General features: G+C 35.6%; 1 protein-coding gene across 1 annotated transcript; it reads right to left on the bottom strand.

The window, feature by feature from the left end:
* Positions 1 to 13793: 13793 nt before the first annotated feature.
* Positions 13794 to 107355, bottom strand: cpa (F-actin-capping protein subunit alpha). The gene is made up of 9 exons (XM_090400091.1): positions 107271 to 107355; positions 76033 to 76096; positions 59119 to 59170; positions 55699 to 55762; positions 48717 to 49003; positions 41785 to 41869; positions 36710 to 36781; positions 33919 to 33981; positions 13794 to 14813 (listed from the first exon to the last, which is right to left on the bottom strand). The coding sequence occupies exons 1-9, from the start codon at positions 107310 to 107312 to the stop codon at positions 14673 to 14675; spliced, it is 870 nt and encodes a 289-aa protein (XP_090256217.1). The 5' UTR covers positions 107313 to 107355; the 3' UTR covers positions 13794 to 14672.
* Positions 107356 to 144179: the final 36824 nt, after the last annotated feature.

The following is a 144179-nucleotide window of genomic DNA, read 5'->3' on the forward strand; positions in this document are numbered from 1 at the left end:
CACATTTTTGCAACCATATCATTCATTATCATCGCTTGTCTACTTAACTCGTAATTGTCAAAACGAGGCAGCACACACAGTATCCTCCCATTGACACTTTTCCTCTTCACAATATCTAACAATGTTCTTCAATCTTTTCCTACGCGATTTATACCACCACTCAGGTCATTTGTACCCACCATAACTATCATCTTGTCTGCTTCATGCCCTCTCTTTATTGCTAAAGCCACTCTTTCTGTTGTCCCACCAACCAAGCACTCCTCATGCATACCACTCTCCATACCCTTAATCATAGAATCGATTAAGGTTAATCGATTTAATCAATAATAGGAGAGACAGCATTTCATTTGCGTAGAAAGTGTGAGGAAAATGGTCAGTGTTCATTCCATTGTAGTTCATGCAGGAGTGCAGTTACTGAGAGCTAACTGCCCAACATTCTTTTTTTATAATAATAACCATCAAAAAGCTATACATTACTGCAGGCAGGATAAGGATTAGACAATCCTGAAACTCTGCTGTGAAGGTGTGTCATTCTTCACAGCAAAGTATTTTTGCTGTAGCCATATTCTTGGTATTTTTAGACCATTATTGTTAAGATTAGGGTGGCTGATTAGAATTTCATAGGCCTCTTTAAATTTGCGATCATACTACGTTTTAGTGTGATGTAATGAAGAGGTGCCTTTCCACTCAGTTCTATGTAGTGTTCAGAAAGGACAGATTTATCATATTTATTAAATTTAATGTGTCATTTATGTTCCTTTTTTTTTCAATAGGAATTATGCATTCAGTTTCACTTATATAACTGAGGATATGACCTTTCTTGTGTAGTGGTATGAAAACCGACTTCTTCCAGTCTCTAGGCCATGATCCTGTCTCCTTGTAATCAATCTATGAAACACTCTTATCCCTCCATCCTCTGTGGCCTTAATTAACTCTGCTGGGATTTCATCTGCACCTGGGGCCTTATTGCTGTTGAGCTGCTTAACTGCTCTTTCAACTTCATGCCTAAGTGGAGGAGGTTCCAAATCAAAATTTTCTTGGTGGGAGGACTCCACATTTTCTTTATCTACTCTGCTGTACAGTTCCTCACAGTATTCTTTCCATCTGTTTTTTATTTCCAACTCTTCTGTTAGTAATGATCCATTCCTGTCTTTGATGACATTCAATTTAGGCTTGAACTTGTGCTTTAAGTCACGAACTAAATAAAACATCCTTTTATAATTATGCCTTCTCACCTGGAACTCTATTTCTTCACATTTATTAGTATAGAACTTTTCCTTATCCTGCTTGATGGCTCTTCTGATTTCTCTATGTAATCTCTTGTATTCTTCGGTCCCTGTGTCTCTTTGTTTTTCCAACCGCCTTCTTTTGATTAGTTCCCATGTTGAATCTGATATCCATGGGTCTCTTGGTTTTCTTACTGGGCTGAGATACATCTTTGCTGTATCCTGTATTAAAATTTTGACTTCTTCCCAAAGCATTTCTGGTGAGATTTCCTCATTGGTCTCCAAAAAATCATCCAGCCAAGTTGATGTTTCTTCTGTGAATCCACTAGGAATTACTCTAACATCCAATCTAGTGGAGCCTGACCTGGAAGTTTTTGGAGTCTTAGTCTTACTTTGGCTCTTATCAGCTGATGGTCTGTACCACAATCTGCTCCAGGACAAGTATGCACATCAGAGATGCTTGTCTTCCACCGCTGGAGAGCCAGGATGTAATCAATCTGGTGCCTTGACCTATCAATGTTGGATGTCCAAGTATAGGTCCGTCATGAATGTTTCTGGAAGCAGGTATTGGTAATAACTAATCTGTTAGCATGGGCAAATTCCAACAGTTTTTCCCCATGGGTGTTACGTTCACCCAGACCAAACATGCCACGCACTCAGGCCTGACTCTCATACTCTTTCCCACTTTTGCATTTAAGTCTCCTAAGATGTACACTATGTCTCTCCTTGGTAGGCAGTCCAAAACAGTTTAAGTTTTCATAGAATTCTTCACTCTCTTCTTCAGGCCTATCCATGTGGGGTGCATAAACTACCACAATTGATACATTGGTAGGCTGAGCCTTAAGTCTAATGGAGAGTATCCTATCATTAATGGGGTTATAACCAAGAAAGCTTCTTGCCTGAGCTGTCTTCAGTATCACAACTACCCCATGATGTTTTGAGTCACCACCTGAGTAAATAACTAGCTTACCATCCTGTCTTTTGAAGTGACCTTCTCCATTCCATCTGGTCTCTGTAATTCCCAAGATGTTAATTTTATACCTATCCATCTCTTTACAGACAATCTCAAGAGTACCCATCTGTAAACCCCGGACATTCCATGTACCTATGTAAAATTCCTTTCTAAGATTAATCTTATACATTCTGTGTTGCTCATTCACGGTATCACTGACTTTTGATGGAGACAGTAATATACTTCTCGAACAGGACCCTCTGCCTAAGCCCTGAACGCGGCTCTGATTATTCTGCGCGACAGCCGATGCAGCATGAGATGCATTATTAGGCACAATTATAGTAGCATTTTGGAGTGAAGTCACTGCAAGAAGAAAGTGGTAGGGTTGCAGAGGCCCTTTCCACATAAGATGAAATAGCAAAATAGGAAAGATTCACCCCTAGCCCTTGAATACTCTAATAGCATAGGGGGAAGGTAGCAAGAAGAAAAGTTCTTCCACTGGGCAATGAAATTCATTTCCCACCTAGAGACATTCATAAAGCATCTATACCCATGCTGGGAAATAAAAGCAAATATTTTAACCAATGAAGTTGACAAATATAAATGTGATATCCTTCATGAAAGATGAGAGAATTTTAAAAATATTGCATGATATAAAATTTTTAATGGTAATTCTGACAAGTGTGTCACAGATATATTCAACTCACTACTCCAAAGTTTGATTTATAAGTTGAAAAATTTTAAAATGCAACCAAGAAAATGCTTAAACCTCTAAAAAGAAATGTTCCATTATATCTTCCCTTTAACATGTTAAAGCTCATGCCCAAGTAACTTAATTCCATATAATTATACCTAATTAATATTCTAATCTTTATTGTATTATTTTCGTTGTATGATCTAATATTCTGATATGGGGGGGAGGGGTGATTTATTAGTCGGTTTTGAGTGACTAATAAATCAACTTTTTTTCTGCCCTCTTCACAAATGTCCCAATCAATGACAATCCTTCTATTACCAGACAAATTCCCTCAACAGTGCTCTTTGCACGAGTACTACATTCTGGCTATGTGTGTTACACTGATGGTATACTGCATTAATACTTGATGTATACTTAATAATATATCACCATGTATTCTGAAAGAATGTGCCAGGGAGTTGACATCTGCCTTAACATATTTTTTTAATATGAGTCTTGCACTCAGTCAAGTTCCTAAGGAGTGGAAGGAGGGCAAGATTGTGTCACTTCATAAAGGAGGTGATCGAACTCATGCATCAAACTATAGGCCTATCTGTGTGTCAGGTGTCGTGGTTAAGTTGTTGGAGAAGCTTGTGAGAACTAGGATCCAGAGTTGGGTTGATAACAATGGTATTATCTTTGATGGACAGCATGGTTTTGTTAAAGGGAAGTCATGTTTTAGTAAATCTACTTACTTATTACAATAAAGTGACTGCTTCCTTGGACAGAGGAAAAGGATACACAGTAATATACTTGGATTTCACAAAGGCTTTTGATAAGAGTACCTCATGATAGGTTGACAGTCAAACTAGAGCAGATGGGGTTGGATATTAGATTGGCTCATTGGATTGGAGACTGGCTATCTGATAGGTATCAACAAGTTGTGTATGGGGGTGCGATATCCAGGAAAAGGAAAGTCACTAGTGGAGTGCCTCAGGGGGTCTGTTTTAGTTCCATTGCTGTTTAACTTGTATATTAATGATATAGGTGAAGATTTGGATGGAGATATTCAGTTGTTTGCAGATGATGTAAAGTTGGGACGAACCATGAAGTGTAGTGAAGATGTTGTGGCCTTACAGGAAGACTTGAATAGATTGAGTGATTGGGCACGGAAATGGGGATGCGAGTTCGATGTTGCAAAATATAAGGTTTTAAAATTTGGAAAACAAAGATGAGATGCAGAATTTATGCTTGGTGAGAATATATTGTTAGAGGTAGAGGAAATAAGAGATCTAGGGGTGATAGTGGCTAAGGATCTAAAATTTATGGGGGACATCGCCAAAATTGTGAAGACAACACAAAGGCTTCTGGGAATGATGTGGAGGACACTGACATGTAAAAGTAGGGAGATTCTTGTTCCATTGTATAAGGCTTTGATTAGGCCACGTGGACTATTGTGCCCAGATTTGGTCACCGGGTTTTCAGAAAGATGAAGAGATGTTGGAAAGGGTCCAAAGGAGACTGACTAAGGTAGTTTCTGACCTCTGGAATGTTGAGTATGAGGAAAGATTGAGAAGATGTAATTTGCAGGTTTGGTGGACAGGAGGAAGAGGGGAGATATGATAGAGACCTACAAGTTGGTAAGGGGTTGTTATAGGATCAATGTTGGAGAAGTTTTACAGAGAATAGTGGGAGAACCAGAGGTCATCCCTGGAAACTGTATAAAGAGAGTGTGAGAGGCAGGATTTTTTCGTGCAGAGTTGTGAATGATTGGAATGCCTTGCCTGAGAATGTGGTGTCTGCAAAGAGTGAATGTGTTTAAAACATGGTATGATGAGCTGTGTGTGTATGTAATAAAAGGACCTCCCAGATGAGTCTTTGACTCCATGAGGTCTTGGGATGGTAATAATAATAATTACAAGAAACTGATAAGGCTAAGGATTTGGGAGTGGTGGACAACTGAAGTTCAGAGGGCAAAAATAAATGGAAGAATTCAAATTTCATTTAATTTCTTCCACTTGTTTGTACGTGATATTACAATTTTAAGACTGCATTCCTGAATATGTCATTGTGACAGACGAAATATTGAATAAAATTAAACATGCTGTTTATTTCTCTTTGTTCTGTAGTTATTCGATTAAATTGTATTATAGATACCAGCACCTAAACCTAAATAAGCAATTATCATCCCTCTTCATAAGTCTGCAATCTGTCCACATTTTATCATCTGCATTTCTTGGGGAGGACAGATCTATGGAATGCTCTCCAGGAGGACAGATTGAAGGTGTGTGGGCTGTAAAGTAGTTAATAGACAGAAATGAGAAGGATAGAAACATAAAGGGGTTCTATTAAATTGATATAAATTTTTTCAAAATATAACAAGTAGAGAGAACTAGTAATTATCCTTAGAAAGTTGTAAGGGTGTACAGACTAAATTTTTTTTTTTTTTTTTGCTCAGAATGGCAAATGACTGGAATGGATTTCCCTAAGTGGTTGTTGTTCCAACAGCCAATGAATTTAAAGAGAGATGTAGGCGGTAAAAGTAAAACATTTTAGCTACTTAGGCTTAAATGTTTTACTTGTTCCACAGGTTCTCCGTTCACAACACAGTTGACATTTTCAACAATTCTACCTATTTTCATTGTCTTTGTCTTTTTATTGCTCACCTTCATACCATATCTATTACAACAGTTATTCAATTTACTCAAAGAATCTTGCAGACTTGTAGCAGATTTATTTAGAATGAAGATGAAAAATGAAGTTGCTAAATTAAATATGGAAATAGACAACAGAATCAACAAAGCTGCTATGGTAGGAAGTCAATTGAATAAATTCACATGGAATAAGAGAGAAATTAGTTGGAACACTAAATTAGCTGTATACAAGACAGTGTTCAAACCAGTTTTAACTTATGGATCTGAGAGCTGGGGCAGAAGTAAAATACATGACCAAAGGCTAGAGACGTGAACAGATGGCATCAATGGCAACATCATATTAAAAACGAGGATATTAGGAAAGAACTTGACATGATGTTAGCATCCAGGAGTGCATTAGCAGAGCTAATCTCAGGTGGTATGGTCACTTAAACAGAATGGGCAAGGAAAGATTAGCAAAACAAGTGTTCTCTGCTAGGTTGGCAGGAAAACGACCTAGAGGAAGACCAAGATATAGGTGGATTGATTACGGTACAAAGTGCCTTAGACGATAGAAATATAAGATCTGATAATGTTGGTAGTTTTGACAAGTAACAGACTGATTGGGAGGAAAATTGTAGATAGGAAGTTAGTAATGATGTAAATTTTTCATGTAGTACTATCATATCCTGTACACCCCTTGAGGGTACATGTCATCATCATCAATCATCAAATTCCATGTCAGGAATTTGATGATGATAGGTATTGTGTGAAGAACAGTAAGTGTGACCCTCCTGTGACTCCATGGAGAGAAGGCAAAATTATTAACTGATAGATCGTAAACATCCATCTTGAAGAACATTTTCCATGATCATCAATATGGCAAGTCAGGACTGAAGGCCATGCTCTGGACATTCCATCACACAGGATTAATGGAGCACAGAAGTTGCTGTGGGTCTGAGAAACGTTTTAGAATCAGCAGCTACGAAGCCCTCGCCCCAACATTTAGCGTATAATGATACTATGGCTGCGAGACTCTTAGAGATAGGTATGGCACCGTCTCACAAAGCCAATATACAGCTAGTGGTAAAAGTATTTTTTTTATCTGTAAATTGCATGTGTTCTCCTGGCCGGTTTTTGTCCATTTTGAGGGATGAAAAACCCAACTTTCCAGGAGAAAAAAAAAATCCTCCACCTGTGTATGTGTTAAAGCTGGATTGAAAGGCTTAATTTATTCTTGAGCATTTCATTCAGGATTTAACTGAGTTGCAAAATTTCAAAAGAAAAAATGCTGGTAGAATAGTAATTGTAAATATGCTAATAATTTTGGTATTTTTCTATGTATTATTTCATAAATGGTTCTATAAACAGCAGGCAGGAAACAAAACATTGTTTAGATTATGTTGTATTACGAAAGTCAGAGCAAAGTATAGATAAATGTAACCAAATTGTAAACATAACCCCAGGCGGTCGACGTGTGTCATACCCACATGTGGACACTATCGAACGGAGAAGGTGCTGTGTGCAGAAAATGCTTAGGTGACGTATTAGGGAGAGCAGACGTGGGGAGTATAAAAGGAAGTGGTGGCATGAGCAGGGCTCTCTCTCTTTCTAGTTTTTTTTGGTTCGGTTCGAGTGTGGGTCATAGAGTGGGCGAAAATGGCCTAGTAGCGGTTCCATCCGAGCATTTTCTTCAATGCAAAGAGATGACCAATGAACGCCAAAGTTTGCGGAGCTCCAGCCGTACCGCTCCATTACAAGAGTTTCGAGCACGAGAGGTTTAAGTGAATCGTGACCGTATTCACAGCAAAAATCGAAATGGAGGACGACCAATCTCAAGACAAGCAAGGCACCTACTCGAAGAAAGCCTGAAATAGGATCAGATAAAGAAGAATCTCTTGATTGTCTAAGCCGGTCGGTAATGTTAAGCTTTTATATCCTTGTATTGTATTCTTAGACCACTGTGAATGAAAGTACTAAATTTCTAATAATCGGACCTGTTGATATATCATAGGACGTAGAGATTAATCCTCCAGTAAGGAATTGTGTTAGTTCTAGAAGTTGTTTCAGATATTGTTAATAGTCTCATCTAGAGTGTCGTATTTTAACATCTAAGAGGAGAGAAAGATAATAATCTACGAAGTTGTGTTAAGAGAATGGGAATAAGATTGCTTGTCTCTGCTAATGTCTTTCAACATGATATGCTGATTGTAAAATAGACTGTCTGCTTGTGTAGTATTGCATTTTTGGGATCTAGCATTTAGTTTGATTAACATGTATCATGTCTTAGTGAGAATAAACATTCCTGTTTTATTTACCAAAAATATGTGTCTGATATTTCAAGTCAATGCACCTCTTGCTTAAAATTAGAACCTGAATAAGTTGAAGCACGGGAATTTAAGATAAGAACGGGCTACGACTGCAATCTAGACTGAAACAAGTATAGTAAGAATTTATATTGTTAGATTTTGAATTCGTGATAGTCTGTAAGTCAACTCTGACAAGATTAATTTTCTTGTATAGGAATTAAGATGGTGCAGCAAAACAAATAAATTTTCTTAATTCCGAAAAGGATTTGACTTCAGATTCTCAATCAGGGAGAATTTGGCTCTACCCTGAGGCATGTTTTTGAATGAAGGAGAGGCCACACAAGTCATAACATAGGCGCAGCAGATAAGATTCTAATTGGAGTAATTAAATAAAGGATTTAATTTTGAAAGAATTTAAACACAAATTAATAAAATATGACCATAAAACCAACAACATAACATATGAGACTGGCTAACTTACCATTTGATTGAAAACAACTGATAAAGGTTCCAAACATCACAGAGGATTCAAACCCAGATCTTTCCAACTGAAGGGCTTGTCTAAACTGAGCTATAGACGCCCCCCCCCCCCAACAACAACAAATACGAGTGCATCACTTTCCCTACGATACTGTCAATCATTTTGAGACCACATTTAGCTTGACTTCTCTAAATTAATATTTTTATCCAGTGCCTAGTTAGAACACCAGTTTCTTTTCAGTTACAATTTGAATTGTTTCTACAACTATTCATTTCGTTATTTTTTACTTTAAGGATGCTGGCTGGAAATCCAATAAAATATCAATAACTTATTCTCTTCTAATGATTTTCAAACTGCAAAGCACTTTTATGAATGATGAATACCTAAGCTTGTCTATACATATGAATAATAATAATGAGATTTTGGATTTCCCTTGTCCACATTGCTGAAAACCAGATCATAGTAAGCTATGTGTTGTTTACTTGAGGGCCAGATGTGGCATCATAATTAAAAACTATTTGGCTACTGGATGCTGAAGAAAATCTGTGTAGCAAGATCACTTTTTTTTTTTTTAAAGCTAGTATTTCAGATATACAGAACTTTATTATAACGACATTTTTAGTATACACTGAAAAAAAAAAAATTGTATATGTCCCAAAAAGAAGGTAACTAATGTAGTTCCTTAACTAGATAAGTTGAAAACATTAAAAATGAGGAGGGGATGGGGCTTAAAAAATCAAGTAGCTGCTGTGATGAAATTAAATATTCTGCAGTAGCAGAAAGGCAAAAGTTTTCAGTCTAGTCTTTAAAAGGATCAAATTTACCTTAGGAATAATCTTAGCAGATTATAACATTGTAAATCTCACTTAAGTAATTGATAGCCACCCTCTAGTTCTTTAGAAACCAGCCATGTTTTGTAGCAGAGTAAAGATGAATTCCATGATTCAACAATTCTAGGCAGTCAAAGGTGCAATAAATACATTCACCTGTTTACCATTAAACACAGATTAAATAAAACTTCACCTTCACGTGTGCTCTATTTTATGCTGATTAATACTTTCACATCAGTAAAGTGCAAGTTCTGATCTGAAATTTCATTAGTTGTGGACTTTAGTCTATAATAGGGGTGTTCAACCCGTCGATCTCTTGTGTATTCCTCCTTACAAATTTAATTAAAACTGAAAACATAATATTTTATTTATCATTATTTTGTATTATTTTTAATTCACTTTAAGTGTATTGCTATTGTTTATTTATTTTTCGTTAAAATTGTCAAAATCAGTAATTTTCTTTTAAGTCCAGGTAAATGAATTAATTTGTATCAGTGGAAGTCAAACAGCGAGCTGAATGAATATGATAAGCAAAGGGTAAAAACTCGATTGTAGCTTAAATATTAAATATTCCAAAGCACATTACATTGATTTTTTACTTAGGTTAAATCCCATGAATATTGTAAAAAAATAAACTTTGTTTGTCTCGGTATAGTTTGTATTAGATGTTTTTGTAAATAACTCTTTTGAAGCTAACTGTATATACTGCTTTAATGAGAATATGTTAGAGTGTTAAAAAACAAAGGCAATGTTTTTGTCGCCGAAGCTGTAAATGGCGGCATTAGAAAGATTGTTATTGAAACTTGTATGTATGAGAAAAGCTTGCAGGCTCTAAGTGTAAACATCATCTCCGAAGTCAGTCAGAAAGAGTTCAAACAACTTTCCAATGACCGGCAACTTACAATCAAAAGAAAGTGGAGAAGAACAAAAGGCATGTCGAACTTGAAACAAGATGAAAGACTCATACTGGTTCTTTGGGGGTTGCCAAACTTCATGCGAGGTCTCAGAGGAGGCCTAATAAAAAGAGACTGAAGCAAGCAGAAGGGGGTCCCGGTTCCAGAATTGCTGTCAGAGAGGAGGCTGCCCAGTCCAAAGTCGCCGTCAGAGAGACTGCCCGGATCCACGTTGCTTGAGAGAGGAGTTTCTCGGTTCGAGACGTCGCTAGAGAGAGAGACGACTTCTAGGCTGCAGACAAGGTTTCAAATTGCCGAAAGGAAGAGTTCCAATTGCCAGAGAAAAGTTTCCAAACCAGGTTAATGTCAGACATTCACCAGTGTGTTGCGTTTTCATTACAATTTGATGAATCAAACGACTTCACTGATATTGCTCAGTTAATGGTATTTATTCGCATGGTATTTCAAGATTATTCAAGTAAAGAAGAACTTTTGAAAATTATACCATTATTGGGAAGGACTAGGGGAGGAGACATTTTTTTTGGCATTTGATGAATTTGTGAAACAACACAAACTTCCACATTTTAAACTTGTGTCTATTATTACTGATGGTGCTCCTGCAATGATAGGTAATAAATCGGGCTTCATTTCATTATGTAAAAACGATGACAAATATCCAGATTTTTTAACGTACCACTGTATTATTCACCAACAAGTACTCTGTAGTAAAAGATTAAACACAAAAGATGTTTTGGATATTACATTTAAAATTGTAAATTCTGGTCGAGGAAAAGCCCTGCAACGGTGGTTATTTAAATTACAGGCAGATGATGATAGGGAACTTCTATTCCCTATCATCAATAATGTTCGCTGGCTCAGCAGAAGTCATTTAGAAAGATTTCTTGTATTAATTAATGATATAAAAATTTTTCTTGATGAAAAAAGGAGATATTTATCCACAATGGAGTGATAAAAGATAGTTGTTACACTTATAATTTTTAGTAGATTTCTGTACAAAATTAAGCAGTTTAAATTTAGAGTTACAAGGTAGAGATAAATATTTAATTGACATGTTAAGTTCAATAAAAACTTTTCAACAATACTTACTTTTATTGACGAAAAATATAAATGACCGCAAATTTAGATATCTCCCATATTTATTAAAATTTTTTGAACAAAATCAAGAAATGCTTCGCTATGATTTAAAAGAATTTATTCATGAAATAGAATTAGTTGAGGAAGAAATAAATTCAAGATTTAAAGATTTTAATAAAACTGAAACGATTGTATCTTTTAACAATAATCCATTTCAAGAAAACTTGAACATCACAGAAATTTCAAATAAAATTAGTGGGCTGTTTGATATAAACCAAGCTGAAGTAGAACTTGAGATAATAAACATTCAGAATAATTTACATTTAAAATCAATAAACAATGAAGTCATTTGGAAGTATGCACATGAAAAATTCCCAATATTAACTGATATTGCACGAAAAATTCTGTCGTGTTTCGAATCGACATACTTGTCAGAATCCGCTTTTTCAAACATGACTGTCATAAAAAATCAATTAAGAAACCAAATTACAAATGATCATTTGGATGATTGTCTGTGATTGGCCACTTCATATCAACTTGACTATGAAAATATTGCGAGGCCAAACAATGCCAAATTTCACATTAACTGTTTTACTTTAATCAACCAGCATTTCCTGTAACTTGTGAGTTTGTAATCAATCTGTTGTTTTTTCTAACTTTGGTTTTCCAAAATAGAGAAATAAATATTTTATTCCAATATATTTGTTTGTTTGTTTTTTTGTTGTATTAAAATAATTAAGTGATAAATAAATTTTTAAATACACAAATAAAGCTTTTAGTTGTGTATTTTTTTTTTAGTTGTTTATTTGTTCGTAATCAGATATCAGGATGGGGGACGTGATCTATATAAGAGAGTAGATCGCCGAATAACGTTTTATAGAAAAGTAGCTCGCGTAGTAAAAAAAGTTGAACGCCACTGGTCTATGACAAGCTCTTATTTCTTAAGCTGTCCAAAATAATTTTTATATCAATTACATTTAATCATAAAATAAGCAATTTAGAATATATATTTAATTAGTATAACTTATACTATATTTAGCTGGTGTGTGTGTTCATTTATGTATACAACCAAATTCTATTCCATTTGTAATAAATGAAATTTTTTGTTTTAAATTTTGTGTCTGGTTTCATTTCACTTAAAATCCACTGAGTTATTATTATTCGTGACACCTCCAAGGAGTCCGAAGACTCATCACAAGAGGACACCTACTGTACAACTCTCCATCTCCACCAGTACACCGAACCTCTACTACCAATCATCTACATCAACGACATTTACTGCCCACCACAACTAGTATTTTTTTATCTGTAAATTATGTGTGTTCTGAGGGGCCAATTTGTCTGTATGCTGGATGAAAAACCCTGCTACCTCCGTATGAGATCGGCTAACTCACCTTCAATTGAAAAAGTTCATATAAAGATTCTTCCAGTCACAACGAGAATTGAACTTAGGCCTTTTCCAATTGAAGGGCACAGTGTATCACCGTTATTTCAATTGCACTATGGAGGCATGCAAAAAGTCTCTTTTCCCTGGCAGGAAATCGAACTCCAGTCTAGACTTAAAACATGATTCAGAATACTTGGTGATGTGCAAACTGAGAGGCACGGATACTAACCACTACTACCAAGGAATTATGTACTGAGTATACATTATGCAAATCTAAATATTGACACCAATAAAAGTATATTTCACTAGTCAATTAGTTACATATATATGTAGACTGTTTCCCACTTCATATCAGAAAATATCAAGAACAGTACAGCTAATTAAATTTTTTTTTTTCCTGGAGGGAAAGGGGGGGGGGGGCTTTGACAAGTTTAAACAGATCATAGACTTATTTACAAATTCTGGTTTCTTGACATTCTCAAAATTATCACAAAGTTCAAAGTTTTCAGTGCAGTAAGTTCGAGTTAACTTGAATTTCTTATATGTGATAGCAGTATACTGATGGATCTAGAAGTGCTAGACTTAAAACATGATTCAGAATACTCAGTGATGTGCACTATGGAGGCATGCAATACGTCTCTTTTCCCTGTGGGGAATCGAACTCCAGTCTAGACTTAAAACATGATTCAGAATATTCAGTGATGTGCAAGCTGATTTTCAGTAAAAATTAGAAAAAGTTATGATGGTACCATTGATGGAAATTTCCATTTCCACAGAAGTTATAAACTCACTATAAAAAAATAGCATATTAAGACACGAACTAGATCCTGCTCTTATCAATTTTAGTTCAGACATAAATCTGCAAGAGGTTATTTTCATGTTATTATCATGTTAGTTTTGCAAAATATAATGAACATATAATGGTTTTAGATAGTTGCAGTGTGACACATAGTAAGCAAAATATGTGTCACATTTTGTGTATTACTTATTGATAATGTATTTTTCATCTTATGTTGGAATTTGTTCTTTACTCACTTCATACATGCTTGGATCATAGATCAAGCTAATACTGGAAATGACCTCATGTTTTTTGATACATCCTTCATTTAGACACTGGCTGAGATCACAAGATATTCAGTTTGGCACTCTACAGTTTTGTAGGTTACAGTTCATACCTGTAGGAGGAGAACAGTTCTCCACTCTTCTCTTGCAATACTACAGCACAACAATTAACTGTTTTGTTCATAGTCAAAAGAAAAATGGTCAGAGTTTCCTGTATGGTGAAACTATTCCACAACCCAAACTACAATCAACAGTATCTGGAATACTTTATTAACAAACCCATCCAAACAACAAAAGCTCTCAATGGATAGTGAGCAGCTGAATGTAGCTTGAGAAATTATTACACAACTCAAGATATATTGCTCCTTCAGATTGCTATAACAGGAATTTACAGTTGTATGATAAAATTATCAAATGACAAGTTTTTCACTAAAATTAAAACATTAATTAAAGAATAAGTACTAAATTTAACAGGTCTACATTCAATTCAGGGAAACAGGAAACAGTAATGATGCATAACAATTTGTGCATCCTGAATATTTTTTTTTTTTTACCTAGCAAACCATAAATGTCTCTTTTTAAATATTTTTAACTGTGATCAACAATAGTTCTTTCTTTACATATTCCCAGTCACACAACGAATATACATGGTCCAGGTAGTATTTTCACCAGCATATCATAATAAAATCTGCCATCTACCAGACGTCGATTGTCAAATGATTTATCAGTGGAATTTTAAAATGCCATTCCAATATTAAACATAAAATTAAAACCACATTTAAGGATAGTCAAGTAGGTCCAGAATATTCAAATTATAATTAGTACAGCTGAGTAACAGTTTATATTGTAATGATTATCAGTAAAGATGTAATAAAGTAGGTTGTTTCTCGTCCATTTTCATCTGTAATTATAATGCTGCAAGCACTCCTTTCCACAGATGGATTTAAATCAATTCTGATGATTCCCAAATGCAACCAATTTTTCTCAACAAATAACTTGAAATACTGGAACTTGGTTTACATAGTGAGAAATAACCAACTGGACCTATACAAAAGTCTTGTTTGTGTACAGCCTGGGTTAGGTAGCTTGTGCAGTCACCACGTTATGAGGCACAGCTGTATTTTAAAATCAGTGGTGTTTGAGCTCTGAACCAATTCGGTAACTGAGGATTTTATTCCAATCTATTTTGGTACGAGTAACTGGTAACTGTCTTCGGAGTGCTTTAAAAGTAGTATCTGACATAGTCTGATAGTTCTCAGATATGGCGGTCTAAAGAAGATAGAAAAGAAGGAAAAAAATATCAGTTTATGTTCAATATTATAGCAATAAATAGATCTAAACATGCAGCTTATGTCTCAACAATACATTGGCGCACCCAGGGAGGGAGCAAGGGGCCCTGGCCCCCTCCAAAAGAAAAAAACACTAGAAAAATTTCTTAAAATCTTTCACTAATTAAAATTCTTTTTTTTTTTTTAAAAGATTAAATCCTGAGTGTGCCACTGACTTAATATATGTACAAAATTAGTTTACATTAAAATATTCCAAGTAGAATAATATGTATAAATATCAAAATGAGGAATTGGTGAGTTAATTGTGCCTATGGTTTACACAGAAGACTAGTAGTGAGCTGGAGGAATTTGAGTTACTAGAGACCTAACAAAGAAAAGAAAGGTTTTTTTGTTTTGTTTTTGTTGTTGAAAATGCAAACAACAAAATAAGAAATGAATCACACATAATGTTTTGAGACAATAAAATAAAATGAATAAATAGCAAAGTCAATAATAACAGTAAGTAGCTGATGAATTTCTGTTCAAGACAAACTAGCCATTACTAAATACATGGGGGGAATACAAAAAAATAACAAAAGTCATTTTGTTGCATAGTAATATCTTCAAACAGATTCAAGGATATAAGGTACAGTAAATTCAAAATTGGAAGTGAGCATCATTTATTTCTAAGCAGGGGAGGGGTGAGAATCACACTGAAAAGAGACTCTCAGATGTGAACTGCAGACTCAAATAACACAAGATATTATTGGAAAAAATTGAGTTTGAAAGGGAAAAAAAAGGAATCAAATCTTAAAATGAGCATCAAAATGGAAGAAACATTGTGTGCAAAGAAAGGAAAAATTAACTCCATGGTAGATATATATTTATAAGGGCATCTGCATGGAGTCCACAGACCCATTACAGAAGTTAACATTAACCATTATCATAGGTCTCTTGAACTCATTCAGTAACAATGCATCACACCTGCCTCTGACAACCCATTCTACTTTGTTCAGCACTCTCCAAGTAAAAAAAATCTATCCTCATACTCTTGCTTAACTACCTAATTTCCAAGGATAACTTGTTCTCAATTCTGTCATGTACTGAAAGATTTCTTCTGCATCTTATAAAACTTGAATAATTTGCATATTTCTATCATATAACCTGTTTAATGCAATGAAGTTCACATCTGAAAGTTTATTTTTAGTGTGATTCTCATTTCTGGATATTCAAGAAGAGAGTAAGGCAACAGATAATGGCCTTTGAAATGTCTGAAAATCCCATGGACAGAATATGTGACAAATACAGATGTCCTACAGAGAATGAGAATACAGAGAGAGTTCTTTATTACAAGAAATGATCCAGAGAAAGATGAGATTGGCAGGACATGTATTGAGAGGTTCAGTAGGACAGAGAACACTAAGAGTTTTAGGAGGAAAATTATAGGAAAAGGATCAAGAGGTAAAAAACGAAGGACATGGCTTAAAGATATAAGATCATGGACAGGATCATATGGCTATGCAGAAATAAAAAGGAAGGCCATCAACAGAGAGAACTGGAAGGACATGGTGCTGCACTCTCTCACTGAGGAAGCTACATGAAGAAGAATGCAATGAAAAACGTTTTGGAACCCAAATTTTCAGCTTATACTCACAGGGAACAATCCATAGGCCTATCATCATCATCATCGTGGTCATTTCAGGATCCTTTCTGCCATTTTCTCATCTGTGAAAAACCCAAGCAACCAAATCTATGCATAGCCTGTCATGGCCATATCAATGTTTTATAAAGAGGAATAACCTCTATTTCTACAGGGTGTCCCAAAATTCACGCAAGAAGTAATTTTGATAGAAAACACAGGTTTTTAATTAAAAATTGTAACTTCTTATTGATTCATAAAGTATACAGTATAGGGTTATGCATGGAATAGCATATAGGGTAAATGGCCTCCACGGCTTTGCTGGCACATACGCACTCTTTTGTCGAAATTTTCCATGACTGTTTTGCATAAATCTGGCTGAATTTCATTGATACAGTGCTCAATTTCCTCCTTCAAGGCGTGGGTGGTCGTGGGCTTGTTGGCATAAATCTTAGACTTCAAAAAACCCCAAAGAAAAAAGTCCAACGGCGTTAAGTCACATGATCTGGGCGGCCAATTCTGATCACCAAAACAGAAAATTACATGACCAGGAAATGACTCATGCAGTAATTGAATTGTTTCTCGGGCTGTATGGCATGTGGCACCGTCTTGTTGAAACCACATATCGTCCACATCCATATCTTGCAATTTAGGCACAAAAAACTGGATTATCATATCGCGATAGCGAGCACCATTAACTGTTATTGCCTTACCAGCCGCATTTTCGAAGAAGAATGGACTGATGATGTCTCCAGCCCAAAATCCGCACCAAACAGTGACACGTTGTGGATGCATTTGTTTCTCAACAATCACTCGTGGATTTTCTGAACCCCAAATGTGACAATTTTGTCGATCAACGAAGCCATCAAGATGAAAATGAGCCTCATCGCTGAAGATGATTTTGTTCGAAAAATAAGCATCCACTTGTTGTTGTTCCATAATCCATTCAACGAACTCTCTTCGCTGTGTGTGGTCAGTAGGCTTCAGTTCTTGAGTCAATTGAACTTTGTAAGCATAAAGATGCAAATCTTTTGTGAGAATACGGTGTAGAGAGCTTCTCGAAATGCCCAATTCAAGACCACGGTGCCGAATTGATGTTCCTGGACTCTCAGCAACACTCTCACGAATTACTTCGATGTTTTCTGTTGAACGACTTGTTGAAGGACGGCCAGAGTGTATAAGATCACTAATTGATCCAGTTTCCTTGAATTTTTTAATCAATCTTTTCACTATTCCGACCATATTTTGTACGAAAATTGCGAACTGTAGCTGCCAAACCTTCATTATTTTTAAAATATTGCTCAACAATGAAAATGCGTTGTTCTTTCGTGTAGCGCTCCATTTTTAATAACCCTGAACTGTCAGCTGTCACGCTGTCTTTTTTTTCTCGTTGGCAACACTTTACCGCACAAATGGCGCTAAATTTAAATCTTGCGTTAATTTTGGGACACCCTATAATTGTGTGCAAAGTGATTTTATTTTGCCCACTCTTGCAATATGCCTTCAGAACTTCATTGCTCTCAAATCTCCAATTTCATCAATTACCCACATTTTGGCTGTCAATGTACAGCTTGTAATCTTGCAGTATTACATTTTGCCAAATTAACTTGGTGGCCATTATCATTTCTTATAATGTTTCTGTTCAAATCAGGATTTCTACATCTTTTATTAATTACTGTCTTATAACCAGTTTGCACTGTCAGAAAACTAGATCCCCCCCCCCAAAAAAATCATTCCCAATATCTACTCTATACTATAAAATGATAAGCTGAAATTGGAAACAGATGTAGGCTGTAACGTTTTTGTCAAATTATTTGAAACTCAGGGACTCCCCTGAGTGTCGAGTCATCGGAATTCAAGGAGAACTGGCCTACCAGTCTGGAACACGGGGGATTGGGCGCCGTAGGCGTCAGGGGCAGAGCCCCCTAGTTATTATATAAATTAAACAGTAGTGGTCTAAGTACAGAGCCCTAAGATACACTTCTGGCAATATGCTTTTTAAATTCTGCTTGTTCATAGTAATTACTGTGATGTCTGTCCATCAACCATTCCTATTTGCTTCCATTTAATACACTTTCATGCAATATACTATCAAATGCCTTTAATAGGCCTGGCAGCATCATTGCATAGGTAAGTGAGCAAACTAATAAGGCAACACCTACCTTACTCATCACAAAGTGCCTCCCAATAGTGCATCATATTAATTTGCCTATTCCTGATACTTTCTCTTCTTTTTTTTCTGATACCTTGATGATCACATCAAGAGACACTAATCTGCCCTGTTTGCAATCCCTTTGGACTTTACCAGACCTGAGAATAAGTAGTTTTGTCAGAGATCAATCCTTTGAACAGCATTATAATAAACAAGCCAATATCCAGTCTAATCTCATGGGCATATTACAATATCCTAAACTCCTCACAAATTCATCTACCTCTATTCTCAAATCACTCTCTCACTGCAATATCTTTACCATTTCTTCTACTTCTGTCATCCCTTACCATTAAAGTTATCCTTAGTTATTCTTCCATAGTCATTCTTCCTTTCATTTAATACACACACCAAAAGGTCTCTTTGGGATTTCCTTTAATCTGCTCAGCTACTTGTTTCCTCATATATAATATATATTATCTGATTTTGCCTGCCTTCCTTACCATGCTGGTTGCCTGGGCTCTGTAATGCTAATTACTTTTCTACTTATATAATTTCCTCCCCCAGCTCTCGTTTAACAATATAACTCCTTCATTTAAATGCTAACTGATTTATCCTCCTACTTAATGATATTATTCCATTTAACTGTCACCTGATTCATCTTATTGGCTCTAGGTATGCAGTTTGATAATGATTTCTTCAAACACCCACTGATGATTTCCCATACCTGCTTCTTCATTGTGCTTAAGGGTCAAAGCTATATAACTGAGAAGAGACCTCCATATAGCCTTCAAAGGATTGCGGAGAACCGACTAGTGCTTCTAAACTAATGTCCAATCCTCACCTTCTCATGGTGCACCCTGTTAGGTTGGATACTGAATGGATGAGGATGGGCTGGAATTTGGGATTTAGCTGACTAAATTGTATTTTTATTGACTTAAACCAAAATTTCAAATGATGGTACAACATGACAGAATTTCATGCCGGCTGGAGCAGGGCAAACAGCAAAAACAGTGAAAAGTCAGCTACTGGAACAAATCTCACTCCCAACTCAACATCACCAGAGTTCAAGATCGGTATACTATCAACATAAGAACAGGCCTGAATGGCAAAGAAATAGAGCTAGCTGAGGAACTGGATAAGTACCAGATCGACATAATACGGGTGACTGAAACAAAAAAGACAAAAACTCGTGAGATCTTTCTGAGCAATAAATACAAAATGTTATATTCAGGCAATGACAATCAAGGAAAAGCAGGAGTAGCCATAGTATTCAACACTAAATACGAGGCTAATCTTCTTGAATGGCAGGCAGTCTCAAGTAGAGTGATGTGGGCAAATATGAGAATGGGGAACTGAACAATGAGACTTACTTGTGCCTATGGTCCCACAGAAGGTTCTACTAAGATAGAAGTGGAGGAATGTTTTGAAGCTTTAGAGAAAGCAACTCACACAATGAAAAATGAAACATTGGTCCTTGTTTAGGATCTAAATAGCAGAGTAGGAAATGATTGTCAGACATACAAAAACATTTTGAGAAAAGAGCAAAGCTAATAATAATGGCAAATACCTGTCGGATTTCTGTTCAGCACATGGACTGGTTATTGCTAACACAATGTTCCAACATAAAAATCATAAAAATGTGCACAAATTCACATGGAGAGAAGAGGCAAGGAATAAGAAAAGTCTCATTGACTATGTTATTGTGGATAGTGATATTTTCTCCCTGGTGCAGGACAGACACCAGAGTATACAGATGATTTGAAATTGGAAGTGATTACCGTTTAGTCTTGAGCAGGATGATGAATTTCATATTGAAAAGAAGAATATATAAGAAAGTTTTAAAGCGAATAAAAGTTGAGCAGCTCTCAGATGTGAACTGTAGACTAAAATACACAAATATTATTCAAGAAAAAATGAAAGAGTTTGAGAAAAGGAACCAAACTTTGGAGATTCAGTAGCAAGCCCAGAAGAAAACGCTGATTCAGCCAGAGGCATGTGGTGAGGTTGTGTGCAAGGATAGAAAAATCAGAACTCCATGGTGAACACAGGAAGTTAAAGAGGCAGTAAAGGAAAAGAAGAAAGCATATCAAAAGTTCCTGGCAAATAAGTCAGCTTGTGCTCTTAGAGATAAAGAAACAAATGTAAGAAAGCTAAACACTGTGTAAAACTAGCTAAACAAAAGTCATGGGAGGACTTTGGAAAGAACATAGAAAATAAATATCAAGAAGGTGGCAAGATATTCTGAAGGTTGTTGAAGAAGTTCAGAAATGGCGAAAAGAGTACTGTAAAAGGAACTGGAGATGATAAAGGTGACATGAAAACAGGAGGAAAAGATATCCTTGAGGTATAGAGTAATTACTTCAAAAAATTGCTAAATAAAACAAGCAGTGATGACAGCACAGTGGTAAAAAACACTGACCGGGCATGCAGTCAGGAATACATATCCATACTTGAAGTGGAAAAGGCCACCAAAGGCCTGAAATGTGGAAAGGCTGCAGGAGTATATGATATTCAACCAGAAATGCTCAAGTATGGAGGTATAAAAGTCTTACAGTGGCTGCACTGCATAGTTCAGAAAGCCTGGACAGAGGGACGAATTCCAGCTGATTGGAGTAGAGTTCTCATAGTACCCATATATAAAAAGGGAAATAAAACTGAATGTGAGAATTACAGAGGCATTTCATATATCTGGTAAGATATATGCAAGTATACGTGAGAAACGGTTGAGAAAGATTGTGGAAGAGAAGATTGGTGAAGAACAAGCTGGATTCAGGTCAAATAGAGGCTGTCAGGATCAGATTTTCACTTTATGACAGATAGTTGACAAATCATGGGAATATAACAAAGATCTGTATTTAAGTTTTATATATCTGGAAAAGGCATATGACAAGGTGCCAAGAGAGAAGCTATTCAAAACGCTACAGTTATATAGTGTTAATGGGGCATTATATCAAACAATACTTATCAAAATTGGAGGTGTTAATCACAGCTCTTTGCTTTATGCGTATGATGTTTTAATTCTAAACAAATCCGCTACCAGTCTGAAAGATTCTCTGACTAAATTGAATAAATGCTGTAATAGATCTAAATTTAATAAATGCTGTAATAGATATGGTATGAAAAGGTCAGCATTAAAAAGACAAAGACAATGAAAATAGGCAGAAACATTGAAAATGTCAACTGTGTTGTGAATGGAGAACTTGTGGAACAAGTAAAACATTTCAGCTACTTAGGCACGATTTTTACTGAAGATGGTAAATTAAATATAGAAATAGACAACAGAATCAGCAAAGCTGGTATGGTTGGAAGTCAATTGAATAAATTTATATTGAATAAGAGAGAAATTAGCCAAAACACTAAATTAGCTGTATATAAGGCAGTGTTCAAACCAATTTTAACTTATGGATCTGAGAGCTGGGTTAGAAGTGAAACACTTGACCAAAGACTAGAGACTGCAGATATGAGTCCTGAGAAAGATTAGGGGGGCATGAACAGATGGCATCAATGGCAATATCATATTAAAAATGAGGATATTAGGAAAGAACTTGATATTGTTAGCATCCAGGAATACATCAGCAAAGCTAATCTTAGGTGGTATGGTCACTTAAGCAGAATGGAAAAGGAAAGATTAGCAAAACAAGTGTTCTCTGCCAGGTTGGCAAGTAAAAGACCCACAGGAAGACCAAGATATAAGTGGATTGATACAGTAAAAAGTGCCTTAGAAGACAGAAATATACGACCTGATAATACTGGACTCCTGACAGGTAATAGACTGATTTGGAGGAAAGTTGTAAATAGGAAGTTAGTATTGATGTAAATTTTTCATGTAGTACTATCATATCCTGTACACTGAGGGTATATATCAGGAATTTGATGATGCTTCTTCATTGAAAATTGAATGTTTGTCAATCTCTTAGGTGAAGATTGCATGGTCATTCTCCCGCTGCTGAAATGTGACTACCTTATCTATGGACAAATCATCTGATGCTACCATCAGATTCAGGACTCTCAGATCCTAAATCCTCACCATCACACATAGTTCAGATAAGATAATTATCTCCTAGCAGCTGCATAAACAACACTTCCTTTTCTGTATGTTATCCAATCTATGCCTCATAGTTGAAATACCCTATAATTATTACTTGTCTTGCATTTGAGCTAATTTGTCACCACGTGCCACCTCACAGCAGCAACCAATATCGGTGATAAAATGCTGCTATCCACTTCACTGTCTTGAATTCCTACTCATTAGTTCCAATTCTGTTATTAGCAATACCCCCCCCCTCCCATCCTGTTCTATCCTTCCTAAAAATACTACACTTGTATTGTAACCACATCTTACAAATATCTATAACTTTTGGGCAAGTTAAATTAATCAATGCCAGAACTCCAGATACTTATGGCTTTAGGACACAAATGTGGAGTATCTACTTTGGTCTATGATTACTCTTACATCCTGTACTGAATATTCAAAAAACTACATCAACCTTTTTTTGATCATTCTCACACTCTCTTGACTGCACCCACTCTCCAATATCTTAGTTTCCCAACTTTTCGAACACTTAGTGAGCAAACAACACTTTCTCCAGTCACTAACTCCAAATCCATTTAAGTGCAATTCATCATTATCATATGTAAGTCCTCCTGCTAATAAACTGCACTTTTTATCTACATATTTTCTGACACCAAATTTTTGTGCCTTTTGTAAGTAATATTTGCCAATCTATCATTATGCTTTTTACTCAACTTACAATTCCTGCACTTGTTCTTAAAAACTTTTCACACTCTTTCATCAGTCTTGCTTTCCTTCTGCAAACCTTTGGACTTTCATACAGAACTTCTCTCTCTCTCTCACACACACAATACATAGCATCTCACGAAACCCTACATTGCTAAATTCATCTAAAAATGACATATTAGTTGCCACTGTTCCGATATGCATTGGTGCCATGTTGAATAATACAAACAATAAAATCCAGTTATAAGCAACTTTCTTAACTACACAAGTACACTTAATCACACACGCTTATAAAAATAAAAGCTACAACTTACTCATCTTTTTGCAGTGTGTGTGTGCTAAATGACACCAACTAACAAAACTGCACTCTTTAAAAAACCAGTCCATGAAAATAAGAAAGAAATCATAAAAAGTTCCTGGCTAGTAAATCTAAATGTGCTCTTAAAGTGCACAGAGAAATATGTGCTCTAAGCTGGAAAATGCAAGATTGCTGTTTATAATAGCTAAACAAAAGTTGTGGAATGACTTTGGTAAGAATACGCAAAATAAATATTATGCAAGTAGCAAGATACTCTAGCACTTTTAATTTGCTGTACAGGAAACTAAAAACTATAAAACCCAAACATTATACATCACTGTTTTCCTTAGCTGCTTTCTTTTATTGTATAAACATGGATATTAACAAATAATCAATTAAAAGCTTTATTTACAATTATTCTAGATTTTAACTAAGATAAAATTAATTCATATAAAAAATGCTAACAATATTTATATTCCTGAACATCGTTATTAAAAACACTTAATAAATAATGAGCATTTCTGGGTCAAATATCTTCTATTCCAGCTACTTTTCTACATTTCAGGCTTTTGACAGCTTTTCTACCTCGTACTAATATGTACTCCTAATTGCATTTGCCTCAAATATTTTCTACCCCTGTTCTATCACTTCTTGTTTCATTTAGCAATCTTCCAAAGTAATTACTGCACACAATGTAAAATATCTGCCTTCAGTTCTGATGTCAAGTTTACCATCTTGGATTCCTTCCACAGTAGTACTCTTCTCATTTCTAAGCTTTTTCAGTAGCTGCTGCCAGAACATTTTGCCATATTCCTGATACTTATCTTTATATTCTTACCAAAGTCTTTTCATGACTAGTTTAGCTATTTTACACACTGCTTTGCATTCTTACATTTTTTTTCCTCTGTATTCTTTCAGAGCACATACTGTCTTACTTGCCAGAAACTTCTGATATGCTTTTTCTTTTCCTTAACTGCTCTAGCATCCAGAGTCTGCCATGAAGTTCTGATTTCCTATCCTGGCAGACAACCTAACAACATACTTCTGTGAATCCAGACACAAAATAGTGTCTCGATTCACAGAAGCATGTTTTCTTTAGAGCTTGCCACCGATTCTCCAAGGATAGGTGCTTCCCTCTCCTCCAAAGCTCTCATGTTTTTCTTGAATAATGTGAGTTTTTAAATCTACAGTTTACCTCTGAAAGCTGCTTGACTGATTCTTTAAAATTTTTTTTTACACATTTGATCCTGCTTAAACCAAATGTTCACTTTCTATTCCAAATCTTCTGTATACTCTTGTATCCTGAACCTCACCAGCATGAAGATATCACTCAACATTAACATGCTAACGAGAATTTTCTTATTTCTTGTCTTCTCTCCATGTACGTTTGTGCACCTCTTTATATTGGAACATGTTGGTAATAATTCCATTGAAGTTATTGCCAATGGAGAAATTTTCCCAAAACATTTCTATATTTCAGGTAACCATTTACTACTAGTATTCAACACTAAACATGAGCCTAATCTTCTTGAATGGCAGGCAATTTCAAGCAGAGTGATGTGGGAAAATATCAGAATGGGAAACTGGAAAATGAGACTTATTTGTGCCTATGGTTCCACAGAAGGTTCTACTAAAGTAGAAGTGGAGGAATGTTTTGAGGCTTTAGAGAAAGCAATTCACACAAAATGAAAAATTAAAAGTTGGGCCTTGTTGGGGATCTAAATAGCAGAGTAGGAAATGATTGTCAGATATATAAAAATATTTTGGGAAAATTTGGAGAAAAGAGCAAAGCTAATAATAATGGCAAATACTTATTGGATTTCTGCTCATGATATGGACTGGTTATTACTAACACAATGTTCCAACATAAAAATGTACACAAATTCACATGGAGAGAAGAGGCAAGTAATAAGAAAAGTCTCACTGACTATGTTGTTGTTGATAGGACTGTTTTCTCACTGGTGCAGGACACCAGAGTGTACAGAGGATTTGAAATTGGAAGTGATCACTATTTAGTCTTCAGCAGGATAAAATTGAATTTCATATTGAAAAGAAGAACATTTAAGAAAGTTTTAAAGAGAATAAAAGTTGAGCAGCTCTGAGATATCAACTGTAGACTAAACTACACAAACATTATTCAAGAAAAACTGAAAGAGTTTGTGAACAGGAAGCAAACCCTGAAAAAAACATTCATTGATTCAACCAGAGAGGCATGTGGTGAGGTTGTTCGCAAGGATAGAAAAATCAGAACTCCATGGTGGACACAGGAAGAGGTAGTGAAGGAAAAGAAAGCATATCAAAAGTTCCTGGCAAATAAGTCAGCTTGTGCTCTTAGAGAATATAGAAACAAATGTGAGAAAGCTAAACAATGTGTAAAATTAGCTAAATGTAATGGGAAGACTTTGGTAAGAACATAGAAAATAAATATCAAGAAGTGGCAAGATATTCTGGAGGTTGTTGAAGAAGCTCAGAAACAGAGGAAAGAGTGCTGTAAAAGGAATTAGAGATGCTAAAGTTGAAAACATGAAAACTGGAGAAAAAGATATCCTTTATGTATTGAGTAATTACTTTGAAAAATTGCTCAATGAAACAATCAGTGACAGCACAGTGGTGAAAAAAAACACTGAACAGGTATGCAATCAGGAATATATATTCATACTTGAAGTAGAAAAAGCCATCAAAAGCCTGAAATGTGGAAAGGTAGCTGGAGTAGATGATATTCGACCAGAAATACTCAAGTATAAGTCTTACAGCAGCTGCACTGTATAGTACTTCATAATTATAGTTCACAATACATGGACAGGGGAGAAATTCTAGATGACTGAAGTAGAGCTCTCATAGCACCCATATATAAAAAGGGAAATAAAACTGAATATGAGAATTACAGAGGTATTTCCATATTGAGTGTTCCAGGTAAGATATATGCAAGTATATTTGAGAAGGATTGTGGAAGGAAAGGTTGGTGAAGAACAAGCTGGATTCAGGCCAAATAGAGGCTGTCAGGATCATATTTTCACTTTACGACAAATAGTTGAGAAATCATGGGAACATAAAGATCTGTATTTAAGTTTTATAGATTTAGAAAAGGCATATGACAAGGTGCCAAGAGAAATGCTATTCAAAACACTACAGTTGTATGATATCAATGGGACATTATATCAAGCAATACTTAGTCTTTATTTGAGTTGTAAGTCAGCAGTTAGAATTGAAGTACAGGAAGATGGTTTAATGTTAAATCTGGTATCAGACAAGGATTTACATTATACCCTCTGTTATTATCTATATAGATCATATTATGAAGAAAGTGGTATTAAACCTGATATCAAAATTATAGATGTTAATGTCAGCTCTTTGCATTATGCAGATGATGTTATACTTCTAAATAAATCTGCTACAAATCTGCAAGAATCCCTGGCTAAATTGAATAACTGTTGTAATAGATATGGTATGAAGGTCAGCAATAACAAGACAAAGACAATAAAAATAGGTAGAAAAAATATCAAGTGCATTGTGAATGGAGAACCTATAGAACAAGTAAAACATTTCAGCTATTTAGGCATGATTTTTAGTGAAGATGGTAAATTAAATATGGAAATAGATAACAGAATCAACAAAGCTGGTATGGTAGGAAGTCAACTGAATAAATTTATATGGAATAAGAGAGAAATTAACAAAAACACTAAATTAGCTGTATACAAGACAGTGTTCAAACCAATTTTAACTTATGGATCTGAGAGCTGGGTCAGAAGTAAAACACTTGACCATAGACTAGAGAAGATCACAAATATGAGAGTCCTGAGAAAGATTAGAGGTGTGAACAGAAGGCATCAGTGGCAATATCATATTAAAAACGAGGATTTAGGATAAAGCTTAACATTGTTAGCATCCAGGAATGTTAGCAGAGCTAATCTCAGGTGGTATGGTCACTTAAACAGAATGGGAGTGGAAAGATTAGCAAAACAAGTGTTCTCCACCAGGTTAGCAGGGAAAAGACCCCAGAGGAAGACCAAGATATAGGTGGATTGGTATGGTAAAAAGTGCCTTAGAAGATAGAATATAAGATCTGATAATGTTGGAGTCTTGACAGGTAACAGATTAATTTGGAGGAAAATTGTAGATAGGAAGTTAGTAATGATGTAAATTTTTCATGTAGAACTATCATATCCTGTACACCCCTTGAGAGTGCATGTCAGGAATTTGACGATGATCATCATCATTCGCTATTGTTTAGATCTAAATCTTAAAACATAAGCACATGGTGTAACGATAAAATTATGCAGTATTGGAATAACAATTAAATCAGGAAAATATTTATTATTTGTAGAATTTTTGGCTAGGTTTCCTAGCCATTGTCAATACAGTTGAAAAGAGATTAACAAAATAAACATAATGCTTAAAATTGCAAGAGGCAGTAACAATATATTTCATTTGCAGGAGGATAATTCCATCTACAAACTATTAGAATTCAGAGAAATAAATTTAAATAATTACAATATTAAGAAACACAGAAATAAAGAGTGGTCCTTAATGACTTCCCAAAATCGGGAAAGTTTGCAGGATTCGTTTTTGTTAAGTTTCAGACTGTGAATGTGAGCATCATTCACATTCATCTAATCTTTCAAAAAGAAAGTAACTTATGTACCTTTGTTCCTATGTCTAATGATAAGGTGTGGCTGGCTAAACTATACTTATTAGACGAATCTAGGCAGCACGGCATGTCTGCCCACAACAACAACAAAGGCTGCATGCACAAGGAATCCTGTAAACTCGAATAAGAGAGAGAAAGGAGGAGGATATTTGCCTTTTGGAGAGGCTAGGAAGGAATTTAGTTTACAAAATGGAAAGAAACTTGTATGTCTGGTGAAAAAGTCATTTAACATATGGTACTGAAATTCTAGAAACTTGAGAATGATTAGGATGAAAGCCATAATTATCAGTTATTTTTGTATTATAACCATTGGTGGAACAGAGATTGAGACAAGGGTTTTTAATAACACCATACTGTTGAAAGGAGAAAGTTTCTGCATAGGTGGGTTTTCTGTAAATAAATTGAGAAAGAAAAGGCAATTGAAAAATGCATGATTAGAGTATCTAGAAAAGGCAGACTATTATTATTTTCTTTTTTTATGGCTAGCTGGATTCTAGGGTGTTGGCTATTGTGGTGGAGGAAGAAGAAGTCTAATGAGTTTGAACAATATGGCCAAATACAGAAACTATTTGGGATCTATCATTAATGTGAAGAACTACTGTTCAGAAAACATCAGAGGAAGATTAGGAATGGCTAAAACAACAGACTTCTCTAAAATCTGGAAGGATGGATCTTCACAGGAATAAAGTTGAGGATTCTGCACCTGTTTATGCAACAGTGATCTATGAATTGGAACCTAAAGAAATCTGATAGGAAAAGGATAGTTGCTTTGGAGATGTGGTGTTACAGAAGGCTGTTGAAAGGTGGACAAATGGATGGGTGCTAGAAAGGATTAATAGAACTTTAGGGCTCCTTAAGAACACTGACAGAATAAAGCTGAAATACTTTGGACACAAAGGATGGAAGAAAGACTTCTCAAAACAGTAATAGAAGGTGTAAAGTTCCTGGGAAAAGAGGAAGTGATAGACCTCAATGAGATGGATGAATGGATGGTATGTCTGGCCCGACTGATTTTCAGAGAGTTGAAGCCTCAGAAAAGCATATACAACAGAGCGTGTTGTATATGCTAGGTGGCAAGGACTGGTGTGGCACATTACCAAGGAATGGAGCAACCATACGGCACCTGATGATGTCCAATAAATCGATGGATGGATATATCTTAGCCAGAAGGTTTGAAATTAGTGATATCACAGGATGTTTTTTCAAAATGTTCCATAAAGAAACTGGCTAAAAGAGGAGAGCCCACAGCTGTACTCTGTTTATATATGGTATCCTGCTAAGAGAAGTAGCCAACATGGATAGCAAAATTGAAAAGATCAATATCAGGAGGAGAAGCATTTTTCAGTAAAGATGCATCAGAAAGGGGAACATTGGTAAATAGAGAGCTGACATCAAAGCTCCCCACAATATCATTAATATTTAAAACTAAGTTTTGAATTAAAAATTTGAAATGAGTGGAATTTTTAGTATAAGATGAAGTATGACTAGTAAGTTGGGTTAAAGATTTAGCTAGTTGCTTGGCTAACTTAAAAGAGGTGGAGTCAGTAGCATCTACTATGAGACGGAGAGGGTTATTGAGTTTATGAATTTTGGGCAATCCATATATCTAAGGGGAGGGGTTACATTCTTTTAACTGTCTCAGGAGGCCAAGAAGCAAGACTTTTAGTAGCCTTTTAGATGTTTTTTTTTTCTTTCTGAGAATCAAGTAGTGCAGTCTCTGAGCAACACATTCATTTTCTGATTATAATCACTAGTACTGACAAGCAATGAAACCTTTGTTGGCATTCATTATTATGTTATTGTCTTTGCGTAATTTATGAAGAATATGCAAATTGCTTTCAGAGAAATTTCTTTTAGGCAGCAATGCTTGCATAAAGATGTTAGCAACGTCAAGCCTGATGTTACTAACAATAGGAGGAGGTGGATGTCATGTTTTGCATGCAGCATGGTGTCTAACGATGAAACCTGATGAGCTACTGCAAAATTGTGGCTGAGGCTAAGGATGCTGTTTCATCACATCTTTTTGACGACAGGTTAGAAACAACACCTTGATAAGGCTGACTATGTGAATCAGAAACAGACTTACTAAGATTGTGAAACTTTCTGATAAGTTTATTTTTAATTTTTTGAAATTCCTTATGGACAGATTTTTCAAAAATGTCAGAGAGGATATCCCACAGTTCAGTGTTGAGAACGGAAGACAGTTCAAATTAGAGAGCACTAATGGCTGCATTAATAGCAGATAAGTTACTACAAGGAGCAGCGACCTGTTCACAAAGTAATGCAAAGCTAGCAAATCTGTAAATCAAAGAGCCTTAGATGAATGAAATTTAATCTTAAATTTAACACAAGTGGGTATAATTCCAGTGTCCTTACATCTTTTTAAGAAGGATAGCAGATTAAATTCCCCGGATAATCGGAGTTTTCACTTAAAGTATGTTTGGCTAATAAAAAATGAAATTTTTTTTTCAAAAATCTTGATTTTTTGCAACCCATACAAATTAATTAGACAAATTAGACAATTAATTGTATAACCAAAATTTTTGTTCCAATTAATTGTCAAAGATGCTAACTAAAAGACAAAAAATATTTATCTGGATATTCCATAGAAATACTGCACAGCAATTTTTTAAACAGAGCTAAAAATGGTCAGAACACAAGGTTCTTTAAGTCCCAGTAGGTCTAGGACTCGAAGTGCGAAAATAGTATTGGATTTTACTGACTGTATTTAGGAAAAATTCTGACATTTAAATGAAGTACTCTGTGCTTTGTTTATAGTCAGCTTTGATGTCTTATGATGCCGAGATCTGCAAAATTATCTAACCTATTCCTTATAATTATTATAAGCAATATAGTACAAAAAAATTATATTGATAGTTTGCATTCCCAAGAATATAAACATTTATGACTGGATTACACACGTAGTTATGGTGTGTGCATGCCATTGTTAGAATATATTCTAGCTTTCAGAATAAACCTGGCAACAATGTTTTTGAAATATATGTTTTGTTCTGGCAAGATATGAACCATCACAGAACTAAAATTAAAAAGTAGTACAGAAATCATCATTATCATCCAATTCCTGCCATGTACCCTCAAGGGGTGTACAGGATATGATAGTACTGCATGAAAAAAACTACATCATTACTAACTTCCTATCTACAATTTTCCTCCAAATCAGCCTGTTTCTTGTCAAGACTCCAACATTATCAAATCTTATATTTCTATCATCTAAGGCACTAACGTATCAATCCACCTATATCTTGGTCTTCCTCTGGGTCATTTTCCTGCCAACCTGGCAGAGGACACTTGTTTTGCTAATCTTTCCTCTCCCATTCTATTTAAGTGATGACCGTAACACCTGAGATTAGCTCTGCTAACGCATTCCTGGATGCTGACAATGTCGAGTTCTTTCCTAATATCCTCGTTTTTAATATGATATTGCCATTGATACCATCTGTTCACGCCTCTAATCTTTCTCAGGACTCTCATATCTGCGGTCTCTAGCTTTGATCAAGTGTTTTACTTCTGACCCAGCTCTCAGATACATAAGTTAAACCTGTTTTGAACACTGTCTTGTATACAGCTAATTTAGTGTTCGACTAATTTCTCTCTTATTCCATATGAATTTATTCAATTGACTTCCTACCATACCAGCTTTATTGATTCTGTTGTCTATTTCCATATTTAATTTACCATTGTCACTAAAAATCGTGCCTAAGTAGCTGAAATGTTTTACTTGTTCCACAGGTTCTCCGTTCATAACGCAGTTGACATTTTCAACAATTCTGCCTATTTTCATTGTCTTTGTCTTTTTATTGCTAATCTTCATACCATATCTATTACAACCATTATTCAATTTAGTCAGGGAATCTTGCAGACTTGTAGCGGATTTATTTAGAAGTATAACATCATCCGCATAAAGCAAAGAGTTGAAATTAATATTTCCAATTTTGATATCATGCTTAATACCACTTTCCTTCATAATGTGATCCATGCTGATAATGAATAACAGAGGTGATAATGTACATCCTTGTCTGACACCAGATTTAACATTAAACCATCTTCTTGTACTTCCTTCAATTCTAATTGCTGACTTACAACTCAAATAAAGACTAAGTATTGCTTGATATAATGCCCCATTAACACCATATAACTGTAGCATTTTGAATAGCTTCTCTCTTGGTACCTTGTCATATGCCTTTTCCAGATCGACAAATCTTAAATACAGATCTTTGTTATATTCCCATGATTTCTCAACTATTTGTCATAAAATGAAGATCTGATCCTGACAGCCTCTATTTGGCCTGAATCCAGCTTGTTTTTCACCAAGATTTTCTTCCACAATTCTTCTCAACCGTTTCTCAAGTATACTTGCATAGATCTTATCAGGAACACTCAGTAGGGAAATATCTCTGTAATTCTCACATTCAGTTTTATTTCCCTTTTTCTATATGGGTACTACGAAAGCTCTACTCCAATCATCAGGAATTCGTCCCTCTGTCCAGGCCTTCTGAACTATGCAGTGCATCCACTGTAAGACTTTTATACCACCATACTTCAGCACTTCTGGTCGAATATCATCTACTCCAGCTGCCTTTCCACATTTCAAGCATTTGATGGCTTTTTCTACTTCAAGTATGGATATGTATTCCTGACTGTATGCCTGTTGAGTGTGTTTTGTTTTGTTTTTATCACTGTGCTATCACTGCTTGTTTCATTTAGCAATTTTTCAAATAATTACTCCTACTTAAAGGATATCTCTTTCTTCTGGTTTCATGTCACCTTTACAATCTCTAACTCCTTTTACAGCACTCTTTCCTCCATTTCTAAGCTTCTTCAACAACCTCCAGAATATTTTGCCACCTTCTTGATATTTATTTTCTATGTTCTTTCCAAAGTCCTCCCATGACTTTTGTTTAGCTAGTTTCACAGTGTTTAGCATTCTTGCATTTGTCTCTGTATTCTCTAAGAGCACAAGCTGACTTATTTGCCAGGAACTTTTGATATGCTTTCTTCTTTTCCTTCACTGCCTCTTTAACTTCCTGTGTCCACCATGGAGTTCTGATTTTTCTATTGTTGCAGACACCCTCACACCACATGCCTCTCTGGCTGAATCAATCAGGGTTGTCTTCAAGGTTTGCCACTGAATCTCCAAGGTTTGGTTCCTGTTCCCAAACTTTATTTTTTCTTCAATAATCTTTGTGTATTTTAGTCTACAGTTCACATCTGAGAGCTGCTCAACTTTTATTCGCTTTAAAACTTTCTTACATGTTATTCTTTTCAAAAATTCAATTTTATACTGTTCAAGACTAAATAGTGATCACTTCCAATTTAAAATCCTCTGTACACTCTGGTGTCCTGCACCAGGAAGAAAACATCACTATCCACAATAACAGAGTCAATGAGACTTTTCTTATTCCTTGCCTCTTCTCTCCATGTGAATTTGTGCACATTTTTATGTTGGAACATGGTGTTAGTAATAACCAGTCCATGTCCTGAGCAGAAATCCAACAGGTATTTGCCATTATTATTAGCTTTGCTCTTTTCTCCAAATTTTCCCAAAATATTTTTGTACAGAAATCAGTAATTCTTAAATAACTTATATAAAAATCATATTTAAAGACTAACCTGGTATTCATTTTCAGCCTCTTCAACTACCTGAACAAACTCTTTTGCAGTCTGCTGTTCATTCTAAAAATCAGAACAGCCAGTTGAAGAGTATATTTTGCAATTTTAATTTCTCAAAAGAAATTTATACAATTTCTTCTAATTGGACAACATTAAAAAAAAAATTACTTCAGAAACAGTTATATAATATTAACAACTAAAAATGAAATGCATCATATTTAGCAGTAATGTTAATTTGGTTGCTGTTATATTAAATTTGGTACATTTCATTTTCATCTGTTTAGCATCACTAAAAACTCAAGATGGTCACATTATTTATGAATTACTTTTATAAAAAACTATCAAACATATTTTATAAACACATTTAAAATCTTTTCATTTTTTTTTAAAAATTTTCTGAATAATAAATCTCATTCATAATTTAAACAGCATTTTTATGTGCAAGTAATTTGTCCAGGTACAGTGATACACACTGTAATTGATACAGAGATGCAAGTGGTGAAACTGTCTTCAAGCATAATAAAATCAGAACTCCATGGTGGACTTGGAAAGTTAAAGAGACCATAATGAAAAAGAAGAAAGCATACTGAAAGTTCCTGGCAAGGAAGTCAGCATGTGCTCTGAAAGAATACAGAGAAAACTGTAAAAAGCAAACCAATGTGCAAAAGATTAGCTAAAGAAAAGTCACAGGAAGACTTTGGTACAAATATAGAAGATAATAGGAGGTAGTCCTTGAACACATCAAGGACTTAATCCGATTGACACAGACAATACAATCTTACAACCACTTACAGGCAACATAAAAAAAAGTTAATGTAGGGTGAAACACCCTACATTAAAACAACAAACAACAAAATGGTGTGACACTTTTTGGTTATGTGCATTGCATTATGGGACACTAAGGCAATTGATGTGAAGTCATTTCATGTGTAAACTTTGTTTGCTTACACTTGGATAAAAGATGAAACCAAGAATATAATTTCTTGGCACCTTTCATTTATAGTATAACCAAGTGAAAACACTTTTAACAAATAAATAGGGTAGAAGTGAAATGGATATGTAATCTTATTAAGTAAGAGATTTGCAAGAAAAAATATGTCGAAGGAATACCGTGTGCATAACGATGTCACTTATAAAAATTATAAGGAGCAGATCAGAAGAGTTGTACAGAAAGCTATGCCTGTGAATGAAAAACTGGCTCTGCAAGCTAAAGACAACCCAAAAGAATATGATCATTATGCTGCAAGTAAGAGAAAGAATCAATATGAAAGAATAACTCTGCTGAATATAGATGGCATGCATCTGACAGATGCAGATGTGAGACTTTTTTAACTAATGTGTCTCATTAGTTGCCTAATGAGGTAGCTCTATAACTAATGCGCTACCACTTTAATGAAGAAACCCAAGTGTATGAGGTACTAAAGCTGTTATACAACTGAATAAAAATTAGCAACATTTGGCAACAGCAACTGATGGGATATTACAGCAGGGATGCAAAAAAAAGTGTTCAGCTGAAATGGCTGTTCCTTTAATCAGATTATATAATTTGAGCCTCAGGAACAGGGAACATTCCACGTGAATGGAAAGAATTTACAATAATCATAGTGCACAAGGGTAGTCCAAAGGTGTGTCTAATTATTGACCTATCTGTGGGTATGTGAAAATGGCTGTCAGTTGAATGCTAACAAACGTAAAGTATCAACATCTCTAGAATGGTGGCTAAGATTCTAGATCTATACTTTGTATGAATTTACTAAGGGAAGATCACGTTTGAGTAACTTGCTCACATTTTATATTAATGTTACTGTTAGACAAGGATACACCATGATATTCTTGGACTTTGCTAAGGTTTTTGACAGGATACATCATGGAAAACTGTTTCATAAACTGGAAAATATGGGAATAGATTATAAAATATTAGTGTGGATAAGAGGATGGCTAACATATCAAAAAGTCATATATGGAGGGGTGTGAGTCTGCAAGATTTAAGATGACCAGTGGTATGCAGTACTTGCAGAATGATTTGAATATGCTGAAACTGCAGGTATGTAAAAATAGTTATCACTTGAATGCTAGCAAATGCAAAATTATGCACTTTGGTGTAATAAGATATCCTGTCATATTATATTGGTAGGATTATACTAGAAGAAACTGATCAAGCTAAGGATTTTGGAGTTTTAGCAGATAGGAAGTTGAAGTTTAAGGGCCATATACCAAAGACTGCAAATTGAACTCGGAGGATAATTTCAATGCTGAAATGAACCTTGACATTAAAGGATAAAGAAGTGATTTTTCCCCTTTACAATGCTTTGATATGACCACACTTGGACTATTGTGTGCAGATCTCCTGGTTTTACCCTGGTGATGCTGATACAGTGGAAAGTACACAAAAGAGGGTGTTGAATACAGATTTTGCAAATTTGTGGACTGCAGACACTAGCAAACAAGAGAAAGCGGGATGATGTGATTGAGACTTACAAACTTTTGAGAGGTTAATAGAGGATACTAGTAAATGAAATTTTTAATTTTATGGACAGTGGGGAGAGGACAAGAGAGCAACCACAGAAATTGAGAATGAATGCATTCAAGAAGGGGATGAGAGCTAGATTTTTCTCTCAACCTCCAAAGGTATGGATTATGGAGGTTGTGTGTGCAGATAGTGTGAATGAATTCAAGAAAAGTATGACAGCTGGTGATATGTAGCCACCCTTAATAAGTCCCTGGAGGTCTCTCTCTTAATAATAATAATAATAAACAAGAAAATTTATAAAGCTCAGTATAAACTACTTACAGTGATAGTCAATGATTGTTTGATTTCTTTCGAACTTACTAACTGGACATTCCCATCTTCATAGTAATGGACCTAAAATTTATAGCATTTCTTAATGGACTATAAATGAATTTAAGTTGTAACTTATTATATACCAATTTTTGGTATTATACTATGTAAAAAAACAATCCAAAAATTTATATTATTTTCGACAAAAGAAGTGCTTTTTTTTTCCTTACTCCCCTCTCTCAATTAGGTAACTACATTAATCCATTATAAATTAACAAATTCCATTATGAATAAAAAACCTTATGATAAAATCCACACACCTGGTCCTAGCAATTGCAGTTACGATTAAGAGTTACTATTACTTTGCATTACAATGGAAAGAAGCAACAGCAAATATACAGGGATGCTATCCTGCTTCCTTGCACTGACTCTCCAGTAAAAAATACCTTAAATCATCAAGATTCATTGTATAACTGATTTTTCAGCCTTTCCTGTAAAACTTCCAATGAGTTGGCACTGACCTGATAGTGGAATCCACTCCCACAGGTTGAATTAAGTACTGCTGTTTACATTACTTAAATTAAGGGGATATTAAATCCCACATAGTTTTAAAACCGAATAAGAAACTCAAAGATCGGAATCAGAGAGTTTCTTGCCGAATATAGTAAACTATAAAGTATCGGCGACACTGGCGTTAGCCAATGCAAGTGATCCTAGTACGTAGTACAATACCGGGCAACTCGTTGCAAAGGTGGGGGAAGTTCAGATTGCTATTCTTAGGTATTTTCCATAATGTAAAAACACATTTCCTAGGAAATGTATGCTGTTATTACATTATGGAGGGAGGTCACTACCCAGACCGGTTTCAGCCTTTTTTGAGGCTTCATCAGTGAGTAGCTAGACCTAATACCAAAGTGTATAGCGAAAAGAACTTATGTACTCTGCGAACAAGTTTTCCAAACAGGTGCAACCATTAAGTTACTTAAGTATAAGAGCTAATAAGCTTCATTTCGGCAATGAAAACATTACTTAAATTAAGGCTTAATTTAATTTAAGTAATGTTTTCATTGCCGAAATGAAGCTTATTAGCTCTTATACTTAAGTAACTGCTGTTTACATTACTGCATTTAGTATTTTAAACTCTGAATTAAAAGTGAACGTATCATCAACTGCAATGTTTGCATTTATTTCAATAAAAAAATAATTCAATTTTGAATATAAATTTCATGAACAATCTTTGATGTAAAATTACTGATATTTGTTTTGAACTGTGTTATCAACAACATAACTGTGTGCGGTATATGTATCAATATGCAGTAGATTGAATTATATAGAGATTATTTCAGGGTCTTCTTCATATGAAATCTATTAGTTCTAGTAACAGCAAAAAAATAAGGAAGGATTAGTCAGGATTTATGGTAGAATAACTTTGTGATGCTAAGCATACTTTTGAATTGTAAAATTGCTACAGGTAGCCAACTAAAAATGCATTTTTTTAAAATGTGAATTCTACGCAAGAAAGACGGTTAGCCTACAGTATATAGTATTAGTACGTGTGTGGGCTAAGGGTTAGATACTCCTGATTCTTGTAGATAAACTTATACGTTGGTTACACGTGACTTTAAAATTTTCAGGAAATGACAATGTATACTAAAATATTAATCAATACCTTCCTATATTTCGGCAATGTTACATTGGCATCTTCTGGGAACATAAAACTATGATATGTGCACGCAGGCAGTAACAACGAGCAAATGAGGCTGAAGAAGGCAACTGGCATTGGTCTTAGAATCCTAAAGGTGCCCCCTAGCGGACTAAATTGAGTTGTCTGTTGGGCTGATGTTCTTCAGATGCAAGCTTTCCAAATTGGGGCAGTATCATGCACACAACTTTGTTGAGATTTGGGAAGTTTTTTTAGAGCTGAGGCTGATTCCAAGAACAATCTTTCAGATTTATATTTGCTACGGTGTAGTAAAGTGGCTTTCTTCCAACGTATTCTGTGGTGGGTATCTAGTGCATGGTCCGCAAGTCCTGAGTGGCTGTATTGGTGAAACCAGATGTAGTCATTGTGTTCAGAAATCCTGATATTAGCTGTCCTGCCTGTTTGGCCGTAGGAGGACAGTTTACAGCTGCAAGGGACCTGGTATACACTAGGTAGGTCGGTCTAGGGGAGGTGGCTGGTCTTTGGCAGAGTGGATAAGGGATGCCAATTTCTTATGTGGTTTGCAAAGATAGTCAGGTCATATTTTTTTAGGATTTTTGTGAGCTTTTCAGATGTGCCCTGGATATAAGGAATGGTGATAGATCCACCCCTCACAACAATATGGGATTATAAAAACCCTATATAACAGGGCTAAATTAATCTTTTCAGACAATAATGCCCTAACTACTGAATTAACTATATTCTTAACACCCTCTTAGCCAATGGCTACAACCCCCCAAAAAATCCGGAAAATATTAAATCCTGTTACCCCCCCCCCCATTCTAAACAGAGATTACACTAAATCTATCACCATTCCTTATATCAAGGGCACGTCTGAAAAGCTCACAAAAATCCTAATGCATATATTAGCTCATGTTTCAGTCAAAGTATATGGTATTACACTATAGGGTTCAAAGGAACAATTGTAGTAAGTTGCATAGATTAAAATAAAATAAAAATAATTATTATTAATTAAAAATACAACTTAAGAACAATTAATTAATAGTGATCACTTCCCAAAACTTGGATAGTGGTATACTTACACTTCAATGACAGAATCATATTAAAAATGAAGACATTACAAAGAACATTGTTTTCATTCAAGAATGTGTGAGTAGGGCTAATCTAAGGTGGTATGGTCACTTTAACAGAATGGGAAAAAAAGTTAGCAAAATGTGTTTGATGCAAAGATGGCAGGAAAAAGATCCAGAAGAGGGCCAAGGTCTAGGTGGGTTGATTCAGTTAAAAGTGCCTTAGAAAAATTAAATATTAGATATGAAAATATTGGAGTGCTGACAAGTAATAGACTAATGTGGAGGAAAATTGCTGATAGGAGATTAACAATAATGTAGTACTGTCATAGTAGTCGGAACATCCCCTTAAGGATACATATCAAGAAGCATGATTATCATGATATTAGTAATATAAACAGATTGTAGACAATTGAGATCATGAAAGATTTCAATTTCCCACAGCTTTCATTACATTTCAGTGCTGTGTTAGATCCTGAATGAAGGAATCTTGTAAAGAAATCATTCATTCAGAATCTAACATACTTACTTACTAACAAAGAGAAATACCTGCACATCAGCTGAAATCAAAAGTGAAACTTCTTCACTTTATGTATAAATTTGCAATTTTTATCTTATGTTCCATGTACTTTAATCTTTTGATCACTACTAGAATTAAATTAGAGAATGCCTTAAAGGAAGAATCTTGTTAATATTAATTTTAAGCCTCACTTAAGCTGTATAGATTAACTGTGAGTCACCAGATAGTTTACTAAGTAATTCTTAGAAAGTATACAAGTACACATGTCCAGCGTAACGCCGGCAGCAGTAGCTTACACGGAACGTACGTTGACACATATTCCGTGAATCCAACAGCATAACAGCATCGGGAAAGCAAGGGATGAGCCCAAGGGGGTGAAAAGATATAGGGTCGCGTGCAAAAGGGACTCCGAAAAAGGGGGGGCTCTAACGAAGAATATAAGGGGACGAGCACCGTATCGGAAGGAACGCTCTCTCTCGTCGTATCGTTTTCCTGCTTGGTGGTTCGGAAGTTAGCAGGTAGTTCGCATAAAGGGGGGAGGGTTGAAGCGTTTGCGCTAAGCTAAGATGTCGGACAGCGAGCTTTCTTGAGAATGGAGTAGGATTCTACGCAGAGCTGAAGGTAAAATTTCCAGTCCTAGCAGAATCAAGCCGTCGCTGAAAAGTCCCATCGAAATGTATTCCTGAAACACAGAGATTCGAGTCCATTTTTCTGCAGAAATCATGAAGATAGCATAACCCCTACGTTGGCGTAAAGACAGCCAATAGACAAGAAGTAACCAGACGTACACGTGGTGCTGAAAGATGCGGGAAAAAGTTCGGTAAAGTAAAATTACTCTATTTTTTGTATAATATTCCTGAAAAGAGAGAAGATTATGTGTGTATGTAAATTAAGAACATTTTCTAAAGAACTTTGTAGACAGTCTCTAATTAGAAAGTTAACCTCCTTTGAGAGTAAGAAGAATTGTTTGGAAGAGATCTTTTGTGTTATATGTGATAGGATTAACTAAACGAGATTAGAATTGTGGAATTTTAGTAACCGAATAACATTAGAATGGTTGTTTTATTATCTTATGAATAGCATTGCAGAAAGGAAATTTAACTTAACCTCATATCATACGCAATCTATCCCAATTTTCAATTACTGTGTTTTACGATGTTTCTTAACCTTTGATTTAATTTAGAATATGTTAACCTCTTAACTCGAGTCCTTTTATTTAGTGTTGAGTCAAATTGAGTGTATGAATTTTTGTGTATTCTGTTTAGATATTCCAATAAACATGTAATATTTACCTAAACCTGAGTCATGCCTGATTACGATTCCAAACTACCACTTATAAAAATAGAACCTATTTTGGCGGGAAGGAATTAGGAAGTGTATATAATTATAGATTTAGGTCACAACTGCAATAATCTGAATCTATACGGCAGTGTTAAAGTAGATCATTGTGTAAGAACGCCTCAAAATCTAGTATTGTCTCCCTGAGTAAGGATCTTTTCTACTATAGAATACTGGCTGGCGCAGCATAAAATAAATTTGCCAGTATCCGAAGAGGAACCAATCCTAGATATAAGTATATTAGGCCCGATATCTGAAGAAGTAAAATAGCGATAGAAAGATAGAATAGGAAGAGATAACAATAGAACAGCCGGTAGGATTTTAATTGAATAAGGTTATAAATAAGAAAGGATTTAATCAGCAACAAACCAATTAAGTATAAAACACATAAATCATATAAATAAAAATATTTAACAGCTGTAATGATTCAACATTTCTTAAGTGTTTTTCAAATCTCAAAATTAATTAAATAATGATGCAAAGCTTAACAAGTTACCTGAACTTTCAAAAGACCCTTCAGTTCTGCACTTCCCGACCCTGAGTTAAATGCAATTGTCCACACTGATCGCCACCGTCCATTCCTAATTTAAAAGGGAAGAAAAAAGTAATTAAGATCAAAATCATTTTGATCTTAATTACTTTCTAATAAAACTGGATTTTTAAATTTATTAATAAGAATGAATAAAATTTATATATTTTTCTTGAAATTTCAAACTAAATTATACATGATAGTAAAATTGCAGTTATGATTTTTTTTTATATCAATTAGCTTTAAAGGGATAACATAACCAAATTTTAGTTCGATGTTGTTAATATATCTGTAGTTAAAAATTTAGACGGCTTGTCTATTCCTTTCCACACCAGTTTGCTATGTGTACTTGATATAGTATATTCATTCAATTAGGTCACTACCAGAAATAAAGACCACTACACTCCTTGTTTACAAAGTAAAAATATCTTAATATACAGTCAGGCAGATAAATGCTTCCCATGGTTTCATTTAATTCATATTTTTATGTAAATTTTTTAATACCCCCCTCCCCCCCCAAAAAAAGGTCACAAGACATTTAATACAATAGTACCATGTGTGAACACATGCCACTATTGTGCTTTTTTAATAGAGCTAAAAGGTTGTAGTCACAGGATTTTGAAATAGTATTGGGAAGGCTGCTCCAAAAAGTGGGTACATGGAATGAAAGAGGTATGGTATGGTAAAGTTTGAAGTTGAACTAAGCATAGATGTTGACTAGCAGCTACTTGTATTCTCACATTCCTAGACAAACGTTAGAGATGAGATCAGGCAAGCAGTGCCCATGGAAGCTATAATTATTTAAAAAGACAATGCAGAAACATATAATATGAGAAAACAACTGAAGAGAATTTGTAAGAGACAAGGATCGTCTATAAAGATAGCATCAGACTTTCTGAGGGAATTTTTTGGTGGGTTTTCACACAATATGTGAAAACAGTATTCTAAGGTAGGGAAAATTTGGGATTTATCAAGTGTTAGGAATTGTGTATGCAAGAAGTAGCATTTTGAATAAAGAGAAGGAATTTTGAATAAAGGCTAGGAAGGCCTCCCAAAACCCCCCTAGGAAGATCTGACAAGCTTGTGTCAGGATGAGCAGGATGTACAAGTCAATGTAAGAAAAGAAAATATTTTGAAATTCTGATTTCCAGTCAAGATCGTCAAAGTAATAGACAAATTGAGTGTTCTTGTGGAAAAGAAGAAAGGACTATAAATATTGTGTGGTATTTTTTTCTTGACTATTATGTATATAAACTATTACACTTTTTTTATAATGTTAGTCAAGTTGCTTTTAATTTATTGTCCTACATGTTTTGCCAATTTTTCTATCGGCATCTTCAGGGAATACAAAATTAGTAAGCTATATGAAGGTAACAGACTAGATTATAACTGATGGTCCTAATTCATATAAAAATTAGTATTGTGCGAGACAATGCGCGTGTCTCGGGAACGTGATTTATTTGTTATGACTCATGATGTAATTGTCATGAAAGTTCATTTCTTTGATGTTTAATGATCTAATTAAAGCTTTCCAAATTTCTGGTAAGGTTACACCTTGATTCTTGTTTAGGTTTTCAGTTGTGCGGGAGACTGTAGCTGCTTCCTTGAAGGTTCTTGAATGGTAGTTATCTTCTATATAGGGCATAAGGCTCTTATCCCACTCAATGTGATGGTTGATAGAGGCAAAGTGGCAAGAAAGGCCTGAAATCTTGTCTGTTGTTTCTGACATACCCTATGTGTTCTTTCTTTCTCGTTTTGAAGCTTCTAGAGGTCATAACTAATACCACATGAGCAAGATATATTATATACTCCAGAGTACTTGTAAAAAGGATGAGGGTCTTTCGGTGATCTTAAAAATTTCCGAATAGTGTTGACTGGCTTGAATACTACTCTGATATTATGTGGTTTTAGAAGGTTAGCCAATTTTTTGGAAATGCTGCTACAAACGGAATAGTAATAGTACTGATGTAGTGGACGTCATCATGTTGTGTGGTATATCAGTCAAGAGAATCTTGTTGTAGAGTCTTTTTGGATAACCATTTAAAGATAGCTCTCTGGATATCACAGTTAATTCCGTTTTTAGGTCATCTTGGTCTGTTGTATACTGTATAGCTCTTTTCTTGAGCATATGGATAATGCTAAGTTTCTGAGATATATGATGAGACGAGTTGAAATGGAGGTAACGTCCAGTATTTGTAGGTTTTCTATACACAGATAGGTTGATACTATTATTGGTTTGTTTCTTTATTAGGATGTCTAGGAATGGCAGTTTTCCGTCTTTTTCAATTTCTAATGTGAATTTGATGGTATGGTGGAAACTACTGATTTGGTTGAGGTAATCCATTAGTTCTTCTTTCGTATGATCCCAAATGAGAAAGATATCATCAACATATCTGCACCAAATTTTCGGTTTTGGAATTTGATATACAATATAAAGTTATACAAAATAGTTGTGTACAAAATATACATTACTGTTAAGACTGCAAATATTGACAAAAAAAAAAAAAAAAAACAGGTTACCAGTGATCTCCAATGCATTCAAAGACTCCCAGTAACAGTATCTAGCTAGTAACCTAAAAGAGAGTTATGAGAAGTAGAGCAGATGCTTTGCAAGAGGACCTAAATAGGTTATCTGAATGGGCAAGTGTGTGGGGATTTCAGTTTAATGTTACAAAGTGTAAGGTTTTAAAATTTGGGAAGCAAAGATGGGATGTAGAGTATAATATTGGTGGGGATATTTTGGATGAAGGTGGAGGAGATGTAGGATTTGGGGATTGTGGTGGATAGACATTTTGCTAAAACTGTGAGGACAACACAATGGATTATGGGAATGATGCAAAGAATGCTGACTTGTAGAAGTAAGAATGTTTTGATTCCACTGTACAAGACTTTGATCAGGCCACATGCAGATTACTGTGCACAGATTTGGTCACCATGTTTTCAAAAGGATGATGAGATGTTGGAGAGAGTTCAGAGACGATTAAAGTTGGTTTCTGGTCTCTGGAATATGAAGACAGATTGAGAGAATGTAAATTACAGAGCCTAGTGGATAGAGAGAAGAGGGGAGACATGATCATGATGTATAAGTTGGTAAGGGATAATTACCAGATTAATGTGAATGAGATTTTTTATAGAATATCTGGAGACAGGGAGAGAATGAGAGGCTATCCCTGGAATCTGTATAAGGTGGGTGTGAGCAAGGGGGTGAGGAATAGATTTTTTTGCATGGAGAGTAGTGCATGATTGGAATGCACTGCCTGAGAGTATGATGAGTGCAAGGACAATGAATGCATTTGAATCAAGGTATGATGAGCTGTGTGTGAGAGAGTGGAACCTTCCACGATAAGTCTCTTGATTCCATGGAGTTGATGATGATGATAATATTAAAAATGCAGATATCCACGCAAGCTTATTCAAATAGCTCTTATTAAATGTAATGTACTCAGAAACAAATGGTGCTTGCATGCTATTTTTGTCTAAGGTATTTTCCAGTTGATATAATTATGCTGCAAAACAGCTTATTCTGCATTTTCATGTAATGTACTGATCATCATCATCATGCCTGTCAAGGAACAGGCCTTAGAAGTCGTTGTTGAATCTCTTAAGAGGACATCCTGGTTTTCTTTTTCCTAGAGCAAGAGCCCCTGGGTGACAGATAGGGAAACCCACCATATATATATATATGTGTGTGTGTGAGTGTGTGTGTGTGTGTGGTGGGGTCCGAATATATTGAATAAGGACTAGTGGACCCAGAGCCATAAGAGGCAATCATCTTGATTGTAAGGGAAGTGGCACATCCATTGTCCTTTAGCTTGATCTATCCTCTTCTTCCTCTACTTTGAGGAAGATCCACTCACTTCAATCTTTTCTATAAGGCCTTATCAGCCAACTCTTCTTATTTTATGACCCTTATGCTATTAGAGTAATCGAGGACTAGGGTCTTTCCATTTCTGGCCTATATCTTTGTCCCCTCTATAAACTTCTACTATAATCTACTCTTTCATCTTCAATATATCCTATTCCTCCTATGAGTTTAAATTTGGAAGAGGGCTAGTCCAGAAGCCTTAAGGTAGCAGCCCTACCACTGGATTATCCATCGCCAGGCTAGTCACCTGACATGCAGAGCATTATTCTATTTTTAAGCCAACAGAGAAAAGTAATCGGAATGTAATGTAATGATTAGTAAAAAAATATACAAATATTCAGATTGATATGGATTATTCTTTAAAACTTAGTGACGTCAACAACTGAGATAATCCTGAAGAAAGCTGATAAAATTAATTTAAAAATCAAATCCATAACTTTATCATCTAATATAAAGTTAAATCATTCAAGGAGAAGTGTGTTGAGGATGGGAAAACATACTTAAGCAAATATAGAGGTCAGCTGCACCATCATATGGCTTAAGGCAGCCTATCATATGTAATAGGTTAGGTGAGAAGAATGAAGGTCATGGAGACTTCAGCTAGCCTTTGAAGCTTTTAATATTTAGTACAGTAACTAGTTATGTACAAAATATACGTTACTGTTAAGACTGCAAATATTGACAAAAAAAAAAAACAGGTCACCAGTGATCTCCAATGCATTCAAAGACTCCCAGTGACAGTATCTAGCTTGTAACCTAAAAGAAAAGAATTAAGTTGATATCACACTATGGATTTCTATGAGAAATTCATAGTTCCTGTTTCTAAGGAATTCTTTAGTCTGATAGAAACATCATCAAAAACAACATAAACAACATTAAGGAGGAATGAACAGCTAGAACAGCAATATTTGCATGAGAATACAAATGACATTGTTACAGAAAAACTTTGAAACTCAAAAACAGCAGTCTACATTTTGTTGATAATATTCCTGTAACCTCTCTTCATATGCAAAATTCCACAGGCTAGATATCTTTCTATCCCCCTCCCACCTATATTACAACCACATTCATAAGCAGCTGCAAAGCCTATAGAAAATCAATGACTTGCATGGGTAAGGGGGGGGGATGGCAAGAGAAAACTAATCTTTCAATATTCCTTTTGAAGAGAACTGCCATTGTAGGATTTTGTTCAGTTCACTTCTGTTGGCATCATTAAGGACAAAAACATTATTATAATAACACTTTGAAAAAACAGTTTAACACATGTAAGGAAAATTAGTATTTATTAAAAAACAATATATTTTGGTCACTGTAACATGAGCATTATTCAAGAAGAGAGCAAGAGATCAAAAGAATTGAAAACGATATTTGCATAGAATCCTTGTTATTTGTTCAGAAGTTCTTTAAAGGAGGGTATGGAAGTCTTCGATATCAGATTATGGTCTGGCTGAAGGATGATAAGTGTTGATTATTTTCTGGATGGTGATTTCTTTATATCCATTAAATGACAATGTGATTCTTATTTTATTTTAATTGTGTGTATAAGACTTTTGATAATTCCTATCTTTTGTTAAGTCTATTATTACTTTAATGAATACCTTATTTAAATTTATTGTATGTTTGGAAATTAGCATCAGAGACTTACAAATAAAGTAAACTTTTGGTTTGAAACTGCACAGATTCTGTATAAAGCTAAGCTACCTCCTCCTCTGAATATTGTCAGAACCACATATTCTTTGTTCCCTTTGCTGAAACACTCACGTTATCATCATGAAAGCCAACAAAGGCAATGCCACTGTTTTGATTGATAATATAGAGTATAACTGCAAACTTATTGTTTTGTTATGGGACAGATCAATATATATGTATCAGCAGAGATCACACTCAAAGCAAGTATAAATTATTGGAATAAACATCTTCTGATGCTAACAATGTTGAAAATTTGCAAATTCATCATGCTTGTTTCTCACGCATCTATGGCCTTCCTGAAGTGCACAAATCTGGTTATTCACTGCACCCAACAGTTGATTGCATCAGCTCTCCTTCCTTCCTTATTATTTAGCTAAATATTTTTTAAATCTTCTTTGACACCTCACTGGCTAAACTGACTCTTATATCAAAAATTTTGACTACAAAAAGAAAATTAAAGATATTTGTTTAATGGATTCTAAATTTATGATTTCTTTTGATGTAGTTTCTCTTATTATAAACAGACTGCCGAAACTCTTCAGATTTTTTCAAGATGATCTGTTGTTAAATCACATCAATGCAGGATACTTCACATAGCAAAATAAATTGTATAAGCAAACAGAAAGCACAGCCATGGACAGTCCTATCTCACCTGCTTTCGCTGATTATTTCATGGAGCATTTGGAAAGCCAACTTTTTACCACTACTTTTCCTCATCTTTGTATCTGGCTACATTTTATCGATGATATTTTTGCAGTCTAGTCCCACTATAAAACAGAATTACTTAAATTTTTTTGACAAAATAAATTCCTTATACACTCACATCAAGTTCATTTTGAACACGAATCTAACAACAGTCATTCCTTTCTGGATACTTTAATTTTATGTTGACCATACACATGAAAGGTCACAAGACCTGTCACACTATAGCGCCATGTGTGGGCAAGTGATTAAGGAGAATTGTAGCCTGTTGATGTGTTTCTTAAAGAGTGGGAAGTGCACATTCTGTGTATAAGGCATGCAGGTCACAGAGGCAGCCTCAGTGGGAATGCTGTGAACAAGATAGCAATGAAATAGTTAAGAATCATAAAGCTTATGTGCAGAACTATCCAGAATGTCACTATTCAAGGATGCTGAACTAAAGAGTGACCTAGGGCAACCACACTCACCTGTGTGTATGCGGACGTGCATGTGTGTCTGTGTGAGAGAGAGACCTTCCTCACAAATCATCAAATGAGGTATTTGAATAATTATAATTTGGTAGGATAGACTATGCAAGACCAGCAATACTAGTAAATATCTAATTAGCAAAAGTATTATATAAAAGAATGGCCAAAATATTTACCAGAAGTTTTTAGGCTGAAACTGGTGGTCCTCTATACAGGCAATTAGTGTAATTGTACCTCCTTGACTTTGGCCAAACACAGAACAAACACCATGCCTATAATGGTCCTGAGTATACTGTGTCCATGCATCTTCAAGTGTTGACCTCCATGGTTCAGCTAAAATATCAGAATCCCAAGACTGAAATCCAGTTGCTTCTTTCCGTAAATGATCATATCTAAAAGACTGATGACTACGTGGATCATAAAAACGTCCTCCACTTAAGTCATTGAACTCTGTAATCAGACCCTAAGAAATTCCAAACAATATTAATATATAAGAATGTATGATCTAATTGATCCATACAATACATTATTTTCTGAGTCATTATACAGTCAATTCTCACCATAATTGAACTTACAGGGATCAAAGGAATTATTCATTTCAGTAGAAAGAGATTTCCTACAGTGAATTTCCTTTATAATAACACTAATGTTACAGGACTTTAGTTGAGACTTCTTTGTAGTTTGTTACAATTAATAAGTTCACTATAACAGTGCTTACTATAGCAAGACCTGACTGCATAAGTATGCTAATATATTTTTAACTGCTGGATAATCCAATCACTAGTTACCTTGCAAGATTCAATTTCATTGTAAGGATTAAAAAGTGAAATGAAATATTAAATGCTTCAAAGATGGCATATAATATGCACTTAATGTAATAAATTAACACCAATAACAAAAAATAATGCAAGGATGATAAAAACTTTTCTTAACAATTAGATCATCAACCACTGATCAACATCATCTAATTCCAGTTATATATGTTAAGCATAAATAATCTGTTTAAGTTATTCTCTCCATCTTAAACAAGGGCAGGCTACTATGGAGCCTGGAGTTAGGCACAGCAAAAGTGGATATGTAGGTTTTAGTAAGAAGACAATTTGTTGACAATATGAACAGCAAAAACTAGAAACAGCCTCAACAGTAAGTTTTATGATGATGAGAAAGTTAACACACACACACACACACACTCTCTCTCTCTCTCTCTCTCTCTCAAGGAATTTAAGAAGTTTTAAAGATCTATATATGATCTTTAAATAATCTTCAGCTTAGAAAGCATGGAGACTTCTGGAGTAGAGTTGAGTGTTATCTGTTGTATAACCGAAGCAAAATTCCCATTTTTTAGGGTAGTGTTTCCAAACTTTCAGTACCTGTGTATCCCTTTAACATTTTTGTAACACTGGCATACTCCTTCTCAGGCAAAGGCAATTTGGGAGAAGTTAAAATAATATTTCATTCTAACCAGTGCCGTAACGAGGGCATGGCGAAAGAGGCACTTGCCACAGGCCCATCTAGGTTTGGGGCACAAAATATAAAAAAAAATGTAAAAAATAAAAATAAATAAATAGATATAAAAGTCTGCTATTTTATATTGTATTTTTTAATTGTATTGTACGCAGCTTCAGACACACAGATTCTGCAACACACTGCAACTCATTTTGATGGGGTTAATAGTAAGTATTTAACATATTGCATTTAGTAAAATTTAACTTGTTACATTTAAAGTTTTCAAAATTTTTGTCATTTTTGGGTTTGGGGGGGGGGGGGGTGCAAACTTTCAGTACCTGTGTATCCCTTTAACATTTTTGTAACACTGGCATACTCCTTCTCAGGCAAAGGCAATTTGGGAGAAGTTAAAATAATATTTCATTCTAACCAGTGCCGTAACGAGGGCATGGCGAAAGAGGCACTTGCCACGGGCCCATCTAGGTTTGGGGCACAAAATATAAAAAAAAATGTAAAAAATAAAAATAAATAAATAGATATAAAAGTCTGCTATTTTATATTGTATTTTTTAATTGTATTGTACGCAGCTTCAGACACACAGATTCTGCAACACACTGCAACTCATTTTGATGGGGTTAATAGTAAGTATTTAACATATTGCATTTAGTAAAATTTAACTTGTTACATTTAAAGTTTTCAAAATTTTTGTCATTTTTGGGTTTGGGGGGGGGGGGGTGCAAGTTAGACACTTCCCACAGGTGCTTCATACCCTCGTTACTATACTGATTCTAACACAAACAGCTATAAAGATTTTTAACATTTGCGTTATAATAAATAACAAACACGTGAAACTTTTTTTTTAATTGTTACATACATTTTAATTAAATGAATCCGATATACAGTAGAAACAAAAATTATGAATTTAAACTTTAATAAAAAAAAAAGTTTAATGAGACGAACGAAATATTGTTTCTGTTAGAAAGAAGTCAAGTTCGTTGAAATCTAGTTCTATGTTTGTGACTTTTAACTGTGGATGGGTCTCATGTCAAGAGCAGTTCATTTGGAGATCCACAAGAGCAGAAAACCTAACTTCAACTAGAAAAGGGTAGAAAATACATCCAACAAAACTGGATATTCATAGTTAATGTGTAAGAATGCTTCTGAAATTTAGAAGAGAGTTCCAACTGCATGGCTCAACTATTTGAATTTAAAGTTTTAATGCAAACATTCGAACCACACTGTTGGACGATCATATCGCTAACCATACAGCCCTAACTGAAGCCAGTTGATACCAAGAGACACATTTTGATTAAAACTTTTGATTAAAAAATTTTTCAATAACTAAAAATTCTTTTAGTTATTGAAAAATTAATTATAGACTAGACCTGCACTTATATGCAACAAAAGTTAAAAGTAATCAAAGTTTAAAAAAGTGCCTCATACCTAGAACCTAGAAGTGGGAGAGTGATCACACGATGCTGAATGTAGCTCCCCAAGTTCTTAACTTTAATGAGTTAAGAACTAGTAAGCAACATAAGGTGTAAAGATTGTGGGATGAAGGAGATATTGCAGTTTATGTATACTAATGTCAGAAGTATCTGGAATAAGGGCAAGGAGTTCTTGGTATTAGTGAGACTTGGTTGACTGAGGAAGACAGTCATAGGGATAGAATGCAACAGATAGTGTTTTCAAAAAGAACAGAAGGAACAGGAGGAAAAAGAGAAGAAATATGTCAGGACAGGGATGCAAAGGGTAGTTCATTTGAGGCTATCTAGTGTGAGCTAGAGGTCAACAGGACAAAACAGATAATTGGTTGCTGCTATAATTCAAGGGGTATAAGTGAGAATGTAGATGGCATGCACTGGCAAATTAGCATGATGAGTACAGGACGAGTAATTATGGGGAATTTCAACTATGCAGACATAGACTGGGAGGAGGAATGGTCACAGGAAGGGAAAAAAATGGAATTTATACACTACTTAAATTGAGGGGATATTAAATCCCACATAGTTTTAAAACCGAATAAGAAACTCAAAGATTGGAATCAGAGAGTTTCTTGCTGAATATAGTAATTTGCACTGGCAAATTAGCATGATGAGTACAGGACGAGTAATTATGGGGAATTTCAACTATGCAGACATAGACTGGCATTTACTATATTCGGCAAGAAACTCTCTGATTCCAATCTTTGAGTTTCTTATTCGGTTTTAAAACTATGTGGGATTTAATATCCCCTCAATTTAAGTAATGTTTTCATTGCCGAAATGAAACTTATTAGCTCTTTATACTTAAGTAACTTAATGGTTGCACCTGTTTGGAAAACTCGTTCGCAGAGTATACAAGTTCTTTTCGCTATACACTTTGGTATTAGGTCTAGCTACTCACTGATGAAGCCTCAAAAAAGGCTGAAACCGGTCTGGGTAGTGACCTCCCTCCATAATGTAATAACAGCATACATTTCCTAGGAAATGTGTTTTTACGTTATGGAAAATACCTAAGAATAGCGATCTGAACTTCCCCCACCTTTGCAACGAGTCGTCCGGTATTGTACTATGTACTAGGATCACTTGCATTGGCTAACGCTAGTGTCGCCGATACTTTATAGTTTACTATATTCGGCAAGAAACTCTCTGATTCCAATCTTTGAGTTTCTTATTCGGTTTTAAAACTATGTGGGATTTAATCCCCTCAATTTAAGTAATGTTTTCATTGCCGAAATGAAGCTTATTAGCTCTTTATACTTATGGAATTTATACAGCTGCTAAGAGATAATTACCTGAGACAGCATGTAATTGAAAGGACACGAGGTTCAAGTGCTAGACCTAGTCATCAGAGAACTTAACAGTAACCAATCTAGCTACACTGTCTCTGCTTGGAGAAAGCAATCATGCAGTCTTGACCTGGGAGATTGCCAGACATGCAGAATTTTCTGTTAAGAAAGAATATATGTGGAATTACAAAGCAGGTGATTATGACATGCTGAGGAGTCAGTTTTAAGCAGTTATTTTTGTCCTCTTTCGAATTCCTTGGAACTCTACATGAGCTGAGACTTAAATTAAAGAGCCTAGTCAGAGGTATTGACAGTTCTCTTTCACATTCTCACAAAACCACAGCTGATATCCCATCTAATCCCATAGCTGTATTTATGCTGAGATTCTGCAATATCCTAAGAGTCTCCAATTCATCCACCTCTGTTCCCACATTAGTGTGTCACATATGTTAAAGCAGTAACCTCACTAGGATGATATACCCTTGCAAAGTGGTCACTCAGTAACTCATCTATTTTATCTGCTTTTGTCTCCTCGTGACCATCATCACTCATTAAGGTTAATCTTCCATAGTCATTCTTCCTCTTACTTGCCACATAATGAAAGAACTCCCTAGGATTTCCTTTGGCCTGCTTGGCTAGGCTTCTCATAATCTGGGTCACCTTTCTCTTTATATACCCTCTGCAGCATTTTCTTCTTCTGCAGCTTGTGCTTAATGATATTACTCATCCATTTAACTCCTATCTGATTAATCCTCCTTTCCTTAGGTATACAATTTAATACTGCTTCCTCTACATGACCATTAACTATATCCCATGGCTTGTCATAATCACCTGCCTTGTAGTTCCACATAATACTCCCTTCTTGACAGAATATTCCTCATGTTTTCAATCTCCCAAGTCAAGACCACATGGTCACTTTCACCAATCGAAGACAATGTGATCACCTTGGTTATGGATAGCTCTTTTGATCCTATGATCAAGTCCAATACTCTCCCATCCCTAGTCCCCTCCATCACGTGCTGCCTTAAATAATTATCTCTTAGTATATGTATAATTTCTATTTCCTCCCTGCCATGTGATCTTTCTTCTTTCTAGTCTATATCTCCATAGCTGAAGTTCTCCATAATAATCACTCAACATGTACTCAGTGTACTAATATCAGGATGCATGTCTTCCAGATCATCTGTGAAACTCCCTGGCCTATAGCAACAACCAACTGTATATTTGGTCTTACTGGCTTTAATCTTACACCAAAAATACCCCCCCCTCTTGTTCCTGATACTTCTGGCATTAGTATATAGAAATCACAGCATCCCTTTAGGCCCCCACCTACCTTTACTTTCTGAGTTGGATACCCTATTCAGTATTTTTGCTTAAGAGACTAGATTCCTCACTTGGTCATTCTCACACTCACTCATTTCTTGGGTGCCTTCACACAAACTCAAATGTTTCCAACCTAACTGCTTAAGTTTTACTGAATTTGTGCTTCAGCATGCTCTGTGAACAAAGCTCTCTCTAGACACCTAACACCAAAACCATTTAGATGCAGCATTGTACAAATCTTTCTTCCCATCAAACAGACCACATATCCACAAATCCTACATCATTACTTCTGCACTCTCTAAGTACAGACTCATTGGCTATCAATACCTTCCTCCTCAGTTCACCTCTATCATAGCGTGATAGGAGACTTACAATCTTCACCTTCTCGCTCTTCAGTTTCGCCTCTTCTAACATACTCCTTTACATCCTCCCTCATAGAATACTTCTCGCTTCTCAAATTATTTGTACCAACCAACATTTTCTTTGACATACCTTTTTGAATCTGGATAGCATGGCTAATATTGTAAATTTTGCACCCTGAAAACACGATTTTATTACTTTCATTAAGCACCCCCCCTGATCATTGTGTGTCTCTGTACATAATTTTCTCCTTAAATTGTTCTTTCTGTTTGGTTGGTTGGTCTTGATTATTCCACTTCTGCAATTTTTCAATTTTGCACCTCTGAAGGATAACATTCAAGCACACAATTTCTTTATTAATGTCCATTCCATTCTCCTCTATTTCTAAGGCCACATGCTCGACATTGATAAAATAATTTTCCATTCTACCATTTGGTACCATCCACTCTATTAATATTTGCTGCATTCTCCATTCTCATCACCTAATCACTTTTGAAACATTTAACACACACACACACACACTCTCTCTCTCTCTCTCTCTCTCTCAGGTATCAATTTGTTTTCACATATCCTTTAATTTTCTTGATGAATACATTTCACACACTGCACTAAATAAAATCCTGCAAATTCAAATTGCCTGATAATATGGTCTTTGCCACTGCTGTTTGTCCATGTGTTAGTGCTATGTCGGCAATATCATATTTAAAAAACATGTTTACTCACAAACTAACTAGATCAGTCAATCCCACACCCATTTAAAATGCTTGATATGTAAAAAAATGATATGTGACCCATGTTATTAACATTATATGTTTTAAAAAAATGCTCTTAGTTCTTGAATTTTCTTATATATTGTCTAGTACTTTCATCTTGACAAAGTCATCAAAACACAGAAGTTTATTTTTACAATACATCTACAAGTAAATCCCACAACTGTAATTTTTGTTACTTATTACGATCACAGCTTTTGGTTTCAATTAGGCTACTTTTATCTGCTCATGCTTTGGTAAAATAAGGCTGGAATCAAGAATACAATTTCTCAAAGTATAACTTAATTTCCTTTCCAGTGTAAAAAAAAAAAAAAAAACCTGCTATAACAGTCATTGTGAGGAACTATATTCCTTGTGTTGGAAATACCTGAATACAGAAAATGGTAAATGTATTATTCTATTGTTATATGCTTGTTCAAAGAATACATTACAGTTTATTATCACTAAAAAAAAAAAAAGAAATTACTTCAAATACAGCAACATATTCACCTGATAGGATGATCCCTCTATTCTAACTGGGGTTAGTTGGTCTTTATTATACTGGGCAAAGGCTCTGAAAATAAATTTAATAAAATAAATTATCAATTAAATATATGAATAAATTGTAACAAATCAGTATGTTCATTCAGGATAATTAATAAAGGTAACAAACTGATAAAAAAAAAAAAAATTAAATAGAAATTCCTCCCTGTTGTCTTCCATATATGCCTTTTCTCCAGAGATAAAAGTTATGCAGTATTTAATTAGATTATGTCAATTTTAATTTGTGTTATTGGTTTATTTTGTTGATGAAATGATTTTTTTTTAAAGAATAAATTGTCTATTGCATATCATGTGTACTGTATGTGCATGAAAGTTTAATACTGAACTAAATGAATGCATTGATTTAATGCATATATTATATGAAAAACTTACATACTTTCTCACACACTTCAAGTGTGTGAGATTTACTGTTTAAAAGTAAAGCACCTTAATTATAACACACAATGGCAGCTTATTTTTATTGCTCCATGACTGAAATGAAAACTGGACGTGTGTTGCATAGTGGAGCATGCATTGAGTGAAAAGAACCCTATAAATATTGCTGTGAGAGAAATGGGAATTTTTGGAAATTGAAAGTAGATATTTATGATCTTCATATAGAAAGAAAAACATTTAAGAGTTATCAATTGTTATGTTACGACAATGACAACAAAACAACTGTTTTTTTTTTTGGGGGGGGGAGTATAAGTTATGGCTGGTTGAGTCATATTACTATATAAAACAAATAGTCATTCATATAGAAAGAAAAATAAAATTCTAAACCTTACAAGAGATAAAAAATTAGGAAAGAAAGTGAAGATGATTGGCTTACATTATGACTTTTAGAGAAAACTGGCAACTAAAATTGCAACTGTTTTGGTGATTCTTTAAAAGAGAATGCTGCATTGTTCAAATTAGGGATTTCAAATTCAGAAGTTTTATTTCCATCTCTATGGAAACAAAATTCTTTAATGAATTCATTGACAGCCACCTGTGATCAAATAACTTGACAGTGAACAAGATATTTTAAGAAAAAAAAAAAAGGTGTAAATTATGGGGGAAAAAATAGTATATTTTGAATGCATTTAGAACAAGGCCAAAAATTCACTTGCTGCTTGTTTCTGTTTACTTGCCTGAAGATTTCTGGAGCTCAGTTGTTGAAAAGCAAGTTGTTGAACCCTATAATATAAACTTTGTGTATTCTTTAGGATGCCGCTTATCATAAAATGAGACAACTGAAACTTAGAGCAAGTTCGATCAATTTCATTCCAGATTCCTGAAGGCTAAAAATTTCATGCTTCTTTTCTAATATTAATGCTTTCTGCTTTTTAAGGACTTCATGTTCTGAAATTTACTTTTCCTCTTTCTGGACATTTGATGAAATAAATACATACTGCATCACAAATAATTTAATACTAAACTATCAATAAATGTAGAGGAAAGCAAATTGCAACTGTTTATTTTAGCAGTGGATTTCCTCCCTTCACTTGAAGTGATCCAGGTAGAGCAACTCCGTGATTTTTTTAATGCAAATAAGAATGCAGTATTTTGTGATGTAAAATTCAGTCATTGGACAAAAAAAATAAAAAATAAACTATGTTGATTAATTTATTATAAATCATTCATACTAATTGAAATGTTTTATTCTTGATTGCACACTATGATTTCAGTCAGCTCAACAATTTCAAGTATATGATATGTATCATGATTGAATCATATCTGTGATAAATCAGCAGGCAAATCAACCAGAGAATACACAACTTACAGAAAATAATTATACAACAAGGACAACAGCTTTATACTGGTTTCATAAGATTCCATACTTACATGGCCATATATGCTAAACAAATATGGTCCAGCATTTCAATATATTGATAACAGAAAATTTTTACCGGCCAAAGAAGTGTGAAGTCTTCAAGCAGTGGTCTACTGTGTTGAATTTTGAATGAATAAAATTCATTAGGAATTTATTCATTCAAATTCAATAAATTCGTTCAATAGGAATTTATTTAGGTTGAACAACTTGGGTTACAGAGAGTACCCGTAGGGGATAAGTATAAAAGGGTTAGGAACCCACCCCCATGGGACTTTTTGCAGTTTTCTCTTCTCGATCGTCTGGATGTGCAGTTCACAGGGAGTTCTATTCTCACTCCCGGTAGTAGCAGTCGGAGATGCCGCATAGTAGTTGGAAAGGTTGTGGGTCTCAAGCCCTATGATGAATGGATAGATTTTACACAGATAGTAGGCAACCCATGGGAAAGCTCAGCGACTCGGTAGTGTGCTACGCGAATGCAAAATCACTGTTCGCCAAGAATGTTCTTGACATAGGCTCGATATACTAGCAATGTGTGGACCAACCAACAATCGCAGGAATCCCAGCCGTAAAACTGATGAAAAGGAAATAGTTTGGAGAAAAAGAATCAAGAATCGAAGGGACAAGTATAAAGGATCATCGAGTATGGTATTGTAACCTTTTTTGTCAAGTAATGTGTGTGAGGAAGAGAAATTAACTGTAATTTAAGAATTAAGGACTCTGATTAGAATAAGACAGGACTATAGTGCTTTGATAACAGTTAGGCTATTCCTATAGGAAAAGGGATGTTCTTTACATGTGCTGATTGACAATTATGTCTTAAGAGGTACTGAAGTGTCTTTATTTGAGTAATTTAGTCAAAGTCTGAAGTTTCAAATTTTGTTTTATGATCTAAGAATGCTAGATTATGATTCTTTTAGAGAAGTGTTTCTATGATATTTATATTTGTTTAAAATATATGTAAGTTATTTTGTTTAACATTCTAATAGTAATGATTGATTATTCTTTACACTGTATGACAACAAATATAATAAATAAACCTTTTGCTATTTTTAATTTGATTGTCTATGTCTAAGAATCCACTACACCACTCATAAATTATTCGAATCTAAGCGGGAGGGAATAAACGATAGTTAAGGTCACGACTGCAAACAAAGATCAATAGTGGGTACATCTGCAAGTTCACTTCTTGATTGAGAAACTCTTTTCTTAATCTAAGGGTTCTGGGTGGCGCAGCAATAAAAAAAACAAATTTTCCCAGAACTTTAAGAGAGGCAAATTTCAGAGGCTTTCTCACCTAGGAATTGGCTCATCCCTGAGGCAATTCCTTTGTGTTCTCAATAGTACCACATAACATCCAAGGAGAGGTATAATATACAACATATAGATATATAATTAGAAAATATAGGACATAACAACTGTACATACTAATACCACTTTTTTATTATTCTCATTATTTTTTTTTTTTTCGGTAACAACATAAGTAAACTTCACAAACCTTTTAGTGTTTAGTCAGGTTTTATATAAATAAAACTAAGTAGAAATAATGTAACTAAATTATAAAATATACATACCCTGAAGCACCTTCCTTCAAAAGTCCATCATTATTAAGAAGCACTCTGACATCTGAAAATAAATACTTGGATCACTATAATACTTTAAAAAAAAAAAGAAAGAAAAGAAAGAAAAAATAAAATTAAGCATTAGAAGCCGAAAACATAAATGAATCATGTTTCCTTGGTGTGCAATTTAAAGCGGAGTGATGGTGTGCAAATTTCAAACTGGGAAATGGAAAACAACTTATTTGTGCATATGGTCCCAAAGAAATTGAACAGTGAAACGACTGTTGAATTGTTCAAAGAATATTTTAATCATATACAAACATGCATCAAGCTTATGTACAAATCAGATCCAAAGCTTTAAAAAATGTTACTTTAATTAATCCAAAATTTGATTCATCTCAAAACAGATTACAATATATCATACATTCAAACTTTTTTTTTTTTTTACTTAAGGTTTAAATATAAATATGCTCTGTAATAAAGTGAATCATGTCTTTAGAGTAGCTACAGCATTCAAAACTAAACTTCTTTGCAGGCAATAATTTCAAGTGGAGTGATGGTGTTCAAATTTCAAAGTGGAAATTGGAAAATAGCTTATTTGTGCACACGATCCCAAAGAAAGAAAGAAATCAATAGAAGAGATTTTTTTGAATCATTAGAAAAGGCAGTTGACAAAGAAAAATGAAAAGAATGTTTCTGTCAATCTAAACAGGAAATGAAACAAGTACCAGACAAATGTTTTGAGAAAATTTTCAGAAAAGACCAAAAGTACCTGGATTTCTATTAGGATTATGAGCTAGTTTCTAACAAAGATGTATATAAATTTACATGGAAAGAACACACACACACACACACACACACACACACACACACACACACACACACACACACACACACACACACACACACACACACACACACACACACACACACAAAAGAAAACTGTTGATAGTTTCATATTTTAAGTAAATAATATTAGGTTAACTCATAGTTTTTGCCTTATACAAGTGTGTGATAGAGTTATTTAGTGTAAAAATAAACAGTGTATTTTTTTTGTTTAAATATGATATTGTTGGTTTGGTGGTAATGTGTGGTAGAGCAATGGCAGCAAAGATGTCATTATTATTAGGCAATTTGAATTTACGTGATTTTGTACAGTGCACTGTGTGCGAAATGTATTTGTCCCAAAAGTTAAAGGATTTATGGAACAAGAGAGAGAGAGAGAGAAACTGGTGAGTAACTGTGTATTAAATGTTTTGAGAGCGAATGCCAGCTGGATGACGGGAATGAAGCAAATGTTAGTAGAGTAGGCAGTATTGATGGTAGAATGGAAAATTTTAATATTGGAATTAATGTTGAACATGTATTAGTGGAAATACAGGAGAACAAAATGGACCTAAAGAACAAAACAGCATGCTTGCATATTCTTCACAGGACAAGGCTCGAAATCAAAAAGTTGCAGAAGCAGTAAGAGATTAGCAGGGCTGAGAAGAAGCAGATGGTCCAAGGAAAATTATCTATAGAAATTCTATGATCAGAGGAGTACTTAACGAAAGTATAGCAAAATCATGTTTCCCTGGCACAAAAATTAATTATATTAGTCACAGCATATAGATGGAGAAAGGTAAGGAGAAAACAATTGTCTTGGTTGGCACTTATGATCAGAGAGGTGACAAGTATTCTACGAGGGGAAGATAACAGCTGCCTGTTTACATGGCCAAATGAGGTCATGCCTTTTAGGATGACGCCTATCACAAGTTGTGCACTTCTTTCACCTGTTTCCATCCATTGCTGAATATAGGCCTCTCTCTCCTTAACTTACCAGTTCTGCATTTTTTAGCCAATGTCCACCATCTCATGTCAAATCTTTCTAGTTCATCCCTCCATCTTGTTCTTTGATTACCTTTCCTTCTCTTGGTATCCACTCACTGATTAATATTATCTAACTTTCATCTGGCAGTCTACTACTACTATGGCCAGCCTATCTTGATGTGCTTCACCAACACTTCACAATATCTTCTACTCCAGTCATCCATATAATTCTAGTATTTCTTATTCTATCCCTTTTTGTTATGTGAAGCATTCTTCTCTCCAAAGCTCTTTGGGTAGCACACAGGCTGTCTTCCTGTTTTATAGTTGTTGCCCATGTCTCACTTCCACAGGTAAACAATGGAATAATGCATAGAGGCAAATCTCCTAACAAATAATCTTTATACACCCAAAATACTTGGTTTCCTTAAAACTAATTGACAAGGTAAATATAGTCCACAATTTTGATATGATTATCTGTTAATTTTAAGTTTGGAGTGATCTGATTTTGTCATCAGTTTCATTTTAGATTAATCTTTAATTTTTTTTTTCTACTCTCTTTATCTATCAAGGTCATTTAGCATTTTCCATGATATATTCTTAAAGATGTAAGATGTTCTTAATGTAGCAGAAAACAATCTGGGTGATATAGGATCTCCTTGCCTTACTCCTCTCCCAATATGATATTTCTTTCCATTATGTTCTAACAGTATACTGACTGTTGAATTTTGATAGACAGTATTCAATATATTTTGTTGGGATGGCTTGTTGTTTTAAGCTGTTTATTATTTCTGAATAATACAGAGAATCAAATGCTTTTTCAAAATCTATGAGCACTAAATATGCAGGAAGATTATATTCATTTGCTTTTTCTATTACTTGATTAAACAGTGTGAATATGCTCTATTGTAGAGAATCTTACCCTGAATCCTGCTTGTTCACATGGCTGTGCATCATCCAAAAACTTTGATCCTATTTAATATAATGAATATAAACAATTTATACAGTTATGATAGCAAACTGATTGGCTTATGATTATATTATCTCTGCTGCCTTTTTTTATGCAGTAAGATAACCATGGATTTATGCAACTGCACTGGAATTTTCTCTATAGTTAAATTAAACATATCAAATGACCTTATGAAGTTGTGAATGTCCTTATATTGTTGCTGACTTAAGGACTTTTCATAATTCTCCAATTTTCATAATTCTTATTTTTCAATGGGTGCCTCTGGAGAGGCACCCATTGAAAAATAAGTAAGGAATAGTACAATACAATACAACAGAGAAGAAATAATGAAAATACGTAGTGAATTTTGAAGGGACCTATACAGAGGCATTTGTATCTGTTTCCATGCTTGTGTATAGGTCCCTATAAAACTCACTACATATTTTCATTATTTCTTCTCTATTGTATTGTACTATTCCTTGTGGATTTTTCAATTTTGGAATCCATTTTGTCTTCCGTGTAACCCTTGTTTGATAATTTTCAGATTGTTTTCCATTAGGTTCTGTGTTCTTAAATTATATTTTCAGATGTTTTTGATTTCTTTTCTAACATTTGCATTTCCGCAAATTCTATATTATCTTTGTTACTCCTTTCCCTTAATCCCCTCCCCCTTTTATTAGATTGAGTGTTCATAAAGTAAAATTTTCTAGAAGTTCTATTTGCTGGTAATGATTTTCTTAAACTTTTAGTAACTTTTATTATTGTTGAATTTCCCCTCCATTCTATCAAATAAGATTGATTTATTTATACTTTTTCCCTTCTTCAACTTTCCTTCCATTATTTCCTCAAATTTTCTTTAGGTTTATTATATGGGTTTCTTCATTAACAATTTCAATCTCTCCCTCTTAATGTTTACTTTTGTCCTTGCTCTCACTAGCCTATGCTCACTATCATAATTAAACTGGTTGATAACAGATGGACCATAATTCCAACTCCTCCTTGACAACGATTTCCTCCAGCAGTAAAATACAGGCAGCCCCCCAGGTTATGAACAAGATATGTTCCTGAGAACATCTTTAAGTCGGATTTGTACGTAACTCGAATCCCTGATGAACAGCTCACATCTGGTAATAATAACAATACTATAATGGATCATATGTGGCAATAATAATATAGTGTAATACTGTAATAATAATAATACCCCTGTACTGTTAATAAGTTGCATAAACTATTGTGCTCTTTCTTTTAATTCACACAAACAGAACATAAAAACAAACTCATACAAAAGTTTTGATAGGAGAAATTTCAAAAAAAAAAAAAAAAAAGAATATTAACACTTTCATTGCCAAGCTGAAAATTGGAATTTCGTGTGGTGGCCAAATTTTTTAAAATTTTTTTATTTAGTTAGCGATGTCCATGCGATAACGCGTGATCGGCCGTTTGGTGAGAACTCGCATCACGCGTATCGTTCATTGCCAAGCTGAAAATTGGAATTTCGTGTGGTGGCCAATTTTTTTTTATTTTTTTATTTAGTTAGCGACGTCAACGCGATAACGTGTGATCGGCCGTTTGGTGAGAAGTCGCATCGCGTGATAGGCAATGAACATGTTAAAGGTTGCATCGATACCTTGCTTACTGTAAGGGGCATTTCTCAGGTAAGAATGTAAGCTAACATTAATCAGAAGATGAAGCTAGAGAGGATGGACCTGGTGCTGGAGAATCAGGATTTGATTCTCTTTCTGGAGAAGGGGAGCTTACTACTGAAGTCAGTTTCTTGAAAAAAGTATCTAGGGTGTTTGCACGGCCTTTTTCTTTCTTTCATCATAAATGACCTTGTAGCAGCTGATGTTCTCACTAACTGTATGGTGAACCTTTGTAAACTGCTGAATGTTAGGATCTTGCTCCTCAAGCTTAGCAATGAGACGAAAGGCTTCAGCTAATTCTTATGTCATAAACTTTCTTGGCTGCGGATCTTCTGATTCTTTGTGATCTTGTTTTTTTATCAGCTGCTTCTCTATCTCCATAAGGTCTCCATTGGTTAATTCTTGTGAATGGGACTCTAGTAAGTCAATGACATCATTTTCATTGATGTCCAATTGCAATGCTTTGCCACTATCCACCACAGCTTTTCTGGCTTCGGCGGTGTCTTCTGTGAAGCCACGAAATTAATCATAACAGAACTGAGGGCACGGTTTGTTCCGCACCCCCTTTAATTGTTGATTGCTTCACTTCCTCCTAAGAATCAGCAATGTTTTTGATGATGGCATCATGGATGTTATAATTCTTTCAGAACTCTCTCTCAAGGCCATCACATCATCTTCCGTAGCCCTGACTGCTTGCAGGAATGTAAGCCATAAGTAATAAGCCTTAAATGCAGAAATGACTCCCTGGTCCATTGGCTGTAATAATGATGTAGTGTTGGGTGGTAAAAATACGATCTTTACATTAGGGTGAAGGTCATCTAAAGATGTTGGATGTCCAGGAGCATTGTCCAGCACAAGCACAATTTTAAAGGGAATTTTCTTTTACAAACAATAATGTTCCACAACAGGAATAAAACAGTTCAAAAACCAATCCTCAAATATGGCAAATGTGACCCAGGCCCTTAAATTTGACTTCCAAATAATGGGGAAAGCTGCTTTAATAATGCGGCAAAGTGTGGGTTGGTTTACAGGCGTGAAAGAAACTAGTTCCCAAATTATTAATTACCCTTATGGGGAGCCCATTCGTGAGTACGGAACACCATAAGTCGGTCATCCATAACCCGGGGACTGCCTCTATAATTTCTTGTTTCAGTCATTTTTTCTTCTATTCTTGTTTCAGAAAGGTCCAAGAATATCTTATTGATTTTCAGTTTCTTTTCAACAGTGGGGGTTTGAGTCAATTCTATCATGTAGTCTAAGAAGCAGATACTACATTTACGATGACATGTCCATTTTGGCCTTCAATTCTCATAAATAAACTCCGTCTGTTTAGGGGTGGTATTTAGTCAATCCCATACACACACTGACCAGGTATCTTGGGAGTCAGCCTACTAGGTAAGGCAAATATCTGGGAGAGAAGGTGGATTCCAACTGCATGTGGAATAAAAAATATAGTAAAATAGGAAAGATGCTTTTATAACCCTTAAATACTCTACAAGCATTAAGAGCATAAGAGGAAAGAGCAAGAAGAAAGAAAGAAGAGTAGGGACCAGCCTACTGAGCACACTGACAAGAAGGGATAGGGAGGTTATTATCATCCCCCTGTATAAGATTTTAAAATAAAGGCTACACCTTTATTACACATGCAGTTCTGATCACCTGAATTTATTAGGAATGACGACGCGGCAGAGAGGATCCGGAGGTGAATGACTGAGATTATAGCAGGTCTATGGAATGCCCGTAATGAGGACAGACTGAAGATCTCCAGGATACGAAGATTAGTCAATAGGCAAAAAAAGAGGAGACATGATAGAAACCATAAGCTATTAAAGGACTTTATAGTATTGATACTGAAGACTTTTTTCAATACATGACAGAAACAAACAAGTGGTCACTCTGGAAATTGTGCAAGAGGAGTATAGTTATCATGGATGTTAAGACTAGATGTTTTGTGTGAAGCATGGCAAATGGGATGCTACAGCTGGTTATGAGCGCTTTGTCAGTGACTGAATTCAAGGAGAGGAACGATAAGTATAGTGTGAATAATTCTTAGTGTGGACTTCTCACAATGAGTCTGACTCCACCATGGAGTCAGACTCATTGTGACAAAGGGTTTCCAATCAAATGACTAGTTATGACTTTAAATGAGGTCTCATTAGTGGGAGACAGACTCAAGAAAATGCCAAGGTTAAATTAATGCAGAAGTCATATACAAGTAGAAAAGTTGTGACATCTTATTATTAAATACTCAGGATGAGAGATAGTTGCTAAGTCTTCCTGCTCGGTTACAATGTATATTATACTTGCCAAGAAATTATATTCTTGTTTTAATCCTATACCCAAGCATAAGCATAAAGCAAATTACAGGATGCTACAGCAATTGATATGAAGTCCACAGTTTCTATATACAAGTAGACTAGTTGTGGAGCTACTTCCTGCTTATGCTTACACTTAGGAACAGGATTAAAAGAAACAATTCCTTCTCAAGTATAATATACATTGTAACCGAAGAGAAAAACTTTCCACAAATAGTTTTCATCTAGACTTTTAAATAAGGTGATACACCTCTTTTCTGCATCATCATCATCACATTCCTAATAAGTACCCTCAAGGGGTATACAGGATATGATAGTACACGAAAAACTGACATCATTACTATCTATCTATCTGCAATTTTCCCCCAAATCAATCTGTTACCTGTTGAGACTCCAACATTATTAGATCATATATTTCTAACCTCTTTTTACTGTATTAATCCACATATATCTTGATCTTCCTCAATATATGTGGAAGAACGGTTGGCAGACAACACTTGTTTTGTGTTCTCCGCCAGGTTTCAGTGACATATCACCTGAGATTAGCTCTGCTAATAATCTTAAGTTCTTTCCTAATATCTTCATTTTTAATATCATATTGCCACTGATGCCTTCTGTTCACACCTCTAATCTTTCTCAGGATTCTCATATTTGTGGTGTCTAGTCTTTGGTCAAGTGTTTTATTTCTAACTCGGCTCTCAGATCCAAAAGTTAAAATTGGTTTGGGCACTGTCTTGTATACAACTAATTTACTGTTTTGACTAATTTCTCTCTTATTCCATATAAATTTATTCAATTGAGTTCCTACCATACCAGCTTTATTGATTTTGTTGTCTATTTCCATATTTAATTTACCATTTTCACTAAAAATCGTGCATAAGTAGCTGAAATGTTCTACTTCTTCTATAGGTTTTCCATTCACAATGCAGTTGATATTTTATTTTCTCTGCCTATTTATTGTCTTTGTCTTGTTATTACTGACCTTCATACTAAACCTATTACAACAGTTATTCAATTTAGCCAGGGAATCTTGCAGACTTGTATTGGACTTATTTAGAAGTATAACATCATCGGCATAAAGTAAAGAGCTGAGAGAAGTAATTACTTTGAAAAACTGCTAAATGAAACGAGCAGTGATGACAGCAGAGTGGTAAAAAAACACTGACCAGGCATGCAGTCAGGAATACATATCCATACTTGAAGTAGAAAAAGCCATCAAAGGCTTGAAATGTGAAAAGGCAGCAGGAGTAGATGATATTCGACCAGAAATGCTGAAGGATGGTGGTATAAGAGTCTTACAGTGGCTGCACTGCATAGTTCAGAAAGCCTGGACAGAGGGACGAATTCCTGATGACTGGAGTAGAGCCCTCATAGTACCCATACATAAAAAGGAAAATAAAACTGAATGTGAGAATTACAGAGGTATTTCCCTACTGAGTGTTCCTGGCAAGATCTATGCAAGTATACTTGAGAAATGGTTGAGAAGAATTTGTTTTTATTTGAGTTGTAAGTCAGCAGTTAGAATTGAAGGAAGTACAGGAAGATGGCTTAATGTTAAATCTGGTGTGAGACAAGGATGTGATCACATTATGAAGGAAAGTGGTATTAAAAATGATATCAGAATTGGAAATATTTATGTCAGCTCTTTGCTTTATGCAGACGATGTTATACTTCTAAATAAATCGCTACAAATTTTCAAGAGTCCCTGGCTAAATTGAACAACTGTTGTAATAGATATTGTATGAAGGTCAGCAATAAAAAGACAAAGACAATGTAAATAGGTAGAATCGTTGAAAATGTCAAATGCGTTGTGAACGGAGAACCTGTGGAACAAGTAAAACATTTCAGCTACTTAGGCATGATTTTTACTGAAGATGGTAAATTAAATATAGAAATGGACAACAGAATCAGCAAAGCTGGTATGGTGGGAAGTCAACTGAATAAATTCATATGGAATAAGAGAGAAATTAGTCAAAACACTAAATTGGCCGTATACAAGACAGTGTTCAAACCAGTTTTAACTTATGGATCTGAGAGCTGGGTCAGAAGTAAAACACTTGACCAAAGACTAGAGACTGCAGATATGAGAGTCCTGAGAAAGATTAGGGGAGGCATGAATAGATGGCATCAATGGCAATATCATATTAAAAATGAGGATATTAGGAAAGAACTTGATATTGTTAGCATCCAGGAATACACCAGCAGAGCTAATCTCAGGTGGTATGGTCACTTAAACAGAATGGGCGAAGAAAGATTAGCAAAACGAGTGTTCTCTGCCAGGTTGGCAGCAAAACGACCCAGAGGAAGACCAAGATATAGGTGGATTGATACAGTACAAAGTGCCTTAGATGATAGAAATATAAGATCTGATAATGTTGGAGTCTTGACAAGTAACAGACTGATTTGGAGGAAAATTGTAGATAGGAAGTTAGTAATGATGTAATTTTTATCATGTAGTACTATCATATCCTGTACACCCCTTGAGGGTACATGGCAGGAATTTGATGATGAATTTTCATATCAGGTTTAACACCGCTTTCCTTCATAATGTGATCCATATAGATAATAATTAACGGGGGGGGGGGGGGGGGGAGAGATAGTGTACATCCTTGTCTAACACCAGATTTAATATCAAACCATCTTCCTGTACTTCCTTCAGTTCTAACTGCTGACTTACAACTCACATAAAGACTAAGTATTGCTTGATATAATTCTCCACTGACAACATTATACAACTATAGCATTTTAAATAGCTTTTCTGTTGGCTCCTTGTCATATACCTTTTCCAGATCGACAAAACTTCACTACAGATCATTGTTATGTTCCCATGATTTTTCAACTATGTGTCGTAAAGAAAAAATCTGATCCTGACAGGCTCTATTTGGCCTGAATCAAGCTTGTTCTTCTCCAAGCCTCCCTTCAACAATCCTTCACAATTGTTTCTCAAGTATACTTGCATAAATCTTACCAGGAACACTCAATATGAAAATACCTCTGTAATTCTCACATTCAGTTTTATTTCCCTTTTTATATATGGGTACTATGAGAGCTCTACTTCAATCATGTGGAATTCGTCCCTCTGTCCAAGTCTTCTGAACTATGCAGTGCAGCCACTGTAAGACTCTTATACCACCATACTTCAGCATTTCTGGTCGAATATCATCTACTCCTGCTGCCTTTTCACATTTTAAGCCTTTGATGGCTTTTTCTACTTTAAGTATGGATATGTATTCCTGACTGCATGCCTGGTCAGTGTTTTTTACCACTCTGCTTTCTCGACTATTTGTCGTAAAGTGAAGATCTGATCCTGACAACTTCTATTTGGCCTGAGTCCAGCTTGTTCTTCACCAAGCTTTTCTTCCACAATTCTTCTCAATCGTTTCTCAAGTATAATTGCATAGATCTTGCCAGGAACACTCAGTAGGGAAATACCTCTGTAATTCTCACATTCAGTTTATTTCCCTTTTTATATATGGGTACTATGAGCTTTACTCCAATCAATTCGTCCCTCTGTCCATGAACTATGCAGTGCAGCCACTGTAAGACTTTTATACCTCCATAGTTGAGCATTTCTAGTTGAATATCATCTACTCCCACTGTCTTTCCACATTTCAGGCTTTTAATGGCTTTTTCTACTTGAAGTATGGATATGTATTCCTGATTTCATGCCTGTTGAGTGTTTTTTTTCTATTGTGCTGTCACTGATTGTTTTGTTTAGCAATTTTTTTGAAGTAATTACTCCATACATCAAGGGTATCTTTTTTACTAGTTTTAATGTTACCTTTATCATCTCTAATTTCTTTTACAGTACTCTTTCTTCCATTTCTCAGCTTTTTCAACAGCCTCCGAAATATTTTGCCATCTTCTTGATATTTTTTTCTATGTTCTTACCAAAGTCTTCTAAAGACTTTTGTTTAGTAAATTTTACACATTGTTTAGCATTCTTAGCTTTCTTTAGCTTCATTCTCTAAGAGCACAAGCTGACTTATTTGCCAGGAACTTTTGATATGCTTTCTTCTTTTCCTCTTTTCTACTTGTACAGTAATCTATCATTTATCTGAACATTCAAAGCAACAAACGCCTTTACGTGTCATCTGCCTTCTGGTAGAGCACCATATAACTGTACTTCGATTATCAGAATGACTAGTTCTGATAATTGAAGGGTTGGATAAATGGTAGATTACTGTACATGACAAACATATGACCAGCATTGATTTGCCAGCCTGGTTGACTGAGTAGTTATTGTATTCACTTTCCAACCAAAAGGCTGTAGAATGGAATTCTACTAGGTATAGATGTTTGTGATTGCCCTTAACCAAGAGATAAATTTCACCATCCAGTGTTAGACTACTGTCCTGCTCACAGGAGGTCTGGGTGGCTTGAAAAAGTTTCCAGGTTTAGACTCTAAAGCAGGGGTGCTAGACCAGGTAAAAAAATTAATTTAAAAAAGTACAAAAAAAATTATGAAAATTAATAATAAAAAAAAATTCTTAATCCACACATGGTGTAAGTGTAGTATAAACCTATACTTTCATGGGTGGGAGTCACATAAAAAAATTAATCTTGGTATCATCTTGGATTTGGCTTAAACTGATGAGATCTCAATAAAGTTCAAAAATAACTTGGGTAGTGACCCTTCTCATAACATGTTTGCTATATAGGACACAGAAGCAATTGATGTGAAGTCCACAGCCTCTATATAAAAATAAGTAGACTAGTTGTGAGGTTACTTCACACCTGTGGTTACATTGGATATAAGATTAAAACAGGAATATAATTTCTTGTCAACCAAGTGGAAAAACTTTCCACAATTTTAGATATTGTTTAATGTGCATTCAGTTTCATCACTGTTTCACTATTTATTATTCTAATTTTGTTTGTCAACATTTCTGGTATTAAATCATTTTTTAACTTTACTTGCAATTCTGTATATACAGTATCTACCAATAATTGTCCAGACATTTTAGCAATTTACAATGGATACCAGCAGGCGAACCCTAATATCGGTTATGATCATCTTTGGCTTTGATCACCTACTGCACCCTTTGAGGGAGGCTCTTTCCACCAATGTGCAGCAGACATCACATGGAATTTGTCTCTATTCCTCCATCAAAGCAGTAATGAGTTCAGCGACAGATCGAGGGCATGCTGCTCTGGACCTTAACTGCCACTCCGACTCGTCACACAGATGTTCAACTGGGTTGACGGCAAGACTTTGCACAGGCCAGGGCAGTCATTTAACAATTATCTCTTCATACCATTCCATAACAGCTGCAGCTTTGTAGCATGGGGCATTGTCATCTTGATAGTAACACAGGTCTGTTCCATAAAACTTCCACAGTGTTAGCAGCATCTGATTATCCAGAATATCACTGCCTTCATGGAATCAGACAATGACCAGTGATCCCACTCCAAACCAGATGAATGTACCCTCACACCATTACTCTTCCACCACAAAACTTTACTGTGGGTACAACACACTGTGGTAACAAATGTTCACCAGGCTGCCTGCCATCAGACTGGAAATAGGTGAACCTGGATTCATCACTCCACAGTATCATTTTCCACTGGTGAGTTGTCCAGTTCACACGCTCTTTGCACTCGGTCAGACGAGCTGCCGTGTTCGTTATTGTGATGTTTGGCTTGCGTGCTGCTCTTCCATGGAAACCCAGTAAATGGAGCTCTTTTCATACAGTATTAGTGCTCACCATGGTGTTACTGGTGCCCTGGAACTCATCATGAATGATCTGTGCCCATTGTAGCCGGTTTTTATGTGCCATGCATATTAACACCCCTATTGTCCCTGTCAGTCGTTTTCAGCAGCCACCCTCGTATCTGACCTTCAAAGGAATCTAGAGCAGGAAAACACTAGATTCCAGAATGTCTCCATTTGTTGACCACATCGCCAACTGTTGATTTTGGATGCTGCAGTTGAGCAGCAATGGCACGTATGTACATACCACCAATGTGACAGCACATAATGACACCTCTCTCTCTCTCTCTCGAAGTCACTGAGTTCACATCGTGTTGCCATACCACCTGCATTCAACTGCTACGATGAAATACTGCTTCCTACTATCTGTACATCGGTTTTTATGTTATTAACAAACCTGGAATGTTCAAAACTTCAAAATGTTCAAAATTATCCATTCCTTCATGGTTACATGGTGATCAGCATTTGCTATTAAAAATTATGGAAACAACTACTTTGTTATAGTATAGCTCAGTGAGGTTCAGATAATTCAGAGAGGTTCATCTGGAGTAAACACATATATATACAAAGAAACAAACTACATTACAATCTACATGCTAAAGTTACATTAATTTTGTCAACCATTAAAACTACTGGCCTGACCTCTGGTGAAAAAAAATCTCCTTACTACATCAAGCTCTTTACTTACTCTGTGATGTAGTAAGGTTTTTTTTTTTTTTCACCAGAGGTTAGGCCTGTAGTTTTAACAGTTAACCAAATTAATGTGAATCACTGTAACTTGGTTCTTTGTATATATATGTCCTATACTCCAGATCATCGGTTCCCAACTGATGATCTGGAGTATGCATACCCCCATCGGAGGTATGTGCTGGGCCATTCAGGGGTATACGAAAAATAATCAGTAATGGCAGAAAACAAGTAAAGTAAACTATTTTACATTAAAATAGGCACTGAACAAAAGTGTCAGTATTTAAAAACAGCTATTTTAAAAACAAGGGGTACAATTTATAGAAATGGGTTTAAAAGGGGATACACAAGTGGAAAAAGGTTGGGAACCATTGCTCTAGATGGTGACTTTAATGTGAAGATCGAAATGTTGAGCAATTATTTTGGTTTATATTAAACTGAAGTTTTACTATAAGACGGTAGTTGTTTCCATAATTTCTAATAATGAAAGTATAATCAAATTATCTTGCCTTCCTTCCACTGTGATTCAAGTCAAATAACCAAGTCAGTCACACTACTATTACTACTTCTGCACATTTCTCCAACACCTTTACTAATATTCTAACTAATACCACTGATGTGTCCGAATCCAGTTCTTGCAAGCTTTAATCGGTGCTTGGTTTGTAAAAACAAGAGATGCTGGTAGTCGTTCTTTGCTAGCAGGAAAAATTTTAAATTAAAAAGAATATGAAAAGAAAACTAGAAAATTATTAAATATTTTACTTCACAGTGTGGTTATGTTTTTGAAATAACAGCAAATTAGTATATAACACAAAAAAGTTTATTAGAATAAATTTATTGTACAAGATATAAAAAAATATTCTTGTGCAATAATATAAAAAATATGTAAAATGGACACAATCATTTTAATAAAAATTTTATATAGATATCTTTACAAGAGATTCAGTGCAAAATGTAAATTTCATTAAATAACTAAGCCTATTTGTATAGTTGTAAAAAATTACTGAATATCACAAATTTCTAACCATACCGCATCTATATGTCACTGTTAACATAAAGGTGAAGTTATTCTTTTATGGTCATTTTTTTTCCTTTTTTGAAACAAAGTGAAAAATTTCTCTCAGATTTTCCTTTGCCTATAAGGCTAACTGCTTTTCATAGTCTAATTTTGCCTTCCTCACCATAGCTACCACTCTCTTGGCCTGCTTTTTATACTTCTCCTAGTCATTACCTGTTTACTGGTATTGGATATGTAACATTTTATGTAGCTCTTGCTTCAAAGTTTGATAAATCCATTTGCCTCTAATGAGGCTATTTTCCTAACTCTAGGAACGCAGTCAAATATATAGCTTCTTTCAGACAACCTCTGAGTACTTCTCAAGCATTGCGGATTCCTCTACCATGAAGTTTTTCGAACCAAGGCACTGTTTTACACACTGATTTATAAGTGAGCATTTTAGACATAAGTTTGGAACGGCATTTTAACTGTGGCTCTCTGAGTAGTTAGGTTTCTCAAGTTTTTAAAAAAGGGGAGTGTAATAAAGTTCTTGTAACACAAAATAGCCAGAAGTCCTTATGCACTTTGTTGACAAGAAATCTGTTTTTTCCTTCATTAAAAATAAAAAGCCAAAATATTCTCAAAGTAAGAAAAAAACACGAAGTCCACACACCCCTTTAAAAACACACAAACTGCATCTAGTTATGTGATTTTTTGTATTTATCAGTGAATATTGACATGAATGATCTGCTTTAAATATACTTTAGCATGAGCAGCTTTTCTAATACGATATTACTGCATATACTGTGTCCATTTGTTTTCCTAAAAATGATGTCCAAAACAATGTGCACACCATAAAAGTATTTTAATTGAATAACTTCACTGTGATAATATGTGACATATCCTGAAGTAGGGTTCACCTTTTTTTTTTTTTTTTTGAAAATTTCTATATTTCTTAAAAATAGAAAATATCTGGAGAACATAATATAATGTAAATTAAATTTACCAATAAATTATATTCTTGTCACATTATGGAATACTAACACAACAGAAGTGAAGTCATCAGCCTCTATGTACATGTAGCCTGGATATACTTCACGCACAAACTTCGTCTGCTCACACTTGGAGGATTAAACAAGAATATAATTTCGCAAGTTTAATTTAACATGTAACTAAATGAAAAAACTTTCTATATAATATAGTGTAATATGGAAGTAAGTTTGACTATTAACTTTTATTTATCCAGCATAGCCACTGCATGCTGGATAAATAAAGATTCCGTTCTATATGTGAGAAAATCAATCTGAAAAAAGTGTAAGTGAAAGAATATGTTACAGTTTTACGTACATTTATTCTTGGGATTGTTAATTCTCAACTATTATGCATACAAACCGAGTTCTGCAAATAAGTTTTGCAGTTGATTTTTAATAATACCCTAAATCACATTAGTTATCCTAGTCCACAGATCATCAAAAAAAAGCAAGATTTTGTTGAATAAAACATATCTCGAAAAAAAAATCCAATGTGATAAAATCTGGTGAATTTGGTGACCAAGAGATGTATAATGCAGCCTCTGTACTTTGAATTGTTTCTTCATATACCCTGAATGTTTACAATTTCACAGTTTCAAGTTCTTAAGCTCTTTTGTTTGGCTATCAAAAAATCAGGGCAGATTTTATCCTATATAAAAGTATAACTGTGTGGTTGCTTATTTTTTTTTGGTTCAATGGCTATCCTTTTTGCATACCCCCCCCCCCCCCCCTCAAAAAAAAAACTTTAAATTATGAAATCATGGTGCACATGATGTCTACCTGAGAACACATGGTACAAATGAAAATACATTTCTTAAGTATTGTTTCTGAAATTATATTTCATTATGTATCCAAAATATTGGCCACACCCACGTGTGGCTTGGTATACCATATACCAAGCACGTGGGTGAACGTCCTATAAAAAATGTATATATATTATTACTATTATTATTAAGAGAGACCTCCAGGGAGTCAGAGACTCATCGAGGGAGGCCACATACTACACACACCAGCTATCATACTTATTCTTGAATTCATTCACACTGCTTGCACTCACAACATCCAATGGCAATCCATTCCAATCACGCACCACCCATATATATAATTATTATTATATATATGTATAATATAATTTTCTGCTATTTCTCACAATATAAAAAACACTATTTAATTTAATAATTAATGCACTTAGTTATGAACCATTATGTTCCTATTAAGAACCAAGCATGTATTTCATCCTCTTAATTATGATAGAAGTACAAAACTTAGTGATTTAAGAAGTTTATTTTTCACTTGGTTAGACTATAATAAATTTAGTTTAATCCTTTACCCAAATGTGGAGATACTAAGGCAGAAGCAATATTATTATATCATCATCTTATTCTATTCTTAATTGGCATCTCCATGTTGGAGATGTAAAATACTAAATATTGCTTCTGCCTTAGTATCTCCACGTTTAGGTCTGCCTCCCACTGACGAGACCTCAATAAAGGTTGAAACCGGTCTGGGTAGTGGCTCTTCCCTTAATGCATAGTTATACATGTCTGCAAGGAGATGTGCTTTGCATTATGGGAGATACTGAGACAAGGAGTGGTGAGAGCTTGGTCCATCTTTGCTCAGAGTTGCCTCGTGTTGCACCACCTCACCTCAGTCCTGAAGATATTTTCAGGCACAAACTTTGTTTGCTTACACTTGGATAAAGGATTAAACTAAATTTATTTTAGTGATTCAAGTTTTATACTTTATAAAACTTATAATCAATAATTCCACAATTTCACTTACCATTAAACACCTCATTAAACTCTCCAGGAGGAGCATGCAATATGAAATCTGAAGCAATACGAACCTGTAATAATAAAAACAGGAATACTAAATAACAATGAAATCAATAAGATTACTTCATAATGCTTAGTTGTCTGCCAAAGGAACATCATTAAATGAAAAGATATACATGATTATTTTTGGTAAACAAAAAGGAACTGTTAATGTTTTTAAAAAATAGAATTTAGAATTTTTTTTTTTTTTAATAAACATAAAATTTAACTGAAAATGTAAAGAATTCAAACCATATGCTTAACCTCATTCAGAAGGTTCTCACCCTCCCTATCCAATGCACAGCAATCCCTTAAAAAATGCAGTACTCTGGATGGACAGTTATCAAATCATCTTATTCTAATCTTAATTGGCATCTCCATGTTGGAGATGTAAAATACTAAACATATTACTAACTTTGACAACTGGAAGATTTCTAGACACCCATTAGTTAGACTGAAGGTAGCACAATACTGCCAATATATAATGCTCATAAGTTAGACTAAAAATTTTTTATAAATGGAAAAATAAATGGAACACTTAAAATCAAAACCAAACACTTCATTTACAAGAATACACAAAGTATGCTGGTGAATACTTATATAAAATGTTCTAACACATTCCAGTCTCCATGCCAATTTTGCCATCCATTCTACTCAACAGTTTGGACTAAAGCAATTATGGTTCTATATTCACCCCTAAAGGACTGAGTAGTGCACCAATGTATTTTTCCAAGGATATAAACTACAAGATATATGCATAGAAATTTAAACTTTCTATTAAAAAATACAAAAGAAATGCAAGAATATTTTCACAAAGATCAAGTCTGCATGTCTGAGTTTCTCCATGAACTATGTGAACATAAAATCTGGGTACAAAATGAGATGTATGTGATAGCTTAACATTAGGCACTCAATAAGCACACCATTTTGTAGAATGCACTAGGACATAAAGTACATCAAAGGGAAGCAAGCCACTGCTGGTGTGATGTGCATTTTCAAATAAACAATGTCCTGTACTTTTTTTGTGGAGTACACTTTGTTTTTTGCATTAAAAAAATAAATAAATAATGGATTAAAGGTTAGGCAATCTTCTAGTTAAGGAATGGGTTCATCTCTAACCATACAGTAGCATGGCACCAAGGGAAGGAGTACCCAGGCATGAAAAGAACAGACAACATAAGACCAGTAAGGCATTACATCATACTAGATTATTATGAAAGTTTACGCCTGAAGTATCCTCAGGACTGAGGCAACTCGTGGTAAAGGTGGACTAAGCTCTCATCACTTGTCTTAGCATCTCCCATAATGCAAAGTACATCTCCTTGAAGACATGTATAATGCTAAGCATTAAGGGAAGGGCCACTACCCAGACCGGTTTCAACCTTTATTGAGGTCTTGTCAGTGGAAGCCAGATCCAGAGGTACTGATACTAAGGTGGAAGTAATGGAGAAGTCATATTTACCTATACAAGTTGCCAAAAGGTGTCACCGTATTATTAAATTACTCTGGATTTAGAGAAAGATGTTGGAAGTTTTTTTCCACTTGGTTAGACTATAATAAATTTAGTTTAATCCTTTATCCATGTGTAAGCAAGCAAAGTTTGCACCTGAAGAAGAAGAAGAAAAAAAAAAAAAGAAGCCTACAATGACCTGGAATGATTTTTCCAAAAAAGAAGATTAACCTAACAATTATATTATACAAGACTACCACAAAATTAACTTCTACCTGTTTCATTTGACTCCATAGGTGAGATGTAGATTCTCTAGTCCCAAAGATTGACAATTTTTGTATGTGAGATGTTTTGTCAGAGAACATGAGCACAGCATAATTTTGCCTTTGATATGATCATCTAAAAGGCAAAACATGCTCCACAAAGGTACAGGAGCTACTCAAGATTTAGTTCAGCTGAAAAGTATCACATCAGCAAAGGCTATATTTCTTGATGTTAGTATATATGAAGAGAAACAACCTTTTCTAGCTTAATTTGTATTACAAATTAAGCTGTGTTACATACCTTAATATATCCTAATGTCATGTTGACATACAAAACTCAAGCATGCTAACTATGATCTGTGAATAATATTCTTTTTTGTATTCTTCAATAATAAGTTGAAGCTTCAAAGTCATCTCATAGAAATGAGATGACTTTGAAGTTTTACTGTATTACAATTTAAAGTTATGGCTTTCACAGATTTATGCCTCCTGGAAATGAAACATCAAAATATGAGCAATGCTAATTTAAGTTTTTTAAGTTCATGCAGGAAATGTGTACCAAAATGAAAATTCAAATTGTTACTTAAATAAATAACACATCTGCTAATTAGGAATTGTAGAACGAAGTTGTCTGAGAGGTGCCTTATTTCTGAAATTTACAACATTACTACTACTCTCAAGAAGAAAACCCTAGACTAAAAAAAAACTCTTTTGATAATGCCTGCACAGTATTTTACCCATCAAGATATGTAGTTTTCATTAAGCCAATAACTAATTGTTTTACTATGAACTTCAAACTTCAAGATCTGGATTATGGGGGGGGGGCTTTAAGTGATTATATGAAAACTGAATATAAGCAAATAAATGCATAAAACCAATATATATATATATATATATATATAAAGATTTTAAGTAATGACTGAAATGCATTTATATCATGTATATGGCTCATTACTGGAAAGTATACTCCATATTTCATTTCATACTGTCTCTCAGCCAGTGTATAACTGGCTGAGAGACAGTATGAAATGAAACTCAAGGGATGACAGTTCACTGATCAAGGAATTTAACATAGAAATGTGTTCAACTTGCTAACACATAATAACACTCATATGAAAACAGGATAACTATAAAAAAAAATCTTGTTAAATAATGAAAAAACAGGGAGATATATGGGAATATATATATATATATATATATATGTTTTTTTTTTTTTTTTTTTTTGGCTTTATGCATGATTTCATATATTTACATGATGCATGCTTATTCCTGGAAAAGGAAGGAAGAAAGATGCCATCAGTATCATCAATATATAGCACTTTTATCAATCAATCAATTTTGTGTAGAATACTTGCACAAAAAAATTTTCATTAATAAAATTCTCCTAATGTGTATCTTCAGTTTTTATACTGAAGCATTTTCAGTATGAAAATGGAAAGCTGGAACAAAAGCATAAGCACATACATAATCAAGATTAACTAGGCAGAGAAGAAATCATGATTTTCAGTGGAAAAAAATATGGTGTTAGTCAATAACTAACATGTATTAAAAGGTACTTTTTACAAGTGTATGGAAATATTATGCCCCCCAGATTAATTTAGTAATTTCTTATAGATTTCGAGGTACTGAACACGAATATGACAATGAAAATGAAATATTGGCTATGGTCTGTGAGAGATCAGCAATAGTTTCTTATATAATAGAGTAATACGTACTTATCACATATACCAGCAAATGTCCACTTCTACGTCCGGTGTCACTTTGCCTGTCGCTTGTAGAACTGCTCAGGATCATCTCTAGTGAGCATCCAACAATAATTAACCAACACGGAAGTGGACCACTTTCCCTGGTATCGTTTCTCCATCAATCAATTTCCTGATGGAAACATTCATTGTACTCATCACTAACCATGCCGCAGTTGTCAGGGTAGAAATCCAATTTCTACCCTGAGAATATTCAGCCAAGTTTGTGAGAGAAAGAAAAGTCCTCAACCAGTTCCTCGTAGCTTTCTGCCCTGACATTTCCGAGGAAGTTAGCTGACACCAGAAGAAATGCACCCCAAGCTTTTTTCTCATTTGGTCAGCTCCCTGTAGCAGGTTGTCGAACATCTTGTCAATGAAGGGCTCTCAGATCTGAGGACAAACAAAAACTCTCTCTTTAGTTTTCACTTCACTGAGTCAAGGGAATTTGTCAGCCAGGTACTTGAAGGCTGATCCAGTCTGGTCCAATACTTTTAAAAGTTTTATTTTATTTTATTATTTTTTTTTAATAAAATAAAACACACAAGTTTTGTGTGTTTCTGCCACTACTGGGTATTCCACATTCTTCTCTCCAACTTTTAGAGATTTCCTCACAGACCAGTCTCTCTACCCATAGTGCAATGTCCTTGCTCAGCTGTCCCATTCAACACAAAAAACAGAAGTACTTTGTATATCCTAGCTGCAGACCCATCAACACAGACACTACCTTCAAGTCACCACAGAGATGCTTGCCATACTTGCTGTATTGAAGATAGTCCAACAGCTGTTTTAGGTTGTCATGGGTTTCTTTCATGCAGACAGCATGTTCAACTGAGAATGGTGCATAATGGAAAGCTGGTTTCCATTATGCACCAACATTTCGATGAGTCTATGAATAGTTACCATTCGTACGGGTAATATTTGATTCAAAGGGCATTCATGAGGCAATCTACACTGTAGCAGAGCACAACAAAGTCATCTTCCTTTCGGAAATAAGATGGAACTGTTTGTGATGAGTGCAAAACAAAGTCACTCAGACATTTTCCATGAGAAGATTCCATTTTAGAAATCTCAATCCCAGTAACTCTGCTTTGGCTTTGGTCAGTTCCAGATTGCAAACAAGATTGTTCTATTATTCTTGTGAGAGAATGTGTGGTGCAGATGATGCACTGTGGCCGACATATGGATCATCATTAGACACCGAAGGCTCAGGAGAACCCGACATCAGTTCGCCTCCACCATCATTGTTTTTTAAATCGATGGAAAATTCTTTCGGAGGTTAGAGAATGAGATGTCCTTCACTGTGCAGAAACTGATCAGAGAGCAGATGATATATTCAGGTATGCCACTGTCCACTTCTTTTTCCTTGTGATGCCTCCTGAAACAGGTTGTACCATGCAGATGTAGTAGTCATTTGTATGATTGCTTGGCTCCCTCCAAACTATAAGGACAGCAAACAGCATCAACACCTTACTGCCTTTCAACCACTTTGGAAGATTTCTAGCACACGCATATGTGTGTGGGGCCCAGGCCTTGTCCTGGTCCTCGAATCTTACATCCGAAATAAAGCTGATATGCCTTTTTCTGGCTTGCAAACATCACTTCCATGCAAATGTAACAAAAGTTATTTGCACTATTAATACAGGTACAAGGCATCACTACTGCTGGAATCACTTGAGTAGTACTGCCTTGTACTTGTGTTAATAGTGCAAATAACTTTTGTTACATTTGCATGGAAGTGATGTTTGCAAGCCAGAAAAAGGCATATCAGCTTTATTTCGGATGTAAGATTCGAGGACCAGGACAAGGCCTGGGCCCTACACACATATACGTGCGCTAGAAATCTTCCGAAGTGGTTGAAAGGCAGTAAGGTGTTGATGCTGTTTGCTGTCCCTATAGTTTGGAGGGAACCAAGCAATCATACAAATGACTACTACATCTGCATGATACGACCTGTTTCAGGCGGCATCACAAGGAAAAAGAAGTGGACAATAGCGTACCTGAATATACCATCTGCTCTCTGATGGTATATTCAGGTGTGATATGAGAGTGTAGCTCAGGAAGTTGCACAAACACTTGCTTACCCTATGAGACTTCACTTTATACTAATGTTTGCATCCTCTTACGAGAGTGATGTCATGACAACTGCATTGCATCAGTCAGTGATGCAATAGCTCCTGGGGGTATCGTGTATAATTTGCTGATACAATATGATGCAATAAGTTGCAATCATTAGATTAAAATACAGCATTGCCAAATGATACCTAATGCAGACTGGGTCTCTCCTAAACAAGAGCCAATCAACAGATTTTATTGTCATTTTCATGTTCGACATTGAAATTAGTAAAGAATTGCTATTTTCATTTCAGAGGCAAATTGTGTGTTGTCCAGTGTAATTAACGTAAAAATTATTTAAATCATATAAAAGATTACTATTTGTATTAGTAGTATTATGAAAATCTCTGGTAAGAATGCTTAATAATTACTAATAACAGTCCCTAACTTATAACTACCTTAACATTATCACAAACACTACACATTTCGTGTTATTTGATGATAATCTAGATCAGCGTTTCCCAGGAACACTTCACAAACCCTGAAATTTTCACGGAACACCCTGATTATTTTGTAATGTATTAATTAATAATTGATAATTAATTAAACATCAATTAAACAAACATCATTAAATTAATTTGTGCTGATTTTCATTGACATATCCCATTCTGATCACCAAAAATTTATAATATTATTATAAGTACTTACAAGTGAATGTAGACTTTTTCTCCTGTGTGCTGGTAGTTTTCCCCTCCTTTTGTACATCCTGGAGATCGCTTTGTAGGCTGGGTGGTGGATGACTCACTATCTGTTGCATCACAAACACCTTCAATAAGAGATTTCTTAACACCAAAAATAAACAAAGTCCATTGTCTCTTATTCATATTAAAATTTAAATCTGCAGGCCTATTACTTTTAAAAAATCATGGCACTATGATTTCGAAACTTTCATCCTACAATACGAACTTGCTAAGAAAGTATTCAGTATTACGAGATTTGAGAACCGGATACAGACTACCTTGATCTTCAATTTTAGTGGAAAAATTTTCTTTATACTTCCTTGCGGATTGGTCACTAACATTTGCAACACAGATATTATTTCTTTCAGTTTTGAGAACAGAGGATATGCTGCCCGTTGTTGTAATCAGCTTGCAGGCAATTTTTATGATCGGTCATAAATAGCAGCATTCTCTCTTTCCCGATTGTTGACAGATTTCTATGTGTAAAAATTAATGATAATTCATGAATATTTCCATATTTAAAAATATGCCGCTTGGTCACTGACATTTGCTACACAGATGTCACTTCCTTCAGTTTCGAGAACAGAGGATACGCCGCCCGTTGTTATAATCCGCTTGCAGACAATTTTTATGACCGGTCATAAACAACGGTATTCCCTTTCCCAAATGTTGAAAGGTTTCGATGTGTGAAAATTAACAATAATTCATGAATGCTTCCACGTTTAAAAATACATGGCTTAGTCACTAACATTTGCTACACAGATGTTATTAGGCGTTCTGGGTCTGATCTTTTCAACATATTCATGAATATTATTCTCCTCAGAATATTTCCGCTATGAAATATTTATTCATGAAAAATGCTTAGAAAACTAAAATGACAAATTCCAGGAGAACTTCTCGCTGAACACTTGTGTTCTGCAGAACACAAGTTTGGGAAACCCTGATCTAGATGATAGAAAAACAGTTCAAAGGTTATCTAAGATGTCTCATGACTGTAGAATATGCTCAGCAGATTGAGACAAACTGGTGAGAAGAGCTTATCTATCAGATAGAGGTATCAATTCTACTGTGCATAGAACAATAGGCAGTGGGGGGGGGGTCATCCGCTGGAAACTCTGAAAGGATCATAAGAGTAAGGAAGTGAAAAAGTGGATTTTTTGCACAAAGAATGGCAAATAAGCAGATGTGTTGCTGGAGTGGGTGACAAACACACTAATGGTAAATGTGTTCAAGGCAAGAAATGATATGCACTATGATATAGAGTTCTATCTCTCACAGTAAGAAGACCTGTGACCCCACAGAAGCTTGAAAATAACACAGACAATAATTAGAACTGTATGGCTACCTATGATGTAAGCCATACCATAAGATTATATATGTCACTCTAAGTATAACAATGCCGTGAACTTACACATAGGCATTTTTTTTAATTCAGATTTTCTCTTAACAGCCTTTCTTACACTGTTTTCCTTAAGGACTATGATTCTACTGTTCAAGAAACACATCAACAGGCTTGGTCTTTATCCTTAATCATATGCTGCCTACTTAAGGTACTGTTGTGATACAGGTTTTGCAGTGTTTAGTATGTGAGGTTGATAAAATAAATAAAAAAAAAAACTGGTTGTGCCAAAAAATTATAAATTTTGGGGGATGTTCTGGTGCACAACTGCAAATGTGAGAACAGTTGGGTAAGTTCAGAACTTTATAAGTGAGAGATGGCATCTTGAATAGAAAAAGGATAGTTTTTTGGTGGCAGAGGAGACTATGGATGTGATGCATTTGTGCAAAAGGCTAGAGGTATAAATTAGCCTAAGAAAATGAGTTAATTTTGACTGGGGGTTTGAGAAATATAAAAAGAAGTGAAATGAGATCTTTCTTACAAGAAATGGGAGAGAAGTGGTGAGAGAACTGCACTTGAACAGCATCAAGGAATTAATGTAGACTGATGTGTAATGTCATCACCAAAACTATGTGCAGGATTTGAGATCAGTGAGTGAAGGTCATATATGCACAGAACGAAAAGTTTACAACAATATGAAGCACATGGGGCACTCCAGATCTGTCTTTCACCCAATCATAACAAATGGTGAAAGTCAGACCACAGCATATCTGATCAAACTTCCCTGCAAATGATAAGTGTAAACCACAAATTTCTTCAAACTTTGTCTTTTGTCCAAATGTGGGAGATGTTGGCTGGGCAATTTGATATGGACTGAGAAGCAGAATCCATACTGGTGGTCACTGATTAGTTAATGAGTCTTCAAGTAATGAAGAGATTGATTGCTGATGATCTGCATTATTTTTTGAAAGAAATGGGAGAACAAAATAACAATTTAATGGTTAAATTATCTCACTTTGAGCTGAATATAGGCTTGTTTCCATACTGTAGGGCAGATGCCCTGATGATCATGAAAGATTATAGATATAATATGCGGAATGGATGTTTATTTCAAAGCACAAGTTATAAGAACAATTGGAAAGAAGCTGTCTGGACCAAAACACACAATATCCAAGCTGTCAATGTTTATAAGAATTCTGATGTCTCTCCAGCAACAGATCAGAAGAGGTATACAATGAGTTCACAATAGCGATTTGCCCTGATCATATGTAGAGAGAGAGAGAGAGAAGAAAAGAATTATGTCAAAAGGTCAGTTTTTATCTTTGCAAGATGTTATGACAGTATAATATGAAAGTAAGCAAAGAGAACACATGGAGTGGCAGAAGTTGCATGCAATGGAAATTAATAGTTGGAAAGAGGAAAAAAAAAGCGAGACCCTTAGTTACCAGTGCCAGTGAAATCCTTAGAGACCATTATTAACTGATGATTTAATCACATTTGACAGATTATATGGAAACTAGTACTCAACTACTCAACTTGGTAACATCATCTCATGATATAACGGAAAATCAGGAATCTATTCCGACTACAATGAATGAGCATGATTATTTAGTTCTGACATGGGAAGTGATTATGCAGGTATATACCCCACTAAGAAGAGATGTGGAAGTACAAAGAGATAATAGACTAAGGAGGAATCTTGATAGCACATCATGGCATGAAGAACTAGGTTATAAGGAAATTAACAGCACCAAGGAGTTAGTCAAGAAAATATAAAAAGTCATGTCACTGTATTCCAAATGGAAATAATGTGGATTTATAACAAGATTGTTTTTTTTTTAGAATTAAAAGTAACTAAGAATAGAAAGGTAGCATATTATGTCTACCCTCTATCTACTGGCTGGTATTTGCAGTTCTATAGCTGGGGGTGGGGAGGGGGATGACCTGTCAACTCTGCATGAGACTGGTTAACTCATCATCTGTTAATAAAATTACAGAATTTGCATAAGAAGAAAAGGTTGTAAACGAAGAAGACATTATCAGGAAAATATTAAGAATGAGGAGTGTATAAGACAATGGTGAAAAGTGACAGATGTGGTAATAAGGATAAAACAGAATATGAAATAAAGCTGGCAAAACATGAAAAGTGGAGATTTTTAATTATTTGTCCAGTAGAATAAAGAAAGTTTTAAATTGCGCATTGTTCTAGGTAGTTCTTGGTTATCAGCTCGACTGTCACGGTATTGCAGTGCCAGTGTTCAAGTAACCCTTATTTTATTTATGGCCCCAAAGCACAAGAGTAGTGATGCTGGCAATTCGGATATGTAGAAGAGAAGCCATAAAGTACTTCCTTGAAGAAAAAAGGTGAAAGTTCTAGACCTCATAAAATAATAAAAAAAATGTATGCCAAGGTTGCTACGATTCCATTCACATTTATACAACTTTTATTGCAGTATATTGTTAATATTGTTCTATTTTATTATTGTAGTTATGGATGTTAATCTCTTACCTGTGATAAAATTAAACTTTATCATAGGTAGTGAACAAGATGATAGCAGGTCTATGGAATGAACCTTATGAGAACATGTTGAAGATTTGTGGGTTGCAGAAATTGGTTGATAGGCGGAAAAGGGGTGATATGATTGAGACATTCAAATTACTGAAGGGTTTCTATATGATTAATTCAGAAGATATTTTGAGAATAGGACTGGTGGTGGTGGGAGGACTAGGGGCCATACATGGAAGCTGGGCAAGAGTGTGGTTTAGCAAGGGTGTTAGAGCTAGGTTTTTTACTTGGAGAGTGGTGAATGAGTGGAATAAGCCGCCAGTCTGTTGTGGGTGCCATGACTGTGAATGAGTTCAAAGCGAGGTATGATATATACTGTGTGAATGTTGAATAGTTGTTCTTGACATGATGTTAGGGCCTCCCTTGATGAGTCTAAGGACTCCTTGGAGTTGACCGTAATAATAGGTATGTATGTATGTATAGGAAAAAACATAGTATATATATATATATATATATATATATATATATATATATATATATATATATATAGGGTTCGGTACTATCTGCAGTTTCAGATATCTGGGAGGGGGGGGGGGGTCTTGAACCATATCTCCCACGGATGTGGGGGAAAGCTACTGTAACTTCTTGGCATCTTTAATTTATAGAAAGTTTTTATACATTAATGGGGGTGTGCTCTGCATCATGGAATGCATACTAAGGCAAGTGATATGAAGTCATTAGTCTCTATATACAAGTAGCTCAGATGTGAATTTACATGCAAAACATTGTTTTGCTTCCTTGGGAAAAAAGGATTAAAACTAAGTATATAATTGCTTGGTATTTTTAATCTTTAATTTATAATCTAGCCAAGAAACCTTTTAACACTTATCTCTGATCCAGAGTATTTCAATAATAAGATAATACACCTTTTTCACTAGTTGTATATGGGAAATATGACTTTTGAATTACTTCAACCTTGGTATTTCTTCTAACTTCTACTGATAACAGCTTGCTTTGCAGGAAATAGAGGTATTGCTCAGTGGGTGGTTTCTCTGTCACTGCTGAGTTTCCTTTCCTGGAGCGATTCGAATCAAGAGTGATGAGTTCAGTAATGATCTTTTAGGGTCACTCAGTGAGATTTAGAATGATCTTATAAATTACTCTGAGTTTTTTGAGAGGTATCCCTGCATTTTAACACAGCAGCTGTCTGGGTAATGGCTCTTCCCATAATGCATGGCATTATACACATCAAAAAGGATGCATGCTTTGTGTTATGAATTACTAAGGCAATTCATGTGAAGTCATTAACCTCTATATACAAGTGGCCCAGTCATGAAGATACTTCACACACAAGCTGTCTGCTTACATTTGGATAAAGGATTAAACCAAGAATATAATTTCTTGGTATATTTAATTTGTACATTACCATTTAATCTTCCAATGTCATTTACATACAAATTAAACAAATGGCCCCAAAACATACCCTTGAGGCATGCCACTGGTGACTTTCCTCTTCTGGGATACCCCCCCCCCTTATACAACCTACTGATACCTGTCAGACAGTCAATCTCCAATCTAACACACTAATCTACCATCCAACCCCATCAATATATACTACTGTATATGCATCCCCCTTGTCCAATGTATTCGAAAGAAGGCTAAAACATGACCTTCCTTTGGCAAACCCATGCTGTCCATCAAAGATCATATTGCTGTCATCAAACTTTTTTCTGAATCCTGGTCCTCACCAGCTGCTCTAACACTTTTACAACTCCAACCAAATAGCCTGGCCTATAATTTGAAGCCTTGGTCTTATCCACCCCCCCCCCCATTATGAAGTGGAACATTTTTGTCCTGTTTCCACTCCTTTGGAACTTGGGCAAATCTAAGACTCATGTTAAAGAAGCAAGTTAAAGCTGTTATTAACTCCCATGAAAATTCCCTCATGTGGTGATATACCATCAAGTCCCACAGCCTTATTGACATCAAATTTACTGGTCAGTAGTCTGATGTCAGTTAATTAATATCAAACTACTCACCAGTTTGTGTTTCAGGTGTAGTGAAGCTGTTGGAGAGGTTGAATGGGATGAGCATATAAGGCTGACTTGATGAAAATAGGAATCTATAAAATGCAGCACTATATGTTGAGGAGCAGTTTTGTTTCAATAATCTGTTTACAATTTTGTGATGGTGACAGCTATATACAGGATTCGTATACATCCCGTGTTTTACGGGATTGTACCTTATTACGAGTTTGTGTCCTGGCATCCCGATAAAAACTCTTTGGGACACAGAATTGTCCCGTAATTTGTGAATTTGTGTTTAACATTCCCATTCTTAAACATAAAACATGTATTTTGCCAAGAAATCAATATTAGTTATTGATCATAAAATCGTCTTATCAATTGGCAATACTGGCATGTTGTGAGAATAGTGCAACTAGCAGACGTTGTAATAACTAAGCATGGCTTATTTGATATGACACAGATCTGTTATGAAACGTAATTAGTTTTATTATTTTATATGCCTTTAAAATGCCGAAGAGAAAGTGTATTCTCACAGAAAAGCTATGGACTGAATACCCTTTTATTATACCATGTAATTGTGATGGCAAAGTCGATGAGAAAGTGAAATGTACACAATGTAATGCAATATTCAGCATACAACATGGCGGTCGGTCAGACATCACGCAGCACATCGCTACGAAGAGACACAAATTAGCAGAAAATGCAAGTGTAAGTAGTAAAGTGTCAGATTATTTTTCTAAAAAAACAGTGGGTGAAATGGAAAGAAATCTTGCAGCTGATAAAGCTACATTTGCATATCATGTATGCATGCACAACCAGAGTTTCAGTTCGATGGACTGCACGTCGAAAATAATTCGGAAACTATATAACAAAAAATTCACTTGCGGTCAAAAGAGGACTCAAGCTATAATTGTGAGTGTATTAGCACCTTATGCAATGGCTGTTTTCAGAAACGAACTTGAGAAAGCTAATTATGTGTCAATAATGATAGACAGTTCTAATATAGACGGTGCTTTGAAAATAGTTCTAGTTCGATACTTCATACCAGAAGGGGCCATCAAAACTATGGTTCTAGAGTTTTTAGATTTACCGTGTGAAAATGCAGACTAACTTACAGAATATGTATGGCAACTAGTGACAAAGTAGAATATTGAAAAGATAGTTGTTGCCTTGTCAGCAGATAATACTAATACAAATTTTGGTGGAAGTTCCAGAAGAGGAAAGAACAATGTTTTTCATAAATTGAAATAAAAATTGAATCGTACATTGATAGGAGTTGGTTGTTCATCCCATATCATAAATAATGCTATACAATGTGAAGCTAATACATTGCCCATGGACGTTCAAGCTGTCATTGAAAAATTATATCAGCATTTTTATATCTATACTGTTAGAGTGCATACATGTAATGAGGAGGGAGGACGAATATGTGGGAAGAAGGGTCATGCAGATGGATGTGCAAGGAAGGAGGAAGCTGGTAGAAGTGGACTTGAGGATGAAGAACTTGGATGTGGTGACAGCCCAAGACAGGAGGATGTGGAGGAGACTCATCATCAACAGTGACCGCACTTAAGTGGGAGAAGCTGCAGAAGAAGAAGAAGACTGTTAGAGTGCATACACTCAAAGGTTTTCGTGACTTTTTAAATACTGATTACAAGACAGTGTTAGGGCACTCAAAAACGTGATGGTTGTCTCTGTACCCTGCTCTCAAAAGGATGAATGAGATGTACGAAGTTCTCAAATCATATGTTCTTTCACTTGATAAACCACCATTGCTTCTAAAAAATTTCTTTAGTAATCCAGTTTTAGAGCTAATAGCCACGTTTCTAGAATGCCGATCTGAAATGTTTCATGCAACAATTTGTGCAATTGAAGGTGAGAAAGTCACTCTTGATGAAGCAAAATCCATTATTGAAAACCTCTTAGAGAAACTTCAGCAGAAATGAGATAATGATTTTGCAACAAGGAAAGAACAGGCCTTACTGAAGGCATTAATTGAAGATGGACTCATCACTGAGAAGAATTATGGTAATTATAAAAATGAATTTTATAACACCTGTATACAATACATCCAAGAATGGTCTTCTGACACTCTTACTTTTGAAAGTTTGTCTTGGATTTTATTGAAGAATCCAGAAGCCAGTCTCAGTTGGAAAAGTGTGCAGAAAAGTGCAACAACTATTGAAGATGTCTGCCCAAACACAAAAATCAATGAAACTGAACTGTTTGATGAGGTGATGATCTTGAAAAAGGCAATTACAAAGAAGAAAGAAGAAATTAAAGCAAAATCTACAGGAGAAATTTGGTATGAATCATTCAACAGTATTGGAGTAAATGAATTAATAAATTTGAAGAAGATTGTTGAGTTCTTCTGCTGCATTCCTGGCACAAATGCTAGTACTGAAAGACTGTTTTCCCAGATGAACTCCTTATGGACAAACGAAAAGAATAGGTTATCTGTAGAAACTGTGAAAGCTATGCTCATTGTTAAAGTGTTTTTCAATAAGGACTGTGTGGAATTTCATAACTTGGTAAAACATAATCATTCTTTACTTGAGAAAATAGTCATCTGAGAAGTATATCACAGGCAAAGATTAATGATTTAGTATTGTTTAAAGTTCAATTTTAAGATTGCTATAATTAATTAAATTCTTTTCCCTTTGCTGATGTTCGTAAGTAAGAAAAGCAAAAAGCAAAAAACTTTTATTAGTTTATTCAAACCGAAAGTGTCCCGTATTTTTTTTTTTCAAAAATATATGAACCCTAGCTATATACTAGCTGAGGAAATGCACTATATAGTAATTTTTCAGGATTTTGATATCACATTACAAGTGAATACTGAAATTAAGAGGAATAGAGTGAATAGTAGACTGGTGAATCGATTATGGAAATAGCTGGTAGAGAAATATTATCAATTTGTAGGAAGGTCTGGATTTTTTATTATTTCCCTTCCTTTCTCATCCATCGCTTGGGATGGGTAGAGTTCTCTAATAAAGGGTTTATGACAAATTAATGCAGCCAGCTCGTCACTCTTCTGTTGCATCCCCCTCCCCCCCAGGACAAGTATTCATGACTGTAGATTTGTGTGTATGTTCACTAGGCTGGTTTGCCTGTTTCCAGGTGAAAAAACCCTATATTTCCATATATAAGACTGGCTAACTCACCTTGTTGAAAGAGACCAGATAAAAGTTCCTCACATCATGGACAAGAATCAAACCTAGGTCTTTCTGAAGGCTCTATTTTATTTATTTTTTTAAATCAATTCCACACACAAGATCAAGACCTATATAACATGGCAAACAAGTTCTGTGTATGGCAAAGTGATTACAGAGACAAAAGGAATCTGTTAATGAGTTTCTTAAAGAGTTGGGCTATTTGTTTGGGAAAACAGTATAGGACACACTTTACTAAACAACATTGGTATATATAATGGATGAAAATAAGGAGTTGGTATGGGAAGTTTGGAGCTGAACAATACATGAATGTTCACTAGTAGCTGCTTGTTTCATACATGATTAAAGAAAAGAGTGGAGGAAAGGTGGTGGTGAACAGTTCATTGAAAAGTACTTATAGAAGATATAATAATGCAAAAGGAGAGCATCTGTGGGAAACAGAAGTACTATTTAGAATGAAAAAAGAATAACAAGCTTTTTGGAAGCTAAAAAAGACTATGGATGTGATGTCTTAATGACAAGATAATCTAGATGTGAAAGTCAACCCAAGAAGAGAAAACTGGTTAGTGAGCAAAATGTTATTAAAAGTAAGTGTGAAGAATGGTCTTTCTTCTGAGAAATAAAATAGTATTATGCTTCGATATTAATACTACCAACTGGTTTTGGTAGCACTAAATTATCTTTATATTTAAGAATGACATGATGAGTATTTAAGGCATTGGTTATAGATGAAGCTTCAGTCATCTGAACAAACATTACAAAGTTTTTGCTGTCATCAGCAAAAGTTATAAAATTCTTGCTGAGTTTCTTAAAGAGTTGAGACTATTCACTGGGGGAAAACAGTATGGGAAACACTGTTCCAAACAACAGCAGTGTATAGAATGGAGGAGGAGCAGGAGTTAGTATGGTTAGTACGTGGAGCTTTAGAAGTAATCCAACATTGAAAGGAAACATGAGGAGAGGGAACCAATCCACCATGACACATAATCAATGACTACAAGAGAGGAAGCTAGCAATCTACTCAAACAAAGGGCATGATGGAGACCATAACACTGGCAGTTTGTAACAAGATTGCAATGAGAGAAGCAATCAAATGTCTTGGAAAAATGGAAGGCAACTCACATGAGCTTTTCCAAATCTTTCCATGGACTGTGTCAAAAGGTGAGTAAGGTTAGCAATAAAGGGTTTGTTATAAAAGAAGAATGGCAGAATCTATATTAGCAATCACTAATCAAACGATGAGTAGATAGTGAAGAAGTTTGCTGTTGATGATCTTCACTTTAGAGCAGTGGTTCTTAACCTTTTCAAAGTCACGGAACACTTTTGATTATAAGAAATATTTGGGGAACACCAAAAGCATTAGGGTCATAAAACTAACAATAAAAATATGCATGGACTTCACTTTTATAAAAATGGAACTTATTTTAATGTGATACTTGAGCTTGTCGGCTTTTGCAGATTTCAGCAATATCAGGTCTAATATACTGCTCAAAACAATTAGGGGATATTTTTGTTGTTATTCTTGTTAATATTATTTCATGCTAAAATGTATAATTTGTTAAATGTGTAATAAATATCGATTATTTAAACAATATCTCATCAATTGCACCCTCTCCATAAGTACCCAATAGTTATAATTATTTGCAGAAATTTATAATTAGCTGACAGAAACCAAAATATCACTAATTGTTTTGAGCAGTGAATGTGTCAAAAAGCTACCCTCATCTCTTTGTGTATGTTAGTAAGTCTTTCATGCTTTTTAGTTTTTATATGGGTTAATAAGAAACCGAGCTCACACAAATATGATGTTGGAAACTGGAACAAAATTTTCAGTGCCCTTGTGGAAAGAGCTTGCACAAAAATCCAAAATATCTCAAGAGTTATTTCAGAGAATTTCATTTTTAGAGTATCATTCACTGGCAAAGTAACTAATTGTTCTTCTTCTTGTAACGAAAATTTCACAACTCAATGTATTAACTATGCCAAATGGATTTCGTATCCAGTAATAATTGTGTGTATTTAAGGAAGGAAGTAACTTGAAATCTTTTCTTCCAATATTGTTAATTGTTCTGTTATAACGGAAATAATTCCCTTGACATTTTTATTCAGACTAGCCAATTACACTCAGAACTGTGTCATGTGACATCTTCCACTGGCAGAACACTGGTTAAGAACTACTGCTTTAGAGAATAATGAGATGAGGGCAATGGGAAAATTTGATGGCTAACTTTTATCTCCCTTTTTTAGTACAAGCTGGATAAAAGTTTGCTTCCATGCTATCAGATAAATGCCAGATGATCATGACAGTTTGTAAAGGCAATAGAGGATGAATGTTTCTGGAACACAAGCTCTTAGTACAATGGAACCATCTTGGCAAAGAGATGCTAGTACCAAGGCTCCTGAGGAAAAGACTAGAGGAAGCATAGTGTGGGTTTGTAGAGTTGTCTAAACAAGAGTTGAAGACTGATGCCATGAGATCAGCCTTATCTTTGAGACCAACAGAATAAGAGATGGTGGAAACATACTAAGGCAGAAGTTTTGCCTATCAGCTTTTGCAAAGGGCCAGAAAGCTCATTTGCCATTTGAGCCAGAGGCAAACTTAGTGAATCTGATGCTTACAAAGTCTGATTTAGATATGATTTTTTTTTTTTTTTTTTTTTTTGTAGTTATGGAATGTAATGAGTGAGAAGCTGGTATTTTTGACTTAAGCCCCTGAATGCATATCTACATTTTTACTTTCGAATGCTTTGACATATTTGATGGAAAACTGAAATTTGGATAAGGATTAGTAATTTTCAGTGGAGTGGGAAACAAAGGCTCCCATCTTAATAAGAATAATTTTGATTATTATAATAAATTTAGTTTAATCCTTTATCCAAGTGTGAGCAAACAAAGTTTGCGCCTGAAAGTATCTTCAGGACTGGGGTAAGGTGGTACAACACCAGGGCACTCCTTGCAAAGGTGGAGCAAGCTACCAACACTCCTATCTCAGTATCTCCCATAATGCAAAACACATCTCCTTGCGGATATGTCTAATGTTATGCATTAAGGGAAGGTCCACAACCCAGACTAGTTTCGACCTTTATTGAGGTCTCTTCAGTGGGAGCCAGGCCCAAGTGGAGATACCTTACCTTACCCCAGTCCTGAAGATACTTTCAGGCGCTAACTTTGTTTGCTCACACTTGGATAAAGGATTAAACTAAATTTATTATACTCTAACCAAGTGAAAAATAAACTTTCAACATCTTTCTCTAAATCCAGAGTAACTTATTAAAAAAGGGTGGCACACCATTTGGCAACTCCTATAGGTAGAGATGACCTGCTAATGCTTCTGCCTGGTATCTCCACTTGGGCCTGGCTCCCACTGAAGAGACCTCAATAAAGGTCGAAACTAGTCTGGGTTGTGGCCCTTCTGTTAATGCATAACATCAGACATATCCGCAAGGAGATGTGTTTTGCATTATGGGAGATACTGAGATAGGAGTGTTGGTAGCTTGCTCCACCTTTGCAAGGAGTGACCTGGTGTTGTACCACCTTACCCCAGTCCTGAAGATACTTTCAGGCACAAATTTTGTTTGCTCTTACTTGGATAAAGGATTAAACTAAATTTATTATACTCTAACCAAGTGAAAAATAAACTTTGATTATTATACTAGAGCAAGTTCCTGGATCAGGAGAGCAGAAGCAATAAACAGACCATGCAAAACAGGCACAGAAATCCCAAAAGTCATCCATTTAGTACCACTGAAGTGCCACAGAGGCACCAGCCTGGGTGGTAGAGTGGTTAGCATACCTGTCCTCTAACCAACAGGTCGTGGATTTGAATCCCACTGTAGGAGAGCATTTGTAAAAGCCTGCCCTGGATGAGCATGTACAGCTATTTAAGTTTATAAGGCATGCCTTAAAATAAAAAATAAAGTTATGGTTGGAGATGCCAAGAGGAGAGCTAACATCAACAGTCTATCTGGGAGGAGGGCTGATTAATAAAAGGTCCAGGATGCTGGGAGAATGATCGGAATTATCTAGTACTCTGGTAGGTAGATGAATGATTATCACTGATACAGGTGTCAGATCATTACTGATGGTAAACAATTCATCTTTTACAGGCAGGTCTTTGTGAAGTTGGAGAAAGGGGAGCTGTCAGAATTATGGACATTGAAATCGCTACTCTTTCAGTAATTGGCTGTATATGATCAACTTACAGAGATAAATAATAAAAAAAAAGTCAGTATCATCATCATAATTAGGAGAGCTGTACAGATAAAAACATCAAAATGACGCAAAGAAATCTTAAGCTAAAGTTGATCATGTAAAGGAGATTCCAGGTCTGACTTCTGGAATGGGATATCTGACCGGACAAGCACATGCTTCTCTCTCCTTAAAAAAGGTATCATGTATGATATAATAACATGTGGTGACAGTTGATGTTCAGTGCTAACAGAGTGGATTGGATTCATGTAAGTGATAGTGCCTGTCATGTTGATATTTGAGTGCCCAGAGGCCTAGGTGGAAGCTTTTTTTTTTCCCACATGGAATATTGTTTTAGATTTTTTGGGATTTATTTTTGATATTTTTGAAATTTTTTGTCGATTTTTATGAGATTTGCTTTAACTCCAGTGACACTAAAATTTTTAATCTAGTCTTTTATGGTAGTGGAACAATGGGAAAATTTAGAGTAGAGGCAATGCAGTAGGGGGTGAAATGTCATAGGGTGTGGATATGGGCTGCCAGAGAGGAAGTGCCCAAATAAAAATCTGAGCATGGCTTTGACAATGTCCCCTGTAAGATGCATATACTCTGACTCCCTTCAGACACAATCTCACAGAATAAGCAACAGCAGAATTATCACTAGCTAAATAATCCTGAATTTGATGGACAAGGCATCACAACCTGGCAGAATAAACAAATAAGGATTATTCACCAGCTGAATAATCTTTAATTTCACTAATAGAATTTGATAGACAGAAGGACAAAAAATGCAGATATAATGCACTTAAATGTATTCAGTTACATGTCACAAGCAAGCTTGTGAATGTGGATGTGCAAAATCAGAAAAACTAAAGCTATCAGGGTGGATACAAGTGTATGTGTGTGCATGTGCACATGCATGTACCCATAAGGCAAGCAAATGTGTGAATTACCAAAAAAAAAAAAAAATGGGATAATCAATACAATGTGTAAAATAGTTAGAGAGCACAAAGGGGGATATCACAGTTTACATATACTAATGGTTGGTGTAATCAATTACAGGCATTAGTGAGGTTTGGATGATACAGGGATAGAATGTGAGAGAGATGAAGTATTTCAGAGAAGGAGAAAACATGATTGGGAAGAAGGATACTTGATACAAAAAAAAAAGTAGATCAGGAAGATAGGGATGTGGGTGGCAGTTCATTTGAAGCAATTTGGCAAAAAAAGATGATAAAAGGACAATATACAGTTGGTTGCTACTGCAAGTCAGGGGAGTGCAAGGGATGACGTTAAAGATATCAGTACAATGTGCCCATTGTACTGATACCTTCCGGCAGGAAGGAAAGGAAATGGAATTTATTAAGATATAATTACATGAAACAAAACGTGATGGAGATAACTCAGGGTTTAAGTGTTAGATCTAGTCATAGGATCAGATCTATTCATAACCTAAGTGGCACATTGCCTCTGACTTAAGAGAGCCATCATGGTAGAATATACATGGAAATATATGGCAAGTGATTAGGAAAAGCTTAAAAGGCATAGTATAACAATCTGCATGGGAAGGATGCTAGCAGTGCATGAGAGATATTACAGTTAGTTAGATACAAGGACAAACTGTGGGATATGACATTGCAGAATTCAGTAGTGATACAATATATATATATATAACTGATAAAGGATTTGTAGTTGACTAATATAGAAAAGCTTACTCAACAATAAAGCAATGAAACAAATGAAAATAAAGCAGTATTATGAATAACTATGGACTCCTTGGAGATATGACAATATTAATAATAAAAACACGAAAACAAATCATAACAGCAATTACATTCTCAATTCTGAACCAAAAAATAGTGTACTGTATTAGATATGCATACAACCACATACATCTGTCCCCTTTCCAATTAATATCAATGGGCCCCTCCCTTCCTCAACGAGTCCTTAGGGACTCGTTGAGGAAGGGGCCCAATTTGGACACTCAAATACTTATCATTTCTCTCTCTGAACACATTTACTGAATGCACTCATAACATCTGATAGCAACTCATTCTACACACTTGCCAAACAAACACCATGAGAAGAACTTGGACATTGCATACTTTCTAACACTCCTAGTTTTCTTTCAGGAATGACTGCAAGTTCTACTCCCATCATCTATAAGCTGCAAAATGTAACTCATCTATACTGTACAATTCCCTTACTAAGTTGTATGTTTCTATCATATATCTAGTATCCGCTTCTTTATACTTTGAACACCACCTTTCTTCAATCTGCCCTTTCATGCACAATTCCACAGACAAGTTATCATCTTAGTTATTAACACTGTTTTCCAGTCCTTCAAACTGAGGTGATCCTGACTGCACACAATCATAAATCCATTCCATTTCTTCATGTCCAGCCACATCTCTTATATCAAGGTCTTTCTTGTCAATCCTCTTCTGTTGGACACATGCAATTTAAAAACAAAAAACTCTGTTGGTGGTGTTGATGGGCAGTAAATGGCAATGGTAGTAGGGTAGTTATGTGTAATGGGAGAATTAAGTAGTATAGAGACAGTGTGATGTTTGTAGTGGAGTGGAGTATCCTCCTGCAATGAGTTAGTGGACTCCTAGGTGTCATCACATAATAATATTCTGACCTTTCATCAACTTTTTGGTTTTCATGGAGTTAAACATTTTCAATTTGCAAATTCTACTCAGTTTTCCTCATTTTTTTAAGATGATCAATGCATTCGAACCTTAGTCTATCTGCAATTTCTAAAAATTTCCACAATCCCATTTGTTAGTATGCTCATTTCCTAAGCAATCCATTTCTTAATTGAGCTATACTTTTGAATATCATTTCAATGCTTGTATCTCAGATTCTTGTTCTCTTAGGTTTGGATTTGGATCCCATGTGCAAGGGCTCACATGGGCTTTTTTTTATATATGATTCCCACTCATGAAAGATTGTAAGCCTGTAGTACATTAAAACGTGAATGAGGAATGAATTTTATATTCTATTTATTTATTAATTTTTATCTTTTTTATATTTTTTACACAGTCTGGAAACACTGCTCTATAGACCAAACATGGAACTTTTTCAAGCCACTTCAGACATCCAATAAGCAGGGTGGTAGTCTCACATTGTGCAATGAAATCCATCTCTCATCTAAAGACAATCCCAAACATCAATGCTCACGACAGGATTCGTGTTCGTGACCTGTAGGAGGGCAGATATGATAGCCACTCAGCCAACCGGGCTGGGTTGCATCTAACTGGTTAAATGTAAATCGCATCTTTAGAAGATAAAATATTTCTAGTAGACTGATAAAATGATTGCATTTGCTTGGTGTGTTAGATGCCGATCTGGTTGGCCAAGTGGTTAGCATATCCACTCTCCAGCCGAAAGGCTGAGGGTTCGAATCCCGCCGTGAGCATGGATGTTTGTGATTGTCTGTGAAAATACTAGTGGTGGTGATGGGCAGTAGATGGCATTGGTGTAGACTATGTGGCTCACTGTAGTTGGTGGATTGAGTGGTGAAAATGGAGAGTTGTAGAGTAGGTGCCCTCCCTCAGTCTTTGGACTCCATGGAGGTGTCATGTAATAATAATCTGTCCCATTTCATTTCATTCAATATCTGGGTAGTATATTGCTTCTTTAAAATTTTCTTCCTCACTAGATGTATGGTTTGGGTTTATTAACTTCTCTTGAAAGTAAGAACTTTGTTTCTGATTTACTGATGTTTAGGCCATGTTGTTTTGTATTTATAAATTATTTTTATGTGGAGAGTGGTGAATGAGTGGACTGTTGCCAGAATATACCCAAAGTATACAAGAAAGAAAGAAATGGAATGTAGTGTAGGGGAAGAGTTGGGTTTGAAGAAGGTACTAAGATGGATGATGAGAAAGAGAGAAAAAGAGGAATGGCTTGAGAAAGGCATGGAGAAGTCACATCTGTGGTATTAGTAAAACTTGTGATAGATCCAGGAATGAACTGTGATGTTTGTATAGGAATGCTAGAAATATCAGACACATGGGAATGAAATTGTTGCACTCATTGAATTCATTCACCCAAAAATTGTTGGAATAAGTGAGATGTGGCTGGATGAGGAGGGCATTCTAACAGGAATAAAGATGAAAGGGTATGATATTTTTTGTGTGAAAATAGAAAAGATTAAAAAAAAATACTAAGAGGTGAACTGATGTTGATGACAGGAGTTATGCCTGTGCAAGGTAGAGAAAAAAGAATAATTATGGTAGGGTGCCAATGAAAGAAGAAAATGACAGAAGAATAACTGCAGTGGAGGATATTGTTGAGATATTACATGAGCAGTTCAAAAAAGTATTTCATCCTTATGAAAACACCATGCAGAGTTCGAGAGGAAAAGATGCAAAGAGGAAATGGCAGAAATAGTTTTGAGGGAGTATGGCGTGAGATAGAGGTGAATAGAATGAAATATATAGTTTGATGCTACCATAGACCAAGTAACGATGCAGAGGGTAGCGACCATGAAATGCATAAGCAAATTAGCCTAGCAAATAGGAAAAGGGTAATTGTTATGGGTGATTTTAATTATGGCAATATATAGACTGGTATGACGAGTTATATCTGGAAGTAAAGAAAATAAATTGAGTTTTTTAAGGACAACTGCCACAGACTATATATAACAGAGGGTACGAGAGGATCGAGGGTCTTGGATTTGATCATGTAATCAGAGATCTAAATGTATTCCAAGGGTCAGAAGGTTAAATAGGATAGGTGTAAAATAGATGAAGATTAGGTATAGAGGAAGAAGGCACTATAGGGACAACATAAGATGAATAATAATGATCCATGGGGAGTACAAAGAATGGGCAAGGAGGGTGACTCAGTAAGAGTGGCAACAATGCAGTACGAGCAGTGGTTAACTAATGAATAAAAAAAAACGTCAGAGAGTTTTTTCTTTTAATATGTAGTCAGCAGAAAAAAGAATTATGGTAACGTGCCAATGAACGAAGAAAATGATAAAAGGATAACTGCAGTGGAGGATGACCTGCAGGCACACAAACGGTATAAAGTGCGGCCCAGAAGGGTAACGAGTGTGGTAAAAACAGCAAAAGCCGATTATGAAAGGAAACTAGCTATGCAAGCAAAAGAGAATCCCAAACATTTCTTTCAATATGCTGCAAGCAAGAAAAACTGTACATGGCAAAATAATTTTAAGGAATGACGATGGTAAGGAGGTCACTGAACCAGTCGATATAGTGGAGTTACTGAGCGCGCACTTTGCAAAAGTATATCATCCAGGTGGTGACATTGAAAAAATGAAGGAACCATTAGTTTATACGGGAATTGTGATGAATGAAGTGGAGGTGAATATTACAGAACCTTAATGTGAATACATCTGTGGGATTGGATGGTATACCGGCACGGGTCTTGCGTGAAGCGGCTAAGGAATTATCAGTGCCCTTGACCATGTTGTTTAATCTGAGTCTTGGGTCTGGTTTAGTCCCGAAGGCATGGAAAGAGGGGAAAATAGTTTCCCTGCATAAAGGAGGATCCAAGACTATGGTGGCAAATTACCGACCGATCAGCATATCAGGAGTCGTTGTCAAGGTCTTGGAGAAAGTAGTCAAGGGAAAAATACAGGAATGGATTGATAAAAATGAGACACTGTACAGGGGACAGCATGGCTTTGTGAAGGGTAGATCATGCCTCAGTAACTTGCTCAAGTTTTATAACAAGGTGACGGCAGAACTGGATAAGGGAAATGGGTTTACAGTGATACTGCTGGACCTGGCAAAAGCGTTTGACAGGATACCACATGGAATTCTAATCCGTAAACTACAACATATGGGAATGGATATAGGGTTGGTGAGATGGATAGGTGGGTGGTTGATGGAGAGATATCAAAGAGTAGTTTATTCAGGAGTAGAGTCCAAAAGACGGCTTGTGACTAGTGGTGTGCCGCAGGGTTCTGTTCTTGGACTACTGCTGTTTAATCTGTTCATTAACGATATAAGGAAGGATCTAAGTGGAACAGTTCATTTGTTCACTGATGATGCAAAGTTGGGTAGGGCGATAGTGAATGCAGAAGATGTCAAAGTCTTGCAGGATGACTTAGATAGATTGGAGTTCTGGGCTAAGAAGAATGGATGTCAATTTAATGTGACAAAATGTAAGGATATGCATTTTGAGGTGAAAAGATTAGCAGCAGTATATCACATTGGTGGAACTGTACTCCAAGAGATTGATGAGGCCAGGGACTTGGGAGTGTTGGTGGATAGGGAGATGAAGTTTAGGGGGGCACATTGCAAAAGTAGCTAAATCAGCTCATCAACTCACTTGGTTATTGAAAAATACCTTGACGAGCAGAGACAAGCAAGTTATTGTACCTCTGTACCGAGCCCTGATAAGGCCTCATCTCGACTACTGTGCCCAGATTTGGTCACCTCGGTTCCTTCTTGATGAGGAGGAGGTGGAGAGGATCCAGAGGCGAGTGACTAAGATGATAGCAGGTCTATGGAATGAACCATATGAGAACAGGTTGAAGATTTGTGGGTTGCAGAAACTAGTTGATAGGCGGAAAAGGGGAGACATGATTGAGACATTCAAATTGCTAAAAGGATTCTATAGGATTAATTCAGAGGATATTTTTGAGATCAGGACTGGTGGTGGGAGAACTAGGGGACACCTATGGAAGCTGGGCAAAAGTGTGGTTAGCAGGGGTGTTAGAGCTGGGTTCTTTACTTTTAGAGTTGTAAATGAGTGGAATAAGCTGCCAGAGTCTGTTGTGGGTGCTATGACAGTGAGCGAGTTCAAGGCAAGGTATGATAGATACTGTGTCAATGTCGAATAGTTGTTCTTGACATGATGTTTAGGGCCTCCCTCAATGAGTCTAAGGACTCCCTGGAGTAGCCCGAAATAATAATAATATTAAATGAGCAGTTGGTGATAGTTCAATAACACAGATGCAATCACATCTCACCTATGAAACTGAAAGAGATAATCCAAAAGTTTCATCCTTATGAAAATGACATCATGAAGAGTTTGAGAGCAGTGTATGGGGAGAGACTGACAGTGAATGAACAAGAGGTATATGGGTAATTGAGTAAACTTGGTGTTAATAAGACTGTGGGAATCAATGATATATGTTTTTAGGGAACGTGACAGGAAGATGACATTTACCTTGGCATACTTGTTTAATATGTCTTACATTGAGTCAAGTTCAAAAGGAAGGAAAGGAAAGTGGCAGGTGACATATATACTTTCAACCCTCAAATTATAGGCCAATCTGTGTGTCAAGTGTTGTAGTTAGTGTTGGAGAGGTTAGTGAGAGCAAGGATCCAGAAATGGGTTAAACAACAGTTATATTCTCTTTGATGGACAGCAGCATGGATTTGCTAAAGGAAGGTCATGTTTTAGTAATCTATCATTCGTTTCATTGCATTTTATATATGGGAGCTTATCCTCATTTATCTCAGGGAATCATATTTCCTCAGTAATAAAGTGTCTGTACAGAAACATAACAATTTGCAGCCTCATAACTTTTTATTGATAATTCCTATTCACAAATTATAGTCACTATGCTTGAATTTCATAAGATAAACAGAAATATAACATCCAGGATTATCAGGACATGCAACATGATGTTGGTGATAATTCAATATCACAGATGCAATCACATCTCACCTATGAAACTGAAAGAGATAATCCAAAGGTTAAAGTTAGTTGGTTTGGTTCATGCTTTACAAAAATTTATGAGGTCAATGATAATTTAAACATGCTTCAGTATTTATAGCACCACAAATGCTAGGTAGAGAAAGAACTATTCCTTGACTGCCAAGATCATTTGACCCACAACTGATCAATATTGTTCTGTGTAGTTATGTGAACAAACTGTACTCCAAAATAGGTACCAAATATTAACTATGATGTACTTTCAGATGAAACTGCATTTTAATATGCTAGGTAGGGAAAGAACTATTCCTTGACTGCCAAGATCATTTGACCCACAACTAATCAATATTGTTCTGTGTAGTTATGTGAACAAACTGTACTCCAAAATAGGTACCAAATATTAACTATGATGTACTTTCAGATGAAAATGCATTTTAATATGCTAGGTAGGGAAAGAACTATTCCTTGACTGACAAGATCATTTGACCCACAACTGATCAATATTTTTCTGTGTGTAGCTATGTGAAAGGCAAACTGTACTCCAAAATAGGTACTAGATATTAACTATGATGTACTTTCAGGTGAAACTGCATCACATCACATGCATTTCCTAATATAATAAACAGTGTGTGAAGAGAAAGTGAATAATACCGTGACTTTACACATGTTATGAATGCTGCACATACTGAGTGCTTGTGATGCTAACCTGCCACATAAACATATTACACATTCTAATATACTTTATATCACATAAAAGTCGAGCATACTATGGTCTGTGAAAAAAAATACCCTTTTTGCATTGTTCAATAAAAGTTAAGAACCCAAAATCATTTCTATATAGAAATGATTTTGGGTTCTTAACAATGTACTCAGTTATACAAGGTTTCTTGTATAACTGAGCACATTGGTGAACAAACTGTTTTCTGTGCATATGTTTTTGGATTTATTGTGGCTTAACAGCACTAAAATAAATGAAATATGATCTGCAATAATTTAATGAAATTTGTCAGACACTAAAAAAAGCAACAGGAACAAGAATGTCATAAAATTAACTGCTGCTTTAACACGACTTTTGCTTTTTTTTTTTAATGTATAAACCTATTTAATAACTTACACAAACTATGACTTACATAATTAATATACAGGGTAGTCCATAAGTCATGAACTATTTCGTAGAAAGAACCCATCTTTGTAAATTCAAAAGGAATTGGAAGGCATTTACATGATGTGGTTTTTCATAAATAATAATAAAAAATCTGGTGAAAAAACTAAGTTGCTTCACAAAGACAGGTTCTTTATGATTTCTTCCATGACTTATGGACCATCCTATATAGTTTGCCATCCTATATAAGAATAATAATGCACTTCTAAATATATGATAGAAGTGATATGGTGAGATGGTGAAAAAAAACAACAACAACTGAACTTTGACACCCCTTTGGCACACGCACTATGAGATATGTCATTCAACTGTATGCACATTAATAGAAGAGCACGTGTTGAGTCTACGGCATTACACTTTTAGCTGTAGCGATGGTGTTGATGTTAGAAGAAAAGATGTTTATTGTGGAGCATTATTTTCATTCATATGGAATTGGCAGAGAAAATGGTCCAAGCCTATGACATGTTTGTAAGCAGTTTGCCATTTCTGTAAGCATCTCCCAAGAAATAGTGTCATTGCCTTAATCAAAAGATTACAATGTACCGGAAGTGTTCTGCCACAATGCAAAGAGCATTCAGCGTGACCACAACACAAATGAGAATCATGGGCATGTGCTGGAGCAAGTGTTAGTCTCTGAAATGCAGTCAACAGCATTAGAACTTGAGATACTGAGGCAGTCACTACAGAGAATTCTTAGGGAGCTGGGTGCCTTTTGGTACATCATTCAGGTGGGTCAGTGTTTAACAGCAAAGAATTATGCTGAATGGTAGGAATACTGTGCATACATGCTGGCCAATGCCTATGAAGAGTTGTCCCTCCTCCAAAATGTCTAGATCTCGGATGAAGCGCATTTCCATCTAAACGGTCATGTAAACAGATGAACAGGTTTCTTGGTTTCTCGAGACCTGAATTTGTCCAAGAGAAACCTCTCTTCACAGCGAGAAGGTCAATTATGCCATGGCATTTTCTAGTCAAGGTACAATTGGGCCATACTTCATTGAAGAGGGTGTAACTGTGACCTTGAATAGAGAATGCTACATCAAGAATGTATTGGTTCCATTCACCCAGGATTTGAATATGATATATCATGCAAAAAACATTCCATTTCATGCACAGGTATTCCAACAGGATGGAGCAACCTGTCACATATCACATGGTTCTAGAGCCTATTTATAAGAACACTTTCCCAGGAGGCTCATTGCAAGGTTCACAGAATTCCCGCACTTTCATGTTCTCCTGATTTCACATCACTTGTGGTATGTTGAAAGAATGGGTATTCCAACATGACCTGCCTTGAAATCTTGAACTAAGGGCTAAAATCATACGATATGTCCAATAGATGTCCCAACCCTTGTTCTCCAAGATGAGAGAACCTTTGCATGTGACAAGGTGCCCATTTCTAGTGCGTAATCTCCTGTTGTTAACACTTTATTTGACCAAGATTCTGCCAATAGTTGTGAATGTACATATGTGTAAACATGTATTTCTTTGTTAATAAACCCATTTACTCCATAACATATATTGTTGTAGTTATTCAGTACTGTTTTTTTTTTTTTTGCACCATGTTGTATTTTATAGCAGTTCCAACTTATTGTGTTAAACTCAGTGGACTGTCACAGACAAATAATTTGGCTTTATATAAGCCTGATTAATATTACAGAGTGGTTATTCCTATTTATATACTGTGTAAAAGCATGTCCCTTGTCCATTTTGCAGGCCAAAAATCTGAATTTCTAAATTTAAAAAAATCCTGCCATTTATGAGATTGGATGGGCTAAATTACATTCAATTGAAAAATGCAATATACTAATTAAATAAGGGCATCACTAATACCAAATGAACGACTGAAACTTTAAAGTATAAGCTTATTGAAAAAACTCTAGGTGTATATATATTTTTAAGGAAACCGGTATTTTAATAAATTAACGTGAAACTAATTTAATTGTAATAAAAACTCTTAAATAAGTATTTCCCACCTCCATCATACAAAAGATGCCTTCAAGGTTGTGAGTTTAAATTTTACAATCTATCTTGAACCATCAGATTTTGCTCATCCACTATAATATTACTTCAAATGGAGCCTGAAATGGCTTGAAAAATGTAGCTCTAAAGCAGAGTTTCTGTATTATTTATAGTTTGTATGTGTTTACAACCTCTCATGAGGTGATTACCATGAAAAATAAATAAATAAATAAAAAATAAATATATATATATATAGTGTGTATGATGTTCTGATGTCAATGCTACATAAACTTTGTTTGTATCAGATTGAATAGCAATATACTAATTAAATAGTAACTATAGCAAAATGCTCACAGTATCAGTTAAAACTATGATCCTGTATGAAGCCAAAGGTCAAGAGAATCATCAGTGATAATATGTCCTTATGTCACTAAAGAATAAATTCATCATTAAGAGGTTAATACAAAAAATGCAAACTAGTGCTGAGTTCTGACACACAAAATCTTATCCAATTATGGTATTTTCATTTAGAATCGAAATCAGAGTTACAGAATGGCGAAGAAAAGTAGTACAGATAATGTTATCCTTACCGTAGTAGTAGGAGTTGCTGTTTACTATCAGCATAACAAATGAACTCAAAAATTCTAGTTAGGAAAATAACTAATTAAAACAACACTTTTCAAATCCCAGAGAAACTACGCATCTGGGAATGCTATCATTATGGTTTACCAATGAACTGTCCAAACATGTTATCACCTTAATTAATTCCACCACGACCAGATGATTCTTCGGAATAGGTGTGTGTGATCATTAATATCCTGAACACCCATTAGATCTAATCTTTCAAGGCCTTCTTTCTTAAAATATATGTACCTTTGATACATCGTAAATTACTACGTTTATTTTAATGCTTTACTCTTCATATAATTCGTTTGTAATTAACTAAATGTCTCACCTTCTCCTGATCTGATATAGGTTCGTCGTAATCAGTAGCCATTTTGTTTCTGCATACGTTGGTAAGCACTAGCACACGCCTTTCGTCGGATGGAATTATGGGTAATTTCAGAACATTTGACAGTTTTCACTGGTGGAAAACGTCAATTATCATCAAATTGCACTAAAAACAAAGATATTTACTTCTAAACATTTGGTAATAAATTAACTTTAACAAATTTCAAGTCAGTTAACTTATTCCAAACTGGAAAGTGTTATCATAGAATATATGCTACTATTAAATAATATAGCAGTACAAAAAAAAAAAAAGTTATTTCGGCGATTCATCTCTAATTAATAAGTTACATATTTTAGTTTGGTGGCACAGTTTTATGACGCTCCAAAGATTTCTACTGGTTTTTGTTTTAATTTTTTATATCTGAAGTGTCAAAATTTAATTTTTTGGGAGAAGCCATCTCATAAATGTTAACGAAACACGCTATATCAAAACAGAGTTAGGCGTAATTACTGCACTTTACCTTACATCACGAGGGGAATCCTTATTTGGGCTTTTTCAGTTGAAGGTGAGTTAGCCGATCTCATACGGTGGTAGTAGCAGGGTTTTTCCTCCCGGAAACTCGGGTTTTTCATCCCGCCTACAGATCGACCTTCTGGACACACGCAATTTACAAAAAATACTATTGTTGGTGGTGATGATGGGCGATAGATGGCGTTGATGGCAGTAGTGTTGCAGTTGGAGAATTAAGTAGTAGTGGAGAGGATGAGGTGTATTTAGCGAAGTAGCGTAGTGTGCCCTCCCACGATGACTCCTTGGACTCTCTGGAGGCGTCGCGTAGTAATAATAATAATAATAATAATAATGACATCACTGTGATGTAAGGTATGTGTATACGTGATTCAGCATGTGTCTTGTGAATGGGTAGAATATTAAGATTAAGCCGGGGAAAACAAGGCCCAGGCAGAGTATCGTTTCTTGTAAAATAATACTAGAATGCCAGAAGAAAGGTGTTGTAAGTTTGATCCTAGACGTCGACTATAAGAACTTCGTATGCGTTCTTTTTTTGGTGGGTTAAAGAATTAGGTGCTCGTTGCCGAAGGCGGATAGGATTTTTTCCTTTGAAAAACTCGTATTTTTAACCTTATCTCGAAAAATTAGCCCTAAAAAACTCACACTGTTTCAGACAGTAATAGATGTGTTGGGGTATGGGAACACCACCGTACCCTCTCCCCAATGCATCTAAAATAATCAATAGCCATAGGCTCATCTTTCAGTGACGAGCATATCAGCAGTCTTCTGATTTCCAAAAGTTATGTATGGCTAAAAGTGCTCTCTGCCTACCGACAGTGGGAACTCTTTTTTTTATTTATGATTTTCATCGCGGATGTGAAATATCACCTAGCTTAAGAACCGTGACTTGAAAAGCAGTAAGTTTAAAGAGTTGTATTTTGAATTAAATTACTTGACTCTTATCCCAGTCAAAGTATTAATATACTCGTACTGTGCTGATTGCAGTCTCGCAGCATAGTGCCACACCGAGAGATCTCATCGAGCAGCCGCCAGTCACATAGCAGAGACAGCATGTAACTGTCTGCTAGCGGCAGTTCCAGTTACCCATATCTCCTGACCAGACTAAAAATTATGTGTGCTATTGTATGTTAGTCTTTTGTATCTTACGTATTGTACAATAATCCTTCAAGTAGCAGAGTAACTCTAGTACTAATAAACCGATATTATTATTAGGTCTGTAATTATGGTCATAATGTATACTATAACTGCACAATCTATCGTGTGTCGGAGGATTATCATACAAAAGTAATATAAGTGACTAAACTCTAGTGAAAAAGTCTTTAAAGGAATTCCAGGTAATACGGAATACCATTTTACACACGAAATGGTTGTCCATATTACGCAAAGTTCCACTATTAATTGTTATTATTATTATTATGTGATACCTCCGAGTACTCACCGCCAAAAGATACTTTACTGCAATCATCTCAGCGCCTCCCCTACTACTTAATTCTCCAACTGCACACAATTCAACACGTATACTACTTAATACTCAAACTACACAAAATACCATTCCCACAACAACAACAACAACAATATTTTTTGTTTGTAAATTGCGTGTGTTCTGATGGCCGATTTGCCTGTATGCAGGATGAAAAACCCAAGTTTCCGTGAGAACCCTGCAACCACCGTATCTGATCGGCTGATTCACTTTAAATAAATAAAAAAAAAATACCCTTTAAAATTTCTTCTCGTCGCAACCGGCATCGAACTAAAGACTTTTCCAATTGAACGATGTAATATCTTGTTCTTCTGAATGCGCTACGGAGGCGTTTAATAGCAGCTATAAATGTTCCTCAATCCTACAAAAAGGATTCGAATCCACTATATTTCAACTAAATACACGTGCTGTTCTTCTGCATACATCATAAAGACATTAGGTATGTATATATTACTTCTGTAAATGCGTTTCCGCTCGTATTTAAGAGGCACAACCCTGTTTTGGTAGTGAAAAATTAACGACTATAATTTAAAATTGTGGGTCACTTCTGCTATAAAAGTTTCGACCTTACACGTTACTTGTCTAGGCAAGGAATATTCAGATTTCATTTCTTATTGCACTCTTATTAATTAAAATAACTTAAATTCAATCTATATGGTTCCTTCAAACGGCTCGGAAACTATTTTCCTTCCTACCATCTATGAAGGATACATTACCACCTCTTTCCTTTCCGGGTGTCTATCAGTACCTGCTCATGTGAACTTTGCTATTTTGAATAGACTGCCTTGATTAGAATTAAAGAACATCAAGATTATATTACATTTTTGTAAACCTACAAGTCTGGCCTTGCTTCTCACTATTACACTAGACACACAGTTCTTTGAGCATGATTTATGACTCATTATTGTAATTCACGTTTTGAATATAGTTAAAGATCTCTCTCTCTCTCTCTCTCTCTCTGACGACGATGTCCACATAACGGTGAACGGAATATATCAGAGTTTTTGAATAAAATTCTATGTATAATTTTTGTTACATGCGTAAGCCGTGAAAGTTATTTTAATATATCTAGTGCATATGTTCTATTAAAACTATTTATGGTTATATTCTTGTTTTAATCCTTCACACAAGCGTGAGTAATGGAAAGAGCCTCGGCAGATTAAAATCATGAAACACAGCCATTAATAGAACCATGAAATATTTTGTGTGTATTACGTGATATGTCAAAAGAAGTCGGGCGCTTTTCCCATCGTGGAAAAGCTCCCGACTTCTGAATGGTCAATCTACACAAAACGTTTACCACCGAACTAACAGTATTTTCATATTCTTTTTGCTGATTTGCCTGTATGCGAGATAAACACCCGAGTTACCGAGAGAAAAAATAATAATAAAATTTCTAATTCCATATGAGTTTGGCTAACTCACCTTCAATTTATAAAGAGCGCTTATTTATTTATTTAGCATATGGTATAATAAAAAAAGACACATGACATCAAAATATATAAATAGATATTTGTGCAGACTATATAAATGAGACAGGTATAAGGTGCGCAATAAAGATATCTCTCGTCAAGACGAGAATGAAGCTCAGTCTTTTCTAATTGAAGATCGTAGTATCCCATTGTCTTTTCAAATGTGCTATGAAAGCACTTAAGAACTTGGAATATTTCGAAATTCTTCTCATTATAGAGGAAATATGAATATCACTTACCTTGGTAATTTGCATGGAATATAAATTATTCAGTCACAGAGACTTCCAGTTCTAAAATACAGTAATTAATTATGAAAGACATAACCAGTTTACTTTGTTAGTTTGCTGGTAATGAATGCTTGCTTTCTAATCTTTTTCATTTTGTAGAGGAGGCTTATCGATGGAAAAAAATCAACTACAGTATATGTTTGTCATTTGGCAAAAATATATATTTAGGCATAAGACCTTATCACCTTATCATGAGTACAAAAGCCAATCACGGGCCATAAGGCCTGTAAATAGTTATAATAATTTTTTTAACATTTTATTATTTCTCAGATAAATTACATACATTATATGAACACAATTATGCATAACAAATACGATATTTGTTAAAGGCGGTTGAGGATTTATGTGTACATATATTTATAAATTAGCTTTCATTTGCGTTAACTTTCTTTAGTGGTTGATAATTGGAAATGCAAATGGCGGCTCGCGTATTAGTGACGCGTTTTTTATCAGTGCGATAGTTTTGAATGATATTTATAGAGGTAAGCGTTCTTCATTTTCTGAAATTTCATATGCTATTGCTTTGCGCATTTAGCTAATCGCTCGATATTGCTGGCAATCCTTTTAATCTGCAATATCCGCTACAAAATATCTGCTGGCAGTCTCAAGACCTGCGGGATTTCTAATTGCGATCATAAGCAATTCCCCAATCACCACCTACTAGATATAACAACGAATAAAATAGACATGGATAATATTACTGATCTTCTAGAGCATCTAAACAAAGAGCAAGCACTAAAACTGTTTAAATGGAGGGTTGTGAATGGGTGGAATGCTTTGCCAGAACTGGTTGTGAATGCTTCAACTGTGAATGAATTTAAGGAGAGGTATGACAGGTATTGTGTAAATAATGGTTAGTGTGTCAATGTCGGGTCTCCCGCGATGAGTCTTTTGACTCCATGGAGACACCGTTAAAATAATAATAATAATAATAATAATAATAATAATAATAATAATAATAATAATAATAATAATAATAATAATAATAATAATAATAATAATAATAATAATAATAATAATAATAATAATAATAATAATAATAATAATAATAATAATAATAATAATAATAATAATAATAATAATAATAATAATAATAATAATAATAATAATAATAATAATAATAATAATAATAATAATAATAATAATAATAATAATAATAATAATAATAATAATAATAATAATAATAATAATAATAATAATAATAATAATAATAATAATAATAATAATAATAATAATAATAATAATAATAATAATAATAATAATAATAATAATAATAATAATAATAATAATAAATTATTGCTTAAAAAATTTGATACGGAATGGCCAGGTTTCCTAAACCTGTACACATAACCAGAAGAATCCGAAGATATAGAGGACGAAGTAGAAGAGATCAACAACACGACCATCTCCCTACCCGAGAGCCACAGTCAGACAGTCTTCACAGAAGAACAAACGAATAAAAGACGCAGAATCGAGGATGATCATGTGGAAAACGAAACACCCTCACAAGCAGTGCCGGAAAAAAGGGAAAAGGTCCCCCCGGTAATTCTCCGTGAAAAGGAAAAATGGACCACAGTTGCAAGAAACCTGAGAGAACATCAAATTGGATACTCCTGGGCCAGAAACACCGAGGAAGGACTAAAAATTCAACCAAAAACAGTCACAGACTACAGAGGGATAACAAAAATGATGGATAACAACAAACTGCAGCACCAAACCTTCGCACTAAGCAGCGAAAGAAATCTAAAGGTTGTACTGCGAGGTGTCACCAAAGGCATTACCTCTGAGGAGATCGCGGCAGACCTTACCCTGCAGGGCCCAACACCAATCAAAGTCAGCCGGATGTACAGATCCGATAAACAACCGATGCCATTAGTATTGGTCGAGATCCAGAACACACAAAGACGAATTTATGACATAACTGCGGTCTGTGGACTTAAGATAACAACAGAACCACTCAGGAAAAGGACATCTGCAGGGCAATGCCATCGTTGCCAAAAGTTTGGCCATGCCCAAAGACTGTGTAAAGCCGAGTTCAGATGCCTGAAGTGTGGCAAGAAACATCAAACCATTACATGCACAAAACCAAGAACCACACCAGCCAAATGTGCCAACTGTGGAGGTCCCCACCCAGCAAACTACAAAGGATGCAACCACCACCCCAGAAATCATGGAACTACAAGACCCGTCCAATCTGGACCATTCAAAGCATCTCTGCTGCACAGTCATCAAACCAACAAAACCCTATCCATAAAAGTCAGGAAAGGACTCAACCTTCCACCAAGACCTATGCAGAAGCAGCCGGCCCAAAGGACACAATACAAAGCAATCAAATAGGCTCCAACATCACAGCAATACTGACTGCCTCGCTAGCCACTATGCTGCAGGAATTTAGCAGAACAAACTCAACTCCATCCTCCACAAGGAGATTCCTGCAAGGAACCCATTCCATACTCACAGCACTGAATTATGAATAAAACAAAGGTAAAACTCAACTCGCCTCTAATTGCAGCCTGGAATGCCAATGGCCTCACCAACAAGACACTAGAACTACAGGAATTCGCACAAAGGCACAACCCGGACATAATGCTGATCAAAGAGACCCACCTAAGACCTGCCAACAACCCAAAAGTGAGAGGATACACAATATACCGAACGAATAGACTCAGCACCAGAGGGGGAGGCACTGCCATCTACATCAAACCGTACCTCCACCACAATGCCATATCCAACCCACAGACTACAAACCTGGAGACCACAGGAATACAAGTCCACACAAACAATGCTGGAAGCCTCAAGATATTTGCTGCCTACAACTCACCAAGCAACCCTCTACTGACAACAGACCTAGATGCAGTCCTTGGCACCACATACCCCACCATCATAGCAGGAGACTTGAACGCCAAACACACAGCATGGTTCAGCACCACCAACAACAGAAGTGGACGCATACTACACAACTATTCAACACTTAACTCAGTTGTGGTAGCAGGACCCACTGAGCACACTCATTACAGCCCTCATGGCAGATCAGATTGTACTTGACATAGGTATCATTAGAAACATCAGTTATCAATACAAACTAGAGACGATCAGTGAACTCTCATCTGACTACAACCCAATCCTGATCAAACTTGACACTCAAGACCAACTGGCCCACCAGCACACCTTCATATCATGGGATAGGCTAGCTAAAATCCTACCAGAATACATTGGTCCTGTACCCATCATCCACAAAAAAGAAGAAATAGATGAAGCAGTAAACAATCTAACAAGCCAAATTCAAAAAGCACTAGAAGCAGTCACCAAAACCACAACCAACCACCCAACCAGTCGGCTCCCAGAAAACATCATGGACCTCATCAGAACAAAAAAACAAAGCCAGGAAATGATACCACAACACAAGAGCCCCACAGGACAAGAAAATACTGAACAAGTTGAATAACCAAGTCAGAAAAGCACTTCAAATCCACAGGAATCAGGATTGGGACAATAAACTATCATCACTCAACCCAGAAGATCACTCAATATGGAAATTTCTGAAGATTCTGCGCACCAAACACAACCCCTTACCTCCCATGCAAACTGCTCATGGAACGGCGCACACTGATAAAGAAAAAGCAGAAGCAATTGCAGAAAACCTAGAAAAACAATGCAGCCCATCATATGACAATATAAACATCACCCACATATATAAAGTCCACCAGCAGGTCAAGCGTACCTTAAGGCAGTCCGAAAATAAACCAGCCAGCATCACCCCCACTACTCCATTTGAAATAACCACCATCATAAAACATCTAAACAACAAAAAAGCTCCAGGTCCAGATGGAATTACTAACAGAATCATCAAATTACTTCCTAGAAAGGCTATTATACACCTGGTTAACATAACCAATGCAATACTGAGGATACAACACTTCCCCACTGCATGGAAAACAGCCGACATCATACCAATAAAAAAGCCAGGAAACAATCCACAACTCCCGCAAAGCTACCGTCCAATAAGCCTGCTTTCCAACCTAGGATAGATTGCTGAAAAAATTATCCTTTCAAGACTACAAGAAAAATCAGACCAATTAGGAATAATTCCAAACGAACGATTTGGCTTCCGCTGTATGCACAGCATAGTGCAACAAATACACCGACTAGTGGAGTATCACTCAAGGATACAACTGGAACCTTCACACAGCTGCAGTTTTTCTGGATATTGCCAAGGCCTCTGATAAGGTATGGCATCAAGGATTACTCTACAAACTCATTCAGGCCAACATTCCAACAAACCTTACCCGTCTAATAAAATCATACCTCACTGACAGATCCATGCAGATAAAAATAAATGGCACCATCTCAACTAGGCGCCAAATCCTGGCAGGAGTACCACAGGGATCTCTATTGACTCCTTTACTTTTCACAATCTACGTAGCTGACATTCCTCAGAACCTGAGGACTACCATCACAGCCCTATATGCTGACGACCCAGCCATAATGACAAGATCTCTCCGCCCACACCTGGCGATCAGTCGTCTCCAGGATACCATCACAAAGCTAGAGAAATGGTTCTCCGACTGGAGGATACAAGTAAACCCCGTCAAAAGCTCAGTTATACTATTCACCAGACGCAAAAACCTTCATCCAAGATGATATTCAACTCCTCGGTAAAAAGATACCATGGCAGACAGAAACCAAATACCTTGGAGTACAGCTAGACAAAAAGCTAAATTTCAACAGCCATATCAAGCTCATAGGCACAAAGACATCCAGAACCATAGCCCAACTCTATCCCCTGATCAATCCCAACAGCAAATTGGATGAACGCAACAAACTCTTATTATATCAGATGGTAATACGACCAGTAATCACATATGCATTCCCGGCATGGAGTCACACATCCAAATCTAACATCCGGAAACTACAGAGGATACAAAACAAATGCCTGCGGATGATCTTGGACGCCCCATGGTTCGTCAGAAACACGCAGATCCGCAGAGAAACTGGAACCCCTGACATCCGTTCTCTCCTTCATGACCATGCGGAAAAGTTCTTCAGCAAGGCACATTCTCATCCCAACCCACTAATCAGACAAGCTTCCAGTTATAGTGAACATGACTATCACAAACATAAAAGACCTAAGGCAATCCTGCTTTCAGCAGAACAGAGCTAACTCCATAGTTCACAAAGTGCGAGCATAAGACTCACAACCTCCCCCCATCAAGCTTCTCGACACAGATAAAGGGGAAAATAAAAAGCATTTCATGCTTCACTCAGCAAGCCTGTAACGTTGTTGTTGTTGTTGCATAACAAATACTTTCTCGTACATAAAGTTTTTTTAAATGATAATAATAACAATAACTGTTTACAACGTATATTATTATAATATTCATAATGATGATTATTATAGATATTTCTTTGCAATTTTATACTCTATATATACAATATCAATGGATATAATCACTTTATATTGCATACTTTTATTACAGTCCTTACATACATTACATACATTTGTTTACATATGATACTTACATTACATACATTTGTTTACATATAAAACATGCATTACATACATTACATGCATTTGGTTACATATGATACATCTTGGATGAGAACTAATTTCTCTGCTTTCATCCTCGAAGTAAGCTTATCTGAGGATGACACCAGTAACGATACGCTAATAACATACGTTGTTATAGCGTATCTTAGTATATTTTGGCATAGTGCTTTGTATATTAGTGTTTTTAGGCGTATGGGAAGTATGTCTTTTAACCTGTAGAGTTTGCCACTTATTGTTCGGAGTTTGTTGTATAGATGGTTTATGTGGCTATTCCAGTTCATATCTGCATCGAAGTAAATTCCAAGTATCGTATTGTTTCAACCTAAGTGATTGTAGTGGTTTTGCTGTTCTGTGTGTGTTTTTTTATGTTGGAAAGTGGGTGTTGGATGGTTATATATTTGTTATCAACTGGCCGAATCAGTGGATTTCTAAATATCATTAATTTTGTCTTTTCTGAGTTTAGGTGTATGGAGTTTTTTGTGAGCCAGTCTATGATCAGATTTATGTCATGTTGCATATTTGTTTGGGCTATGCTTGCGTTATTATGGATGGATATTATTGCTGTATCGTCTGCGTATTGGAATATCTTACCTTTGAGTGGTAGCTGATTAATATCGTGATTAATCAGCTAATGTTTAAATTAGCTGATCAATCGTGTAAATGTTGAATAGAGTTGGGGAGAGTACAGCTCCCTGTGGTACTCCACAGGTTACTGGTAGCTCTCTGCTTCGGTTTGACCCGATACGTGTGATATGCTTTCTATTTTGAAGGTAGTTTGTAAACCACCTGTGAAGAGGCCCGTCTATTCCAACATGCCTCAGCTTTTCTAACAAGGTTTGATGAGTGAGTGTATCGAATGCTTTAGTTAGATCAATAAAGACTACCATGGCAATTTTGTTTTTGTCTAAGGCGGTATTAATTACGTCTGTAAAGTCTTCGAAGAGAGATGTTGTTCCCTTATTTTTCTGAAAACCATATTGTGTTTTGGGGATAATATGAAAGGTCTCTGTGTATGCTGTGAGTTTTTTGAGTATGATCCGCTCCATAATTTGATTGATAATTGGTAATGTTGCTATGGGTCTGTAATTGTTGATTAAATTTCTTTTTCCATGTTTGTATATGGGTGTGATTGTGACGGTCTTTAGCATACTTGGTATCTGTTCTGTTTTAAATATTTTATTTATTAATTTTAGTAGAATAGGACTTAAACTAGTTGCATGTTGCTTTATCTTTAGGTCTTATACCATCAATTCCTGGGCTTTTGTTTGGTTTGATTTGGTGTATTGCAGAGAGAAGTTCTGCTTCTTTTATGGTAGGGAACCATAATGTCTGTTTTGATTGTGGTCCAAGTGGAGGGTCACGTTTTGTGATTGGGGGGAATATTTCTGTGCAGTTCTTGGATGGAGTCTGCAAAGTATTGGTTAAAGTCATTTGCTAGTTGTTGAATAGGTTTGCGTCTTTAATGAAACTCTGTTTTATGGTTTCGGAGGCAGTGGTGTTGGGAACACAATCTAGCATCTCATTGATCAGATGCCAGGTTTGTTTCATGTTGTTTTGTGCAGAGGTTAGTTTGTCTCTGTAGTAGCTTCTTTTTGCATTTCTGATTTGTGTTGTAATGCGATTCCTTGTTATTTTATATTCAGTTTTTTAATGCTGTGTTATTTGGATATCGCTTTAATTCTTTCCATAAAGAGTCCTTTCTGTGTATTTCTATGGATTAAGTTTGTGTATTCAAGGATTTTGTGTTGTTTTTGAACGAATTCTGACTTTTTTTGTAGCTTTCTTATATATTTCCTCCAGTGTGAGTTTAATGTTGTTGTATAAGATATCTGATGCCAAGTGTTCCCGGTCTGTTTTTCTTATTTTGTAGCTGACTATTTCTTCGTCTATTATTGTTTTCTGTCGCTTTTCTTCTGTGGGACATTGTGTCGATACTGTCTTGGTGTGCAGGTTTAGAGCGGTGAAGTAATGGTCTACTAATTTGCACTTTACCACTGATGCAGTGTAACTGTTTGGTGGTGCTCGGACGTTTATATGATCTAGACAGGAGGCAATGATAGTATTTCCGAATATTTCTTTTCTAGTACTTGATGGTATTGTTGGTATTAGATTATATATGATAGCGTTTCTAGGTATTGTACAGTATTGTTCTGGTTTTCGTTTGCAATATTTATGTTTATGTTGCCAATTATCATTAGGTATTCGGTCGAGCATATTTCTTGGCATGAAAGCCAGCAATTGAGTTCGTGCAAGAATTTTATCATGTTTAGGTTTGGTGGCCTGTAAATAGCATTTAGTATTATGGGATGCTGTCTATTGGTGGTATTAGTGATTTCGAGGCAAAGGGTTTCAGCATGCTCAAACTGATGGGCCGTTTCTTTTGCTATTAATTTTTGTTTGATAAATATTAATATTCCACCCCCTCTTTTTGTTTGGCGGCATGATCTATGTTGTTGGAACCCTGGAATTTGGAAGCAGTCGCTTCGTCATTAGTTATGGATACTTCTGTTAGAATTAATATATCAATAATATCAGTGTAATTCCTCAGATAAGCTTGTAAAAATAACCGATGTTTTCGGATGCTTCTGATGTTAATATGGAAGATTGAGAGACCTCTCGCTTGTACTGTGTGTGTTGTTTCCATGCATCAAGCGATTCGAAAGTACAATTACTGATGTATTCTGGTGTAATTACATCTATCTGATGGTTCACATTCATTTTTATTGTGGTGAGATCTTCTTATTGAACTAAGTTGGAGTCTTTTGTTTCACTCTGGCAACCTATGTATATCTTCCGAGCTTTTTATTTGTATAGACTTTGAAGTCTGTGACTTTCTGAAGAATATTTTGCCGTCTTTGATCGATAAAAATTGATACTTTTTTCTGTTTTTTCTTTTCTTGCTTGGTTCAAAAGATTATGATTGAAAGGTGTTAAATACTCAGATAGAAATATTGGAGTATTGTCTTGCGATGCATTTAAATCCTTGACTACTGGTTTTTTCGGTCTGCTGGCTTTTATGAGATTGTCTCTTGTAGCCTTGCTTGTCAGACGGATTATTACTAGTGCGGGTCGTGGCAAGCCTTGTTTTTTGTTCTTCCTGGAATCCGATTTATGGTCTGAATATCAGCATGCTGTAGGGGGATGTCAATTGCATGGCCTAACTTTAAAATTACGTCTCTGAGATTTTCTGTGGATTTAGTTTCTGGAAGACCGTTTATGACAAGGTCTTCGTTATGTTGTTGTTGGTTTAAAACTTCGTATTGTAGTTTCAGGGAATTAAATTCTTGACGGAGTTCCGATGTCTCTTTTATCAATTTGTGCTGCCTGTCGGTTAATGCGTTAATGCTGGTTTTAATGTCTTTTACCGTTTGTAAGACTGCTTCGAATTTTCAATTATTAAATTTAACATACTCTTCATATTCGTTAATTTTTTTTGTTATTTATTTATTCTGTTTATCAAATAGTTCTTGGACAAGATCTACCAAGCTGGCTTTTATATTTTCTAAACATTTTTCTAGTAATAAATTTACAGAACTCAAATTATAAGAATAATAATATTATTATTTTATACACATAATTGATACACAGTCAAAACAAGATATCATATAAATAAAAATTTGACTAGTGATTCAGAATAATTCAGATTCTACCCAAAAATCTAAGAATAGTCCGTCTGGTAGCGTCATAAAATATGGACAGCTTCTTTGAAGTTGCACCAAGTGCACCGATAACTATTGCTTTATAATTTTTTCCAGTTCTTTATTGTTAATGTTGTTATCACTGGGTACTGCAATATCGATAATCCAAACCTGTCGATGTTCGATAATTGTGATGTCAGGTCTATTGTGTTCCAAATTCCGATCAGTTTGTATTCTAAAGTCCCAGAGAATTTTTGCTGTTTCGTTTTCCAATACAGTCTCTATTTAATGCTGCCACCAGTTATCAGAAGTAGGAAAGCCATATTTTTTGCATACATGCCAATGAACTATTTTGGCCAGTTGATCATGACGGTATTTATAGTCAGTTGTTTCAAGGATACTTGCGACATAAGGCTGAATGATATAATCACGTAATCACAAGAAAGATATTTATTTAACCAAATATTTCGGTCTAGAAATATTATCTGTATTACCACTGACGATGGTCTGCTATTTCCAGACCGAAATATTTGGTTAAATAAATATCTTTCTTGTGATTACGAGATTATATCATTCGGTATTTATAGTCAGTTTGAGCTATTTTGCTGCAGGCACTGATTAGATGTTCTACAGTCTCATTTTTCTGATCGCATAATCTGCATTTGCTGTTATTATTGATGTTGAAAATTTTTGCTTTGATTGCATTAGTTTGTAATGGCTGTTCTTGAGCTTCTAGAATAAATCCTTCTGTTTCTTTTTTAATGTATCCATGTTGAAGCTATTGTCATGTCTTGTTCACGTCAATTTTGTCCTCAGTATCTCGAAGAAATTGGCCATGCAAGGGTTTATTTTTCCAGCGCACATATCGGATATTTTGTTGTTCCTTTTTGTAATCGGATTTATTTCCTGTTGCTTTTAGAAGGCCCTCTTGTGTAATTGCTTGAAGCAGTGACTCAGAGCTATTGTCGGTGTAATTTCTTAAACCAATTTCTTCCTCTTCCACAGCCTGTCTCACTTGCAGCATACCCCGCCCACCTATTCTCCTGGGTAGGTACAACCGGTCAACATCACTTCGTGGATGTAATGCATGATGCGTAGTCATTAGTTTTCTAGTTTTGCAGTCTAATTTGTCTAGGTCTTCTTTTTTCCAATTTATTATGCCAGCTGTGTATCTTTTTGTAATCGAATTTCTCTTGTTGCTTTTAGAAGGCCCTCTTGTGTAATTGCTTGAAACATTGGCCCAGAGCTATTGTCGATGTAATTTCTTAAACCAATTTCTTCTTCTTCCACAGCCTGTCTCACTTGCAGCAGACCCCGCCCACCTATTCTCCTTGGTAGGTACAACCGATCAACATCACTTCGTGGAAGTAATGCATGATGCATAGTCATTAGTTTTCTAGTTTTGCGGTCTAGTTTGTCTAGGTCTTCTTTTTTCCAATTTATTATGCCAGCTGTGTATCGGATCACTGGTATAGCCCAAAAATTCATTGCTATGATTGTGTTTAATCCATTTAGTTTTGTTTTCAGAATATTTCTAACTTTTTTAATGTATTCTGATGTTGCCTGTTGTTTAACTTTCGAGTAGAGAATATCATTGGATTCTAATATTCCTAGGTATTTATAATGTTCGTCAGCTGAAATTGCTTTTATATATTTCTCTTGATCACCATTAAAATTGCTAGTGTCATTAATTTTTCCTCCTTTAATAGATAAAATTGCACATTTATCTAAACCAAATTCCATTTTGATGTCCTCACTGAAAATACGAACTGTGTTCAATAAAGAATGTATTTGCTGGGCGATTTTCCATATAGCTTCAAGTCATCCATATACAACAGATTGGAAATTTTAATATTACATTTTGGAATTTCATATCCAAGTTTTGTTTTCTTCAGAATCATAGACAAAGGTATCAAAGAAATGTAGAAGAGCAATGGTGACAAGGAATCACCTTGGAAAATTCCACGTTTAATGCTGATATCCCCAAATCGTTCATTATTCATTATTAATGTTGTTTTCCATGATTTCATAGCAGTAGCCAGAAACGAACGTATGTTTTTGCTAATTCCAAAATATTTTTAGTGATTTTAGGATCCAGGAGTGTGGGAGGGAATCGAATGCTTTCTTGTAGTCTATCCATGCCATGTTTAAATTAGTTTTTTGTCTTTTTGAGTTTCTGAGAATCATTTTATTAATAAGGATCTGGTCTTTTGTTCCTCTAGATTTTTGAAAATTGCCTTTTTGTTCAATCGGATAAATCTGATTATCTGATAAGTAGAGGTATATGGAATTTGCTATGATTGCAGTGAACAGCTTAAGCATAGTTGGTAGGCATGTTATTGGACGATAGTTACTTGGGTCTGCACCCTTATCCTTATCTTTCATTAAGAGAAAAGTGCGCCCAGATATCATCCAGTCTTCCACTGAGCCTGACTGCAACAAATAATTAAATTGTTCTGCCATTCGATCATGTAGACTTGTTAGATGTTTTAACCAAAATCCATGTAGTTCGTCTTTGCCTGGTGCGCTCTAGTTTTTTAATTTTCTAGTTTAAGCACTGACCATTTCTTTAGTGATAATAACATTTTGCATTTGTTTTTGTTTCATTTCTGATTCTATTTCCTTAATCCATGAAGCATCTTTGTGTTTAATAGGATTATCCCAGGTTGACTTCCAAAATTTGAGTGTTTCTTCTTTTCCGGGTGAATGATGGTTTGCATTTGTATGTCTCTGGAGAGACTGAAAGAACTGACGTTGGTTCTGTCGAAATTGCATATTTCGTACATATTAGTTTATTATTGCTTCATATCTTTTAATTTTCTGTGTAGTCGCTGTAATTCTTTGTTTTAGCTCTTTGGTAACTTCAGAAATTATTTTGTTGGCCATATTATATGTGTTAATCAGTTTGTTTTTGATGTTATTATTTTTCAACTGTCCTTCTTTAAAACTCTTCAAGTTGTTTAGATCAGCTCGAAGCCTGTTGACCTTTCGTTCTAACCTGATTTTCCATGGTGCAGATTCTTTCATCCTCGGCTTTTGCTCTTTCGGTTTGTAACCAAGCTTCACTGAAATTATATAGGCTGTGCTGTATAGGAGCTGATTTGTTTCCTTTATACTGTTGGTTGTGATGATTTCAATTACAGCATTTGTGTCTAAGAGGAGCTGTTTTAGCTTAGATTGTTGTAAAGCTTTTAATGGTGGTAGTCTTATACGGTCATTTATGGAGTTCATATGTTCCAATATCCCGGACTTCATTTTACATTGCCCTTCTGTCAGAACATTCTGAGGTATGTCGTCAGCTTGATGTTTACTGAGTTGAATTCCAAAGTTTGATGTAGCTACCTCCTGATCATTTCCTGTTACTGGAGTTGTTCGTTTATTACATAACTCTTGCAGCTCAAGTTCAGTAAATATTTTGTTAGGGAAAATGAAATTCTTTTGGTCCGTAAGTCTTTGTTCTGTTATTGGAGATACTGGGAATTTTTGTTTCCAAATTAAATGCATACGCTTTCTGAAATCTCGTTTTTATGGTGTTGATCTGTAAAAACATTTCATGATTTCTCTGTTTTCTTCTACATTCCATTTTTTACATTTGGTTTCTTCCAGTCGCTTTTCAGCTTCCTGCCCTGATTGGCCAGCAAGGAGAGCTGGGTCATGTAGCCCACGTGTCGCCTGATGCCCAGGATCCCCAGCATCTGACGCAGTCCTTGATGACCCGGGCGTCGACTGATCCCGTAGAGATTTCTTCTTCCTTTTCACCATTAAGATGGGGGATGGAACACTGTTAGTCTGGCTCCTCAGTTGAGACCTGTCTTACAAGGGTGGCCAGCAGGGCCACCCTTGTCAGACAGGGTTATGATGATGATGATAATAATTATAATAATAATAATAATAATAATAATAATAATAATAATAATAATAATAATAATAATAATAATAATATTATTATTATTATTATTATTATTATTATTATTATTATTATTATTATTATTATTATTATTATTATTATTATTATTATTATTATTATTATGTTTACATAATTGGTACACAGTCGAAACAAGATATCTTTCAAACAACAATTTGACTGGTGATACAGAGCAATTCAGATCCGTAAAATATGGTTTATTCCAAGTAATACCGTTTTTTTTAGATCATATGGGATCACTTCGTTGATGTTTAATTCTTGTAAATAGCTGGATAGCTTGTATTGAAATTGTGCCAAGTGCACCGATAGCTATTGGGATGACTTTGGTGTGTTTCAGCCACAGCCGGCCAACTTCAATTTCCAGATCTCGATATTTAGTAATTTTTTTCCAGTTCTCAGTTTTAACAACTTAGCCGTTATAACTAGTTCAGCGATATCAATAATCCAAACCTATCGATGTTCGATAATTGTGATGTCAGGTCTATTGTGTTCCAAATGCCGATCAGTTTGTATTATAAAGTCCCAGAGAATTTATGCTACTTCGCTTTCCAACACTGTCTCTATTTTATGTTGCTACCAGTTATCAGAGGTAGGAAATCCATATTTCTTGCATACGTGCCAACGAATTATTTTGGCCACTTGATCATGGCGATATTTATATTCAGTTTGCTGCAGGTATTGATTAGATGTTCTACAGTCTCGCCTTTCTGGTCGCATAATCTGCATTTGGAGTTATTATTTATGTTAAAATTTTTGCTTTGATTGAATTAGCTTGTAACACCTGTTCTTGAGCTGCTAGGATAAATCCTTCTTTCTTTTTTTAATATATCCATATTGTAGCCATTGCCACGTCTTGATCACGTCAATTTTTTTCCTCAGAAATCTTTTTTTTGTCAATTTCCCTGAACCTGTGCAGCTCAGTGAATGTGGCGTTTGCACACCACAGCGTTTGACCGCACGAAGGAAAACTTACTTTATAATTTAGTAGGCGACTAGAGGAAATTTTTCTGTCTTACTAAGATATTTAGTAATTTTTTCCAGTTCTCTGTTGTTAATGCCGTTGAATCGTTGTCAAGGTCTTGGAGAAAAAGTCAAGAGGAGAATACAGGAATGGATAGATGATAATGGGATACTGTATGGGGGACAGCATGGTTTTGTGAAAGGTAGATCATGCCTCAGCAACTTGCTCACGTTTTATAACACAGTGACGGCTGAACTGGATAAGGGTAATGGGTTTACAGTGATCTTACTGGACCTTGCTAAGGCCTTTGGATACCACCATTGAATTCTAATCAGTAAACTGCAGCATATGGGGATGGATATAGGGTTGGTGAGATGGATAGGGGAGTGGTTGGTGGAGAGATATCAGAGAGTGGTGTATTCAGGAGTAGATTCCAAAAGACGGCCTGTGACTAGTGGTGTGCTGCAGGGTTCTTTTCTTGGACAACTACTATTTAATTTGTTTATTAACGATATAGGAAAGGATCTGAGAGGAAACGTTCACTTGTTTGCTGATCATGATGCAAAGTTGAGTAGAGCAATAGTGAATGGACAGGATGTCGAAATTCTGTAGGATGATTTGGATAGTTTGGAGAGCTAGGATAAGGAGAATGGATGTCAGTTTAATGTGGCAAAATGTAAGGTTATGCATTTTGGGGTGAAAAGATTAGCAGCAGTATGCCACATTGATGCAATTGTACTCCAGGAGATTGATGAGGCCAGGGATTTGGGAGTGTTGGTGGATTGGGAGTTGAAGTTTAGGGGACACATCGCAAAAGTGGCTAAATCAGCTCATCGAATCACTTGGTTGCTGAAAAATACTTTGACGAGCAGAGACAAACAAGTTATTGTTCCTCTGTATCGAGCCTTGATAAGACCCACCTAGACTACTGTGCCCAAATTTGGGCGCCAGGATTTTTTCTTGATGGGGAGGAGGTGGAGAGGATCCCGAGACGAGTGACCAAGATGATAGCAGGTCTACGGAATGAACCTTATGAGAGCAGGTTGAAGATTTGTGGGGTGCAGAAATTGGAAAAGGGGTGACATGATTGAGACATTCAAATTACTGAAGGGTTTTTATAAGATTAATTCAGATGATATTTTTGAGAATAGGACTGGTGGTGGTGGGAGGACTAGGGATCATCCATGGACGCTTGGCAAGAGTGTGGTTAGCAAGGGTGTGAGAGCTAGGTTTTTTTACTTGGAGAGTGGTGAATGAGTGGAATAAGCTGCCAGAGTCTGTTGTGGGTGCCATGACTGTAAATGACTTCAAGGCGAAGTATGATTAGATACTGTGTGAATGTTGAATAGTTGTTCTTGACATCATGTTAGGGCCTCCCTCGATGAGTCTAAGGACTCCTTGGAATTGTCCATACTACTACTACTACTAATAATAATAACTGGTACAGCGATATTAATAATCCAAAACTGTCGATGTTCGATAATTGTGATGTCAGGTCTATTATGCTCGAAATGCTGATCAGTTTGTATTCTAAAATCCCAGACAATTTATGCTGTTTCGTTTTTCAATGTCTCTATTTTATGTTGCCGTTAGTTATCAGAAGTAGGAAATCCATATTTCTTGCATAGATACTCGGGTTTTTCGTCCAGTAAACTCAAGAAAATCGACCGTAGAACAGATCCCAGGGGATAAAAATCCCTTATTGTTTTTCAGCCAGTATGCGAAACTAAAATCGAAAACTACGATCTAGTTTTCGATTTTAGTTTCGTCGGCGGATCCAAGCGTAAGTGACCACTTGGTAGTGCCACACCAAGGCAACTCGATGCAAAGGTGGAACAAGCTCCCTCACTATCCTTGATATTTTCTCATAATGTAAAAACACACAGCTCCTAGGAGTTGTAGAACTGCTTTACATTATGAGGAGAGGTCACTACCCAGACCAGTTTCAACCTTATGAGAAAATATCAAGAATAGTGAGGGAGCTTGCTCCACCTTTGCATCGAGTTGCCTTGGTGTGGCACTACCAAGTGGTCACTTACGCTTGGATCCGCCGACAGTTCGTCGGCGGATCCAAGCGTAAGTGATCCAAACGTTTAGATCCAAACGTCGGCGGATCCAAACGTTTAGATCGTAGTTTTCGATCTTAGTTTCGCATACTGGCTGAAAAACAATAAGGGATTTTTATCCCCTTTACTTATCAACCTCGCCAGAAAAAATAGCCGTTTGGCTTTTCATCTTAGATCCCACATTATTCCAGACATTAAATATATCGTGTTGGGGTTAGGAACCACGAGATGGCAGCACTTGTTCAGCCATCTCTCTTCACTGGTTGCCACTTAATTAGTGATAGCCTTGGGCCAGCTATCTCTGATTGGGTACAAGTGGAGAGTGAACTGTCCACTCAGTTTCCAAAAGTTAGATAGGGATAACACGACCTTGCCTGCTACCTATAAGGAAATAAAAAGGCATTAGCTTTTTTTCTGTCCAATTTCCGAAGAAATTGGACATCTAAGGGTTTACTCTTCCAGTGCACAAATCGGTAATTTTGCTGTTCCTTTTTGTAACCGGATTTGTTTCCTGTCGCTTTTAGAAGACTCTCTTTTGAAATAATTTGAAGAATTTGCTCAGAGCTATTGTTGATATAACTTTTTATACTAATTTCTTTTTCATTCAAAGTCTGTCTCACTTACTGCAGATTCAGTCCACCTATTCTTCTTGGTAAGTACAGCCAGTCAACAACACTTCGTGAATATGGAATGCATGATGCATAATAATTAATTTTCTAGTTTTGCAGTCGAAGTTGTCCAGTCTTCTTTTGTGCAGTCTATTGTGCCAGCTGTGTTTAATTATTATTATTATTATTATTATTATTATTATAAAAACCCTTCATGGAGTCAAAGACTCGTCGCGGGAGGTCCACTGTTACAAACACGATTTATCATACCGCACCTTAAGTATGTTCACTGTCTCTGTACTCACCAGACTCTCAGGCAATGTATTCCATTCACCAGCCTCCATGCAAAAAACCTGCTGCTCACCATCTTGCTTACACTCTCCTTATACAGCTTCTAGGGATGACCACTTGTTTTCTTCCTATCTTCACCCATTCTATGCAAAACCTCCCCGACATTAATCTAGTAATAATATCTTAATAGCTTGTATGTCTGGGTCATATTTCCTCTCCACCAATTTCTGCAAATTGCATTTTGTCAATCTGCCTTCATAATCAACATTGCAGACCAGAAACCAGCTCAGTCAATCTTCTCTGAACCTTTTCCAATACATCATCATTTTTTGAAAACCAGGTGACCAAATTTGTGCATCCATATGTGGCCTGATCAAAGCCTTATACAAGGGAACCATAACATTCTTACTTCTCCAAGTCAGTGCACTCCGCATCATTGCCATTATCCTCTGTGTTGTCCTCAAAATTTTAGCAACATGTCTCAGAAATTTTAGGTCCTTTTTTAGAATCACTCCCAGATCTCCCATATCCTTTGCCTCTTCCAAGATATTTCCACCGACTGTGTACACTACTACAGCATCCGCTCTACCTCTCCCCAACTTTGCATCATCTGCAAGCAATTGCGTATCATCATTGAGACCTCTCCAAATATTATTTACATACAAATTAAACAGCAATGGATCCCAAACAGATCCTTGGGGTACACCACTAGTAACTTTCCTATTCTGGAATATCGCTCCTCCATAGACCATTTGCTGATACCTATCAGACAGCCAATCTTCAATTCAGTGAACTAATCTACTGTTCAACCCTATCCGTTTCAATTTAATTACCAGCTTTTATGTGGCAATTTATCAAATATACCACTTATATGCAACATCCTTATCTAATGCATTTGTCACTTTATTATAAAAAGTAATCAGATTGAAATCCATGCTGCCCACCAAAGAGTATTTTTCTGTTGCCAACCCAATTCTGAATCTTAGTCTTAACTAACGTCTCCGACACCTTAACCCCAACTCCTTACACAGAGACTGGTCTATAATTCAAACCATACTCTTATCACCTCTCTTATGAATTGGAACAATTTTACTCTCTTTTTACTCCTTTGGAACTTGACTCCGTGCAAGACTCATGTTGAAAAGATATGTGAAAGCATTGTAAACTCTCTGGAACATTATCTCAAAACACACAGTGAAATAGCATCAAGTCCCACAGCCTTATTTACATCAAGTCTATTCAATTTCTCATATACTTCCTGTTCACTTACTAACAGTTCTTCCTCCTTTCCAAACCGTTTTCAAGTTCTGCATGATATTACATTTATAAGATATAAATTGATCATTAAATATTTCAACTATATCCTCTGCAGCGGCTTCTGCCTGCTCTTTGTACTTCTCATGCAACTGTTATTATAACTACTCATCTTGTGATTCTTCCATACCTTCTTCTTCCAGATTGCATACCTTATCTCTTGATTCATCCATTTCACACCTGCTTTATTTACCCTCTTAACCTTTGGAATACGTTCTGATATTGCTTCCACCAAATAGTTCTTGAGTAAGGCCTAAGCAATATTGATATACTTTCCATCCAGTTCCCCTTTCCAATTTATTACCGCAAGATGTTTTCTGAGCTTTTCATTACCAGACTTATAATTCTACATATATTCCCTTCTAACAGACGTCCTCGAATGACTGGTCACCCTGCAAGTGATCACCTCGTCGTCGTCACTCTCACCAACTGGTGGAAAATTTGACACCCCGTTTATAATAACATCATCTGATGAGACGATCAAATCCAATACTCTTGATCCTCATGTATCCTCCGTTAGGTAGTGCCTAAGGTCTTTAAAAATTTCCAGAAATTCATTTCCTTTGCCCCCAGATGCAGTCTCTTGATTCCAGTCTATATTACCATAAAGTCGCACATAATGATCACTCGGTTCTAGTTTACGAACCATTAAGTTGGAAGAATGAAACCGTGGGTATTCGATCTGAAGCTTGATGTTTATGAATGATTTCGGAGGACGGTAATTTTTAACGCCTAGTCATAGATCACTAGTCTTGCATATTGAAAGACTGGAAAAAGTATAGTGCTAAAGCAGTTTAATAAACGATCGAAACAAGAAATAGAAATATATAATTTCTGTTTTCAGACTTTCTCTTTCTTTGCAATTTGCCTTTAGCGCTCAGCTTTATATTTAAACTTTAACATATTTATCAACGATAAATATGAGATAAATTACCAATTTATTATAAATTCCATTATTTTTCTTTGAGGGCAAGAGATAAATTTCATAGTTTCCATTGATGTCTGCTGCCCTCTGTTGACAAGTTAACAAACGCTTTTCTGAATTTTATTTCATTACTTCACTGAAGTTCATTTTCGAATGCATTTGTTTTATCTTGGAATTAAATGATTATCTTGTAATCCAGGATGAAATAAAACTATAATTTCGCTTGTAACATATATATTTAAGAAAGTTGAAGGTGCTATAGATATATTATATATCGCTATAAAATGTATAAATTAAAAAGAAAAAGTTATTTTGTGGATGGTATACTGTGTGCTGTTGTACAGTACGTGCATTCCTTTAGTGGTGGCTAGAATAAATCTAGCATGTCAGTCTCTTCTTCAGTTATCACTGAAAGTAACCACGAGGTAATGTAGGCATGTGTTTCATCCCTTGCGAATACGCGCACGGTAAAGGATAAAAAAAAAAGGAGATGCTTTTCATATTAATATTGATTTATGTATTGCTTTTGAATAAATGATCTCTTCATCAATGGGGGGAAAAAGAAAAAGAAAACTTCTTATAGAAATGAAGAAAACAGGAAAGCAATTTTAATATATTTTAATACATGCAAATCGGCCCTTCAGAACACACGCAATTTACAGACATAGAATACCAGTTGTGGTGAAGGTGGGTGGTAGATGGCATTGATTCCTAGTAGAGGTTCGGTGTAGTGGTTGAGACAGTTGTAGGTGTCCTCCCGCGATGAGTCTTCGGACTCCTTGGAGGTGTCGGGAATAATAATAATGCTTCGCACACTTTCACAACAATCAATATCTAAGTCCTTCCCCCTCCTCTTTTTATACTATTACTTAATGAGGGATAATGAGGAAACTAAATTCTGAATTGCAACTGCTGTAATATTCAGTATAATATAACCAGTCTCAATATCCACCAACCCACCCTTCTCTCCGGAGTAGCATGATATTATTTAAAGATAGTTCCCCTGATGACTTCATATTAAATAAAATATTTCATACAGTAAGCAAGACACAGTACGACTACTGTCCTGCTTACTGTATCCCTGAATGGGTTTTAAAAATTAACATTTGGTGTCTAGAAATTAGAAGTTATATGCTTAAAAAATATGCTCGTTTCGCAGAGAATTCCGGGATTATCTAACCCATAGCGCACTCGCTGTTCTAATATACTATAGAACAGTATTATTCATTATTTTATTTTTATTTTTACTGCGACCCAGTACACACACACACACACACACACACACACACACACACACACACACACATACACAATACCAAACCCCAAACCGAAACAAAATTTCACAGAACAACACGTGCCCTTAATCCTTATAATAAAGTAATCTACTGTAACTATAAAATATATTTTGTGTTTTATAGTTAGACTTGAACATTTGTACAAAATCGAAGTGTTTTAAAGCACCGAAATCTGTGAGGTCTAATCTAGTATTTTTTTATTATTATTATTTTAGTTCATTTAAAATATGCTGGCCAATAACTCACTAAACTGATTGCATGATCCACTAATGAGTCGCAACTTGCAGTTTGAAAAACACTGCTATATGTTTATAACAAACCCAAAAAAGATGGCGGTGAGGGGGAAGGATTACCAATCTAAGATTTCTACTTAACCTTTGAGTAGAACTAAAGAGTTTGAAAAAGCCGACAGGGCGGTTAAATCTAATTCAAACACACTAATAGAGGACAAAAACAAAGACTTCTTGCCAGAAGACTGAAATGAAAAAAAAAAAAAAAGAATGAATGAGAATGTCATTTATTAAATGGCATATGTATCATGCAAGTATTTTTCGACTGCTAGTGATAAAGGTGAAAATCAACCGATACATATAAATATATTCATATTGATTGCCATTCTAGTTCAAAAGACTGTAGTTCCCTGTTCATTCAACATTCATTAAAGTATCTTTTAATTCTATTTTTATGATAATCCCACTCAAATATTTGTAAGTCTATAGCATATGTGAATACTATGGGTGAGCTAAGAATTAGGTAATCCAGGAACCTTGCTTGTGAGGAGAGAGTTAAGAATGAGAAACTCCAAAACTCTGTTGTAGAAATATGTCTCGTACAGTGTGATGAAAGTCGACATCTGTGCTCAACATTGGGATTCAAACCTACCGCCTGCTAAGTAGAGAGCAAATATGAGTTAACCTGGGCAAACAGGCTGACGAAGATGATTAACACATAACGTGCCTCATTTCACAATCTTGGTACACCTAGATTTGTTATTCAAGGGTCACAGCAGGAGTTTTAATAATGTGGGAAACGGAGGAGAGATTCTAAAGCAGGAAGAAGAAGAAAGTAAAATGCCAGCGAGACCATCAAATTCCACTGTTCAACCGATTTCTAGTCGCTAAATATTTATTTGTGAGTACATGTTGCGGTTGTTTTTCTTGATTTTTAAAATAAAAATCAATATTTCATATATATATATATATATATATATGACTACTACTATTAACTCGGGGTTGGGATATGTTCATTTTTAATATAAACTGACTAAAAACCCGAGAATTATAACAAATTGAGATTTATTTAGAAACGCAACATGTTTCGTCGAGATTGACTTCATCAGGCGTTAAGAACATAGAAAGATATTAAAAGATACTGAAATAAACATTGAGACACTCTAAAGCTATACAATTATAAAGTTATGATATTCGACTGTAAATTACAGTTATTATGAACTTGAGCTATAGTCCGTGTTAAAGTTCTATTGTTGTACACTTGTGCGTGTGTGGAACCACACGTTCTCCAGTATTTGATAGTAGAGCTGAAAGAGTCAGGCAAATTATAGCTGAGATTATTGTTCATATGAAGAGGGTCCAAGGTAATTTCTTTTGACTCTACAATGCGGCGTTCTACCTCATCATGGCAAATGTGTAGGTTTGACGTTGTTGTCCAATTTACTTCATGTTGGCGGCTTTCGTTGTTCGTGTTTATTGAAAACAGGACATGGCCTGACAGGGCAGTTGCTCTGGTTCTCTTATAAGCAATGTCTCTCTGGTGCTCCTCGAGACGTAAGAGAATAGATTTCTCCGTTTGGCCATAGTATGGTTTTCCGCACTCACATGTGACTTTGTATACACCTGGAAATTGTAGAAGGTTGTGAGATTGTTTATAGTTGTTGAAACTTGATGTTATTTTTGGAAGAGTCGAGAAGCACGTTTGTATGTTGAATTTCTTTAAGATTCTTCTCAGTTTTTTGGATAGTGTGCTGATATATGGCAAGGATATATAACCTTTGGAGTCGTTCTGTGTCTGTACGTTGACGGTGGGATAATTGTTTGTTGATACTTTTTAAAGAGTAGCCTTTGCTTTTAAAGGTCCATTTCAGATGTTGTAGTTCTTTTTTTAGTTCTTCTTCATCTGACAGTACAGATCTTGCACGATTCGCAAGAGTTGATATAATACCCAACTTTTGCACTGGATGGTGATATGAGGACGCATGCAAATATCTGTCCGTGTGTGTTGGCTTTCTAAATATAGAGACTTTTATTGATTCAGGCGTCTTGGTGAGTTTAATATCAAGGAAACAGAGGGAACTATTTTCTTCAATCTCCATGGTCAATTTTATATCCTAATGGAGGTTGTTTAAATGGTTGAGAAACCTGTGAAGATTCTTAATACCATGCTCCCATATGAGGAATATATCGTCCACATATCTAAGCCAAATTCTTGGTTTTAAACTAAAAGAGGAGATTGCCTTTTGTTCGAAATCCTCGAAAAAAATGTTGGCTAATATAGGAGAGAGGGGGCTTCCCATAGCTAATCCTTTGACCTGTTTATATAGTTTACCTTCGAATTCAAAATAGCCAGAGTTTACACAGTGAGATAGTAGAGAGAACATTTTATTTGAAATCTTGTTCTTTAAAATATGGAGAACTTTTTGTGTCGGAATGTTGGTAAAGAGTGCTACCACGTCGAAGCTCACCAAGATGTCAGAAGATCTGAGTTTAAAGTCCTTGATTTTAGAGATAAAATCTGTTGAGTTTTTAATATAAGAAGAAGATTTTCCCGCATAAGCTTTTAACGATGAAGCGAGATATTTAGATAATCTGTAGGTGGGTGAGTTAATGCTGTCTACGTCTCGAGGAGCACCAGAGAGACAATGCTTATAAGAGAACCAGAGCAACTGCCCTGTCAGGCCATGTCCTGTTTTCAATAAACACGAACAACGAAAGCCGCCAACATGAAGTAAATTGGACAACTACGTCAAACCTACACATTTGACATGATGAGGTAGAACGCCGCATTGTAGAGTCAAAAGAAATTACCTTGGACCCTCTTCATATGAACAATAATCTCAGCTATAATTTGCCTGACTCTTTCAGATCTACTATCAGATACTGGAGAACGTGTGGTTCCACACACGCACAAGTGTACAACAATAGAACTTTAACACGGACTATAGCTCAAGTTCATAATAACTGTAATTTACAGTCGAATATCATAACTTTATAATTGTATAGCTTTAGAGTGTCTCAATGTTTATTTCAGTGTCTTTTAATATCTTTCTATGTTCTTAACGCCTGATGAAGTCAATCTCAACGAAACATGTTGCGTTTTTAAATAAATCTCAATTTGTTATAATTCTCGGGTTTTTGTAGCTCAGTGGATGTGGCGTTTGCACACCATCGCGCTAGGCCGCACGAAGGAAGTCTTGGTTTCGAGTCTAGTCGGCGACTAGAGGAAATTTTTCTAAGCCTTTTTTCGACCGGTTCCCGAGTTAGTCGATCTCTGGCACGGGCAAGCAGGTTTTTCCTCCCGGAAACTCGGGTTTTTCGTCCTGTAAACTCAAGAAAATCGACCGTAGAACCCACATTATTTCAGACATTAAAATATATTGTGTTAGGGTTAGAGACCACGAGATGGCGGCACATTTGAGCGGTCTCTCTTCACTGCGTACCGCTTAATTAGTGATAGCCTTGGGCCATCTGTCTCTGATTGGGTACCAGTGGAGATTGAACTGCCCACTCAGTCTCCAAAAAAGTTAGATAGGGCTAAATGGCCTCGCCTACTCCCGTATATACGGGAATAAAAAGGCGTTAGCTGATTTTTTTTTTTTTTATATATATATACTGTATATGTATATTCATTTTTAATATAAACTTTTTTCATTTTTAATATATATATATAATGTAGAAAGTTTTTTAACTTGGATATATTATGTATTCAAGATACCAAGTAATTTTATGTAAGCTTGGTTTTTAATCCTATTTCCCGAGTAAGCATGACTTACTTGTCTGTTTGCTCAATAAGGTAAAAGCACCTTGTGGCAACTTGTTTAGGTAAAATTCATAAGCTCTGCATTACTTCAACCTTAGCATTTCGGAAAAGAAAAAAGTCCTTTTTAGGACTTCCAGGGTAACAAATGGCAATGCTGTAGTCAATGAAGATTTAACTGAGGCTCGGCTATTGCCGTTACCCAACCACGACTATAGCTTTTTAGCTCAATAACATCTCATCCACACAGATTTTCTTCATTCAGATGACGGGATAAAGAGTAAAGGATTCAGTCCATCGCCCAGTTCTTTTAAGAACTTTAAGAACCTTAGCATTTCCAGGTCTGGCTCCCACTGACAAGACCTCAATAAAGGTCAAAACCGGTATGGGTAGTGACCATTGCCTTTAACATAGCATCATACATCTCCTCTAGGGGATGTGCTTTATATTAGGGGACTCAGACTTGCACTACGTGCAGGCGCAAATTTGACTTACTTGTCTGTTGGCTTACTTGGAAAATAGGATTAAAAACCAAGTTTATATAAAATGACTTGTTATCTTGAATATATATCAGTGGTGGCCCGTACATAAGCACTGTGACACTGCAGCACCCCAAAGGAAAAAATGAAAATTTTAAATTTTGTTTGTGTTTATAAATAATAACAATGCTTACAACATTATATAAATGCAATACAACATGTTAAAGGTTACAGCTTATGTTTTGACATTGATTGAATAGTTAATAATTGGAATTGTACGATTAACGCTTTAGATTACGAAATAGACGCACTGCGATCTAACGCCGATATTCGTTTACGCTTGTCGTTGCACGTTACGTCATTCCCACACTGTCAGTGTATTTTTAGTATCCTTACGCACGTTATTTCTGTGAGATATGAAACATCTATTATTGGTGCATGTGCGTGGTGAACTATTTTTTGTCAATATTACTTTATTTTGTTAAAATAACATGAAATTATTTATTTATTATAGATACAAGGCTGAATTATGACGAGTGTCACTATTGAAAATATGAAAAGAATTATATTTTTTCAATTATCGTTACACGAAACAAATGCACTGCGATCTAACGCCGATATTAGTTTGCGCTTGTCATTGCTATTGATACGAAACTTTTATTATTGGTGTTTGTTCGTGGTGAGGATGAAATATTTTTAATATGTTAATTTATTTATTAATAAATTAGTTACTGATTAGAATTTTTTTTTTTTTTTTTTTTTTTGTATATGCAGCACCCTTACTTAAAATTTCCACCGGCCGCCACTGATATATATATATATATTCGAACGTAATTCGAACAGATAATTCGAACAGATACTTATTCAATTCTTGAAAGGGATCCAACTCGTCAACTTCATAATCATACTAACAATCCTACGAACCACTACAGAATTTCCTAGAAATTTAAGATTCTCTCTTCTTTCGCTTCATTCTCTTATATGTTTGCCTAAAATACACAAGAAAAGCACTCCACTAAGACCCATCGGAAGACATTGAATCTCCAATTACAAACTTTGTTGAATCGTCTTGAGGTGGTCTACCGTGTTGAACTTTTAAGAAGTTCAACACGGTAGACCATTCCCTTCCTCAAGACTTCTGAACACTTTATTTCGATTGTTAAAGACATACATCTTCAATAAATTAAGTTATGGCAAGTTTCGATGCTATTTCCCTCTTTACTAATGTGCTTGCAGAAGAGGTTTTAATTCTTTTAAAAGATAAGTTATCACAAAAAAAAAGTCAAGTCACCCCCCCCCCCGATCAACAAGAATACAATTTACTTAGGAAATGGAAGTTAACGATTCTCTCCGTTCCTGGATGTCAAACTCACGCGTGAGTAAGAAAAAACTGAATATCTCTATTTACAGAAATCCCACACATACCAAAAGATACCTTCATGCGCAATCTTATCATCCTTCCCAAAAGCTTGGCATTATTTCTACATTAGGTAAATGTGTTCGCCCCCGTCTCGGTGAAGAAGAAATTACCAAAGAACTATAGTTTCTTCTTAAAACCTGTCAGAAAAATGGTTATCCTAAACAAACTGTTAGTTATCTGATATTTAATCCACCTGTTCACTAAATATAGTATAATATAATTAAATGGAGCCACGAGATGTTCTACAGCATATTAATATTGACCGTTAAAAACTCAATGTTTTAACGTAATTGTCTATTAGAACTAATACCTGTCTTTCTTCGAGCAGTCTAGCACAATTGAAACAAATGCAATTTCTGGAGGGCCACACAGCAACCACAAATACAAATATAGTAACAATAAGAAATTTATTACTGTGATAGTTGTGTAATGCTTTCTTCTCGCATACTCTACAATTTGAAGGTCCTGTATTTCGAGCTCTTCCCAAATTATAGTCCCTTCTGCTAACAATGACTTCAATCTCCAATATGCAGATGATGATAGTATGGCACAGGAGATAAAAGTTATTTACCATATAGAGACTTTCACAGTGGATTACAACGCAGTGGAAGCAAAGCGCCATTTACTACAGGGATGCACAATCTATTATTTAAGTATGCATCCTAAAATATGTCCATATTGTTTAATTTCATATCAGTTGGGAAAAATTATTCAAACTGGCAGTAATAATTCTTAATACTAATTGTAATGGTATAAAGACTTATTACTACTAGTTTAGAACTTAATGGATTTGATATATAGGATCTCTCGATAGATGGTTTTTATTTCATTGCAGCAGTAATTGCAATATTGCGAATAACCAAAAAGACATAATGTGATAATTAATTTACGGAATAAATTGCATCAGGAAAAGTATTTATTATCAGCAGAATTCTTGGACACTTTACGCGACCATTCTCAGCGTAAATAGGATGAGAGATAAAAACAAAAGAACAGTTGAAATCAGAGTGAGTTTATTATGCTGTAATATTTTAACATGCGCTTCGATTTCAACTATTCATCACCATCATTATCAATTTCCAGATAAGTACCTCAAAGGGTATTTAGGCTATTATGACAACACTACTTGATTAAGTTTGTATTATTATTAATCTCCTATCCACAATTTTCTTCCAAATTAGTCTATTACTTGTCAGCACTCCAATAATACCGTATCTAACACTTCATGTTTCTAAGGCACTTCTGCCTGAATCAATCCACCTAGACTTTGGTCTTCATTTGAGTCTCTTTCCTGCCATCTTGGCATCAAACGCTTCTTTTGCTAACCCTTCTTCATCCATTCTATTTAAGTTACCATGCCACCTTAGATTAGCTCTGCTTACTCATTCTTGAATGCTAACAATACCAAGTTCCTTTCTAATATCTTCATGTTTAATATGATTCTACCGTTGATGTCAATGGTTCGCTCCACTAATTTTTCTCAGAACACTTATATCTGTGGCCTCTAATCTTTGATCAAGTGCTTTTTTTTTTCTAACCCAACTCTCAGATCTATAATTCCACGGTGTCTCACTTCAGCAGCCCCCCATCCACCTTTTCTTCTTGGTAGGTACAACCGATCAACATCACTTCGTGGATGTAATGCATGATGAATAGTCATTAATTTTCTAGTTTTTTCCAGGTCTTCTTTTGTCCAATCTATTATGCCATCTGTGTATCAGATGACTGGTATATCCCAAGACTGCTATTGCCTGTTTTTTAACTTTCGAGTGGAGAATATCACTAGCTTCTAATATTCCCAGATATTTATAGTCTTCGTTAGCTGAAATTGCTTTTATATATTTCTCTTGATTAAAATTAAAATTGATAGTGTCGTTAATGTTTTCTAGTTTAATAGATAAAATCGTGCATTTATCTAAACCAAATTCCATTTTAATGTCCCGACTGAAAATACGAAGTGTGTTCAGTAAAGAGGCGTCTATTTGCTGTGCCGATTTTTTATGGGATTCATATGTTCCAATATCCCTGACTTCATTTTACACTGTACTTCTGTCAAGACATTCCGAGGTATGTCGTCAGCTTGATGCTTACTGAGTTGGATTCCAAAGTTAGATATAGCCATCTCCTGATGATTTGCTGTTACTGGAGTTGTTGGTATATTACGTAACTCTTGCAGCTCAAGTTTAGTAAACATTTTGTTACGGAAAATGAAATTCTTTTGGTCCGTAAGTCTTTGTTCTGCTATTGCAGATTCTAGGAATTTTTGTTTCCAAATTAAATGCATACGCTTTCTAAAATCCCATTTTTCTGGTCTTGATCTGTAAAAAATTTCCGTAACTTTCTCTGTTTTCTTCTATAGTCCTTTTTTACATTTGGTTTTTCCAGTCTCTTTTTAGCTTCTTGCTCTGGTTGCCCAGCAAGGAGAGCTAGGTCCTGTCGCCCACTTGTCGCCTGATGCCCAAGATCCCCAACATCTGACGCACTCCTTGATGATCCGGGCGTCGACTGATCCGGTATGGCTTTCTTCTTGGTTTTCACTATTAAGATGGGGGGGGGACACTTAGTCTGGCTCCTCAGTTGAGACCCGCCTGACAAAGGTGACCCTGCTGGTAGCTATGCTACCTCCAGCATACCTCTCACTCAACATCATTGAAGTACGCAAGTCCCACCACCACCACAACAAGGCCGTGTTCCTCGGGGATTATTATTATTATTATTATTGTACGGGAATCTCCAGGTGTCCTAAAACTCATCGCGGGAGTCCTACATATTCCACAAAATCTGTCATATCTCTCCTTGAACTCATTAACAGACAAAGCACTAGCAACTGACTATGGCAAACCATTCCATTTATTCACAACTATCCAAGCAAAAAATCTAGTCCTCACCCTCTTACTAACCACACTTTTACTCAGCTTCCAGGGATGAGCTATTGTTCTTTTCCCCTCTAGCCAACTGCTGAAACATTTCTCCTGCATCAGTCCTATAAAAACCTTTAAGTAACTTAAATATTTCTATCATATCTTCTCTTTTTTCGCCTATCAACCAACTTCTGCAGCCCACATGTCCTTAATCTATCCTAATAGGAAACGTTGAACAAACCAATCACCATCTTGGTTGCTTGCCTTTAAATCCTCTCCACCATTCATCCCCAAGAAACCCAGGAGACCAGACCTGAGCATAGTAATCCAGATGAGGATATATCAAAGCCTTATAAAGAGGAACACCAACTTCCTTTTCTCTATTTGTTAATGTATTCTTCAACAGCCAAATAATCTTATGAGCAACCTTATCAATATGTCGTCTAAACTTCAACCCACTGTCAATCACCACGTGTAAATCTCTAGTTTCGTTTATTTCCTAGTGTACAGTTCCATCAATGTGGTACACAACTTGTCATCTATTTATCCCAAAATGCATAACTTTACATTTCTTCACAATAAACTGATACTCATTGTCTTTTACCTACATTGACAGCCTATTTATATCATCCTACAAGCTCTCCACGTCGGATTTATTCACTATTACTCTACCTAATTTTGCATTATCAGCAAACTACTGAATATTTCCTTTAAGGTTATTTCCTATTATAATTTACGTACAAATTAAACAGTATTGCTCCTAGTACTGAACTTTTGCAGCACACAACTAGTCACCAGCCTGGATTCTGATCCTTCCTATACCAGTTTTTGATATCTGTCCAACGGTCACCTTCTTATCCACATAACCAATTTCATATCCATCCCCATTTAATCTGCGTAACAGAGTTTCATGTAGTATTCGGTCAAATGTCTTTGCAAAATCCAGCAGAATCATCGTGTGACCATTTCCTTTATCCAAGTCAGCTGTCACTCTATTATAAAAAGTTAGTAAAGCACTAAGACATGACCGAACTTCATGAAGCCATGTTGTTCCTCATAGGATATCATATTCATATCCACCAATTCTGAAATTCTGTTTTCGACCAATTTTTCTAGTACATTCTCCCACCCTCGGAACACTGATTGGTCTATAATTTGCTACCGCAGTGTTAGAACCTCCCTTATGCAAGAGAATTATTTTGCTCTCCTTCCACTCCCTTGGAGCTCTACCAGAGCTAAGACTTCAATTAAAGAGTCTAGTCAGAGACATTGCCAGTTCCCTTGTACATTCCCGCAAAACGAGAGCTGGTATCCCATCTAATCCTACAGCTGTAATTACATTGAGATTGTGCAATATCCAAAGAACCTCCATTTCATCTACCTCTGTTCCCAGTCATATGTCACAACATTAATCTCACCTATATGATATGCAAGTGGCCACTGAGTCATTTCGATATCATAACTTAACTGGATGAGCAATTTGCAATTTCATTGCAAAGTGGTCTCAGTAACACAACTATTTTATCTTCTTTTGTCACCTCGTAACTATCAGTATTCATTAAGGCTATTTTTCCACAGTAGTGGAAAAATACCCTTAATGAATACTGATCCTTCAAGTGATCCTTCTTACTTGCCACATAGGGGATTTCCTTTGGCCTCTTCGGCTAGTTTCTTTTTATAGTCTGATTTTGCCTTGCTTACATACTGGTCATATTTCTTGTCTGACCTTTGTGCTGTTCATAAGTTTGCTGGTCACTTTTCTCTTTATATACCCTCCACAGCATTTTTTTTTGTGCCGTTCCAGCTTAAGAATATTACTCATCTGTCTAACTCCTACCTGATTAACCCTCCTTACCTTAGGTATACGATTTGATATTGCTTCCTGCTGATGCCCTTAACTATTCCCCATGCATTGCTAACATCCTTCCCTTGCAGAGTTTGGGAAATCTTGGGAAATAAATGCATTTAAAACATTAATTTACTAAAATGTAATAAAAAAAGCCAATTCTTCCAATTCCAACATAAATAAATAAAAATAATAAAAAAATTGTAAAGCACAATTATTCTTTTTCCGTGGATAACAAGCACTGTTGGTCCTGATTGTCAAATGTAAGTGTCAGTTGATTTCCTTGCCGTTTTTCAGAAGGAAGTTCTCCGATTTCCGAAAGGGGGTGGGATAAATAAATAATATCATTCTGAGAATGACTAGTTCTCAGTTTCAGGAAAATTCTCGGTCTGTGTGTCATATTCACGACATACATTTCAGCTACTTGCGATGTCCTCAGACTTCACGTCATTAATCAGCATAATTATAGTAAGAACATTTTTCTATTTACATACCATTTTATTGTTTTCCATTCCAAGTTTTAATTATTCATTTATTATTCTTTTTTTATAAATGGCTCATCAGCTTTTAATGTTTTTAATTCATCATCTGTTTATATCCTGTCCGTTTTTAGTGCAATGCATTCAGCAAGTGAAAATCATCCTTAATTTTTCGAAGAGAGTTTATAATGAGGACAACATGACAACGATTTTACTCATCATTTATATGTGCACAATATGTAGACAGTACTGGGATGAGATGTAATTTTAAGCTTTTCTGTATATGAAGAACTGAATCCATTCTAGCTCCCTCTCTACTAACAGTTGAGTCTTCACATATGCTTGACTTGTTTATAGACAATGGGCTGTAATTCAAAACCTTGTGTAATCCATAAATAAGCAGACGATCTCTTGTTTTATTTTCTTCTATGCATTCTCAATTCTTCGTATTGAAACCACTGTTTTCTATAACGAATGTGTCAGACGATAGCCACTTGTTTGTGGAAGCGGATGTGTTTTGACTCACCTCGTTTTCCAGTCCTGGGCTATCTTCCAGACTCCCTTTTATCAGGAGCTGCTATTTTACCATAACGTACAACCTTGATAACCTTCGTATACGTAATTCGAAATCGGTAGACCAAAACCGCAGTCATCACGGCTGACTTCTCCGTCTCTGGCGACTACCTGTCCGCGAGAGTTTTACTTGTCTCTACCGTCCTGAGTTACATACCAATAATGATACCTCGAGTGCAGTGGCGTGTGCTGGAATGAATGAGACGCACTGCGCGTCGGGATTTAATGGAAGGGTGGGACTTCTAAAAGGAATCGTAGTTGGCATCTGTTGATCTCGTAAACCGGCTAGGCTTAAAAGGAAAAAAAAAGGAAAAAAATCCTTCGTTGCCACGGTTAGGCTTACTAGAGAAATTGGTTAGCTGGTTAACACACCCGAGTATGAATGTGTGAGAACTTATGTGGTGCACCTGTTCTTGTAAGTACTTACTAACTTCGTTTGGATTCTATTAGAATATTGAACTACAAGCATTTTAAGTGCATATGTACCTGTGTATTGTAACTAAATTCCGAAATATTATAAAGAAATAAAATTACAACTGTTCTTCGAAATTAAATAAATAAAAATAAAAAGATATAAATATAAATTCCTTAATTTGAGGAAAATTATTGCAATTTGTGTTCTCTTCCTCACATGGTAGCGCGATATTTCTGATAGCAGCTCTGTTTGATTTTAATTAAAATTTATAATGGAGAGGAAATTAGTTCGACATACATAATTTCGGCCTTTTTAATGTATAGGTGAATTTGCTTAGTTCAGACAATTTATAAAAAATATTTAGCATTTATAAAATAATAATAATAATTTATTTGAACGAAGAAAACTAAATTAAAACAATTGTAATGAGCACAATGAAAATAGCTTACGAACTACTTGAAGATTGGTTTTCGTTTGCATGTGCTACATGAAGTACGCATGTCCATTT

Source organism: Typopeltis vanoorti, chromosome 11, assembly GCF_054136105.1.
Source record: "Typopeltis vanoorti isolate ZY-2024b chromosome 11, IOZ_Tvanoo_1.0, whole genome shotgun sequence".
NCBI classification, from domain to species: Eukaryota; Metazoa; Arthropoda; class Arachnida; order Uropygi; family Thelyphonidae; genus Typopeltis; species Typopeltis vanoorti.

What these genes read in the sequence shown, in the direction of transcription:
- cpa (XM_090400091.1), bottom strand. Translation starts at nt 107,312, where the DNA reads ATGGCTACTGATTACGACGAACCTATATCAGATCAGGAGAAG. An exon ending in CTATATCAGATCAGGAGAAG is followed by an intron (nt 76,097 to 107,270) that starts GTGAGACATTTA and finishes TTATTATTACAG; the next exon opens with GTTCGTATTGCTTCAGATTT. An exon ending in TAGAGGGATCATCCTATCAG is followed by an intron (nt 49,004 to 55,698) that starts GTGAATATGTTG and finishes GGAATTTCTTAG; the next exon opens with GGTCTGATTACAGAGTTCAA.